This window comes from Heloderma suspectum, chromosome 2 (assembly GCF_057233095.1).
Source record: "Heloderma suspectum isolate Gila_16-S chromosome 2, 16-S_ref, whole genome shotgun sequence".
In the NCBI taxonomy this organism is placed as follows: domain Eukaryota; kingdom Metazoa; phylum Chordata; class Lepidosauria; order Squamata; family Helodermatidae; genus Heloderma; species Heloderma suspectum.
In genome coordinates this window covers 215,562,484-215,690,920 of record NC_139459.1, presented here as the reverse complement: position 1 = coordinate 215,690,920, position 128,437 = coordinate 215,562,484, and the positions used below count along the sequence as shown (strand labels likewise).

Here is a 128,437-nt window from a genome sequence, read left to right as displayed (position 1 = left end):
ATACAATACATCTCACCAAAGAGGGTAAAGTGTGGATGGGCAACTTCAAGGGCTCTGCGCATCCTCCCTTCTTACAGTTCTTTATTTTGAACCAGACTTGGACTGGACAGCCCTTGAAACAGAGGACTGTCCTCTGGCTACACTATTTAGGGCACAGGCCTATGCATGGCTGGCTGGAGAATGCTGGGAGTTGTAGGACTTCTTTCTGTCTAAACATGCATAGGATTGCGTGTTTAATCTCCTCAGAAGTGGTGCTGAGCCTTTCAAGCTCTAACAGTCTACCTATACAAGAGGAATTGGCCTGGCCCAGCCCAGCCAGCCTTCTCCTTCTCTGGGCTGTTGTTCTTTACCCATTGGGTGTTGACTGAGTTCTTTGCTGGTTCCTACCCCTCACTTTAACCTAACAAAGTGGCACTTATGCCCTGAAACTTCAGTCCTTTCGAGCATCTCATGCTTGTTTTTAATCGTGGGCTCGTTACCATTTTTGAATTAATTTCCCTGAAACTTGAGGCTCCTTTGGGCCCTGCTGCTTCTGCAAAGTGAGAGATTTGGAAAGGATCTGTCATTAAATGAGAAACAGCTCAGCCCAAAGTGGCAAATCAGCCGCAGGCTGTGCATTTCCATAGGAAGATGCCGCCGCTGGCTTCCAACTGCTGGAAATTGTTATTAAAAATGTCAGACTTATTTAATTTCTGCCTTCCCTGCCGCTTCGCAGCCTGGATCTGGAACTTCAGCTCTACTCAGTCAGTAGCAATGAGCAGTGCCTGGCGGAGCTGAAGTTGCTCACAATACCTTATTGCTGTTTCTGATCAGAACCCCTTTTGCATTTTACATTTTTTCTGCTCTTGAATCGCCTGTGGGTCCCTTCCTTTCAGGGTTGGAGTTTGCTGATGGGTTGCTTCCCCCCGGGGAATGAGAGATAAAGGGGTAAGAATTATGGGGGAAGGTTCATAAATTTCAAATGGTGGCTGTTTACTGTTGCCTGTCTCAATAAAAGATTTTGGACCTGGCAGACACTGCTCATTTTTAGGAGCAGCCTTGTTCATTAAACCAACAATCCACCTCCTGGTGGTCCAACATCCTGTCCCTGTGGCCAGCTTTTAGAACCTCAAATGGCACCACTTAATACAGCGTTCTCCATTGCCACATTTCTAGTGGTCTAAACTGCAGGGGTACCATGACACTGGATACCTTGTGGATCCACTTGATAAAATGACCCACAATCTAACGCAGCCTTCTCCAACACATCTAAGGGGCACCATATTGGGGAAGTCTGACCTAACACATTAATTAAGCGCACCTAATTCTGTGATGGATTGTGCCCATACTGTTTGTAACAGGGATCATGACTCCTCTTGTGGAGTCCTCTGTTTCTCCTCAGACTTGGAGCCTGGGCTGACATACATACATGCAAAGGTCAGGAAGGAATAAGGCAGGGTTGGAGACCATGAGGTCCTCCAGATGTTGGTGGACTGCAACTCTCATCAAGCCTAGCCAGCCTAGCCAATGGTGAAGCTGATGAGAGTTGCAGTCCAACAACTTCTGGAAGGCTACACATTCCCCATCCTTGGTATAAGGGGAACCAAGTCCCAATCAGTCCTCAAACCAGGGGCATTTTGCTCCCACCAGCCTACCCATAGCTTAATGCCTGGGGAGGTAGGTACCAGCTGACAAGAACATCAGGAATAATTTACCCTGGTTTGAGAAATCCATGCCTCACTTGTCCTGCAGTGCTGAAGTCTCCCAGCTCTCAGGCCACCCATCAATTATATGCCACCTGGTAGCCAAAAAGCAGCAGTAAAGTTGATGTCAGCATTGATTCTGAGTGTATGGAGATAGTTAGCAGTTCAGATTCAGAAGGGGAATAGCAAGAACTGGGGGAGGCATCTTCCCCAGCCAGTTCAGATATGGTTAGGCGTGCTTCTCAGAACGCTAGCACCCAGATGGCTGGGCCTGAAGACTCCATGAGAATCTGGGAGGAGGAGGAGGAGGAGGAGGAGGAGGAGGAGGAGAGAAGACTGAGGGGAGATAGGATAGCGCTCTTCAAGTACTTGAAAGGTTGTCACAGAGAGGAAGGCCAGGATCTCTTCTCGATCATCCCAGAATGCAGGACTCGGAATAATGGGCTCGAGTTACAGGAAGCCAGATTCCTGCTGGGCTCTCCCACACTGGTGGCATTGAAGATGAGGCTGGACAGCCATTGTCAGGAATGCTTTGCTTGGATTCCTGCATTGAGCAGGGGGTTGGACTCGACGGCCTTGTAGGCCCCTTCCAACCCTACTATTCTATGAGGAGGATAGCACGGAGCGTGACCTGAGGGATGCTAGACTGCAGTGCAGAGCAGAGTGGGAAAAGTTAGAGGTAGAGCTCAGACGGTCAACCTGGTTGGCGATGCATGAGGGTCGACATAGGGGAGCCTCAGTGGATGGGAGGGGTTTCCCTCCCTAAGTTATTCTAGCCAGCAAGTCCCTGTTCAAACTGCCAGGAACATCATAGTTCCCATTTGGATTCCTTGCTGTTATTCCTTTGTAGCCTGAGAGTCTTCGGGGATTTGCATCTGTAATGAACCTGTTGATAATGAATTAAAGATGTGAGACTGAAACCTCTCTTCTTGTGTGTGTGCGTGAGGAAGGTGGGGGCCAAGGGAACGTGACAGTTAAGCTCAGAATAGGTGTGGAGCATCTGCATCTTAGAATAATCAAGGATGCTTTTAGGTTCTTAAACAAATAATATTAAGAAAATAAAGCTACAGATAATTAGGCACAAAAACCTAAAGAGTGGAAGTTATGTCAGGTGCGAAGCTAAGGTGCAGAACTTGGCCACTGTTTTAAAAGACATTTTAATGAAGGTCACAGTCAGTCCAGAAATCACAGGTAATATTGCCATTAACCTAATTTCTTAAAGCATCTCTACACCAGCCTAAACTCCCTCATTTAAAACGGGGCTTTCTGCTTCCCTTTTAAATGAAGGATCAGGACGGACTCCCTCTACACACGCTTCCTCCCCACCCTCTTCCCCCTCCTTCCCCCCTTTATCTGAGTCTTCCATATGTTTCATTATACAGCTGCTAGATGGCACTGTGGTCTAGTTCCTCTTATTGTGTCTTTTCCTCTTTTCAGGAGGGAACTCAAGCGCTGTAATCGGTCATTATCTCCGATCTTTTAAAAAATGGAATAAAAGTCATTTAGTGTGGGAGACACCCTAGAGGTTGACAACGTCATCTAAAGGACCCACAAACTTCCATGAGTAACCAATCTCAATAGCAGGAGAAAAGCTCCATGTGAAGAAGCCCTTAGAATGGCAAGCATGGGGAAAAATGTAATGGGGGAAATAGATGTTATTAAAATCAATGCATTGTCTAGGCAATTGAACATTAAGATCTCCCTCTCAATGTTCCTTCCTCTAATTGTAGGAAAATAAATCAGCTATTTAAGAATTATTTGCGGGGCTGGAGACAAGAAGCCCGCTGTTGTATATAACAACTTAGAACAGTTGAGGAACAGGAGGTTCCAATTTTTCATACGGCCTATCTTACAACAGAAACTCTGTTACGATGGCCATCGTAACAAGGATGTCAACAAGGATTACAAGGATTACAAGGACAGTCCTCTGCATGAAGATCTGTCAGAGGACAGTCCTCTATTGGAAGGGCTGTCCAGCCCAAGACTGGTTTAAATTCAATCAACCCTGTCACCATCTTCCCCACTATGGTGAGATATATACATCATTATTTCTATTTGAATTACAGTAATTCTGTCTAAATTTGTGACCGTTCATATAAAATAGCAAATGCAAATTTAATCAGGTCTTCTGTGTCCTCTTTTGGGGTGATGCATTTTTTTCTTTCTTGGCAACCTGTAAGTAGCCGCTCTGACCTCTGCATTGCTCTTTTAATGCAGGTAAGAATATGCCTTAGGTGGGTGCAACATATTTGGAAGTGCTGTTGGGAGCAGAACAGGAAAATAAAACTGCTCCTTTAACCCACATAAGCACAGCCACAAGCAGGATTAAGTCTTAACTAAAAAGCTCTTCCACCATTTCTCAAAGGTACACAGCCCATATGTTCCTGTCCAAAATCTTAAATCTGCTTCAGAATTCCTCTTCCAGGTGCCCCTCCATACAGGGCACGGCCGAGTGGCCTCTGGGAAGTAGGTTAGAAGGTGACCTTGACAAAATGACAGCTCCTCCCTTCTGAAAGTGGAAATCAAATTAAGAGATTGAAAACTTGGGCAGGATTGTAAGGAACAGGGAGAAATATGAAGCCTAGGAGCCATGCCCAGGGATATCGGGGAAATCCACAATGGATTCAAATGGATTCAGGTTTCTATGAAAATCCACAACAGAATCAAATGGGTTTGGATTCTGCAGCAGGCCAATTTTTCCTGAGTTGCACAGATTCTGTGGATTTATGGACCTTTAAAAAAAAAACTTTCCAGAATTTTCTGCAAACTTCGTTGCAGAAAAATATGTAAAATGAAAAAACTCCAGCCAAAAATGTGCATTTCCCCCATAGAATAAAGCATGAAAATGTGCATTCTGGAGGGATTTGTGCATTTGCACAAGTGCACATTTGTGCAGATGTGAATTTGCACAAATTTGGGAAATAGGAAAAGAATCCGATTCCATCAACGAACAGACGGTAGAACAAAAGGCACCTGACAATCTGTGAAACACAGACAGAATGGATTTTACAAAATCTGTACATCCTTTGCCATGCCCTGTGTTGCCTACTCCTATGTGGTAACACGGATACAGAACCTCAAGTCTGGGCAACAAATCTGACCCCCCAGCATTCCCTTCCCTTGACTCTACCCCTCCATGGTTTAGGAAACAAACCATGGGTTAAAGCTCTGAGTTGTTTCTCCCACAATAACCCAGAATGCCAGGTTCAGCATGGGGGGGCGGTAATTCTTGGGTTGTTTGCAAAGTGGAAGCAGTGGGCAGATGGGAGGCAGTGCATTCACTCGTGTGTGGCCCCAAATAACCAAGGGTGGGCCATTATATGCAAGAAGGCCACTGAATGGACGTTTCCCTCACTTAAAAATGACTTACAATGCTGGGATCATTGAGCCAATTATTTTGCCAATATGGAGAACGTGGTCCGTATGCTTTGTTGTAGGTTCTACTAACACTCCAGAAAAGCCTTTAGAAAAAGCCCTCTTCAGCTGTGATTGAAAGTGGATAAACTCACCATGTGAGCAGGAATGGGGCCACCCTGACGAGCCGCCCCGCAGACGTGATGTCACACCGTAGCTCAGCATAGGTGTCCATGCTCACAGCATGAATGGCTATGGGCAGAGGTATGTGTGACATCTGGCGGGGGGCTATTCGGCACCGCCCCATACCTGCCAACATGGTACAGGGATGCAACACCAGCATTTTTTCATTAGCAGGGACACTGACGTCGTCTGCCAACCCACTCAGACTTCCCAGGTCCCCCTGAGCTTAGCTGCAATCTTCTCAGTAGCTTGGGTGGAGAGGGAACGCACTTTCTCAGCAACAATATCTTGTTCCCTGTTGTAATGCAAAGTGTTCTGGAGTGGCTTGGGGCTCCTTCACACAGAGCTTTTATCCTGCTTTTGACATCGCTCAGTCTCGGAAGTTTGTGGGCTCTTAGGCTTTCTTCACACTGAGCTTATATCCTGCGATTGAGATTGCTCCCTCACAGGCTCTTTCCATGACACCATGATCATTCAAGCTGTCTCCTGCACTAAATGCCCTTTGTTCCATTTTGAAATAGATGGCAGATAAGGAGCTATCAAATTACCGCCTTGTGTTCCGCTTCGGTTTCCTCCTTGAAAAGAGTAAAAGCAGCAAGAAGAGGAGCGAGATCAATGAAAGATAAAGGAAGGCTCAGATGCGGGGAGAAGGAAGGGAGGGGAAGGAAGCACATGTAAAGGGAGTTCTGATCCTGCATTTAAAATGGAAGCAGAACATCCCATTTTAAATGCAGGATTTTAGGCTGGTGTAGAGATGCTCTTGGTCTCGAATGGGCAATTAAGACACACTAGCTTTACAAAAGCCCTGCTCCTGGTGGAGATGAGAACAGCTAGAACTGGTTTATTGATATGTATGTATCCACGCGGCAGCCTGCATTTTGGGGCTCTCCCTGGAGGTGTGGTTATGTGAACTGTTAATATGAGCTTCTGCTCTTCAAAATTTCCTACTACACCACTGCTCTCCATCCCACCATAGGAATGCCCATTCCCCCCCCGTATATTTATCTCCTGCTTTTCAGCCTATTTATTGATTTGATTTCTTATCCTGCCTTTCTACCAAGAAAATGGCAGTAGGAAAAATGTTTTTTTTAATTACTTCCACTTTTCAAAAATAACAACTTTTCAGGGGCCCGAAGGGCGAATGTTGTTCAGTCGTGTCCGACTCTTCGTGACCCCATGGGCCACAGCACGCCAGGCCTTCCTGTCCTGCGCTCTCTCCCGGAGCGTGCTGAAGTCCATATTCATTGCATCGGTGATGCTATCTAGCCATCTCATCCTCTGCCGTTCCCTTCTCCTTTTGCCTTCAGTCTTTCCCAGCATCAGGGTCTTTTCCAGAGAGTTTTCTCTTCGCATTAGGTGGCCAAAATATTGGAGCTTCAGCTTCAGTATCTGTCCTTCCAATGAGCACTCAGGGTTGATTTCCTTTAGGATGGACTGATTTGACCTCCTTGCAGTCCAGGGGACTTGTAAGAGTCTTCTCCAGCACCACAGTTCGAAGGCATCAATTCTTCGGCACTCAGCCTTCCTTATAGTCCAGCTCTCACAGCCATACGTTACTACTGGGAAAACCATAGCTTTGATTAGACGGACCTTCGTCGGCAAGGTGATGTCTCTGCTTCTTACTGTGCTGTCTAGGTTTGCCATAGCTTTCCTCCCAAGGAGCAAGCGTCTTTTAATTTCATGGTTACAGTCACCATCTGCGGTGATCTTGGAGCCCAAGAAAGTAAAATCTGTCACTGCTTCCATTTCTTCCCCTTCTATATGCCAGGAAGTGATGGGGCCAGATGCCATGATCTTAGTTTTTTTAATGTTGAGTTTCAAACCAGCTTTTGCACTCTCCTCTTTCACCCTCAACAAGAGGCTCTTTAGATCCTCTTCACTTTCTGCCATTAGGGTGGTATCATCTGCATATCGGAGGTTGTTGATAATTCTCCCAGCAATCTTAATTCCGACCTGTGATTCATCCAACCCGGCGTTTCTCATGATGTACTCTGCATATAAGTCAAATAAGCAGGGTGACAATATGCAGCCTTGTCGTACCCCTTTCCCAATTTTGAACCACTCGGTTGTTCCATGTCTGGTTCTTACTGTTGCTTCTTGACCCTCGTACAGGTTTCCCAGGAGACAGGTAAGGTGGTCTGGTATTCCCATCACTTTAAGAATTTGCCAGAGTTTGTTGTGATCCACACAATCAAAGGCTTTAGCATAGTCAATGAAGCAGGAATAGACGTTTTTCTGGAATTCTCTTGCTTTCTCCATGATCCAGCAAATGTTGGCGATTTGATCTCTAGTTCCTCTGCCTCTTTGAAACCCCGCTTGTACTTCCGGTAGTTCTTGGTTCGCATACTGCTGAAGCCTAGCTTGTAGGATTTTGAGCATCACCTTGCTGGCATGTGAAATGAGCGCAATTGTGCGGTAGTTTGAACACTCTTTGGCATTGCCCTTCTTTGGAACTGGAATGTAAACTGACCTTTTCCAGTCTTGCGGCCATTGTTGAGTGTTCCAAATTTGTTGGCATATTGAATGCAGCACTTTAACAGCATCATCTTTTAGGATTTTAAATAGCTCAGCTGGAATACTGTCATCTCCGCTAGCTTTATTGTTAGTAATGCTTCCTAAGGCCCACTTGACTTCACTCTCTAGGATGTCTGGCTCAAGTTCAGTGAGCGCACTATCATGGCTATCAGGGACATTCAGATCTTTCCTGTATAGTTCTTCTGTGTATTCTTTCCACCTCTTCTTAATCTCATCTGCTTCTGTTAGGTCCCTGCCTTCTTTGTCCTTTATCATGCCCGTCTTTGAACAAAATGTTCCCTTGAGATCTCCAATTTTCTTGAAGAGATCTCTCGTCTTCCCCATTCTGTTGTTTTCCTCGATTTCTTTGCATTGTTCATTTAAGAAGGCCTTCTTGTCTCTCCTTGCTATTCTCTGGAACTCTGCATTCAGTTGGATATATCTTCCCCTTTCTCCCTTGCTTTTCGCTTCTCTTCTTTCCTCAGCTACTTGTAAAGCCTCATCAGACAGCCACTTTGCTTTCTTGCACTTCTTTTTCTTTGGGATGGATTGAGTTGCTGCCTCCTGAACAATGTTACGGACCTCCGTCCATAGTTCCTCAGGCACTCTGTCTATCAGGTCTAATCCCTGAAATCTATTCCTCACCTCCACTGTATATTCATAAGGGATATGATTGAGGTCATACCTGAATGGTTTAGTGGTTTTCCCTACGTTCTTCAATTTCAGCCGAAATTTTGCAACAAGAAGCTCATGATCTGAGCCACAGTCAGCTCCAGGTCTTGTTTTTACTGACTGTATAGAGCTTCTCCATCTTTGGCTGCAAAGGACATAATCAATCTGATTTCGATATTGACCATCTGGTGATGTCCATGTGTAGAGTTGTCTTTTGTGCTGTTGGAAAAGAGTGTTTGCTATGATCAGCGTGTTCTCTTGGCAAAACTCTCTTAGCCTTTGTCCTGCTTCATTTTGTACACCAAGGCCATGCTTGCCTGTTATCCCGGTGATTGCTTGACTTCCTACTTTAGCATTCCAATTCCCTATGATGAAAAGGACATCTTTTTTTGGTGTTAGTTCTAGAAGGTGTTGTAGGTCTTCATAGAACCGATCAACCTCAGCTTCTTTGGCATCAGTGGTTGGGGCATAGACTTGAATTACTGTGATGTTGAATGGTTTGCCTTGGATTTGTACTGTGATCATTCTATCGTTTTTAAGATTGTACCCCAGTACTGCTTTTCCCACCCTTTTCTTGACTATGAGTGCTACTCCATTTCTTCTAAGGGATTCTTGCCCACAGTAGTAGATATGATGGTCACTTGAATTAAATTCGCCCATGCTTGTCCATTTTAGTTCGCTGATTCCCAAGATGTCGATGTTCAGTCTTGCCATCTCATGTTTGACCACCTCCAGCTTACCTTGATTCATTGATCTGACATTCCACGTTCCTAAACAATATTGTTCTTTACAGCATCGGATTTTCTTTTCACCACCAGACACATCCACAGCTGAGTGTCCTTTCGGGTTTGGCCTAGCCGCTTCACTCTTTCTGGCGCTACTTGGAAATACCCTCTGCTCTTCCCCAGTAGTATATTGGACACCTTCCGACCTGAGGGGCTCATCTTCTGGCGTCATCTCTTTTAGCCTTGTGATACGTTCCATGGGGTTTTCTTGGCAAGAATACTGGAGTGGGTTGCCATTTCCTTCTCAAGTGGACCACATTTTGTCAGAACTCTCCACCATGACCTGTCCGTCTTGGGTGGCCCTGCACGGCATAGCCTATGGCTTCACCGAGTTACACAAGCCCCTTCGCCACAACAAGGCAGTGATCCATGAAGGGGGAAGGGGGAATGAGGGATCAGCAAAAACTGATCCCCACCCCACAGTCAGGCATTACCAGATCTCTGCCAACTGAAGGTCAGGATCCAATCCAATATCAGTTCTACTTGTGGACTTAAAGTTGGAGAAGATTTGCTGAATGTTTATATTCTCAAGTAACAGTTAATATGATTAAAAGAAAAGATCTGCGTCAGGAAGAGGGAAAGCTATATAAAATGGGGCAGGGGAGAGAACCATAAACTCTTTGGAGAAAAGTTTACTTGGGCGCTTCCCTTAGCTGTGGGGTTGCTGATGTCAGTGGAAGCTGGTGGCTCCAATGTCAGTGGGGTGGTGAATCCGCTCTGGGTTGGATAGTTCCTTTAGAGTTCCAGCTGGTTATGACAGCAACCTGGAGTGGATTCATCATGCTACTGATATTAGAACCACCAGCCCCCACTGGCTGATGTCTTCTAAATACACATGTAACAGCAGAGCTGAACAAACTACAGGCTTGTTGGATCTACTTTGGGGTTGTTGTTGTTGTTTTTTTACTAGAACCCCAAGATCCCCCAACTAGAACCAGGTGCCAAAGACAGACACTCAGAATAAAAGAAGTCTCTGAGCATGTTCTGAGCTGAGCAATTTGCTTCCAGTACTAGAACTGAACTGAGCCCACACAAAAGTCCATTCCTGCTTACTCCAAACATTTTTTATTTCAGCACACGAATTTAGGTGGGGGAAGTCATTTTCTTGTTAAATAATTGAGTATCAAAAACCCTTGCTGTTCTGCTGCAAACCGGAGTACTGGCTTAGCGTAGTTTCTAGTTCAGCCTTCGCCAACTTGGTGTCTTTCAGATGTTTTGGACTGCAATGCCCATCAGCCCCAGCCAGCATGGCCACTGGTCAGGGATGGTAGAGGTTGTGGTCCAAAACATCTGGAGAGCACCCTGTTGGGGAAGGCTGCTCTGAACAATAGGTTGGGACTAACAATATCTGGGACCTTCTGTCCTGCTCCTTTTACTATTTGTGTTTATTTAATGAAGCTGGGGCCGGCATGACCTAGGTGCAGCAGTGTTAGGTGCAGCTAGAGTCCCAGACCTGTGTCAGCACCTTCTGCGCCAGGTGGAGCAGAGAGAGGCCAGAGACAAAGGCTATTACTTGCCAAGCTGTCCTGTCGGGCGTCGCCTCCGCCACAAGCACACAAGGGAGGGTTGCTTGCTTGCCTCTTCCCTGACATACTGATTGCTTTTGATAGGATGGAAGCGGAAACGACCTTCCCTCTCCCAAATTACCCCATCCATTTTGGAAAAAAATGTGGTTAGGCATCCTTCTCCTGCTCTAAACGAGTGTAGCCTCCCCCAACTTGGGGCCCTCCAGATGTGCTGGGTACATTTCCCATCATTCCTAGCCAGCAGTGGCCATGCTGGCTGCTGGGAATGATGGGAGTTCCAGTCCAACACATCTGGAGGGCACCAGGTTGGGGAAGTCTGAAGCAGTGGCTGCTGCTTCTGTTTCTTTGAATGCCCCCACATCACCCAGTACTGGGAATGAACTCAATTTGAGCAGGGGGTGTTCCAGTCCATGCTCCAATCATGTGCCTCCCCTGCAGTACCCCGTGATGTGGGAAGAATTAACGTGAAGCATGTTGCTCCCTTCCTCAGGATCAAAGGGTCTGCAAGGTCATTTGGCCCGTGCTGCTTGTTGCTTTCTACTGACTTCTCATTTGGGTTATCAGATAAAAAAAGCAAGAGTCTGGACCAGTCACTTCCCTCGCCCAAGTGTTCACTGAGGAGCAATGGGGAAGGCAGTGCAGATCAGATGCAATTATAATTCTTAATGAACGGGATGATGATTGATTTGGAGAACTGGTACAAGAGCACCCAGGGGTGTGCCTGCTGCCCCACCAAGTGGCAGTTCAGAGCTGTTGGATGATTTCTGCAGCCAGGAACAAGGACCGGGGGGGGGGGGGCGTCTTCACAGTTATGAGGGACGTGTGTGAGGAATGCAGGGCTGCCTACTGCTGCTGGCGGTCACCTTCCTTTTACGAAGAGGGACTAGAGCAGAGGTGGGGAACAAGTGGCTCTCCAGATGTCATTGAACTACAACTCCCATCATCCCATGCTGGCTGGGGCTGATGGGGATTGCAGACCAACAACATCTCTAGAGAGCCACTGGTTCCCCCGGCCAAGGTTAAAGAAAAAGAGCCAACAAAAAGACGTTCCCTTTGTCACACTGGAGGGGGGGCACTCGATGTGTCATAGTGTGCTTTTCTGCCTTAAGCCTCCTTTCCTCCTCCCTGCCCCTGGACTCTGTGAGACATTCTGTATCACTCTTAGAAAGCTGCCTTGGACTGAGCCAGACCCTTGGTCTATCTGGCCCAATATTGCTGACCCTGACTGGCAGCGATGGCTCTCCAGGGATTCAGACAAGAGTCTTTCCCGGCCCTACCTGGACATGAACCTTGGAACGCTGATGGGCAACGCAGGTGCTCCTTACTGCTCCACAGCCTGAACGCCGATGGAATTCTCTAAGTACATCTTATCTTCATTGCTGCTCTATAGTATGGGTGGAAATGTCTGCTCCCTCCCATTGCCCCTCCCGCGCGCCTGGGGCTGCTACTGGGGTGTGCAGGTGGCTCGGGGTTGGGGGGCGATTAATATGGAAATGGGCGCATGCCTAGAGCTAGCGTGTTATTGCTACCGCAGGGTGTGTGCTGTGTCTGACAGCCCCCGCACAGCATGGGGATCCGAATGTCAATAAACGTCAGTGGTAACTGGTAATTGGTGGGGTGACAGTGTAGCCTAAAGAATGTGACTGGCGCCAACCTTGGAATCAGTTTGGCACCAGCTCAAAACTTCTACATTTGCCAGGTATTTTCAGTTGTTCAGTCTGCGGTACTGAACTTGCACTGCCTCTTAATGCTATTTTATGATTGTATTCATTGTCTTTATTGCATTTTGTGGTTGTACGGCCATTTTTTGATATATTTATCATTCTCCACCCTGAACGTTTTTGATCAAGGGCGGTTTATAAATAACCAAAGAAAGAAAGAAGGACAAAAAAGAAAGAGGATAAAAGGGGAGCCAACATAGGTATAGGAGGGCAACTGACTGTCCTGTCTAAGAAATGGCTGTGCTTAGAATTTTGCCAAGATTTGTCCTCAGGGGGCAAAGAGATTCTGGGCAGGGGGAGATTAACAGCAAAGTTCAAAAGGCCCATTCTTGGATCTATTCAAGATTAAATAGCAAAAAAAGAAGCTTTTTTTTTTTAAACAAAGCATGTTTTAAGAGCATTTCTTGTAGTTACCTTTGAATAGCTCATAATAATTTCAGAATGTTAATAATACTTGTTTTTTTAAATGAGGGGATTTGTGCCTTTGGCATGTATATCGAAAACATGATTATATATGTATACGTATAACTTATGCTCTGTATCAGGACTGGGGAGAAAATAGATCTCCAGATGTTTTGGACTTAACTTCCAGCATTCCTGATCATTGCCCATGCTGACAGGGGCTTCTAGGAGTGGAAGTCTCTGGAGATCTACCTCCTGCTCACTCCTGCTCTATATTGTTATGCCCCTGCACCCCAATTCCCTGAGTGCTGAGAACTCCAGGGATGCAAGTGTTAGCCAGGGTTTTGTTTTCTTGAAATGAGGTTACTGAAAGCTAATGGCATTTTGTGATACATGGTTTATTTACATTTATATACAGATATTGAGCATAAGCCCCTTCATGGATCACTGCCTTGTTGTGGCGAAGGGGCTTGTGTAACTCGGTGAAGCCATAAGCCATGCCATGCAGGGCCACCCAAGACGGACAGGTCATGGTGGAGAGTTCTGAAAAAATGTGGTCCACTGGAGAAGGAAATGGCAACCCACTCCAGTATTCTTGCCCAGAAAACCTCACAGAACTTATCACAAGGCTAAAAGATATGATGCTAGAAGATGAGCCCCTCAGGGCGGAAGGTGTCCAATATACTACTGGGGAAGAGCAGAGGGAATTTCCAACTAGCGCCAGAAAGAGTGAAGCGGCTAGGCCAAAGCCGAAAGGACACTCAGCTGTGGATGTGCCTGGTGGTGAAAAGAAAGTCCAATGCTGTAAAGAACAATATTGTTTAGGAACCTGGAGTGTAAGATCAATGAATCAAGGTAAGCTGGAGGTGGTCAAACATGAGATGGCAAGATTGAACATCGAAGTCTTGGGAATCAGCGAACTAAAATGGACAAGCATGGGCGAATTTAATTCAAGTGACCATTATATCTACTACTATGGGCAAGAATCCCTTAGAAGAAATAGAGTAGCGCTCATAGTCAATAAAAGGGTGGGAAAAGCAGTACTGGGGTACAATCTCAAAAATGATAGAATGATCTCAGTACGAATCCAAGGCAAACCATTCAACATCACACTAATTCAAGTCTATGCCCCAACCACTGCGGCCAAAGAAGCTGAGGTTGATCAGTTCTATGAAGACCTACAACACCTTCTAGAACTAACACCAAAAAAAGATGTCCTTTTCATCATAGGGAATTGGAATGCTAAAGTAGGAAGTCAAAACATAACTGGGATAACAGGCAAGCATAGCCTTGGTGTACAAAATGAAGCAGGACAAAGACTAATAGAGTTTTGCCAAGAGAACATGCTGATCATAGCAAACACTCTTTTCCAACAGCACAAGAGGCGACTCTACACATGGACATCACCAGATGGTCAATATCAAAATCAGATTGATTATGTCCTTTGCAGCCAAAGATGGAGAAGCTCTATACAGTCAGTAAAAACAAGACCTGGAGCTGACTGTGGCTCAGATCATGAGCTTCTTGTTGCAAAAGTTCAGCTGAAACTGAACAACGTAGGGAAAACCACTAAACCGTTCAGGTACGACCTAAATCGTATCCCTTATGAATATACAGTGGAGGTGAGGAATAGATTTAAGGGATTATACCTGATAGACAGAGTGCCTGAGGAACTATGGACGGAGGTCCGTAACATTGTTCAGGAAGCAGCAACTCAATCCATCTCAAAGAAAAAGAAATGCAAGAAAGCAAAGTGGCTGTCTGATGAGGCTTTAGAAGTAGCTGAGGAAAGAAGGTAAGTGAAAAGCAAAGGAGAAAGGGGAAGACATATCCAACTAAATGCAGAGTTCCAGAGAATAGCAAGGAGAGACAAGAAGGCCTTCTTAAATGAACAATGCAAAGAAAACGAGGAAAACAATAGAATGGGAAAGACGAGAGATCTCTTCAAGAAAATTGGAGATCTCAAGGGAACATTTTGTTCAAAGACGGGCATGATAAAGGACAAAGAAGGCAGGGACCTAACAGAAGCAGATGAGATTAAGAAGAGGTGGAAAGAATACACAGAAGAACTATACAGGAAAGATCTGAATGTCCCTGATAGCCATGATAGTGCGCTCACTGAACTTGAGCCAGACATCCTAGAGAGTGAAGTCAAGTGGGCCTTAGGAAGCATTACTAACAATAAAGCTAGCGGAGATGACAGTCTTCCAGCTGAGCTATTTAAAATCCTAAAAGATGCTGCTGATAAAGTGCTGCACTCAATATGCCAACACATCTGGAACACTCAACAGCGGCCACAAGACTGGAAAAGGTCAGTTTACATTCCAATTCCAAAGAAGAGCAATGCCAAAGAGTGTTCAAACTACCTTACAGTTGCATCCATTTCACATGCCAGCAAAGTTATGCTCAAAATCCTACAAACTAGGCTTCAGCAGTATGCGAACTGAGAACTACCGAAAGTACAAGCGGGGTTTTGAAGAGGCAGTGGAACTAGAGATCAAATCGCCAACATTTGCTGGATCATGGAGAAAGCAAGAGAATTCCAGAAAAACATCTATTCCTGCTTCATTGACTATGCTAAAGCCTTTGATTGTGTGGATCACAACAAACTGTGGCAAATTCTTAAAGAGATGAGAGTACCAGACCACCTTACCTGTCTCCTGAGAAACCTGTATGAGGGACAAGAAGCAACAGTAAGAACCGGACATGGAACAACCGATTGGTTCAAAATTGGGAAAGGAGTACGACAAGGCTGCATACTGTCGCCCTGCTTATTTAACTTATATGCAGAGTACATCGTGAGAAACGCCGGGTTGGATGAATCACAGGTTGGAATTAAGATTGCCGGGAGAATTATCAACAACCTCAGATACGCAGACAATACCACCATAATGGCAGAAAGTGAAGAGGATCTAAAGAGCCTCTTGTTGTGGGTGAAAGAGGAGAGTGCAAAAGCTGGTTTGAAACTCAACATTAAAAAAACTAAGATCACGGCATCTGGCCCCATCACTTCCTGGCATATAGAAGGGGAAGAAATGGAAGCAGTGACAGATTTTATTTTCTTAGGCTCCAAGATCACTGCAGACGTTGACTGTAGCCATGAAATTAAAAGGCACTTGCTCCTTGGGAGGAAAGCTATGGCAAGCCTAGACAGCATAGTAAGAAGCAGAGACATCACCTTGCTGACAAAGGTCCGTCTAATCAAAGCTATGGTTTTCCCAGCAGTAATGTATGGCTGTGAGAGCTGGACTATAAGGAAGGCTGAGTGCTGAAGAACCAATGCTTTCGAACTGTGGTGCTGGAGAAGACTCTTACGAGTGCCCTGGACTGCAAGGAGGTCAAATCAGTCAGTCCTAAAGGAAATCAACCCTGACCGCTCATTGGAAGGACAGATACTGAAGCTGAAGCTCAGATATTTTGGCCACCTAATGCAAAGAGAAAACTCCCTGGAAAGGACCCTGATGCTGGCAAAGATTGAAGGCAAAAGGAGAGGGAGACGGCAGAGGATGAGATGGCTAGATAGCATCACCGATGCAATGAATATGAACTTGAGCACACTCCGGGAGAGAGCGGAGGACAGGAAGGCCTGGCGTGCTATGGTCCATGGCATCACGAAGAGTTGGACACAACTTAACGACTGAACAACAACAAATTGAGCATAAGATGGGGGGATTCACAGCATTAACACTCCTACAGATATTGTTCCCTCAGTAGATTTTAGGGGAGCCTTCCAGATGTTCTGGACTATAACTGCCAGCATCCCTGACCGTTGGCCGTGCTGGCTGAGGCTGATGGACATTGGAGTCCAAAATATCTGGAGAGCAACAGGTTGGGAAAGGCAGCTTTAAGGAATCCCTTAATGGTCATTTAGGCCAGAGGTGGACAGACTTCAGACTTGTGGGATCAAGTCTTTTTTACTAGAACCCTGAGATCCACCAACTGGAACTTGATTCAAAAGTCCTACACTTAGAATTAAATAATTCTTCTGAGCCCAGAAATTTGTTTTGAATACCAGAAATGAACAATCATTTTAGATAAAAATTTACTCCTGGTCCCAATAAGCTTTATTCATTTCAGCCGTATAATTTGCATGGGGAGTAATTTTGTTGCTGCTGCTGTTAAACACTGAGAGACAGAAACTCTTGCTGATCTACTGCAAATCACCTAGGGAACTATCAATCAATCCAGACCGACCTTCTGTCCTCCCAGATTTGGACCAACTCCAGATCTCATAGCAGTGTAGCAGGCAAAGCACTACAGGTTGCAAAGCAACTCTGTATTAGGGTGTAAAAGTTGGTAAGTTGGCCAGAGATATGGATGCTCCTGAGAAACAATCAAACAGGGTGTATAACATTGTGAGGAGCTCAGCAATCCCTCCTATTATCCTGCTTCAGTGGAGGGTCCCTGCTCCTAACAAGAATGGCATATGGGACAGGTTGTCCAACAAGCCTGGGAGCAAGGAACCTGCCCCCACCCCATCCCCCCATTAAGCTATATCAAAGGAATCAACAAGACTGGTGACAGAAGAGTATGTTTATTTATTATTTATTTATTCACAGTGTTTTTACCCCACTCTTCAGCCCAAAAAGGCTCCCAGAGCTGCTTACAAAGGTTAATAATGAGACAGCTCAGCTTAAAATCTAAAAGACATGACATAAGAGGAAAAAGGTTTGGGAGGGAGAAAGAAAAAAGGAAAATTCGGGCACCAGTTCTTAGTTTCAAAGTTCTTACCTTTCTGGTAGAGAAGCAGCGGCCAGGGAGGTCACTGCTAGTCTGAGTTTCTGACATTATCTTATCTATTTTATGTTTAAACTCAATACTAGGCAATGAAAACAATGCTCAGTGTACATGGCTATTTAAAAAGAAAGTTTTTATGGCTTTTATTATATGAATGTATGTAAATGAGCAGTCCTCCCTCTGGAGTTGTAGCATTGGTCACCCTAAGAACAATAGTAATAATTTGTCCCTCTCTATTATGCCTCTTCCTTCCTTTGCTGATCAGTTAGCAAGTCAATTGTTCGCAGTGTGTAAGCACCAGCAGGAAAGGAATCTCTGGGGCTTTTGTCAGAGCAGAAACACTCTGAATCTGCCAGAGCACCAGGATAATTGACTTACGGCAAGGCTTTGGAGTGTTGCTGTTGTCTGAGACTTATTAGATGGAAGAATTCAGAGGATTAGGAAAATGATGGAGCAGAGACTGGAAACTTCTTTCCATTTCTTTGACAAGGTTCCTGCTTCATGCTAGCAATTTAAATGGTCACATTTCTTTGCAAGATTGTTTGCATTTCTATTTAAAAGCTGAAGGTGGAATTTCAGCTGGCTGAAGGTCTTCTCTTAATGCTCAAATGCATTGTACAAGTTGAGCCTATGCTGTCAGAAGTAAGCACCACTGTATTAAATGGTGCTCACTCCCAGGTAACTATGCACAGGATGGCAGTCAAACCCTAACTCGAGGTTTTATTAGTGGTTTTGTCAGTGGAGGCTGGTGGCTCCGATGTCAGTGGGGCGCTCTGGGTTTCAGCAGAACCAGCCAGAACTAAAGTGTCACACCTTGGATAACTCCTTTAGAGTTCTGGCTGGTTCTGACTGAAACCCAGAGTGGATTCCCTGCCCCAGTGACATCAGAGGCACCAGCCTCCCCTGGGTTTCTTTGTACGTTTGTTTTCGATGTCTGTCTTTTATAATGGAGTTTTTAACCAGAGTGTTAGCTTCTTTGAGTAGAAATAATAGAAAAGAGGAATATAAGTATCTTGGGGGTGTAACTATAGATTCTTCCTGGAGATATGGCTGGGGGGACTGTTATGATGAGTCCCATACTTCAAAATGTACTACTACACCACTGCTCAATTTTCACTGTGGCTCATCTTGGCTTATATTTCTGTCTACAGTCATCTCCTTTTCAGCTTGTACTTATAAAATTAGGTAGCAGCCAATTGTGATCTTTATCTTTTACAGCAAATGCTTGCCAGTCAGGAAAAAAAGGTAAGGTCTATGCAGGGGTAGGCAACCCAGTGCTTTCCAGATGGTTGGGACTACAAGTCCCATAATCCTTGGCCATTGGCCATGCAGGGTGGGGCTGATGAGAGTTATAATCCAAAACATCAGAAGGCACCAGGTTGCTTAACCCTGGGGTATAGGATATATTATAAAGGAAAGTGAGATTTAAATATACCATTAAAAAATATGAAGGGATCTACAACCACCCTTAAAAACACCTCTCCTCAACATTACAGCAAGATTACATCGGATCAATGTTAGGAGATGGCCAGAAGAGGATGAGGGAGCCTTCCAGCTTGATAAGAGTTTTTAAAGTATACCATTGGGAGAGGAGCAGTCAAAATATGGGATGGACACTTTGCCAATTTCTTATTGACTGAGCTAATCTGGAGAGCAGGCTGGTGCTGCGATAAAAAACATTGATTTATTAATACCCATGTGATGTTTATCAGCTGCGCAGCCAGTCCTGGCCCCCTCTTGGCAGGCTCCAGATAGTCGTGACATTTCTTTAATCCCCAAGGGTATTGGAGGAGAAGAAGGGAAGAACCAGCAGTCCTCCAGATGGAGTTGCCAGCCTGAGGAACACCACAGTTACACTGCACAGTGGCCTGTCATGTGCAGGTTCAATGTTGTCCACCCCTCCTCAGGCCAATGGAAGCACCAAATACAGGATGAATCTAAAGGCTCCTTCACACTGAGCTTTGATCGTGCGATTGAGATTGCTCCTTCATGGAAGTTTGCGGGCTCTTTACATGATGCTGTGATCAGTCAAGGCGTCTCCTGCACTAAATGCCGTTTGTTCCGTTTTTAAATAGATCGCAGATAATGAGCTATCAAATTACCCCGTTGTGTTCTGCTTGAGTTTCCTCTGTGAAAAGAGTAAAAGCGGCAAGAGGAGGAGTGAGATCAATGAAAGATAATGGAAGACTCAGATACGGGGAGAAGGAGGGGGAAGGGGGTGGGGGGAAAGGAAGCATGTGAAAAAGGGAGTCGTTGTGATCCTGCATTTAAAACAGAAGCAGAAAGCCCCATTTTAAATGCAGGATTTTAGGCCAGTGTAGAGATGCCGTAAGCCTCTATCTGCAGGGAGCAGCACTTTTAATGCAGCAGGAAGTGGGATGGGTTTCCCCTTCCAAGTTGTGCCTTAGGATGTGTCCTTTTGCTGCTCAGAAATAGGGAACAGACTAAGGGTGCCACAGAAAAAATGGAGAGCACAACATAATAGGAAGCAAGGGCAGGCCAGAGAACTGGGAAGGGATCCCAGGAGCAGTGGGAGGAAGCCATGTGAGGCCCGGATGGTGATCTGAGATTTGTAGAGTGATCACTGACACATTACCAAAAAGAGAGTATGCATCACCAAAAAAAGAGGACAGACATTTGCACATGCCAATTTATATGTATAATTGTCAGTTTAGGGATAATAATTGTACTTGCAATAGAAATGCAAAGCATCTCGCGATAGTGGGGGGAGACCGTGACCAGGCGACCTGTGTGCCTGCTGCTCAGGCTGCTGTCCAGGTGCAAGCTGTGTGTGGATGGGCACCTTCAAGGCCCCTGCGCTCCCTCCCGCCCTTCTGGCAGCTCTTTATCTTTAAAGCAGACTTGGACCAGACAAAGATTCAAAGAGAGGATGCCTTCAAATAGAGCACTGTCCTCTGCAAAGTAGAACACATGGCCATCCTAGCTTTGTGGGAGGGGAGAAGCTGGACCCAAATTTTAATGGGGCAAGGCAGTAGCCAAGAGGAAAAGCTGGCTAGTGTGAATATATGGAAGGAAGGAAGGAAGGAAGGAAGGAAGGAAGGAAGGAAGGGGAAGGGGAAGGGGAAGGGGAAGGGGAAGGGGAAGGGGAAGGGGAAGGGGAAGAGGAAGAGGAAGAGGAAGAGGAAGAGGAAGAGAAAGAGAAAGAGAAAGAGAAAGAGAAAGAGAAAGAGAAAGAGAAAGAGGAAGGAAGGAAGGAAGGAAGGAAGGAAGGAAGGGAGAGAAAGAGAGAGCAAAAGGGAAAGAGAGAGAGGAAGCAAGGGGGAAAGAGAGAGAGAGAGAGAGAGAGGAAAGAAGAAAGAAAGATGGTAACAGCCTAAGGGGCTTCAGGGAGCAGTGGGAAGTGGTGCCATTAACCGCTGGACTTCCCCAGCTAACCCTCAGACCTCTCTCCTTACCTGCTCTCCTAATTCCCAGATCTCTGCTTTCTCCAAGTGTGGGCATCTCTTCCCTCCCTGATGCATGGCTCTTCAGCCACCGCAGCCACTGAGTGCGATGGCTCAGGCAGGAGCAGCACACTACTTGGGGGCACCGATTTGTCACTTGCTTCCAGTCAGTCATTTTTCACAAGCCAAGCAGCAAAATGGCACTTGGCGGGAGCTTATAAACGCATGACTGTTGGAGGCCTGATGGGACCCAGGAGGCCATGGAGCCACTTCCTTGTCAGTAAGGACAGAAGGAAAGGTTCTGCTTGACAAATGGTGCACATTACTATCAGTGGAATGAAATTCAATCCTCTCTAGGATGGTCATGGGAAAAAAGAACCTTGCCTGGTTTGGAACTGGACTGGATCAGTTTATGACAGAGAGAGGGTGACCCTCCCCATCCCACTTGCTGCTGCATTAAAAGTGCTGCTCCCTGCAGATCGAGGCTTACAGCATCTCTACACCAGCGTAAAATTCTGCATTCAAAAGGGGGCTTTCTGCTTCCATTTTAAATGCAGGATCACAACGACTCCCTTTTTCACCTGCTTCCTTTCCCCCCCCCTTCCCCCTCCTTCTCCCCTATCTGAGCCTTCCCGTATCTTTCATTGATCCCTCTCCTCTTCTTGCCACTTTTCCTCTTTTCACCACGGGAACTCAAGCAGAATGCAATTTGATAGCTCATTATCTGCGATCTATTTAAAAACAGAGTGCAGGAGACGCCCTGGAGGGACACGGCATCATGTAAAGAGTGCAGGACACACCCTGGACGGTCACGGCAGGGTCACAGCATCATGTAAAGAGCCTGCAGACTCCCGTGAAGGAGTGATCTCAATCGCAGGATAAAAGCTCCGTATGAAGGAGCCCTCTATACGTTTCTATGGTGAAGAGTAGTCAGTGGAGCATGGTGGATCCTATTTCAGTGGGGCAATAAATCCGCTCCGGGTTTCAGTCAGAATTCTAAAGGACCTAGAAACAGTGCCGAACCCTATCCCCAAAATGGGTTCAGCACCTTGGATAGCTCCTTTAGAGTTCATAGAGCTTATGCTCACTCCTCCAAGGCTTGATTCAGCTTTCTCGAAGCACAATGGGTTGGATCCAAGATGTGTCTTCTGTGGGCAGAAGGGCTCTGCTCATGGAAGTTTCTTCCACCCGATTTTTGGGGATCCCCCTCTCCGCCTGCACTACAGCTCACCCCAATCAGCTGGGTCTACCAAACCTCTGTGTAGCATTTTCAGAAGGCTGGATGGAGTTGCTGTGGGGAGGTAGGGGTGGAGAAGTCCACTTCAGCCAGCCCAATTGCACACACCTAAATCTGGATCCCACCCTCCAAATTAATGTAATAAGGGCAAGTGGCCATCTAAATATCAGGATTTCTTTTGGTTAGAAAGACCCAGCACAATAGCAGCTGCCCTGGGAGGTGGCCTGCAAGTCAGAGTTTATAGTTTTTCTTGGTAGGCACAGTGATCCTTTCTTGATGAACTGAGGGCATCTTTGGCTTTTCTTTGCATGTTAAGTTACAGGTTTATAAACACAGGTTTGCAAGCAGGTTGACGCAGACAAAGAATGCTTCCAGAGGGAGGGCTCCTAGTGCTACCAGCGAGAGGCCATCGTGCAGCTATTCCGTCTTTCCTTTCTTAATGGATTATCTGTGATAAGAGAAAAGATGCAAGAAGTGATGGGAAAATGCAGGAGGGTTATGAGCTGAAGACGATGACATCTGGACCACACACACACCCTAGATTCCATGGATGAGGCAGGACAATTGCACAATAGAAGCCTTGTCTGAAAGCTCCCAAAGAAGCCGTTCTGTCTCATGCCCCCCTGGTATCCCTGGTCAGCCTTACTGTGTCACAAAACTGCTGTGAGTGTACTTCTCTGTTCTCCTTCCTTGACATCACTCAGGACTCTGCTCCAAGGAGAAAGCAAGAAAACAACCTCTTGGGCTCCTAGTTTACTTCTGGGGAGGAGCCCTTTATGATACAAAATATTACAAAAAGGACTGTGTCTCTAAAGATACAGGACTTGTCCCAAATCGGTCAGTTCAGTTCACTTTAGTGGCCTACCCAATAACCACCCAGCAGTCATTCATGCCCAGTTTTTTGCAAATGAAAATGATTTTATCCTGGATAGTGGGATAAAATAAGGAGGGAATGGAACTGCTGCAGGATGATATATAAACCAAGTTCTAACATAAGGTTGATTACTAGAGTCATGTCACCTTACTGCATATCAGCTTTGGGGTGGGGGTGTCTGAGGGTGACCATGTTCCAACTTTACACAGGACAGTCCTCTGTTCAAGGGGCTGTAAAGTCTGGTTTAAAGATTTAAAAAAACATCAGAAGGGAGAGCAGGGAGAGGCCTTCAAGTTCCCCATCCACAGTTACCACCTGGACCGCAGCCTGAGCAGACACGCAGGTCACCTGGTCACAGTCTTCCCCACTGTGGTGAGCTACAACACATTTCTTTTTAAATTATAGTAATTATTTCCAGATTTGCATCTTTACATATAAATTAGCATATGCAAAGTTTGTGCAAATCTCTGTCCTCTTCTGACCTCTCTCTTTTGGGCGATGTGTTAGTGGCCACTCTAGTGCCTGCCCCATATAAGGGACGTTGACTTTCTCAGCATTTCGCATAAGGCCAAACCTCCTCACATCAGCCCTTTCTCTCCCAAAGCAGGCCCTTTGACTCTTCCCTGGAAATGTCCACTCCCCAGCTCAGCTCAACCCAGCATTTTTCTTGCCTTGGTCAAATGCATATTTCAGCCCAATGCTACACCAGCCACCAACATTGCCTTAAAATATACTCCGTTTTTTCTTGGGGTTGGGGTGAGGGGTGGGGAGCTAGATTAAACCAACCAGTGGAAACTGGAGTAATTTAATTGGCAATTACCATATACAGGGGACCTGATAGGCAGTAAAGTGTGCCACAAGGTCAAATGGATATTACATTAAAGCAAAATTAAAAAATGAGAATTAAAACTTAAGTGTACAGTTCAGGGAAAGGTATGCCATTCCAAAAGAACTTTGCTGTCATTCAAAATTCAAGCCATGCAAAAGTTGCGTTGTTAGCTGATGTAAAAAGTGGCTGATAACAATGTGAAAAGTAAAGTGAGTAGCTCAGGCTCCTGTAGGACACTAAAACCTGATCAAGCATATTCATCATCCTCCCACTGCTAGAGACACTCCCCACAGACTCCACCGCTACTCTCTAGAGCTGCCTTCCCCAACCTGGTGCCCTTCAGATGCTTTGGACTTCAACTCCAGTCAGCCCCTGCCATTATGGCCAATGCTCCAGAATGCTGGGGTTGTAGTCCAAAACATCTGGAGGGCACCAGGTTAGGGAAGACTGTTCTAGAGAGTGTCCACCAATGTTTCCAAGATGAAGGGAATCATTCTAGGATGAGTCATGTGAAGTTGTCAATGATATGATAAGGGCAGTGATGCCATAAATTACCCAATCTGACATTCTTAAGACAGCTGTACTGTGTTTGGCGATTTGGCTCCCCCCCCCCTCTTGTTCCTGGGTATGTCTTTTTAACCCTCCCCCCAGAAAAATTCCAGTGGACACCCATGGTTATGCTCCAACTGAATAGTACATGTATCATGTCAGTGACATAAGCATAGTTTTCTTCAAGAGAGGAGAGAATCATCACAAATCTGATCCAATGGACTCTAGTCTACAAAAACTTCTGTTGACCCATAATAGATCTGTTAGTCTTTAAGATACCACAAGACTCTTTGCTGTTTTTCATCCTCTTCTTAGTTTTGCTTAGGGCAGAAGTTCTCAAACACTTGTCTTTTTTAAAAAGAAAACATGTCAAAGTTGCTGTGGTTCTTGGTGAACTGTAAGGATGTTTTCTTGGGCCTTGAAATTTACATTTGGGTACAATATGTAGTATGGGGAGTTTAGAGTTAAATGGATAAGAGGTGCTTATAGGGTGGTTAAAGCTAATGGGGTAACGGGGCAAGTAGAGGAGCAAGATTTACTGTATTAGAAGCTTGCTAGATGCCTTATATAAATTAATAAGATATGTCTTGTCACTTGGAAGGTTATCAACAGTCTCTTCCTTATAAGGAAACTGGGTAAAAAAGTGAGGGGTCATAGATAAGAACATGTTGTGATTTGGGATTCCCCTGTCTGAAGATACAGGGAAGAAAAAAAGAGCTGTTGACCACATAAAAGGAGAACTTAGGCCTGTTTTATAGTCAACACTTTACGTCAAGGACACCGGTGATTTGGGGGACAAAAGGATGGATTTTCTGGGAATACGTCCTATAATGTGATGTAGACCAATTAGATGTATTAGAAAGGAGGTTACCAATTTGGGAGGGTATTTAATTTGATACATGGAAGAGATCTGGGTCTGTTTTTCTTCTTTCACCCTGAACCTGAGATGTTACTCTGAGCCTATCACTTAGGCCTCAGTGACTCCCCAGTCATGCTTGGTGAAGGAGAAAGTCCCTTTACCCTTCCTGGTAAAGTAAAAGTGTGAGTAGTAGGCATACAGCTGCAGGATGTGTGAGTATGTCTTATCTTTGCTTTGTTGCTGAGTTGAAGTTTTGTGTGCTTGTTAAACTTTATCTTTCTTTATCTTTCTTTAATAAATACATTTTGTTTATGTCATTGTTCTATGTCCTTATTTATAGAATTTAAGTAAATCAGAGTGAATGTGAACACTCTATCTCAGTCCCTGAAGGAACCTCGCCTACAATACCAGGGCCAAGCTGAGGCTGTTCAAAGTAAGTGTGCCTAGGTATCCAATAGGGATCCTGAAATTTTAGCCTCCAGTTTTTCCCTTACAGAACCACTTAATAAACTTTAATTTTTGTTCCACAAAACAATGTACACATACATAACTCCTGTTTTAATAACTGTAGTCTTGCCTGTCTAATGCAGTGGATGCACCTGTTTTTGTGAGCAAAGTTTTGTGAAGTCAGGTTTAACATTTGCCACTAACCACAGTTTTGAAAACCTGTGGTTTGGAGTCTTTTAAAAGAGAGATGAGGGTAATGAAGAGGAAGGAGTAAGAAAAAAGCAGGGGAGGAGAAAGAGAATGAGGAAAACAAAGAAAGGAGAAATATATACGTTACAAAGTTTTTTTAAAATGAGTTCCATTTTGTAGATTGAGGCTAAAGGTGGGACCTAGTCTGAAAGACTTGCAGATTACTGGTTTACCTATTGTTGACATATCTATCTCTATCTCTATCCGTTCTGTCCTTCCCCTGGGGAGCTCTCTCATGCTCCAGACCTCTCAGTCGGGGGTGCCAGGAGACCACGGTATATTTCCTCTCTTTACTCACAAAGGTGCTGTAAACCCTTTTCATCTTGGATGGTGGGATGCTGTTCTCGGCAGCCCTTTGACTTCCCTTTCTTGCTGCAGGGATTCCACCCCTGCTACTGTTAGGGTGGAAACTGAGCCGATAGAATCCCAGAGCAGTTCTGATTCTGAGGAGGATCAGCAATCCGTGGGAGAGGAGCCAGCTCATCCCTCACAGGCACAGCAGCTGGCAGAGATTCCATCTGCCAGCATTCCTGAGATAGATAGTGACCCGGGCAGTGAGAGAGTGCGGGAGGGGGGCTTGCTAGATGCTCGACGCAGATGCAGGGAGCGACGACAGATGGAGGGTGCGGAAAGGAGGCGTAGAGCCCGTTTGGTGCGCAAGCAACGGCCGCGTCCTGTGGATCCAAGGAAAAGAGGGAGGATCTCTCCCTAGCCCATAAGTTCAGGGTCTTCAAGTGACTCTCCTTCAAACAGGGACCAACTGCCTACCCGGACCATAGGCTACTCCGCTGTTCATTGCTTAGTCGCTGGTGATTAGCATCTGAAAGAGTCATTAAGTTGTAAGAGGATTAAAGCCTTAAAAAGAATTCTTTCGTCTGTGTCTTAAGTTGGCTATTGGAGTCTACTGAAAGAGGCTGCTAGGGTGGCCCTTCTCTGTGCAGTGCTGTCACTTGTAATTAAGCTACTGTGGCTGCTGTCTCTGAGGAAAGGTGACTGGTTCTGCTTGACAGTATTAGTTAATGCTAGACCATGGAATTCACCCCTTCACTAATTAGTTCATTTATTTCCACAGATGAGATGATGAGATGAGGACATATGGCTTATGAGCCTGTAATTTGTGAGGCTCCATCGTGTGTGTATGCGTGTGTGGTATATGGAAAATGAGTTAGCCTTCCCACATGCAATGGAAGGGCCCAGAATTGAGATGATGACCCATTCCCTCTCCATTCCAAGGATTTAGGCTTCCCCCAGTTGCACTTTAGATAAGGTGAATAGCTCAAATGGCCAAAGGAAGATCTGGAATCTTGGTGCCTAAAGGCTGTTTCATACATTAAATGGGTAAGGACACATCTAAACATGGAAAAAGTAGGCAGCTCCACTTTGTGTGGCAAATGCAACCAATGTGTATTCCACAATGAATACGTAAAGTGTGGACAGTGTACATATATGAGCATCTCTACACCAGCCTAAAATCCCGCATTTAAAATGGGGCTTTCTGCTTCTGTTTTAAATGCAGAATCACAAGGGATTCTGTTTACACGCGCTTCCTTTTCCACATCCCCTTTCCCTCTCCTTCTCCCCCTTATCTGAGTCTTCCATCTGTTTCATTGGTCTAGCTCCTCTTCTTCCAACTTTTCCTTTTGCACAAAGGGAACTCAAGCAAAACACAAGCGAGGTAATTTGATAGCTCATTATCTGCAATCTGTTTAAAAACGGAACAAAGGGCATTTAGTACAGGAGACACCCTGGAGGTTCACAACATCATGCAAAGGGCCTGCAAACTTCTGTGGCTGAGCAATCTCAAAAGCAGGATAAAGCTCCATGTGAAGAAGCCCTAAGTATCTTTAAACTGTCTGCACATGTCTGGAAAGTCTTCCTTAGTTTACAAGGTACACAGGTGCTTAAAGACATGAGTATGTCGTCCACACTTTGTGTTTGCAGTGGAAACACTGGCGTACATGCAGCAGTTGTGTTTGCCACATAGATTGTGGAACTGCCCTGTGAATGTGAAAATCATGTTTCCAAATGTATAACCAACACAGATTAGGGAACCCTGACAGATTGAGCCCTCTGTTGAGTGTACACTCCATGGCAAACCTGGGTTGACCTCTACATCATGTGGGAATGGTCCACAATTCCTAACTTGACCCTGCTGCTTTTACAGAGCTTTGATGCTGGTATTCCTCGATAAGCAATTCTAAAATTATTCAAATAAGAGAGAACAAAGTCCTCCCATCACCATCAGGACCAAGATGAACCCATTGAAAATGCGTTCAGAGCAAACAACATATTCTTTTCACATCTTCTTGCATGTATCTTCATAATTCTCTCATAGGATTGAGGCACAGCTTACCTTCCGTGCCTTTGCTTTTGAATATGACCTTTTCCACTACTCAGAGCCATTGTATTACCCAGCGGCATTCTTGTATTCTAGTATGTTGTTTGGAGCACTGGAGCAGAAAGTATAGATTTGTGGTAGTCTTTCTTCTGTCTTGCTAGCAGCAGATGTACACCTTCCAGCGTATTAGTAGTGCGTTACTCTTCCTGAGCGTGCACACATTTGTGGTGACTGATATGCCAGGTGAGAACCAGCCTCCATTTCACACGGTTCACCACCAGAATGTATACAGAATGGGTGTTCTGTATACATATGTTTAGTATTCCTGTGCTTTTTGCTAGGCTTGAATTATTTTTTAGTAATTCATTTGCTCATTTTTAAAATAGCTGTTTCGATAACCAGTGATCTTTGTGAGGCTGAATTTTGAAAGGTCATCAGGGAGTTATTTATTTAGTGGGCTGTCATCATGGGCTGTCTGCATTTCACTTCTTTCCTTTTCCTTTGTACCTGGTTCACATTCTCTCAGTTTTGAAGTTTCTTTCTGAAACATACTTCTCCCATTTTGAACAAAACTCACTCATCTTAGTAGGTGTCTGGAAAACTCTACCAGCCATCTTTAATCAACACACTCAGGAGGTTTAAGGATGAAGTAATTTAGTTAAGTAGCATGAAAATCCAGCTTCCTGTTTCTCTGATGGACTGTAGTACCTGGAAAAAGACATCCTCCCTTCCCTGGGCACAGATGTCCATCACAATACTGGCAAAAAGCAGAGATAAGTCTTGTCAATGGCGAGGTTCCTGGGTAAGGAAAGAGCTGGGAAAGCTTCTAAGCCTGGGATTGCTCTGCCTTCAGTCTATAAAACCCACAGGACTGTGTCAACAGTACTCCTCTCTGAGCCAAAGGTCCATTTACGTCTCATGGCCCTCAGAAGTAGGAAACTTGACCACTAAGAAGTAGCTGAGAAGATGGACACAGTGGAATTCTGTGCATGCAAATTAGGTAAAGGTAAGGAAAAAGTTTTCTTTAATACAAGTAAATACAAATGTTATAACCATATACCAATGCCAAATATATCAATATAAAAAATTAAAACCTGAATTTATAGAATCTAAAAAAAATACCATTATACTAAACATGTTTTGACAACAGTCTTCATCAGTGGCCTAAAAGAACTGCAATACATGCTGTTGAAATGCATTTGGCTTCTTATGTTACAGTTTTTAGGTTCTATAAATTCAGGTTTTACTTTTTATATTTATATATTTGTTGTTGTTATAACCATATAATATTTGTATTTATTGTATTCAAGAATGCTGTATGGTGGTATACATTTTCCTTACCTTTGGCTTTTGTTGATGGGACATTTTGTTAAGGACGATTTTTGCTGTGTTGTTTATCACATCTTTGCAAATGAAGTAAACCACTGAGGACGAGTGGTGGCAAATGGATGAGTGAGGAGAGGGAGGGAGGGATGATCGAAGCTCAGCAACAAGCTCAGCGTGTGGAAGGCCCCCAGATCAACCCCTGGCATCTCCAGTTAAAAGGTTCAGAATGTGAAAGACCCTCAGCCTGAGTCCCTGGAGAGCCACTGCCCATCAGAGAGACAAATAGCCTGACCTGGTCTGAGGCAATTTCTTATGTACTTCTCCCATGCCTTCCTCTGCACAGCTGATATAGCTTGATTCTCAGGTTCAACTCTGCCTTGGAAGTTCAAATCAAAACAAACAAACAAACAAACAAACAGGGGATTAAGGAAGGCACACAGTGAAGGTGTGGTTCCAATGTCTACAGAACTGAAATAAAGCTGCCTGGAAACAAGAAGCTATTCTATGAAGGAAAATATGTCCCTTAAATGGAAGAATGTTTGTCAAGGACTGCAGAGAGTTGACCAACTGCGCTTAGCTTTTAAATGCTCTCCTGGAGGAATGTGTGGTGTTGGTTCAGCTCTGGCCAAATCTCACTAAGCACTGCCCAGCAACTCTACGTCCTCCAGAAAGCAAAGGAAATTGGCAGACATGTCAAAGGCTGGGGAGAAAGTGAAGGGAGGGAAAGAAGACCCACCGACTGTGCCTCCTTGTTTAAGCCTGGAGTTCACAGACCTCTTAAGATTTGCCAGTGAGGTGAATGGGGGAATGGCACACTTTAAAACACACAAATACAAAGGAGAATGTTCCTCAAATAGCAAGGAAACCAAAGACAAAGTCAATGGAACCTATAGCAAGGGAGTAAAGTGAGTATCATCACTATTAGAAAATAATAGTGCAATATATTACGACGACACATAAAGGACATAAAATTACATGTGCTGTACCCAAAAATCACTTACATAAACTGTACATATACAGTGAATTCCAATTGTGGACTGGGTCTGAGATGACAATATCCTGTTTCATTACTACATTGGAACCACCTAAAGAAATTTTATTTTTGGCTGCAACATGTGTATTTTTCCACTCTTTATGTAGCATTGTAATATATTGTACTGTTACACTTTAAGATATAGCAGACTCCTGTGGCAGCGTGCAGGTGTTATGGATGCATGTTTACTCAGAAGTGAGCCCCACTGAGTTGAACAGGGCTTACTCCCAAGGAAATGTGCGTATGGATTTTGCCTTCAAAGGCTGGGCATGGTCGGATAGGCTTTTGTGGGCCAGTGCCTACTCCCTCAAAGGTGCAGCTGGCTTTAAAATGCTCAGCCAGCTTTCTTAGAATTTTACATCAACCTCTCCCCCTCCCTCCTTGCACAAAAAAACAACAACATGCAGGACAGTTTTAAAATCAGTAGACATGGTCTAACCAAAGACGCCATCTATTCTTGGGGTGCTTCCAGATGAGGCATTAGGCTGCCTAAATCTCAGAATTATATCTGGGGTGGGGGGAGTTGTCATCCTCCTTTCCCATTTGTAACCCTCCTGTGTTTTCCCACCACTTTGTCTTTTTTCTGACCACAGAAAGTTCTGTGAGGGAAAAATGGAACAGCTGGACAAGGCCTTTTGACTGGGAGCAGTAGGAACCCTCTAGCACCCTTGATGTCTTCGTTCTTTGGAGCCAGCTATTCAAGTTCTGTCAAGATACAGACGGACACGAGAGCGGTTTAAAGCGCCTTTATTATCAGATGCAGGGGGGTGGGGCGAGAGAGACGTGGGTTCATCACCCTCCTGGTCTGGTTGCTTAGAGAGAGCAACCCCGTTGTCTGCCCGCCCGCCTGCCTGCCTCTGCTCGCCCAATCTGGATGCCCTGGTCTGAGTTACGGGGAAGGCCATCCTGGTCAGGGCTCAAGGGCTGATGCAGTCAGTGGGGTCCAGCGAGACGGTGACGTCGGCCTTGCACTGAATTATGCTGGGCACACTGGGCAGGAGCTGACAGCTCTGCAGCTCCGGGGCCACTTCTTTCACACACACTGCCTGGGGAGAAAGAGAGAGAGAGAGAGAGAGAAAGCTGGGATGAGGACATCAGCGGGGACCTGGAAGGAAGGGGGCACCCGAGCCACAATTTCTCCCGCCCAAGCCATGATTTCCCTACCCGCTTGCCACGCCCAGGTTGCAATCCTGGGCACAGGGGTGGCCCATCCATATAAGTGAACTAGGTGGTCATCTAGGGTGCCAAGTTAAGTGCTGGGCCAAACTCGAGGGAAAAGATACATTAAAAAAACAGCAACAAATAAAATAATGAAGATGTCATTATTTCAATTCCTCTGTGTGTGTAGAGGGAATATGACCGAGGCTGTGGGGGTGGTGAGAGACTGACTGGGGATGATGGGGCTAAGTCAGGCCTCCGTCTTACTGGACTGCCTGCCTTTGGGACCCAGTCCTCCCTCAGGCGAGGCAAGAGATCCTCCTGCTCTGCTGCTGCTCCCAGTTGGCGCGGCTTCCTGCGCCCACAGAGGGCTGAGCCTAGGGCTGGGGTCACCTCATTGGCCATATTACGGGGAGGATGCAGTCATGACCCTTCTTCCAGGGACCTCCCTTGGGCGTTCTGGATGGCTCTCCTGTTCCTTAGTGGATGTGCTCATCTCCTTTGTTGTTTTTATCAGACCCTCTGTGCTGATACAGTGCTTTGTTTTAAAAAAAAACACAACTTCGGGCGTGTTTTATTATAAATGATAATATTTCTGCTTCCGAAGATTGGGGGTGGTGGCTCTTCATTAAAAGGAAAATAGGAAAAAAATGGAAAAAAATGTTTCCCAGTTTACCAAAACTTCAGCCTAGACCTGCCCTTGGGGTTTGGGGCACTCAGAACCTTGCTCAGAACCTCGACATTGCTCAGCACCTTGATCTCTCAGCCGCTGTGCTACAGTTTGCATGAGCCAAAGTTCCAAAAGCCACTTTCTGAGCAGTAGCCGTGCACTGTGCAACACAGCAGAACTAGCACAGGTTTTGCTTATAATATTTTTCGTTTTGTAGGCGCTCCTTACTTTTGGTAAGCATTCTTTATTTTAGAATATCCATTATTTTATCTTTAAAAATAATAAAGAAAAGTTATAAATAAAAAAGGTATCCAGCTGAGCTCTTACTGCTTACGACTTTATTATTATTATTATTATTATTATTATTATTTATTTTTATAGAGTGCTTATGGCGTTTATAGCAGTAAAAGTGCTCAGCAACGTTGCCTCAAAGTCAAGCTGTGTTCCACTGATTTTCACGTAGGGCAACGGACATCAAAGTGGAAATGGAAAAAGAAACACTTCCATGCTAATTAAAGGAAGCTCATTTTTGTAGCTACTATCCAAACAACCTGTACAACTTTGGAAGAAAGGTTACGGACGCTTGTTTTAGGCTGCCCTCGCTCGCTGCAGACAGTGCGTTAAAAGAATACAGCCACCGAGCTCAGGTTGGCGCCCCCTCAGCACAGCCCCCCCATCTCGCCCACCCGTAAGGCCGGCCCTGAGTAAGCACCGTGGAAAAGCTCGACTTACTTCGTAGAAAACATGCATGGGACTGAACGGCATGCTTCGTTTTTAATCTGCTCTACGTTGTTCTGGGAGCCTGTTTGGTTGAAAAGCAGCAAATGCGCTGTCTGAGGCTGGGAAGGACACGCACCTGCGCGCACGTCCGGCTGAAGCCAGCGGGGCTCCCTCCTGAGTAGGATCACCGCGTGCGGCGGCGCTGAACGACCCGTGCGCGCTTCTGGGCGGGATGCCTAGGACTGGGCTGCGAAGGGAGACGGGCGCGCGTGGCTTTTTTAAAGGCGGGGTATCAATGCTGTTTTCTGTTTGAATCCTATTTCTGGATGCCGCTCTGGGCACTGTAAACGGAGTGGTCGAGTATACTGTACTAAACAGTCCAGTACACTATAACGGCTATCACAAATACAACGTGGTTATCATATCCTCGATGTGATACGATTACAGCAGCAGAATCGCCGTCCCGCGATCCGGGAATCCGACACGGCCCCCCCCCGCGCCCCCCCCCCCGCGCGCCGGCCCGCAGCGCCCCCTCCTCTCCCGGGCCGCCGCCGCCACCCGCTGCCCCGTGGCGCCGCGCCCGCGCCCGCGCGCCTCGCCGCGTCTCACCATGCTGCGCAGCCCGCCGGGGCTCTGGCGCGGCTCGGGCGACAGGAAGGCGGCGGCGCTCTCGGCGCTGCCGTCGGCCACGCCGTCGCCGTCGGAGCCGGAGCGGCGCATGTAGGGCGAGCGGCGGATGCCGGACAGCAGCCCCGACGCTCTCCCCACCGAGTAGTAGCTGGGGCCGGCCGCTTGCTTGTACCACGCCTCGGCGGGCGGGCTGAGCAGCGCGGCCAGGGCGAGGCAGAGCAGCGCCGGAGTCCGGGGCGCCCGCATGGTGCGGCCGGCGGTCCTTGGGCTCGGGTGGGCACCTGCCACCGGCGGCTCCTTATATCGGGAGGCGGGGGCGGGGCGGGATGGCTCAGCCTCCTCCCGGAGCCCCAGCGCCGCGGAGCGGGCGGGGGAGCGCAGCGGGCCGCTCGCCTGGCGGGCGCAGCGCGCTCCCGGGGGGGGGGAGGGCTGGCGGGAGCGCCCGAGACCCCGCGCACTCCTCCGCGCGCTCGCCGGGGAGGCTGGCGGCCCCGGGTCCGTGGGGCTGTGCATCCGCTCCGGGGTTTGGCCAGCCAGGCCGCTGAAGGAGCTATCCAAGGTGCTGAGCCCACTTTGGGGGCTGGGTTCAGCACCTTGGATAGCTCGCTTGGAGGTCTGGCTGGTTCTGACCGAATCCCAGAACGGATGCACAGCCCCGCTGACATCGGAGTCACCAGCCTCCGCGGATTTTCCCTCAAAAACCAGCGCCTCTCCGAGTTCCCTGGGACTGGGGCTTCCGCTCTTGTAGCCTGCTTTAGAGGACTGCTGGCAGCCTTCATCGCCAGGACGACTAGGGCTTTGTCCCCCTCTCCGTCCTTAGACGTGCCTCTTAAGGCTTATCTAGCAAGGATGGGGCTGCAATGCTCGGTCTGCCCACGTGCGCAGTTCTCGGCTGCTGGAGCAGCCCAGGTTCGGGCGACCCCGTCAAGCTAGGGCCATCCCAAGGGTGGGAGTTTCCTGTCGGACAGGGAGGAAGATCAGCGGAGACAGAACTGATCTGGGAGCATGGTGGAAGGAAAGCAGCACAGGGCTTTCTCCCCCGCAAAGGGGGTCTGCAGTTACCTAGTCCTTTCAGACGCCTACGTGCACTAGTTGCGGGGGAACATGGGCGGGAGGGTGCTGTTCCACTCGTTTCCTGCTTGTGTGTTCCCAGGTCGACAGCTAGTTGGCCACTGTGTGAAGAGAATGCTGGGCTAGATGGACCCTTAGTCTGATCCAGCAGGGCTCTTTTTATGTTCTTGCATTGACTGAACAACAAAAATTGATAAGCACAGCAGCTGATAACTGCACAGCAGCTGAGCCTGAGGCGGAATTGCCCTGGATTTGGACACCCAGGAGGACACACACAGACACCCCTCCCATAGGAGGGGGGAATCTGACTTTGGGGCCTACCATGTTAAGATAGCCCTTCTGCCCACGGCATTTTGTAAGCAGAGACACCGTCTACTGGTTACTTCACTCTGTTAAAAAATAACAATGTTTAAAAAATCCTTTGTATGATTATATGCAATTTTATATTTTTAAAAGTTAAAAACTTGGATTTTATGTGTCTTGTTAGAATCTAATGGCTTGTGGTAGTAGACACATAAATACTATGTAATTATTACATCATAAAATAACCCTTTCCCCCACCTTTGTTGAGGTGAATACTCATTCGCTTAACACAGTTACCTCTGAATGTATTTTGAACCCTTTTCTACTCATAAGCAGAGGTGTAAAAGAATTGCAGAGTATTTCCATCCTATTAATACAGGCTTACAGGTGCTTTGATGATTATGGGTTCAGTATCTATTCCAAATTAATTCATCAGGAGAGTTAATTGATCAGGGTAGGTGTGGAGTGCATTCCGAAACTGCATTCAGGATTGTGCGGTTCTCTTCCATGTCCCAGTCCCTTTCTTTCTCTCTCATACACACACACACACACACACACACCCTTCCCTCTATTCCACTCGTTCAGTTTTATCTGGTCTAGGGAGCTGTCCCTTGCTGAAGAAGGCTGCCAAGGACAGAGCAGAATTAGTTTCAATTTGAGCAAGAATTACCAAGTAGTTTGTTGACCTACAGCTCCACCACAGTAGAATGCCTGTCAAGTAAAGTGTAGTGTTTTCTGCTGCCCTCTTGTGGCATTTTCCATTTGTGCAAGCAGATCCATGAATGAGTACAAGTCATCTAAGAGGGAAGGCTTCTGACCCAGATTATTTTGTAGTGTAGGATAGTCTGTCCCTGGGGATTGTCAGGACATTTGTGTGATGCTACGGTCCAAGCAGACTTATACGGGTGGAAGCTTCATTTCTTTCAGTACAACATACATGGGCATATACAATTGGACTGGGGCCTACGGTTGCAATCTTAAATATACTTGACCATGATCAAGTAGCATTTAGGGCAGGGCTACACATTAGGTGTCGTGCTGTTACTCTTTCTAGATGTTTCTAAACTGCAGACTGAGACAGTAATTTGAAGGGGACAACTAACACAGTGGGAGAGGACTTTCTTAAACTTTTACCCTTCCATTTGCCTGCTGAAAATCACCCCTTGAGGAAGATAGCACGACTCTTGCTCTTCCAATCACAGCCTCAGCAGCAGACATTTCTCAAAGGAATCCAAGGACTATCTGATTCTCATGGTTGTGTTTAATTTCACGTAATTTGCCAAATTTTAAGGCTCGCAGCCCCCGCTGTACAGAACACCAGGGATGTGATTCAAGAATGATTCAGCACAGATTTCTGTAGGACCTTCAGAGCCTGAAAATACAAGAGGCACGATCTGTCCCATTTATCTAAATGTGGTGCTGACTGTGTGCGTGAATTTTTCACATAGACCGCATCTCAAAGCATCTCGGTTCTCAAAGGGGGTGCAGCATGGTAGAGAATTAATTATTTCCTTCAGGTCACATTCAAACCATGCAGAAATACAGCCATGTTCAAACAGCAAAATAAAACAGCCACAATGATTCATAGCATTTTGCATAAGAAATTGCAGCACCTCGTCTCTAGGGAAGAAGTGTTCAGACCTATGTTGTAAGATAGCAAACTCCAAAGAGAAACCACAATCCCTGATGAAGCAGGGCACCTTATTTGAAACAGAAGTCTTGAATGAGACACTAACACTTGCCAACACTTTCTACGCTGGTCTGCAGTTTAAAAGTGGCAAAAGTGTAATTCCATTGGCATAGCTCCATCTCCTCCAGCAGAATAACACATCTGCTGCTTCCTAAGGTCCCTCTCAGTGGATCTTGGGTAGAGGATTGTGCCTTAAGCTGTTTTTGTACCTCCAGTACCATTTGGGTATTGCAGAACCTTTGGAAGACAGAAAACAGACAAGGTAGAATATTTTGGATCCAAACATTCTGTAACTCTTGCTTCTGTAAACATTATCAAAACACACTAGGAGTGGCAGTAATTTCTAAACTGAGTGCAATGAGAAATACCTTAAATATTCTTATGAGCCTAAATCAAGTACCCCCCCCCCACACACACACACACACGGGTGCCTGCTGCATTTCTACTTTTGTATTGCCTCTTTCTTGCCTCTGCTGGGAATGGGGAATTCTACCACATCTCTCCATTGGGTGTAACTGGATCACTCATCAACACAATGGAGAGACACAGCTGTTACCCATAGTGTTACTGCATGTCATGGGCCTGGTCTGGCCAGCTTTCTTCCAGTCAGGTGGTATGCCCAAACCGTGACCTGGTTCACACGTGACAACCCACTGTGGCTTAATTTACCCGTGGGGGCTATCACATCATGCCAAGCACCCACTTTCTACAAACCCAGGTGGCAAGGTTAGACCACCATCAAATAACCCTAAAACAAGCCATGGGTGATATGAGGGTTGTCTAATCCTCAAACAACCCCTGTTGCTGGGTTCACATGACACGACAAGCCATGGTAAGCCAAGTGCTCATTGGCACCATCTAAAAATAAACTATAGAATTTGCTACTACAGGATGTTGTGATGGCCACCAATTTGGATGGCTTTAAAAGGGGGTTGGACAAATTCCTGGAGGAAAAGGCTATCAATGGCTACTAGCCTTGATGGCTATATGCTACCTCCAATACCAGAGGCAGTGAGCCTATGTACACCAGTTGCTGGGAACATGGGTGGGAGGGTGCTGCTGTGCTCATGCCCTGCTTGTGGGTTCCCGGTCAACAGCTGGTTGGCCACAGTGTGAACAGAATGCTGGATGAGTGGACCCTTGGTCTGATCCAGCAGGGCTCTTTTTATGTTCATATTATAAATATTAAATAAGCCCAGAAGGGCAGTGTAGTGAGTTGGTTAGCGAGCAAAAAAGTGGACTTCACAGCATTCCTATATGCTGGTGGTACATCTATGTAATTTGGCCTAACTAGCAGCTTAATAGTTAATTAAGAAGCCCTTTCACACAGGCTGGTAATTCACAGCCTGCCTTGAAGATGTTTACGCCAGCTAGATTATGTCATCTTAGAGGTAATGAGATAGGCTTCACTTCCCATGCTAGACTGTTGAGGTCCTAGTTTCAGAGAAGGGGTGATAGATTTCCCAGCCTGCAATGCTTTGAGCACCTTTGGGGAACAGAGAGCCCACCACCTCCTGAATGTGTATGCGTTGCCTGCCAGCTCATGAGCTGGAGGGAGGCATCTAGCAGTGAAGCTTATAAGATCCAATCTGTAGGCTTTGTGCTTTGGTCTTGCTCCGAAGAGCAATGTGTGCACTACCAGCTTGGAGAACTTTTGCTGGTCCTGGGAGAACTTCTCTCACTCTGTTGGGGGTCCCAGAGTACAGATAGAGTGGCAGAGAACTGCCTTGTCAACTGAAGAGAGGTGTGAGCTTTCTTCGCCTATATATATTCTGCATCTATTTTCTATTAATAAATTGTCATCCTTTTGCACGACTGGATTTGTTTCATCTTAGTAATCTAAAAGAATCTATTTTGACTGGGCCCTGATAGAATCAGGATCCCAAAGCAATACAGGTAGGCTACACCAAGGGTGGGTATTCTTTCACATTGTAAAAGTTAAGAGTGTTAAGAGTGAAGTTTAATTAAAGCCTGATTCAGCTATTAGAACTTTGGAAAGCACTGAGGTAGAGCATTTTTCAACTAAAGCCAAATTAAGTTGTTTATCCTAGCTGGCAGAGTCTGGTGTTGTGTTTTGCTGCAAAAGGATATCCCTCAAAGCTGGGAAGGGTTTTGGGGACACCCAAGGGTGGCCTTTTTGTTTCTGCTGGAAAATTCCCCTTTTGGTGGGTAAACATACCGTTGAGTTAGCAATGTCATACTCTTATATTAGAAAAGTCATAGATTAGACTCTTTTACTAACAGCACCTTCTCATTTGGGTGCCATAAAGGGTCTCCAATTACACATTGCAGGCGGGGGTGGCATATGCAGCAGAAAGGTCTGGGCACCCGACAGCCAAGATGAATAATCAAAAACAGCTGGTCTGTAGGCCGTGCGGCTACATAGCTAAGCTCATACAGGAACCTTCTCCCATTATACATAATTATAGGTTAAAAAATTACTAAGAACATCCCCCCTTTCCCCATGGACACACCCCATCATCTCATTGTGCAACTAGAGAGAACACTGGCTATAGATACAAAAACTGCACTCCTGGCTGCGATCAGCCTTGAAGAAACCCAGGTTGGATGGAATGAGGCAAGGAGCATTACAAGGAATTAATCACATAATTTATTGGAACCATCCCATGTACAAGTGGTCTCGTTTACACTGTGGGCAAGCACTTGGCAACAAGAGTAATCTGGTATTACAGCCTTTTGGGAATAAACATATTATTGTACTACCGGCCAAGCGTGAGGCAAGATGCAGGCACAAGCCTGAGCACTCCCTCCCCCACATTCTCTAGCACTGTATTTGCACTCAAAGGCTTAGATCCTAAATCAAAATTCCATGGACATTAGTGGGACTACACTGCTGGACCAAATAGGTTCACAACTGTGGTCTAAAGGTTCCGTGTTGGCTGAACTACATAGCGACAGGAAACCATATAGGCACTAATGTAACAGGAATACACATCACAATGGATACAGAGATGGGAAAGAGGTTTAGCTGTTTCATACCTCAGAATACAAGTTGAGAGAATGAATTTAACAGGAAGACTCCTTTTAAACACTTATCTAATTCTTTAATGCAGCTGAGAGAGACACCTCCCAGATATCAGGGCTATCATATTTCAGGCAATTCACCACAACACAGACCCAAACATTCCTAATGAGGTCTAGGTGATGTAATGTGATGGCATTTAGTTGCTCAATACTCTAGCCTTCTCACCAACACAGCCACCCACTCCATACATTGTACAGACCTTGCACAATGTACATTGTACAGCTGGTATTGCATGGCACAAAGACAGAGAGGGGAACCGTACATAGGTAAAGGTGCTGAAAAAACATAACATACGGTAGCATTGCTTCCACTTCCTTCCCTTGATTCAGCCTTGCTTTCAGTAGCTCGGGGAAGGCTGAAGGTATATACAATATTGCAAAAATAAGTTCTTCAAGCTTGGGGGAGGTTGAATCCCCAATAAGCTTTATGTGGAGTCCATGGAATCCGAAGATGGGGGAGAGAAATCTTGCCACTGTCACTCTTTGAACTTCCATTCCTGTCGGCACATTGGACAGTGCTGCTGGACTTGCTGGGAGTTAAGCCACTTGAGGATGCAGTGCATGTGGAAGCAGTGTGAACACTGACCCCACACCAGAGGACAGTCATCCCCAGGCACCTTACCTGCAAAAGAGATCTCATTAGGGCAAAGCTGAGAGAAGACAGCAAACACAGGCCAAAAAGAATGCCAGTGGGCAGATAGCCCTGATACTCACAGTCTGGGCAGCAGCCATTAAAGGCCATCCGGCAAATGCCACAGTTCTCATCATTGGCAACCCAGAGCCAGGAGGCAACTCCATGCCAGCTCTTGATTTTCACTTTCATTGTGTTCAGGCTACACACTAAGCTTAGGACGGTACCTGAGAGAAGAATAAAAGCTTGTATGGGGCTTTTTGTTTTGATATATTTTCCCAGAGAGAAAGTCTGTGCTCTACAGAATTGTACTCTCCACATTTCTCTAAAGTTCCTAAGGCATTCTGCACAACCACTTCTATTAACTCTGTTGGCTACCTCATACTCTGAAGCAGGCTACAGTCAGCCCACTGCATTTACAGATGAGGAAACCGTAATACAGGGAAAGTTTGGCTAAGATCTCACCTGCCAAGAGTGACTAGGACAATGCAGATGCCTTGCCTCTCAGCTCTGCACTGTGCTCTACCTTAAAACCCCAGGATCCTCTATACCCGTGATGGGGGAACCTTTGACCCATGGAGCTCCCCATCTGGCCTGCCAGCTTCTCCCCTAGGCTTTGCCCCCTCCCCCTGCCGGGGAAAGCTCTGATCTCTGAGCAGCTGCTGATTGGAGCTTTCCCGCATGGGAGAGGGGCAGGGCCTAGGGGAGAAGCCGCTAAGTGATTCATTACTTCAGCTGTTACAGATATAAGAGGAAAGGAACTTAAGGGCACAATACTAAGCATGTTTAGACACAAAAAAGTCCTACAACTCCCAGCAAGTCCAAGTCAGCCATGTTAGCTGAGGCATGCTGGGATTTGTAGGACTTTTTCCTGCCTAAACATCCATAGGATTGTGCCCTAATAGTTTCTAAAGCAGACACAAATGCCTATTATTATCTTATTAGGCAGAATTAAAAACAGAAGGTATACCTTGCAAGGTATATACCTAACCAGCATAGGATTAGGAATTTGTGTAATTTCAAAAAACATTTCTCCATTTTATTGGCACTGTAATGCAAATACCTCCATAAGTGCTAGTAGCAGTCACTCTATAGTGAAGTTTGAAATTAAGACAGGACAAGGGCAGAGGTCTCTAATATCTAACAAGTGGGTGCAACCTCTGTTTAGAACCCTATTAGTGTTGTTCATATGGTGTTATTGCTTAATAGCAGTCAAAAGTTGCAGGTAGTCATGTCATTCCAAAAAGAGCAGTAATATCTTTATTTACTAAAACATCACAAAAGTAGGGAGCCTGCTTGAGTTCATATTCTTCTTGAGGCTAGATAGTAAACTAACAAACAAAATAGGAGTAGGGAGAGAGAAAATGATGTTGTGTTGGGCATGATGGAAAACCCCAATCTATAATTCACAATACTCTTAAAATGATGTGGAAGAAGTTTCATGCTAACAGAGGGAACAGCCCTATGGCCACTAGACAGCGGCTAGACGGCCATAGGATATGCTGTTATCCGTGAACCAACCTTGGAGCCCGTGCTCCAAGGTCCGTTCCCAGCGAACTGCGTTCCCCCCACATCCGCACTGCCTTGGAGGCAGCGCGGAACAGCCCTCTTTGTCGCACTCGCAAGGAGTGCGGAGCGGCCAGAAAGGGGCATGTCAGGGGGCGTTCAGGGTGGGGAGAGTGTAGCTGCCTGTACGAGACAGCCTCCTTCCCCACTCTGTGCTCCTGTGGCTAGACAGCCACAATTGGCCATCTAGCAGAAAAAGCAGGGCAGGAGGAGCATGAATAATCCCCTCCGTGCTTCTCCTGCCTTGCTTTGGATAGGTGGTCGCCTCTGAGTTCGGAGGCAGCCACCTATCCAGAGAGGATCACACCCTTAATTAGGCAAGACTAGGCTAAGGGGAAAAAAACCACCTCAGGGCAGCTAATGGAATGATGCAGCAATAGCTGCTCTCCCTTTGAAAATAGTATTATGCTCCAGTCCTATGCCCAGATACCTGGAACTACATCCCACTGAATTCAATGGACTTACTTCTGCGTGGCTATATAGGACTGCACTCTTAATCCCCAATTCGAGTAATATTGATGGAGCACATACTGTGGCAGCAACTAGTACAAAAGCACCATGCTAGAATTGATCACAGGCCACCACGCATGATGTAAACAGTATGGGGGAGCCATGGGAGTTTGCGGGTGGGGGAGAGCAAGGGGCACTGACCAGAATGCTTTATTAGCATGGTAACTGACTGGAACACCAGGGTCCCTCCTAAAGGAGAGAGCAAAGTGAAAAGGAGTCAGTCTACAGCTTTGTTAATATGAGGGCAGCCACATTTTTTTTTATTTCTTCCGTTTCATCTTAACTATTACAAATTAGACCAAGGCTTTTAACATTATGTCTTAATACATGTTTTTTTGTGTCCCCCCCCCCCAAAAAAAAATTTCCTTTCTCTTAACATTCACACTGAAGCTTAGTCACTGACTGCTGTGAAGATCGTCACCGGCCCTAATAAAAATATTACAGAATCACTTTGCGTGGCACCTTACAGAGCAACATACATAGGGAGGGAAAGGCAAGCAAACAAACGATCAAGCCCCCACCCCAAGGGGCTTACGGTCTAACTCTCAGCAGTAGGGGAGGCGGGGTGGCGGGTAGGGAGGACGCAGGGGATGAACGCGACCAAATGCAGCTGCGGGAGGAGCGCCGACAAGAGGCTTGAGGAAAAACCCGAAGGAAAAGCAGGGAGGAGACGCTGCTCAGAAGTTCCGGGAGGGGATGCCAGACATAACGGGCGGCTGGGGACCGAGAGCGGCCAACTGAGAATCCGCGTGAGAAGGGCCCCCTCCGGGAGCAGCCGCGGGAGCGCAGCCGCAGCGCTCTCTCCCCTGAGGGACGGATGGCGGGCGCCCCCCGCGGAGGGGAACGCGCCCCACCCACCGGCCGGGCTACTCAGCCGCTTACGCTTGCCGCCGCTCCGACCTTCGCGCTCAAACTGAACTCCCCCCGCCGTGCCGGAAGTCCTGCCCCCTGGCGGTCTCCCACACTTCCTTGCGGGCCCCATTCCCATAAAGCCTCGCGCGAGAACGACGCCAGCTCCTTTCTTTCACAGAAAGAAAAACCAAGCTTCCATGTGCGCGCTCTGTTTTCCCCTCTCGTTTTTCCTATCCCCGCCTTATCCGCTTCCGCTCCCCGGTGTAGCGCGGCCGGAAGTGTAGGCCCCGGGAGCCGGAGGGAGCCGCCATCATGGGCGACAAAATGGATATGTCTTTGGACGATATTATCAAACTCAACCGGAGTCAGCGAGGTGGAGGGGGCCGGGCTGGTGGTGGCCGAGGCCGGGGAAGAGGAGCTGCTGGCCGAGGTGGAGGAGCTGGCCGAGGTGGACCTGGGCGGGCAGGCGGTGGTGGCCCCGTCCGGAACAGAGCCGCTCTGTCCCGGGGAGGCGGCAGGAACAGGCCCGCGCCCTACAGCCGGGTACGTCCCTGGGCGGGCGGGGATGGGACGCTTTCATGGTGGTCTGCGGCGAAGGGGATCGAGTTGGCCTATTGCTTTCTCCTTAAACTTCCTTGTGGAAACAACGCGGCCTGGAACTTGTTAGGTCCTTCAGGTTCCCTGAGCTGGTATCGAATGGGATCTCCGCCACGCGGAGGAACTATCTCGGCCGGGGTTCGGTGGGCGGGAGGAGATTCCGGCTCGCGGTGTGCGTAGACTTAGTTGGAAGTGCGTGTTCGGGAGAACCAAGGAAAAATCTGGAGGGGCGCCCCAGGTTGAACAGAGATGCCGAAAGTTTGTGTGGGGTGTGGGAGCTCCTTTGGGACGCTGGGTTGTAATGACCCGAGTTTCATTTTCTTTACAGCCAAAACAGCTCCCAGAAAAATGGCAGCATGATCTATTCGATAGTGGTTTTGGCCCTGGCGCTGGTGTGGAGACAGGTGGAAAACTCCTCGTCTCTAATCTGGATTTTGGCGTGTCGGATGCCGATATACAGGTAAGTTTTTCCCTTGTCCATAATAAGCAGTTGTCTAGGTTAGTGTGTAGTTGTAGTTTGCTGAGGCTTTGTTCGTTTTGATCATGTGATAAACTGTTACTGTTGTGCACTTCCTTTGTGTAACTTCTTCCTTGTGACTAAACTCCCATTTATTAATTTTTTAAGAGAAAGTGTCCAGAAATGAACAGTTGTGGAATGATCAGCAACACCAGTTCGTTTCTTTTTTCTAATAGTTTTGAATTGTTCTCAAGTTAGTTAGCATTCTCAGGTGTTCCTATTGGAGTAGATGAGCATTTATGAAATTGAGGTCATGCAGGGCTCTGTTGCTGAGCCTGATAATATGTACAGTACAAATGTCTGCTCCACACTATTCATTTTGGTACTGGCTAGGGAAGATGAGGGTGCCTATTTGAATTTTTTCTCAGCAGAGAATCTGAACCTGAGGCTATCCCGTTTTTTAAGATAAAATACTTTATCACATAGCATTTGCTGTAGGCATATTCTCCAGCACTGTTTATTCTTTGAATTTTCATTCTCTTATGTGAGGTAAAAGTGCAGAACAAATGTTTACTTTATAGGATTATTGAGAAAAAAGCTACATGAAAAACTTTAATGTGCCTCATTTCATATTTGATTTAATGGAAAATTTTATAGGAAAGAAAACACTGATATATCAGATGAGATGTTGCTCGGACTGTATTGCAGCTTAGTTTCTAGATTAGAGTGGATGCCTATTCTTTCAAGTGGTCCTTCATCTTTGGTGCCCCATACACTGGGCTCATAGCGTTCAGCGTTTTTGCTGGTCTGCTCTTGAAATAGCACAGAATGAAAGACACTTGTGTGGCATGAGACTCAAAGATGCAGCATTTCTTTTAAGAGAAACTGCAAATGCATGCTGGTCGCTTCCTTTCTCTCGAGCAAATCCTAGTGCAAAAAAGATGCTTAAATAATTTTGCATGAATGCTGTGGACAGTTTGCTTCAGGTTGGGTACTGTTTCTGTTGGTGGAACTGGGAGGGGGCAATTCACTTTCCCCCATAAACAATCCCCCACACACCCTCAAAACCTGCTGTGGAGGATTGGGGGGCTGTCTGGAGCAGATCTTCAGGGGGCTATTGGGGAGAAGAGAGGAAGAAAGTTTTATGAACAGACTTCTGCCCTTCTACTTCATTGCCAGCCTTACTTTGGTTAAAATAGTCTTATGCGGGGTCACTGACTTGTTTAGGAGGGCTTTTTTTGGCTTGGATGTGATACATTTGTTGCATTTCTCCTTAAGCTCTGGCGGTAAATGTAAGCAGAAAAGGAGGCAAAAGTTGAGGTGAGACTTCTTGCTGCGATAAAAAGCAAAATATTATGGACAACAGAAGAATCTAATGCCTTCTGTCCTTTGGCCTGCTTTATAGTTATAGATTATAGGCTGCTTTGAATAATTTTGCAAGAGCCTCTTACTCTGTCATAGGATATGTGATGTATTGATCTTACGTTTTTGCTTTTCAGGAGCTTTTTGCAGAGTTTGGGACATTGAAGAAGGCAGCAGTGCACTATGACCGATCTGGGCGTAGTCTAGGTACTGCGGATGTTCATTTTGAGAGAAAGGCAGATGCTCTGAAGGCTATGAAACAGTACAATGGAGTTCCCCTGGATGGTAAGTAGTTGCTGTTCACCTGGGTGGGAGATGGTCTGATGCTGTTGTAATCATAAGCCCTCCTTGTATTTAAGCACTCGTTTGGGAGCTATATGTGGTAAGGAATTGCATGCAGGGTGAGTGCATGGAATTCCATGCAGGTTAGTGAGTGGGATGGTGGAGGACCCTGTATAGAAATCAAGCAAGCTGCCAGAGGGGGGTGTCCTTTCTCTGCCCTCAGCATAGAAATGCTGAGCTTTCTGTCCCTCCTCTGCTGTTCTAGCAGGTTAGTAACATGTGGGTTTACTTGCAAGGCTGTCATAAGTAGTCATTTTTTTTGTTCTTCCTAGGACGTCCCATGAATATCCAGCTGGTTACATCACAGATAGATACACAGAGAAGACCAATACAGAGGTAGGAGATTTATCTTGATGTTTGCGGTTGGTTAGCTATGTGGTAGCCTTCAATTTTAGGAGAAAGACCTGGTGAAGACCTTGTACGCTTGTACTTTTGATTCACAGAGTTCAAATAGTAGGTGGAACTCTCAGTGCCCCATCCACAGGGATCTTGGAGCATGATTTTTTTTTTAATCTCAAACATACCTCAACCCATACTTCACCTCTTTGTAGAGGGTGTAACTTGGGCTTTCTGTTTAAGCTACTTACTATGCCTGTAATTCAATCTTTCTTTGGATTTTAGTGTAAATAGAGGAGGCATGACAAGAAACCGTGGTGGTTCAGGTGGCTTTGGCGGTGGCAACAGACGAGGCAGCCGTGGCAACAGAGGCAGAGGTAGAGGTGCTGGGAGGAGTTCTAAACAGCAGCTCTCTGCAGAAGAATTGGATGCACAGTTGGATGCTTACAATGCCAGGGTAAGTAATGGTGGGTGTGGGGAGGGGGAAGTGTGCCTGATGGCGGAGCTGGTATACACTTGCAGAATTCGGACATCTGAGAGAAAAAGTATAACTTCACAGAAAAGACACTTGAGGGAGGTGGTAGTGAGCAGTCAGCCTTGATGCTAAGCACTATGTTGGCATTTCCAAATGGTTTTCCACATATTCCCCTATTCCTGTGAATGCAAGAACTAAACATATTGATGTGGAAGGAGTCCTGACAGCATAGCACAATATGATTGTACTTGCATGGTACTCAGTCTGGTAGATTTTGTGATTCATTGAATTGGGCATCTGTGGCAGAACATGTCTATGGCTGTCGAATATATACAGTTCTACAATGTTGTAGTAGGTGCCAGACTGATGAGAAAGTGTACAGTGTCCTTTGCTAGAACTCCTGCCCTGCAAAGGGGTCAAACTGGGTAGATTTTGCTGCTTTCCATTCTTTTACCTGCACAGTTCATGATTTGGAATGAGAATCTTGCTTACTGTGATGGGTGTGTGTGGGGGAACACCTTCAAACCCTAAATTCTTATTTGCAAGGCTCCGAAGTGCTTGCTATTTATTAATAATGGCCCGACAATTCTGATTTTGTAATCTGTTTGCTGAGTACCAAATACGGTGGGTGTAGATTTTAGGCTTTCTCCACCTAATTTATGTAATTGCATGCAGTTTTGAGTGGAGATCTGTATACGTGCCATGTTTATAAACCCTTTTCAACCTCTGCTGTTTATTAGAGAACCGTTATAGGAAACCATCAGCTGTGAGAACAAGATACTGCTGTGAGCGCTGTAGTTATTGACAAAAGAATATTAGATTTTGGGATTGATACTATTTCAGTAGCACCATTTGAAATGAAAACAGCTCCAGTAAATAATCACTATCACTGCAAAATAGTGAACCCTAAAAATAGTGTGGGGTATTAACTCATATTAAATGCTTATCAAACCAATATTTAAAAGGGAAGGCAGAGGAGGAACAAAGCTAGTGGCACACTCAGGTGGAGTTTTGCTCCATCTTTTCCCTCTCTGCACAGGGCAGGCAAAGAAGAAGAAATGCCGCTGTGTGCAAAGCTGGTACTTTCAGCCATTAGTTGAGTCCCAAAGTGGGGATGTGTCCACTTCGCTTTTTCCTCATGGGAGGAACATGGTGTTGGAGTGAAGCTGATGTCTCCATAGAGTTTACTCTGCTCGGGCTTTCCCTAGCCAGGCAGAGCCTAACAAAGCAAAGCCAGCTCCCTTGCTAAGCACTTACTGGACGAGCGTTCCTCCAGCCAGCACCTCTGTCTGGGAGCTGGCTGAGAAAATCTGCATGGAGCAAAGTTCAGCCAGGAATATGATGATGTTAAGGTGCAGGGCGCCACCCTGACATCACCAGTCAGGGCCCTGTCCCCTGATGTCATCCATTCCACAGGGGGAGGGGGATCTAGGGAGCAATCCTGCCCCATTCCCAAATGGTTCCCCCTAGTTTTATAGCAACACCTTCAATACTGCTAATATATTTTCATACATGCACAGAGGAGGGTTCAGTTTATGCTTCCTCCTTCAGAACCCTTTTCTCATGGAAACACAGAAGATTAACAGAGGTTCTCCCAAACCCACTTTTGGCGGTGAAATTGAGAAATATTATGAAAGGTGCAAGTCCTTTCCTGGGCTAAAGAACTAAGTCTACATGTAGTAACAATTAAATGGGGAAGCAATTTTTAAAGGTTTGGTAATGGTAGTTAACAGTACCAAATGGGTTCAGGCTGGACTATGCTGCTGGGTAGTGAGCCTGGATAACCATGTGGCTTTCTAGCCATTTTGCACAGCTAGTGACAGCCAAGTAAGTGTCTCTTTCTTTCCTCTTAGATGGACACCAGTTAAAGCTGTTGGCGCATCGTGTTCATGGGAAGGACTGCAGACATCTCATTCCATGCTCCCCAGCGGGAGGGGAAGGGTGTGTGGCGGCGGCTACTACTAATATCAAGAATGGAATTTGTTTTACTTTTATGTTTTGGAATAGGTTTTAAACTCATGTAAAGGTTTCTTTCTTTTTTTTTAAATTCTGAAACAGATCTGTTTTGTACCAAGTTATTTTTGGGAAAAATTTTACTGGTTGCCTGTTGGGCCAAGGTGTTTTTTTCACTTTGGCAATAATAAAATAGAAATGTGTCTAGAGCTGTAAATGTCTGCTTCCTGTTGCAGCTGGAGACTAGCCTTTGGGCTGCAGAAGCCAAGATGGGTAGGGGAGCAGATGTCTGCCTGCAGGCCCCTAGAAAAAGAGTTGGTGCTGATTGCCCTTCCCATGGGGAGGGATTCTGTTCTCTCAGGTCTCTCTCCTCCACTCTGCTCCAGTAGGGGCTTATAAACTGTTTATGTCCCATCTCCTATGTGCTGATTTTCCTCCCTTTTGTCTGTGCTAAAGCCAACCTGTGTGACTGCTTTTCAGGGGAGGTGGTGGTCTCCAGTGAAATAGCTCCACCCTTGGTCATGGAGAGGGAGTAAATTTCTTGTTAAAGTCGTTTTTGTATTTAACACTTGATTCCAAAGTTCAGTGCTGGTCCCACCTCAGTATTTTTACTGTAAAAAAAATAGTTGCTGTGAAAATTCAGTGACTCCTACATGCCAAGTAAAGATTTAGTCTTTCAACTTGCAATTCCCTATTGAATTCTTATTTCAAGTAAATCTGGTGGCATTTGTTATGGTTTGTTCTCTAACTGCTTATATACAGGGTTAAAGTTCTTTCCAGGTTGTGTGAGAAGGCAAAGGGGGCAGATTAGATATCAGACTAATGTGGCTGGGGTGAAGACTTTGTTTCTTGTGTTGGGAGGACAGAACCCCAAAGTCATTCATGCAGACACCATGCCAGGGTACAAGTCTCATCTCTCCCTAGTCCTAACAGTATGGGTTCTAACGCAGGAACACTCCCAATTGTGAAGACTCAAAAAGATTAATATGTGCAGGGTTACTGGCACATTGCCACTTTAGGCACCTAAAGGCACCTTCCTAATGCTGAAATGAGAGTAAGAATGAATCAAGAATTTGAAAAAAGTAGGTACAGAAAAATAACAAAGTTACACAAGAATAATGGCCAGTTTTTAAGATTCTTCATATCTATTTAAGGGAATACATTACACAAAAAATAGCTTTACATAGGAATTGAACAAGTTACATGTAGATACATGTAGGATGTTAGCAGCTGTCACTAATTTGGCCTTGACAAATTTTTTATGTAATTCATTTCCATAAATAATCATATGACAGTAAATACTGGGTAAAAAACTCAGTTGTGAGAACCTCACGTTAGCTCCATTTATGGTGTATAATGATAGAAGATGTGTTAACTTCATAGGCTTGGAAAATATGACAGCGTATGTAAGCTGATGTTGGAATGTCTTTGGGTGGGGAGAAAGTGTTGCTATTGAAGGATGTGTTCATTATATTTAAAACCTAGTTTAGTTTGTTGTGACTTCTAAAGCTTCAGAAGAAAGCCTGTCCACAGTAGGAAAATGCATAACCTTTATGTTTCAACTAATTCTCAGATGTAGTTCTGTGGGTGGAGTACATTCTATTCTGTGTTCCTAGCCAATTAAAATTATACCTTGCCTAGAACTCTAATGCTGAGTTTTATAAATTGAGGCGATATTAAAAATAAATGCTGCTCTTAACAATTGACAGTAATTCATCATACAATCACAGGATTTGGTAATAAATGCTCACTGACTTAAGTGGGGGCTCCTCTTTACATAATTACGCATATGGTGGAATCTTTGCAACTGGTAGTTACTTCATTTAACAACATTTATGAATCACATTAAAGGAATGACTACAGAGGATAAGATAATCTTCCTGGGAATGCCTGTTGGAAAAGGTTTCATTGTATATGTAGAAATCCGTAAATCGTGTGCTGAGCTATTTTGGTGGGGCAATGGAAAAGGTATCATACTTCAGGCATTGATAACAGGGAATATAAAATAACCATTATTTTGAAGTGTCCTGTCTGTATATTTAGCTAAGCAAAGACTAGATTAAAAAGCTGCTACTGAACAGCTATAGAATATCACGTTGGAAATTGATAGAACCTGCAACATAAAGAAACAGTGCCAAATGGCCACAAGTATAAATATTTCAATAGTCATGAAAATGATGTGTACTGTTTACATTATCCTAAACAAATATAAGGAATAAGTTCATGCATCTTGGAATACAAATTTGATGGGATGCTAGGCTATTGCCAGTTTTGGCCACTGTCGTCTTCAGGAGTTAAACATACATTTCCTTGTACTACAGTTCATAAAGTTACATCTGTTGGCATACTCCAGAGTTAAATAATCAGCTTGCACTATACATTTGGAATTTTCTGGTAATGCAATCTGTGCTCAGTGGTCATGGGAGGGAATCATATGATGCCCTCATAAATGCACACATCTGTGCTAAGACTGCATGGAACTGCCCTGGCCTAAGAGTTTCTTGTTTGATGGTTTCATCAGCAATTCTGTCTGTTAAATCGCCTTATTGCATCACAATAGTACATGGTACCAAATGCTTTAAAATAAACCTGAGGACAGACTGGGCATGACCCCAATCAATCCCTTTTCAATGAACTAAAAGCAAAGTAGGCTGCCTAACGGCACAGTCCCCATTCTATGCATGTTGATTCAAGGTCGGTGTCCCTTGTTGAATGATACTGCCGAATTAAGTGCACAGGAATGTGGCCTGGATGGATCTTCTGTTCTCACAAGTAAATTTTCGTGTGGAACCAATTTGAAGCGGCTACTTGCTGGGGCAAAAAAGCAATTATCTGCTTGAATGTGGTCTTTGCTTAAATTGCCTGAACAAACGTGGGGTGGAGTGGACTGCAACTCTTGGCCTAATACATAATTTTAATCCCCCCCCGCCCCACCAGGCTCGCCCATTGGTGAATAATATTGCTCTAAGTGTGTTCAAGCAAGAATAGCTGAATTGTGTCGTTATCACTTGACAGCACGAGTCCTGTGATCCTAACAGGAGGTTTTGAGCGAGGTTTCCGCGCTTGATTCTGCGAAAAGCTACGGGCAGGAGGGTGCAATTTTCAGCTCACAAACGCCTTCAGCGAAGCGGCTGGAAGCGGAGCGCTTCCCCTCAAGGCCAGAGACGCCGATTCCTTCCCTCTTCCCACACAATGGGACAGCGTGACCCGCCCGTCGTAGCAGGAACCAAAAGTCCGCCATTCCCACCCCAAGATGGCTGCCGGTCTCTAAGGGCGCGCATAGAGACGCTCTAGCCGTAAGACGCGGTCTCTGTGGCCTTTCCTCGTCTGTTGGGTTCTTTCTCCAGGCCTCGGCAGCCAACGCCTGGGCCGCTTGCCGGAAGTGATGTCTAAGCCGGGAGGCGCGTACTTAGGGTGGGAAGTGACGTCGGCGGGGGTCGCGGAAGTGTGGGGGCGCGCGCTCGGGCGGGGTGCTTCTGGGCGGCGGCGGGCGGCGTTTGGCACCGGAGGTAGCAGTAGCGGCAGCAGCCAGCGGGAACAGCCACGCGAGGTAGGGAGAGGCCGGGGCCGGGTAGGAGGCATCGGAGTCGCGGGGAGGGGAAAGGTTTGGGTCGGCTTCCTGCGCCTGGGTTCTCCTGTTCTTTTTCTGCCTCCTCCGCCCGCCTTCGGTTTGAGGCAGCCGCCGCCCGCCCCTTGCGGCTGCTTGATCTTTGCTCTAAATGGAGTCGCCCCTTGCTGCGGGCTCGCTGATACGCGCTCGGCCTCTACATGCGCCGTTATCCGAAGTCAGTCAGTACCGTGCTAGGAGTCCCTTTCTTTGAATCTGCTGAGCTTTAAAAGATGCTCTCGTTCAGCTCTGAGGGCTACTTACTAGTCCTTACCCCGACAAAGTGACTTTCTCTTTTCGTCACATAACACCCTCACTGCTGGGGGCGAGGGGCGGGCGCTAATACAGTCTCTCTCCCGCCCTCCAGTGTGCTTGTTACTGTGTCTATTATGCTAGTAATAGGGCGGAGAATAGAATAATCTTTTCCCGCTTCTTCCTAGTAATCCCATATCTTTTATTCGAGTTTTCTCCAATTTGGCTCCTTCCAGATGTGGTGGAGTACAGTGGCCATGCTGGCTGGGAATGATGGGAGTTGTTCTCCACCACATCTGGAAAGAGCCAAGTTGGGGAAGACTGTCTTATTCTGTTCACATCCAGGTTTCTTTTGCTGGGTAACTTTTGTTTCTGTTTTTTAATTGTCTAGCTTCCATGGTGTACCGGTTTATTGCTATGCCTGTTGGTACATTGAGCATTAGTGCCTTGGCTGTGAAGTGGAACTATGTAGCTCTTTGGATAGGTATTGCTAGACTTCACAACTTCATGGCCCCACCCTCCATACTGAATGGATCCTGAACAACTATGAGAGATTCAGTAATTGTTTTATTTTATTTTGTGAGTGCCTACCTTGAAGGGCTTGGTGGATATTGAACTGAGTTGTCGCAGAAGACCGTTTGAGAAAGTTATTGTCAGAGTTTGTAGGTGGGCTTGGGGTATGGATCAGGGCTTAATCTGAGCCAGCTCTTCGTATGTTAATGTTAGGTGGAGTAAGGGGATCACAGGGGATGTACGGTGCATTTCCTTCATGATAGGGCCAATACATTTCTGTGTTTGTAGGTTTAGTGAATGGTTTCCAGGGCAGAGTGAATAACTCTCAGTCAAGGAGCATTAGAATACTAGAACTCCTCTGTTGCTTTTTGAATTAAACACTGGTGTGGTTGGTAATTCATATTGTATCAAAGCCGTTAAAAAAAGGCATAGGTCATTATTTTCACTGGTGTTTTTTTTTTTTGTAAAAGGAAATAGGCTTATGTTTTCACTTACCGACACAAAAACTTCATTCAAATACTGTAACAAGTCATGTGGGATAACTTTAAGAGGAACTAGGTAAAAACAGTTAGATTATCTTTCTTGCCAGGGATAGTTATGAATACCCTCCCTTTTAGGAGTAATGTAGATAGATGTCTCTCTTAAATTAAGCCTTAAATCTTACCTGGGTTTGGGGAAGTTATTAGTGATAATATAATTAGTATTATATTGCTACTTGTTCCATATTTTTATATGGTTTTGTGTTGAGCCTTTTGTAGACTTGGCTGGTTCTTAGTATTGGCGGTTAAGCAAATTCAGAGAAACTTTCATTTGTTTTTGAGCCCTTTCTTAGTTTGACATATGCTGGCTCCATGTTGGCTCTGCCTATAGGTTAAGGTGGAAACTTGTAAAGGGACTGCGTTGTAATACTAGAGCTGACTGCTACAGGTTAGGTGGCAAATAACATGCATAACCAATTGGCTAGCAGTATGTCATGCAGCTGTTGCTCATTCAACAGCAGCTTGTCATGGTAATAGTAGGTCAACTTTCTCTACCTGATGCCCTCCAGAGGTTTTAGACTACAACTCCCAACATTCCTGCCTGCTAAGTATGCTGGTTCGAGATGATGGGAGTTTCAGTCCAAAACATCTGGAGGGCACCAGTATGGGGGAGGATGTAGTATGTTATTCTGGGGTGTTGGCAGTATGATCATAATTATGGCTAAAAGTCATTGAGCTTAGGGGAGGTTGAGTGTACATACTTTCTGCCCATTAATGTGCATGTGTATTTTCTTGCTATAGGTCTGTGTCATTTTTTGGCGTCAGATTTAGTAGCACTGATAAGTTAAGATAAGATTACCATGGGGAGTAGGCAGGCTGTTCTTCTAGCAGTTTTCTGGATAGACCTAGAGATACCAGGTAGGTGCTCTCAAATCATAACTAAAAGGGTTGTGATGCTGAGTGTTCTCTAGTCCTAACATCCAGTAGCAGATGTTGAGTGTGGGGGAGAGAATGTCATCTGCGCAAGTTGCTCATGCAGTATGCAAGGAACATGTCCGTCCAGTGCCAACTTCTCAGGTCTGCAAAAAGTGGTATATAAATGCTTACAGGTACAGGAAGGTTCCTCCTGGACACCATAAAGAACAAAGGCTCTAAAATAGTGTTCCTCCTAATTGTCAATCTGTGTATCAAGGACAAAGATGCAATAACTACTTTGTCTGCATCCTTTCTCTAAATTTCTCAAAATTTGGTGGCAGGAGGAAAAAGGCTCTTTTAGAAGGAAAATTGACAGCTCGCTGCCAGTTTTAGTAGGGTATTGCTGGCAGCAAAAGGGGCTATTTTAAAGCAAAAGTGGCAGTAAAAAGGGGCTATCTTTAACTGAGTATCAAAGCTGACCACATTCCAGTTCCCCTAAACTGTAGAGAATGCTCAGTGAAGTATGGCAGAGAGGAATATGATGGGGCAGAAACCTGACCCTTGATGAAGCTAGCCACTTTTTATTGAAAAGCCCCCTCAAAGGAAGGAAAATTGTTCTCTTCTGCTTAAGGGAAGGTACTATTTTTGTCTTACCTATGGGCTTTGGAGAAAATACAGGAACTGTAGTTAAGGTATGAATTATAGTGACTACAATTTAGCATAGGCTAGCAGCTCCTGGATATAGTGGCCTAGGTGCAATGGTGCCACAAGGCTGTTAAATTCCTGGCCATAGATTGATGTAGTTGCTTTCTCAGTTTTGTGATGCTCTTCTCTAAGGGTGCGTGTTAATTCTGTCCTACCTCCTTCATTCCATCCCTCAGAGCTCTCTGCCAACACACAATGCTGACCTTCAGCCCCAGCAATCTGCTGGCTTTGGTTTTCCTAATAGTCTAGATTGGCACTGTAGTATTTCCCGTAAAAGCCAAGCCTCCTGGAATGCATAACTTTTACCTTTGTCAATATTTGCTGCTGTGTTTCCATGGTGAGAACTTGTATATGCTGCAGCTTAGTAAACTTACTATAGGCTAGCACACAGTGGCAGTGAATGTTATCCAGTGGGTGACTGCAGACCAGGGGCCAGAATCTGTCGTTTGCCATACCTGATTCTCCACCACTTTAGCATGTGCTAGCAAAGACAACTGGTGCTTAGAGGCTTTAGAATGTTTGAATATTGGTGAAAAGAGTTCCGTATGGGACGAACGCTTGCAACAATGTCTTGCCATTCTGTTGAAAATGCTAGCAGATGTCGTAGAAGCCAGTGTGAATTGCAGGATTGGACAATCAGTGGTTTCTTGCACCACCACCACCCCGGTTCAATTGTGCCTATAAGAGGGATGTCCAGACTCCCCACCGAACCCTTTCTCCCTCACTGCAGCATAGTGCATTATCTCCGAAGCTAATAGGGTCTTCAGTTCATTCAAATGGAACCTTCTGCCAACGTGAATTAGTGGCTCAGCCTTGGGGACCATTCGTGTGAGAGACTTCTGTTCTCGCTTCTTCTTGGCAGCAGATTTCCCTGGTGGCAAAGCCCTGTGTCTTTCCTGCAGTGCTGAACATTCCTCATGTCTGGGTTGCCATCTGATTAATCTGGATTGTACTTTCTTGGAAGACCTTGAGACTTTGCTTCCAGTGGGCCCCTCCTTTCCTGTAGAAGCCGCCAAAGGATGTATATATGTTGTAAAGGCTCGATAAGTAGGACAGGTCTGCCCGTAGAGACTTGAGTAGCTTTCCCCAACCTGGTGCCCTCCAGATGTGTTTTGTGATGCTGGGAATTGTAGCCCAACACATCTGGAGGGTGCCAGATTGGGAAAGGAAGAAGCTGGGAGTAATGCTAGTGAGCAGTTGCCTGTGCAGCTGCAAATATGCTGCCTCGGTGCTCCAGATGCATATTGGCTATGTAATAGATCCAAGGCATTGGCTTTGTTCCTGCTGTTTCGCACCGCCGTTTCCCTATACAGAGATAATATCTGTGTAGGAAAATGAATTTCTCCTACTGTGAAGTGCAGTAAGAGTGTGTTTCATACCATGGGTGTGCAGCTGCCTGATAGGTGTAGAACAAAAGACATGTGTCAGATTTCACACATCTCATTGTGTATTATATTCATACCTGGAGTCAGATTCATTCCATGAATAAAAATGCGTATAGCTCAGAGCCATTGATGTGCCTTAATAATATTAATCCAGTATCTGATCAGTAGTATGTGACAGGCTGGTATGGCCTGTCCCATATCAGTCAGCTGTGCTCTGAGCCAATGAATGAAATGATCATTTTATTGCTTCATGGAATAGAATGAGCCATTCACTATGAGAGCAATTTGGGATTGAGTTGCAAACCTTTATGGATGTAGTTAGGTACCCTACTCACTTGAGGTCAGGCAAGGTTTTTGATTTGTTACTAATTTGCAGTTTTTAATTTAAAGTGCTCAAGGAGCGGCCTAGGATCATCAGATTCAACATTGACTCAGATTATTTAACCCCTATTCTACGTGGGTTAGTCATGCTAATGGTTAAAGCAGCTCTCAGGTTCAGGTGTATAAGGGCTTGCTGAGCTGCTTTTCTAGAGCTGTAATTATTTCTAGATAGAGGTGCTCCTGTTCTTAGAGAATTTATGTCAGCTCTATATTAGTACTGAAAGCTGGAAATTACAGTAGAAGGTAATCCTTTTTTTTCTTGACCCTTCTCTCCCACCCACCCCCCTTATGTAGGTGGCTTGGCAAACTTGCCAGTACAATCAGGATAAAAATATAATCTTGCACAACTTGTTTTGAGCTTTCTATATTTTTAGTTTTATTCCTTCTAGATAATATGGGGTAAGTTTCCAGTGCAGTTTAGGTGGAAAATGTGGACTAAAGCTGGAAGGATGTGTCCACCAGCACTAGAGAAATGCAGTTAACACCACACAGTCTAGAATTGGACTTGATATAAATCTGCACTAATTCTTGCAATGGCTTCATATATGGTGATGGTCTCTTTGTGATCCTTGACATTCTTAAATATGCTGATATAAATAACCTTGGTAGAGCAATGCAAAACCCAGCAGGGTAAGTGTGACAGAAGGAGTATCTATGTGTTTTTCAGCTTCTAGTGGTAAAGCCACAGTGGTAGCGAATGATTGTCACATACAGGAAACCCTGATTCTCCCAAGTACCAGTATTTGGAGATAAGGAAGTTGTGGGTCATGGGCCATTGCAGTGTGTTAGAAACAAAGTTCAAGGTTACTCCATAGTCAGGTTTGCATGTATTAGGTTTCTTTAAAAAAAAAAAACTTCTGTGCCAAGGAAATGTGCCCAGAATAAATTCCACAACTCATTGTATAATTTTCTTTCAAGCTGAAAGGCTTGGATTGTTTGAATAGTAAACAGGGTAGAAGAAGTTATAGAGGCTGTAGCTAGTTGGACAGTGTGTATGAGGACTGGGAATTCCCATCTTCTGGGTTTCTTGGTTTCCAACATATACTGTCTGTGTGTATCTAAGATGTTCCTTACAACTAGGATGACTAGAAACTTGTTTTTAAATGAAACCTGTAATTTTCAGGATGCCAAATTCCTTGACTTACATGTGTCTGCATGCTTATTGGTACCACCCTGACCATGCTCTCTGTGGAAGATTAAGTTTGTAAGACTTAATTTATGGTTTGATCCTAGAAGGATCTAGTTTTATAGGGAGGGTCTAATAAAGGGTAGACCTTCATCAAGGAAGTTATGTAAATGTTTGATCCTATGTGCAGTAGCAGTTAAGCACTTTTTCTTGGGTTTTAGTTGTGTGCACTTGGCATATGGCTCATGTGTATTCCATCTTTCCATATACTGAAATAAAAAGGAATATTATGACAGCTTTCCCCAAACTGGGTCCCTCCAGATGTTTGCAACTACAGTTTCCATTAGCCCTGGCTAACAGGGCCAATGGTCAGGAATTCTGGGAGTTGTCATCTAAAACATCTGGAGGACACAAGTTGGGGAAGGCTGCCTTAGAGGCTAACTAATTCATTGTGGTATAGGTTTTCATGTGCTAGAACCATCAGATGCAAGAAACCTATCTATATACCTTTTGGGCTTCACTGTTTAGTTTCCGTTTCCTCGTATGTATGTGTATTTTTTAACTGAGGGTGCATTTCCTATGTCTGCAGCAGATTCTAGTCCATGTAAGTATATGCTATAACAAATCTTCTAGCTTTTAGGGTACCACAAAACTCAAATCTTCCTGTTCCAGACTAATACTGCTACCCCACTGGAATATACTGCAGTGTTGGTATTCCTACCAGAGCCTCTTTCTCTGCATAAGCACATTAGTTAGCTTTGCTGCAGGGCTTCCCGGAAACCTTAAACAATGCCACATGATTCCTGTGGGAATCTTTATTTCTTTCCCCAAACTTGTACTCTTTGCTGCTTAAGGTATTGCCTCTATCATGCAAGAATTTTCAACCTCATTTACTGTTGCCCTCTTCTTGAGGAAGTGGAGAGTTTAATTTGAGCTGCAGGGTCTCCTTTTAAGCAGTTTCTGGTATTGCACACACCACCTCTACTGCTGTAGGTTTTGTGAGCTCTGTGCTGGAGACTGTGATTAAAATGAATTGGCTGGTGTTTTGCCTGCCACCTAGAAATGGCGGATAAAGGGCCTTTGTTTCCTTTAGGCAGTCTTTATCCTACTGACCCTTAGTAAACTGCTCTCTTCCTCCAAGGAATAGGCTCAAGAGGCTCTGGCAAGCTTTTTGCTAGAACTTGATCTTCCCCTCTGATTTGAAGTCACTCCTGCTAATGTGAGAAGGGTTCTGTGACCTGATTTGAAGGCAGGCTGCACCCTGCCTTGGGTCACAAGAGCTTGTGCCACCTCCCAAAGGCTTCTCTGTTCTACTACAGCTGCACAGCGTGACTGGCTCTTTCTCCTCTGCTATTGCTTCCGCATGTCTGCTGCACTGCTGGAAGAAAAGTGGCTGCAGAGCTGCTTTCTAGGACTGTGTATCCCTTGTAAGCTGTGGGCCCAAGGCTGTGGTGTCTGCCTTCCCTAGGAGTCTTGGCAGTCAAAACAGCTTTCCAAGCTACTATCCCCTGCAGTCTTTAGATCAGCCTTCCCCAGCCTGGAGCCTTCCAGATGTAGGACTACAACTCCCAGGATCTAGGGGTGATGGGAGCTTCCCCAATCCAGGTTGGGGAAGGCTGCTTTACAGGATTAGCCTCTTGGACTGAGGGGTGTGAGAGGCACAAATCCTTGTATTTTGTGATACCGCTGCTGGGGTTACACTATATTTTGTGAATGGCTAATCATACAGTCCAGTTCTGACAACTACTGTCTAAACCAGGAGTGGGCAACCTAGTAGCCTTCAAATGTTTTGGACTGCAACTCGCATAAACCCCAGCCAGCAGTCTTTATCTAAAATGTGTACAGTCACTGCCCCTGTATTTCGCAATTCTTATGTACATTACTTCATTTTCTCAAAGGCAGTGAGGTTTATGCACTGGGGTAATCTGTAATGCACACGTAGCTTCCAGGGTGGGAGCTGGAGACTGTACATGACAAGTTTTCATGAGAAAGTGCTGTAGCTCACCAGTAGAGCAGATGCTTTGCATGTAGAATGTCCTGGGTTCAATGCCCAGCATCTCTAGGTAGGGCAGGAAAAGCTCCTGCTGAAATCCCTGGAGAGCCACTGCCAGTCGCTGTGGACAGTGCTGGGCTGGTTTGACCAGTGGTCTGGCACAGTATAAGGCAGCTCCCTATCCTATCTTAGTTGTGGCCCAGGAACACGTATGGGCCCTCCCAGTTGCCTTTGAAGGGGATGGGAAGAAGTGTGACCCCAAGTCCAGCAGTACAGTTTGGGGCCACAAGATGGTAGTGCAGGTGGTGTAACAGCTACTTCCCCTGGGGCCAGTGTGGAATGCTTCTTGGCTGCTCTTGGGGAGAGGGAAATGGGATATGGGCAGAAGCCTGGTAAGCAGCTGGTCGGCCTAATGCACGTAGGAAAGCAGCTGAGCTGTGCCAGTGGTAGCAACACTTCCGTAATGTCCAAGGCATGTGGACGCACCCTTGGGGACCGAGCCAGCTTCCTGATTCGAAGGGGAGGGGTGCATTGCTTTCTGTGGCGTAGGGCTGGGCTGCATCATTTTATACTTCCAGTTGTGTCAGCCAGCTGCTCTGTCTTAAAGGAGCACTCCAGCTGGGGGTGAGGAGAGTGCTACTACTTGCTGGGACCTCCCCCTTGCAGGCCCTGCAGACTGGGAAAGAGGGCCACCTTGCCCACCAGAGAACACTTGAAGACGGGCCACACAACTGCTTATTCTGCAGAGTCCCCAAGGTCACGCAGGAGCCCTCCCCCTTGATATCTTTTCCTGCACCTTTTATGCCTCTGAAATCCTTAATTCCTGGAATTCTTTGTGAAGTGTTGAGGGGACCAGGGGCCGTTGGCTGTACGATCGTGGGTTGGTGCTGCACATGGTGTGCTCCCAGCAGGCAACAGTGCTTCAAGCTACCAGAATCCTCCTGTGCCTCACCCCTGAGTACCAAAACTCTTCTGAAGTGGGACATAACTGGTTGCTTGCTCTCCCCCCCCCCCCCCCGCTTGTTTTGGCTTGCGCCTTAAGGCCCTTAGGGACATGTTGGCTGAGATCTTGCTACTAAATATTTATCACCAGTATCAGTGCCCTTAAAGCAGCTGACATCTGGTAAAGGAAGCTGTTTCTTTGGGTTTACAGTTCTGTTTTCTCAGAAATCTGGCTCCTTTCCTCTCCTCCCCCAGCTTCCAAAACAAAATCTGTGAAAAAGTGAGAGGTCTGAGCAGATCTCATGAGGTGTTTATTTAACCAGTACTAAATTGTAGTAAGAATGCTGCTACAGTAAAAACATTAAAACCATATCCCTTCTCAACAAGAGTGCATTACCTTTGCCTGAGCTATTAAAGAGAAGAGACCGGAGCATGGGGATGGGGGATGTATCACAGTAGCTAGCCTCACTAAATCAATAAGCGAACCTTCTCAAGAATAAGTAAGGCCAAAGAAACATCACTCTGCGATCAGATATCTGGCTTTCTAGTGCTCCTAGAAGTGGGAGGCACACAAACCACCAGAGCTTTAGACCCTAGAGCATGGGTGGGGGATGTGTTGCTGAACTGCAACTCCCATCATCCCTTACCCTTGGCTGGGCTGGGTAGGGCTGACAGGAATTGTAGTCCAGCATCATCTGGAAGGCCACATGTTCCCTGCCCCTAAGACTCAAAAAGATTGGGGAAGGGCTACAGCTCAATGGTGGAGCACATGTTTTGCATGCAGAAAGTCCTGGGTTCAAACCCTGGCATCTCCATGTAGAGCTGGGCATCCCTGTCTCAAACCCGGGAGAGCTGTTGCCGGTCAGCGGAGACAGTATTGAGCCAAATGGACTGATTGTCTGACTCAGTATAAGGTAGCTGCCTACGTTCCTGTGAGCAGAGAAGGTCTCTGCTGAAAGCTCATTGGGTTAAGCAGACAGCTTCTGCCTTGTCGCCCAGCAAGGCTTTCACGAAGTGTGGAAATGTTCAAGGGGCTTAACAGAGCATCCCAGCGCTTGTTTCCGGTTTGTAATGTTTTGAGGCAAAGTATCTGGATTCATCTCAACTTACAGTGAGACATGGGCTCCTCCTTGCCTGATCTTGCTCCCTCTCTACACTGTGCAAATGAGTGTGTACTTTGGCACCAATGTGTCACCCAGGACTGGGCAGCTTGGGGGGTGTGGTGTGTTTCAGGTTTCAAGTATACTTCATTCTCCACTGACTGAGTTCCTTTAGTGTTGGCTAGTATCTCCTGGCAAGATTCTAGTCCTTCTCTTGACCTCTACATATTTATGCAAAGTGAATCCAAGGAGGAGAGGCACCAGAGGACGCATTGGGGGTGTAGGGGGACAGGCAGGGGTTGGAGGCAAATGGCAAAGGAGACAACTACATCCTTGAAACAGCACTGCTGTTGGAAGTCAGAGCCCTGGGCTCACTGGTTGCCAGCAGCACAGGGCTGGCAAAATTATAAAGCCTTTTAAATGTTACCTCAGCTTGTTTCTGACTCTTCAAGAGAACCCCTTGGGATGAGTTGCTGCCTTGTAGGGCTTTTTGCAGCATGCGGAGGAGTTGGGAGTGTCTGAAATGGGGTTTATAATGGGAGCAAGCTTCCTTAACTATGGTTACTTTTGCCGCCTGACACAGTAGCTTCCTATTCATTGTCCTGAGAGTGCCTGGAAGCTTACCTCACCCCCACTCCTCTTCTCTGCTTTCTCACTCCCCCCCCCCGCCCCCAAATAGCAGCTGCCTTCACTGGCCCCCTTTAGCCTTCAGAGTCTGTAGCCACTGAGTGCCCCATCTCTCCCCCGCCCCCAGTTCGGTGTTAACAGCAGCTGCCTGCATTGTGAGTTGTGGGTCTATTGGCTTACATGGGGCAGAGTTTATTGCACAGGCTAGCATGCAAATAATAGACTAGAACAGATCAGTCAGCTTATTGCGTAGTTGATTTGCTTCCAGCTCTTGATGGGGAAGGGGCAGAAGCAATCCATGCAGCAAACAAACACTTGTTCCAGCAGTAGGGGGCAAAGTGCAGATGCTCACAGCTTGTGCCGCTTTGCATGAGGACAGGAATGCTTCAGCGAGGACCCTCCCATCTTCTGATCCCTCAGAGGGATCCTCTGTCAAGCTGACCACTCAAAACGCCAAAGGAGAACAGCACCGGAGCAGGGCTCTGAGCAAGAGTTTTCCCTGTGCAGAGAGCAAGCATGACTATTCCTCACTGAGTTGTCTGCAAAGGTGGTAGTTGATGCCTTTGTTTATGGGCCCCGCAGACACAGATCACAGTTGCGGAGATGGCTGAACAAGAACCCACCCCTGAACAACTGGCCCAGATTGCTGCTGAGAATGAGGAGGATGAACACTCGGTCAATTACAAGCCCCCTGCCCAAAAGAGCATCCAGGAGATCCAGGAGCTGGACAAGGATGACGAGAGCCTGCGCAAGTACAAAGAGGCCCTGCTGGGAAATGTCGCCATTGCTGCTGGTGAGTGAACTCCTGAAGGGCATATGCAGGGTGTGTGTGTGTGTGTGTGTGTGTGTGTGAGAGAGAGAGAGAGAGAGAGAGAGAGAAGCAGCCTTCCTTGACCTGGTGCCCTCCATATATCTTGGATTGCAACTCACACCAGTCCCAGTCAAGATGGCTAATGGTCAGGAATGCTGGGAGCTGTAGTCCAAAACATCTTTAGGGCACCAGGTTGGGGAAGGCTGCTGTGGATGGCCAAGATGTCTGGGATTGATGGGCATATTGCTGCTGTCATTCATACGTGTGACTTTGCCAGATGGGCCTAACTCCACATAAGCATCATGCGCTCCATCACTTTGCCCTGAACTGTGCTTCCCCCTCTTTTTCTATTGTCATGAAACAAATTTTAGCTTTTGCAGGCAAGTGCTCTGCTTCCCCCAAACTTTTGTTTTGCCAACTTCCATATTATTCTCCTGTATACTCTCCAAATTGCTTTTTTTAATCTAATAGTCCACTTTGACTGTTGCAGTAATATGTAGATCAGTCTTCCTCAACCTGGAGCCCTCCATGCTAGCTGGGAATGATGAGAGCTGCAATCCTAACACATCTGGAGGGGGGTGTCAAGTAAGTGGAGGTGCTGAAACCTTCCCCATCCTCAAATAGCCCAGTGCTCCCTGAAGGCGGATTTTCCTCTCTTCCATCTGGATATGACTGCAGAATATGGCTGGTCCTGGTCACATTTTGGGGGCCCTGAGAGGAATCATATCAGTTAGTTCCTCCTGAAATGGATTGTCTTGGAGTGAGGATGTCTGCCGCTAAGAGGCAACGCTTTTGTACTGCTTACTAACAAACTGAAGCAGTCGACCCAGAACAAACTCTGCAAGTAAAACATCTGTAACAAGACCTCAGGCAAGCATCACCTTGGATGAGACTTGTTTTTTGTAGATGTGTCATCTTGAAAGAGCCTGAAATGGTGGCAGAAACAGGAACTGGGGGAGAAGAAAGTGTAGGGACCAGAGGGTCATGAAAGGGAAGGCACAAAGCAGAGGTTGCCAATTTGTAGGCCTCCAGATGTAGTTGAACTGCAACTCCCATCAGCCCTAGCCAGCTTACCCAGTGTTGAGGGACTATGGGTGTTTTAGTCCAACAACATCGAGGGACACAAGTTGCCCACCCCTGGCATAAAAGTTAGCCTTGGGGCCCCTCCATGCTTGCAGTCACCTCTGCCACTTCAGCTCAGAGTGCTATAAGCTTCTCTTAAAAGGAAGGTAAAATCTCCCCAAGTTCCAGGTGTATCGTTACACGGCATCTGCATGGAACAATACTAATCTTGCTGTAGTTGTGGGCCAAGTTTGCAGCTTTGCTCTGAGGCCCATGTTGTCAAGGGCTCCTTGGAGGCCTCAGTCTAATCCAGTAGCCAAGTCCAGACACAGACAAAGGGATTCCTTTCAAAGCTTTATTCTTTTACAACTTAACAACTCTACTGTTTGCAACTAGATCTGAGCAGCACAGTACCTATGCCCTAAGTTGGAACAGTTGGTCCCCGTTTGAAAGGGAATTACTGGCAGACCCCTGAACTTAAGGACTAGGGAGAGTCCCTCCCCTTTTCCCTTGGATCCTCTGGGCGCAGCCGTTGTTTGCGCGCCAACCGGGCACTACATCTCCTTTCTGCGCCCTCCATTTGGCGCCGCTCTCTGCACCGGCGTTGCGCGTCCACCAAGTCTGCTTCCCGCGCTCTGTCACTCCCTGGACTGCTATCTAATCTAGGAATGCTGGTAGGAGGAATCTCCGTCAGCTGTTGGCCCTGGGAAAGAGGAGTGCGCTCCTCTCCCAGGAGCGACTGCTCTTCCTCAGAATCAGAACTACTCTGGGATTCTGTGGGCTCAGTGTCCACCCTGACACATGTCCGGGGCTGCCAAATGAGAGATTGAGGGATCGGTCTGCTTACTATCTCTTCATCTTTATGCCTTTCAGATCCCACCACTCCAAATGTGGTGGTAACAAAACTGACTCTGGTTTGCGCCACTGCTCCTGGCCCCTTGGAGTTGGATCTGACAGGTAAGCAGGGTAGATCAGAACATATGACTTGCCCTACGACAGCCTCAATATGTTGCACCCACACTGCACCGGGGATGGCCAGCTACTCTTTTCCCCACCAAATTGTGTGGGGGACTCATCCTCAGCATTGGCTTTGCATCCACTTTTGACACGAGAGGTCACTTTCAGACTTCGGGTGCCCTTGGAAGAGATGCTTTGCTGCACATTTGCTCCTGTGGCTTGGCTTTAAGGCTCATGTGGAGCAGGCTTGTGTTAAGGCCTATGTAGGGTTCAGGGCTGATCCATAGGACCAACCAGTGTGTCATTTCAGAGCACTGAGTTAGAATAGCCACATTTCTTAGCTGCCTGCCTGTTGGCGGGGGAGCAGTCACCCAGAAAGAGGCGTGCATGTGAGTAACGATATCAGAAGTTATCTGCAGGTTTGCATGCTGTGAAGAGTTTGCCGAATTTGGTTGAGCAGGTGTGGGATTTGCTGAGCTGTGGAGACATGCTAGTTGGAGGGGGTGGGCTGCCAGAGACATTCTTGTCCTGATATGCTTTTTTGACAGATGGTAAATATTTCAGAGCACGGTAAGGCTCAAAACAAACCCATCCATTTTATTTAGCGTTGGAGCTGTAGTAGACAGTACACACATCGTTCTGTGGTGTCTGGCCGGGGGGGCACACGTTGGTGTTGGGAGAAACCCAGAACAGCACTAGCCTCTCTGGTGCCATTTTGGCTCTTGCTGGCTAGAGAGATGTGTGCATGGACTGTCAGTCAAGATGGTGGTGCTAATCTGATCAAGGTAGCGCTCAGGCCTCCACTTCCATGGAGATTGTGGCCAGCCGTTAAGGTTAATAATACATACAGAAGTGAATTTCCTGCCTTTTGCTTAATATTTTTTGAGCTATAAGGCTATTTATTAATGGCCACTAGTCCTGACGCCTCTGTGCTACTTCCAGTATTAGAGGCAGTATGCCCGTATACTCCTCCTGCAGGGGAACATGGGTGGGAGGGTGCTGTTGCACTCATGTCCTACTTCTGAGTTTCCCACAAGCAGCTGGTTGGCTGCTGTGGGAACAAAATGCCAGACTAGATAGAGCTTTGGTCTGATCTGTGAGCTTTCTGGGGGCTGTTTTCCTGTCTCTGATTCCTGCCTCCTCCTCACCATCCAGGTGACCTGGAGAGTTTTAAGAAGCAGTCATTTGTGCTCAGGGAAGGCGTGGAGTACCGGATAAAAATCTCCTTTCGGGTAAGATCTCCTGAGAGTGCTGTGAGTGGCTGTCAAAGGGAAACTTAGAGTATTGCTCTAGGTTCAGGGAGGGTGTGTGTTGGGGGAGTGCGTGTTGGCTGATGCATTCTCTGTCTATTTAGGTGAATAAGGAGATTGTTTCAGGGTTGAAGTACATTCAGTACACCTCCAGGAAAGGAGTAAAAAGTAAGTGCAAAGCTTTGCATTGTGGATCCCATCCCTTTACTCTCCTCTGTCTTTGTGGAGCAGGAAAAAAAGCCTTAGCAGTTAGCTGAGTGGCTTTTCGGAGGAGCTGAGTCCACCGTTGGTGGAAACAAGATCTCATTAAAAACGGGACTTTGCGCAAGCCCTAATGCAGAGAAGGCGTCACTCCTGCTTGAGTGCCAGCCACAGAGGAGGCAGAGCAGTAAACAAGGCTGCTCAGGAGCCCTGCTGTTGTTCTTCACTCTGGGGATCCGTTGGCGCATCTCAGCAACTCTCTGTTTCTGGTGGTTTGTGGCTCACGTCTGTTTCTCCCCCACCCTCTCTCCTTCCAGTTGATAAGACTGACTACATGGTCGGGAGCTATGGGCCACGAGCTGAGGAGTATGAGTTCCTGACCCCCATGGAGGAAGCCCCCAAGGGCATGCTGGCCCGAGGCAGTTACAACATCCGGTCCAAATTTACAGATGATGATAAGACAGACCATCTTTCCTGGGAGTGGAACCTGAACATCAAGAAGGAATGGAAGGACTAGCCCTTTCCATAGCCACATCCCAACAGTTGCTCAGACAGTGGCTACAGTAGAAACCCCACCCTGTACCAAAGTGCTGGCATTGGACACCCTTTCCCTTCTCCCTTCCCATTTGTAGCTCACCAGGAAGACCTTCTGGCTTGATCCCCCCCCCCTGTGTTTCCTCCCAAGAATCAGTGCAAGAATTGACCAAACCTGCACTGTTTGTCCCAGGCACAGAGGCAGAAGTGCTCCCTGTCCTTCCTCTGAATAAGAGGTCTGCTGCTTTTGGCGGATTTGAATACACTTCCAGCAGGTGGTCAAGGGGGAGTGATCTGCCTGCCTGCCTCCAGGGAAGAGGATTTGGAGGCACTCCTGTCTCTGGGCAAGGTGCTGAGGAATCATGATCCCATGCAGAGCTTGCAGCTGCCTGCTTCCCCACTTGTTTCCAGGCCCAAATCGTGTTCATGGCCTGCCCTTTCTCCTCTGGGGACTTGGGGTGGCTTTCCATTTGTGATGGTTTCCTGTAACCATGATGCCTTAATGTGTGTAACATATGTCCTCCAGGGTGGGGGCCCTTGACCTTGTTACACTTTTTTATATGCGCTCTTATCCTGTCCACACACATCCCTCCCTCCTGATCCACATCTTCTGGCCAGACGACCATCCTGCTGAGGCTGATGTCTCCAAGGGCTTAAGCAGGGCTCAGGCTGCTATCCTTGCAGGCTCCCCGGGGCCAAAGAAACACTTCCAGCTAGGGAGAGGGGGGCCCGTTGGTGGGCATAGAAATTACTAGTGCCACTGTCCTCCCCATGTTAATTCTATCGCACCCAAACTGGCTGCAAAGCACTGAAGTCCCAGGGCAGCCTCTGGTTTTCAGGGCTAGAAGATGGATTGGCCTAGCTCAGCTGCTCCTCCTCACCTGATCTGAACAAAAAGCTTGCTATGGACAAATATTCAAGAGCAGAGAATGCCTTATGTATCTTTTTGGCCTTTTGAAATCATGTGCCTGGCCCGTCAGTATTTATTATTGCCTTGATTAGATTCTTTTCCTTCATGATGCATGAACAGCCCAGCTGCCCCAGCAAAACCCTGCAGACCTGGCATTTGGAAGCAGGAGTGGCCCGATTCCTTCTGCTTGCCAGGCGGGCATGTTCCAGCTCAGCAGACCTAGTCTGCAGGCAATTGTGAGTCCCACAGTTGTGCTAGAACTGGGACCAAGCGCGCGTGTCTGGTTCCCTTTCGTAGCTAAGTCTCTGCCCCCACTCCTCTTCCCCCCTCCTTCCCTTAGAGGAGATTTTTTGTTAAATTGATTTGATGAATTTTTGTCTGTACATCTTTAGATCTGGATTAACAGATTTGGAATCATCAGCTCCCCCTTTTCTGACAGTCAAATAAAATCATGAAACTGACCCATGGTTTTTGCCTCCTTGCTCAATATCTTGCAGGCCTGCTGTGGAACAGTGGGTGCGACAGGGGAAATGGGGCTCTCACAATGTACAGGGAGCAGGGGACCTCAAGGGGTGGCTTGCAGAACTCATCTTTCGTAGCAGTGCAGCTCAGACTGTGTTTCTGAAGTCTTAAGGGGGAACTGCTTTGGAGTATTGCTGCTTCTCTTCCAAACATGTAACCTTGCCATATGTGCTTAATTTCACATAAGCAATATGCACTCCATCATTTCGCCCTCAACTACACTTCCCCCTCTTTTCTGCTGTTCTCTAGCAAATGGTAACTTGTGCAGGCAAGTGCTATGCTTCTTTCAGTCTTTTGTTAGTTTCCAACTTCCATGTTACTCTCCTGTATAGGGGAGTAATGACATCTGCCAGGCCAACTTGCCTTTTTTAACATAAAAGTACTTCAGCTCTGTTGCAGCAATTCATAGATTAGTCTTCCCCAACCTGGTGCCCTCTGTGCTGCCTGGGAATGATGGGAGTTGCAGTCCTACACATCTGGAGGGCAGCAGATTGGAGAGGTCTGCCATAGATGAATCTCTTGTTTATCCAGGTAACTCTTCCCTAACCCACCTTTGCCGCTCTTTCAGATCCTGTCTCGTCAGTGTCCTGCTGAGGGTCACTCTGTGTTGAGCAGTCTCCTTCTGGTAGTTACGAGACAACTACTTCATACTGGCTTGTTCTTGAAGTGTCTGTCATGCGTGGAGCAGCTCACTGCATGGAGAGCTTTCGTGTCCTCACACCCTACTGCCAGGGAGTGCCTGGCGGTAGTGGAGGAATTTTCCATGGAGTAGAAGCGATAACTGGTCTGTTGCTGTGCACTTGTTGGCTGCTCCATGGAGGAGCAGTGATGCCAGCTTCTGGATTGGGTGGTTGGGCCTCGGCAAAGCATTCTGAACAGGGCCTCTTCGTGTGTGGGAGGTGGGGATGTGCACACATGCCATCTTATGCTACCTCTGAGCTTCTTGAGTGATCTGTGCAAAGGGAGAATGGTGGTGCTGGTGGGGCATTTGCCATCATGCAACCCTGGCCAGTGAATGCGAGATCAGCCACGGGGCACAGGGAAAGCCTACAAGTGGGACGTGATGAAGGTAGTGGGTCTGACCTGCTGTTTGCTGCCCTCCCCACTACCTCTGTACCTGGAGATCCCCTTTATTTATCCCTCCCACTTCCTGCATTTAAATTACCACATTTCTTTCACAGCTGGGATTGCTGTGAAATAGGTTTCTGTTGGTGCTGAAAACTGTATTCAAAGGAGTTTAGTATGTTGTGGCTCAGACCCCACCTCTGCCTTGTATTGTCTTTTGGGCTGGTTAATTGTCCTTTGCAACACCTCCCATGGCAGCCATTTTGTGGTGGTGTCCAGGACAGTTTCTCCAATTGCCAAATGTGCCCACAGCTCAAAAAGGTTGCCCACCCATGATCTAGAACGTCCAATGCCCATTGATGCTTCTCTTCCATGAACGTTGGAAGCTGGGGGTGTACAACAGGGGAGGGCAGCTTCCTTCATGTCCTACTTGTAGGTTACCCAGAAGCATATGCCTCATCACTTTTGGAAACAGGATGCTGAGTTGGATGGTCCCCTGTTCTTGCCCAGCAAGGCTCATGCTTGGTGGGGCCTCAATAAATGCTTGACTTCATTATCCCGTAGAGGCAGCCATGTAGAAGCACTGTACAGATTGCAAGCCTACCAGGCGAGATGTCTTCCTGTTCTGTGCTGAACATCGCATGTTTGGCTCTTAACTATTTTGCTGGTGGCAAATAGGTCTGTGGCATTCCCACAGAATCATCCAGCTGGCAGGTGCAAGTACAAGAAGTGATGAAGTAGAAATTGTAGAATAAGCTACAGTTGCCTTGGAGAAGGGAACACAAGAACCATAGTCCTTGGCTATCTTCCGGCCTATTTAGGAGGTGATGTTAAGACACTTAAGATCTGAAGCAGTGAGAGAGCTGGGCAAAGGATTTGCGGGAGGAGGAAGAGTGGAAGTATAGAAAAACAGCAGAGGGAGGGTTATATTTCTGTTCTAAAGGAAGGAAAAGAACAACCTCCAATGCAGGAGATGAAGTGATTTGGGGGGAGGTTTCAATAGATTCTTCCACTTTACTGAGTTATGCCTTTGCAAAGATGTCAGGGCCTTGTATTTGATGAAACAAATTGTATGCAAAAACTATATGCTCAACGTATTATGTTAATCCTAGTTACATATTTGTGCTGCAACTTACTTGTTTTGTGCTAGAGGGGAATGCAGGGAACCAGGTGCACGGAAAAAGTGTGCATGCGCACATATGTGTGTGCAGTAAATGGAAGCCTTGCTTGTTGCCTATGGACTCTGGACCTTCAGTAGTCGGCTAGTTCCAGAAACTGTATTGGACTGCAAAAAGTATTGATGGTGTAGAAATGCAGAACATGAACTAGATCTGTATAAGGCCATGGGTTCTAGCAGCTGTAATCGCAGAGTGGAATGCAGGGCGGTTGGGGCGAAAAATGCCACATTTAAAGCTGGATGGCTACATATGCAATTAATAATATTGGATGTGGCAGAGTCCCTATGCAAATTGTTTTGCTATTTTGCTTACTCTGCCAGTAACGTTGTTGTTGTTCAGTCATCCCCGACTCTCTGTGACCCCATGGACCATAGCACGCCAGGCCTTCCTGTCCTGAGCTCTCTCCCGGAGCATTCTCAAGTCCATATTCATTGCATCGGTGATGCTATCTAGCCATCTCATCCTCTGCTGTCCCCTTCTCCTTTTGCCTTCAATCTTTCCCAGCATCAGGGTCTTTTCCAGGGAGTTTTCTCTTTGCATTAGGTGGCCAAAATATTTGAGCTTCAGCTTCAGTATCTGTCCTTCCAATGAACACTCAGGGTTGATTTCCTTTAGGATTGACTGATTTGACCTCCTTGCTGTCCAGGGCACTCGTAAGAGTCTTCTCCAGCACCACAGTTCAAAAGCATCGATTCTTCAGCGCTCAGCCTTCCTTATAGTCCAGCTCTCACAGCCATACATTGCTACTGGGAAAACCATAGCTTTGATTATACGAACCTTAGTCGGCAAGGTGATGTCTCTGCTTCTTACTATGCTGTCTAGGTTTGCGAGAGCTTTCCTCCCAAGGAGCAAGCGTCTTTTAATTTCATGGCTACAGTCACTGTCTGCGGTGATCTTGGAGCCCAAGAAAGTAAAATCTGTCACTGCTTCCATTTCTTCCCCTTCTATATGCCAGGAAGTGATGGGGCCAGATGCTGTGATCTTAGTTTTTTTAATGTTGAATTTCAAACCAGCTTTTGCACTCTCCTCTTTCACCCTCCACAAGAGGCTCTTGAGATCCTCTTCGCTTTCTGCCATTAGGGTGGTATTGTCTGCGTATCTGAGGTTGTTGATAATTCTCCCAGCAGTCTTAATTCCAACCTGTTATTCATCCGACCCGGTGTTTCTCATGATGTACTCTGCATATAAATTAAATAAGCAGGGCAAGTATATGCAGCCTTGTCGTACTCCTTTCCCAATTGTGAACCAATCGGTTGTTCCATGTCTGGTTCTTACTGTTGCTTCTTGACCCTCGTACAGGTTTCTCAGGAGACAGGTAAGGTGGTCTGGTACTCCCATCTCTTTAAGAATTTGCCAGAGTTCATTGTGATCCACACAATCAAAGGCTTTAGCATAGTCAATGAAGCAGAAATAGACGTTTTTCTGGAATTCTCTTGCTTTCTCCATGATCCAGCAAATGTTGGCGATTTGATCTCTAGTTCCTCTGCCTCTTCGGAACCCAGCTTGTACTTCTGGTAGTTCTCGGTTCACATATTGCTGAAGCCTAGCTTGTAGGATTTTGAGCATAACCTTGCTGGCATGTGAAATGAGCGCAATTGTACGGTAGTTTGAACACTCTTTGGCATTGCCCTTCTTTGGAACTGGAATGTAAACTGACCTTTTCCAGTCTTGTGGCCAGTGTTGAGTGTTCCACATTTGTTGACATATTGAGTGCAGCACTTTAACAGCATCATCTTTGAGGATTTTAAATAGCTCGGCTGGAATACTGTCATCTCCACTAGCTTTGTTGTTAGTAATGCTTCCTAAGGCCCACTTGACTTCACTCTCTAGGATGTCTGGCTCAAGTTCAGTGACCGCACTATCATGGCTATCAGGGACATTCAGATCTTTCCTGTATAGTTCTTCTGTGTATTCTTTCCACTTCTTCTTAATCTCATCTGCTTCTGTTAGGTCCCTGCCTTCTTTGTCCTTTATCATGCCCGTCTTTGCACAAAATGTTCCCCTGAGATCTCCGATTTTCTTGAAGAGATCTCTAGTCTTTCCCATTCTGTTGTTTTCCTTGATTTCTTTGCATTGTTCATTTAAGAAGGCCTTCTTGTCTCTCCTTGCTATTCTCTGGAACTCTGCATTCAGTTGGGTATATCTTCCCCTTTCGCCCTTGCTTTTTGCTTCCCTTCTTTCCTCAGCTACTTGTAAAGCCTCATCAGACAGCCACTTTGCTTTCTTGCAGTTGTTTTTCTTTGGGATGGATTTAGTTGCTGCCTCCTGAACAGTGTTACGGACCTCTGTCCATAGTTCCTCAGGCACTCTGTCTATCAGGTCTAATCCCTGAAATCTATTCCTCACCTCCACTGTATAATCATAAGGGATATGATTGAGGTCATGCCTGAATGGTTTAGTGGTTTTCCCTACGTTCTTCAATTTCAGCCGAAATTTTGCAACAAGAAGCTCATGATCTGAGCCACAGTCAGCTCCAGGTCTTGTTTTTACTGACTGTATAGAGCTTCTCCATCTTTGGCTGCAAAGGACATAATCAATCTGATTTCGATACTGACCTTCTGGTGATGTCCATGTGTAGAGTCGCCTCTTGTGCTGTTGGAAAAGAGTGTTTGCCATGATCAGAGTGTTCTCTTGACAGAACTCTTTGTCCTGCTTCATTTGGTACACCAAGGCCATGCTTGCCTGTTAATTCAGTTATTTCTTGACTTCCTACTTTGGCATTCCAATCCCCTATGATGAAAAGGACATCTTTTTTTGGTGTTAGTTCTAGAAGGTGTTGTAGGTCTTCATAGAACCGATCAACCTCAGCTTCTTCTGCCTCAGTGGTTGGGGCATAGACTTGAATTACTGTGATGTTGAATGGTTTGCCTTGGATTTGTACTGTGATCATTCTATCGTTTTTAAGATTGTACCCCAGTACTGCTTTTCCCACCCTTTTCTTGACTATGAGTGCTACTCCATTTCTTCTAAGGGATTCTTGCCCACAGTAGTAGATATGATGGTCACCTGAATTAAATTCGCCCATGCTTGTCCATTTTAGTTCGCTGATTCCCAAGATGTCGATGTTCAATCTTGCCATCTCATGTTTGACCACCTCCAGCTTACCTTGATTCATTGATCTTACATTCCAGGTTCCTAAACAATATTGTTCTTTACAGCATCGGACTTTCTTTTCACCACCAGACACATCCACAGCTGAGTGTCCTTTCGGCTTTGGCCCAGCCGCTTCACTCTTTCTGGCGCTACTTGGAAATTCCCTCTGCTCTTCCCCAGTAGTATATTGGACACCTTATGCCCTGAGGGGCTCATCTTCCAGCATCATATCGTTTAGCCTTGTGATACGTTCCATGGGGTTTTCTTGGCAAGAATACTGGAGTGGGTTGCCATTTCCTTCTCCCATCTGGGATAGGGAGTATCTTTCTTGGTATCCTGAGCTCTGGTATACTTTGCTAGTAAAGGGGGGGGGATGAAACAGCAAGTAAAAACAGGCACAATGGGTATCTCAAAAGTTTATGCATTAGCTCCTAAATACAGTCTGCACTTTTTAATCAATTTTTTATTGTGAGTTTTAACAAGACAACAAAACCAAAAAAATTAAAAATATTCTAAAATCCTCAGTTTCAAATATTACAATATTCTAGAGAGGGAAGGAAGGAAAGAGGTTACACATAAACTTCAGTAAAAGCAGACCAGATATCCAAATATAAGTCCATTTGCAAGTTACGGCTACATACTACGCTTTCAAATGTTGCTAGTGTTGTTAAGTCTTCAATCCACTGCATTATAGGCGGTGGGCTTTTATGCTTCCAGTATCGTAGTATCAGTCTTTTAGCAACCAAAAGGGCGCGAAGGATCCCTTTACGTTAACCATGTGTTACATTCCAAACAGCAGATAAATAATTTAAGAGAGCATTTACATCAGTAAATATTAAAGAGCTTTCCAATACAAAATTTATCCATATAATTTCCTCCCAAAAGGAGGCAACTATTTGGCATTTCCAAAACATATGAATAAGAGAAGCATTACACCTCCAACAATTAGCTGAGTTTGATAAACATTTATTAAAGAGATGTGGCGTCCAATAGACCTGAAACAAAAGTTTTTGCTGATTAAGGCGTAACCAAAGATCCATAGAGATATCTGATACAGATGCCAAAATGGTGGTCCATTGATTAGACAAAATAGAGTATTCCAATTGCCTGGTCCATTCCTGCTGTAGACCACATGTACCATATTTATTCATTGATAATGTATTTGAAAATATCAATTGTGGGTTGATATATCTGGTCAGCTTCAATAAGTGTTTCCAATAGCAAAGGAGACTCTGAAGCAGTAAAAGCAGCAGGACCGAATCTAGAGACTAACAAATGTTTCAATTTCAAATACTGCCATTGTGCTGTAGCAGGCAAATCAAATTTATCTCACAAAGTTGAAAATAGCAAAAACTCATCAATACCCAATAATTGATCCAGGGTAAAGATCGTTTTAGCTGTCCAGGTCTGCCACAAAAACATTTTCTTTCCCATTCTTAAATCTGGATTTCCCCATAAAATCAATTTGGAATGGGAAAATAGGTCAAACTGTTAGTTGGTGTGACATACGCCAAGCATTTCTAACTGCCAAGATTGTGAGAGGAGCTCTGGCTGCCTTAATATGCTGAGAACCTAATACACATTTAGAGAGAGAGTGCATTCTGAAAGTTCCTGGTTATCACTGGAAATCTCTCAACAACCCTTGGAAGGGGGAAGTCCTTACATCCCTGAAAAATACTGGCTTGCTACTATAAGTAATTCATACGCCATGTTTCAGATAAGAAGCATACATATCTCCTTTTCCAGACTTTGCTAGCAATCAGGAGTGTCTTGGATTACGTCTAAACAACTCTGCTTTCTAGATGCTACAGAACTACCCAAACCATTCTGATACTGTTGTGAGTTAGTCATTCCCAGTTCATACTAGTAAACTCAGCTTACATTCTGCAAGCATAGATGCACATTCGTGACTGCTACAGGAAATCAGCTGTGTGTGCTGTGCTAAAGTACAATTACTTTATTCCTGCCTCTAGAGCAGGAATGAGCAGCCTGCACCTAATTTCAAAAGCCCTTTGCAAGTGATCAGTACAGACCTCTGACAAGAGCAATCTGTCCCTTTCCTGGCAGCCTGCTGGGTGGTGGTGGTGGATAGGGTGGCAGGAAGACAGAATCATAAAATAGTGAGGTTAGAAGGGGCCCATAATACCATCGAGTCCATCCCCCTTCTCAGCGCAGGAATCTAAATCAGAGCATCCCTGACAGATGGCTGTCCAGCCTCGTCTTGAACGCCTTCAGTGTTGGAGAGCCCACCACCTCCCTAGGTAATTGGTTCCATTGTCGTATTGCTCTAACAGCCAGGAGGTTTTTCCTGATGTTTAGCCAGAATCTGGCTTCCTGTAACTTGAGCCCATTATTCCGTGTCCTGCCCAGTGGGATGATCGAGAAGAGATGCTGGCCTTCCTCTCTGGGACAACCTTTCAAGTACTTGAAGAGCACTACCATATCTCCCCTCCGTCTTCTCTTCTCAAGGCTAAACGTGCCCAGTTCTTTCAGGCTGTCCTCGTAGGGCTTTGTTTCCAGTCCCCAGAAGGCAGTGGTCTAACCTGAGTTTGGCTCTGCCTCTACCTATTGCTGCTTTCAACCCTGCCTGCCTGTGGCATGCAGCCTCTGACAGATGACCCCCTGAGGAAATGCACCCCTCCACAGGAAAAAGGCTTGTCACCCCTGCTCTGGAGATAAGCTGATGTATAAGGCGAATGAGTGAGCTGCTGACTAAACCATTCTGTGGAATAAAGTTATGTCCCTTATTCTGAGGGAGAGATGTACAAATGTCCTGTTCCTTTGGGATTCTTAAGAAGCCAGGGTATCTTTGGCTACATGTGTATCCTTGCAATGTATGGATGGCTCTACCATTAGGGAAAGTGAGGCAGCCACCTCAGGAATCTAGTTTTGTTTGTCATGAAAGGAGAACAGATTGTACAACTATTTGGAGGTTTTATCTTCACTTTCAAGGAGCGTGGGCTGTCCTGCCTCAGGCGCCAAAATAACTTGGCCAGGCTTTGGCACTATGACCATGACTTGAGGGTGGGGTGCCATTTGCTGTTCCATCTCAGGCAACAAACTGTTTTGGGCCAACTCTGGCTTTGACTTCTTTGACCCCAGTTTCCTATCTGTCTATGATATAGTAGGGGTGAGTTCTGTGATAGACACACACCATGGATTATCATCATAGTTTGTTTAGGGATAAAATCTGCCCTTGACATATGGGGATACTAGAACTGGGCAGAGGGGAAATATTCCTCCCACATGCAGCCTATTTGCATTCTGTCACAGATTTCAGCAAGAAACATAGTATTTACTAGGAAAGAAGTAAATGGCCTGAAAAGGCTGCCAATGATTTGAGCCCTAAATGAAACCTGTTTGCTCCCCCTCCCCTTCATATTTATGTGGGGGAAAGTAAAGCACTGCAGAAGACCATGGCATTCTGAGGGTGGCAAGCTCGCCACTGGGCAGCCTGCCCTCCTTGACCTATTGTAATGGGCAGTTGAGGTAGGGGTGTGTGTGTGTGTGAGTGTGAGAGAGAGAGAACAATAGAAAACAAACATTTACTCATGACCATTTGAAAACCTGAAGGTTGAGCTGCTTGGCTGTATCAGCAACAATAGTAAAGACTTAATTAAGATAGCTCTCAACCATATCTTCATATTTGAAAGGAAAACAAAGATTGCATCAAGAATATATAAACTGAATTATAGAACGAATCTACGCTGAAGAAATGTATCCCCTGATACTAATAGAGTAAGCTTGTATCAATGTTTCATTCTGTCTATGGATTGAAAGGTGAAAGGCCAGAAATATTTGCTAAAGCCAGGCCAACTGCTACTCTTGGATTACTGGGACAAATGCACACATCCAGGCAAGATCCAGAAGGATCTCCTCACCATCTGTAAACTATCTAGGACCAAAATGGCAATGTAAAAACTTCGCTGTTTCCTAGAAGACCAGCAGAGGGTGCAGGAGAGCGCGTTCAAGCCCGTGCAATTGCTTCTCGTCAAGGAAAGGCGATAACAGGAAGCAGCTGCTTCTCTAGTGATTTTCAAGCAGAGACTGGCTTAGGGGCTCTTTCGTGAGTTCGGCTTTCTAAACCTTTGGCCTGCTTTGCGGTAGTGAGGTATTTGCATCACAATGAAACGGCTGTTGAGCTGGGTAGAAGGAGAACACTGCTGCCCTTAAGAAAGGGGAAAGGAACATTGGAAGTGCACCCTTGTACCCAACAGTTGGCATCTATAATGGCATTTCATGCAAATTTGTCATCCCATTCTCTTTTTTTTTCATTTCCCAATTTCCAGAGGAAATACCTCAGTTGCAGTATATATTCTACACACCTGGTTTTTTTTTTCGGGGGGGGGGTCAGGGATTGTAAACAGTGAGGTCACAGGAAACTGAAATGTAGAAAGTACAGTGATAATTACCTTCCTAACAGTGGCACTTCACAAAACAGGTAATAACAGACATCTTTGCATTGGTGTGCTAATTATCACTTTCTGTACTTTCTGCATTTTGTTTCCCTCTACCCTCACTCCTTACCATTCCCCGTGCTCACCCATGTGTGTGCAATATATATCTGCAACTGAGGATAACACTTCACACATCTGATGAAGTGGGCTGTAGCCTATGGAAGCTTATACCATAATACATTTGTTCATCTTTTAAGATGCCACAAGCCCATTTGTTTTTATTTCTCAGTATCTGTCTTGCCATTGCAAGTGTAGTGTACTGGGTAGCATCAGACTCGGACCTGGGTTCAAATCTTTACTTTGCCATTAAGTTGTGTGACCATGGACTAGTCACATCTCTCAGCCTAACCTATGTCAAGGGTGGTTGTGAGGATAAACTGGGAGGGGGAGAAGATCCGAGATGCTACCTTGATCTCCTGAGAAGAATGGTGGGATATAACTCTAATAAAGCAATGCATAACTGTGTGAGGAATTTCAGGTTCCTTGCAATTAACACCCCCTTGCATTTCTTAATGAGGAGTTTCTGCTAACAGTGCATCCTCAGTATAGCAAGCACCTGCTGGAACGCATCATTGCTTTCCACCATTAATCAAACTCAGTGACAATAGACTTGCCAATAGAATCAGTTCTGCATGTAGAATGGGTAGGCAACAACTTTGATTTTCCCAGTCCAAGCAGTTTTGTTTCAGAGTGAGAGTGAGCTCGGTCCCATCATATAGACCTCTAGGGAGGAGACATTGCCACCTCCAAAGAATCCAGAGACTCGGCGGGGGCAGGGGAGTCTAAAGGTCACAAGCGTTAGTTCTACCAGCCCAAATTTGGGCTAAAGCAGTGTCATGGGAGCTATGAACTCATAAGCTCCTTGCACTTATTCCTGGGTCACTTGTCTCTGGTTTTTATTACAGATTACACTGATAGCTGCTTTTTTATGAGGTTCATGCAGATTTTCCTTGGATTTCCAGCAGACAAGGGGAGGGGGGCAGAGAAAATAAATAAATTGCTCTCCACTTCTCTTGGTCAACTTTACTCAGAAGGAGCCAACGAGCTGTAGGCTTTGTGTTGTATCCAAGCCCTCTCACTAACCCTACTACAGCTCTTGAGGGAAGATTCCCAAGGGTCCAATTGCAGTTTAAAAACTAATTTTATCCCACTATGAACTCTCATAAGCAAGAGCTTACCTCATCAGATACCTGGGGAAACTCATGTTACAACTAGTCTTTGAGGTTTCTTTCTGTCGTCTTTGCTGCAACAGACCGATACAACTACCCTTATTGAAACTTCTTGGTAGCATATGAAGTCTGCTAGCAAATTAGGGCTCGGGTTGCCAGCTTGTCTTTATTATTTAATGTATTTCTGAATCACCGCTCCACTCAATGAGCACTTGAGGTGATTTACAATAGACCTGTAAAACTAACAGTGTACCACAGTCTCCCCAACCTGGCGCCCTCCAAATGTGTTGGACTATAACTCCCAGCATCCCCAGCCAGCCATCCTAGGCCATTTACACCTTCAGTCTATTCAGGCAAACTGAATGCAACTAGCCACAAACAAATGATTGGTGCTATTGCTATTGGTGCTATTTTTCTGACTGGGGTCTTACATTCATGCAGCCAGATTGGAGAAGAACAGCTGAGCAGCACCCACGTGCACATGTGATTTTTCAGCCAGCCAGGGAGAGCCACATGGAGGTCTGCTTTGGTATACATGTGCCCTTAAGCTGGACTGAGGTGACTGTATCTAAGCAGGTAATATAGGGAAAGGAGCACTCAAGCTGAACTGCCTTAAAACCTAGGTGGTCTAGGATCTATACAACATCCAGATCTGTGCTACACAGGATGGAATCTGGTGGTCTGCCTTTTCCTGAAACCCCCAGTTTAGGCAATGAGAACAAAGGATATTCTTGTGAAAAGCTGAAGAAAAAGAAAGCCTCAGTAGACTCAATAGACAGCTCAGTGGTAAGTTGCCTCAAGTGAACCAGAGCCCAAATCTGTTCCTAAACCCCAATACTTTTAAGTCTATTGGTTATTGCTACCTCTGCTGCCAGCCTCAAGAATGTGTACTGGAGAGCAGACCTGACATATGGACTGAAAATGAAGGTAGGTGGGGTCATGGAATTAAATTTTTTATATATATATATATATATATATATATATATATTAAATGAAATAACACCAAAATTACCAACAACCTAATCAATACTTCAATTTCCCAACAATACAATATTCTGATGAGGACACCACAATAGCAAAGAGAGAAGAAAAAAGAGGGGAAAAAGGAAAAAGGGAGGAGGAAAGGAAGTGAAGAAGAAAAAAAATCCCTCCCCCTCCCCCTTCCCCTTAAAGAATTGAGTTTAAACTTCAACACCCCCTGGTCTCCGATGCCATTCTATTTTAAAAACTATATAACCCTAACAATCTTACAGTTTAATAAACAACCTTACATTTCTATATCATATATCATCAATCTTATATCAAGGAAACAAGTCTACAATTCATTCCCAAAAGCCTATATTATTAGTAATAATAAATATATGTATATAGTATTACATAATAATAAAACTTAACATAAACCTTCAACCATCAGTAATATATTTTATACTAGATATATTATCTATTTTAAAATTAAAAAATATTTAAAAAGCAAGAAAAAAAAAGATGAAAGAGTAAACCAATATAAATATAATAAATTTATAATATAAATATATTATATATATAAATATATTAAATATAAATATAATTTATATTGGTTTATAATATAAACCAATATAAATATAATATAAAAATATAAATATAAATATATAAGAAGATAAATTCAGAATTTATCTTCTGAATTAGCCTGAATCATGTAGACTAAACACAAACAGTTAACAAAGCTTGTTTAAAGATTCCAGTTCATGGGGTTGTAACAGAATTCTCACGCATTTTTACTTTAAGCCATGCCTCCGCCATTTCATGTTTTAGAAACTTCATCTGACCTTCAAACACAATACAAAGTGTAGCAGAATATTTTAAGTAATATTGTAAGTTCATTTGTTTTGCCATATTCTTTGCTTTGATAAATTGCCTTCTTTTATTCGCCACCTCTTTGATGTAATCTGGAAATAACATAACTTTATCCTGTTTCCAGGAAAGGCTTCCAGCTTCCCTTGCCAAATGCAGGATATAATTCTTTGTGGAGACTTTTGCAAATTGAGCTGTGATCATGTAATCAGTCCCTTTAGCATTTGGCACATGAAATGCCTGCTCAATATCAAGTAAATAATCAGATGGAATAGGGAGTATCTCATGCAAAAGTTTATCCACAAAAATAGGCACTTTTACATAATTAGGCAGATTTTTAATCTCAATAATACATACATTGGATCTTGTCGTGAAGGCCTCTAGTTGAGAGATTCTATCAGAGATATTTTTAAAACAAATTTGTGTTGTAGTTTCATTCCCTGCCACTTGGTCTTCAAGCTCATTAATTTTCATCTCCACTTTTTGCTGTGATGCATTAATTAAATTTACAGCTCCTTGCAGGCCAGTGATAGAATTTTGGATTAAATCCGGCCTTTTGACTTGTTCCGTAAATTGCAAAGATAAAGTCTTTATCAGCTTAAATAATTTCCCTATATCTTCGCTTTTCGACACTTTTGACACAGAGGATGTGGGGGGAGTAGATGCCAGCTCCCTTCTTCTCCTCAGCACAGACATGTTTCTCTCAAACAGATCTTACAGGTCCTCAGATGTTCTCAAATATTGTTAACTTTTCTTAAATCGTCCCTCAGAGGTTGTTATTTCTTAAAGCATATATTATTATGGGACACATCAGCCCTGTTTTCTCCTATAAAATAGGAGTCTCAGTACAGCTTTTTGCATTGGTAAAGCTCTGAGAAGATATCCTGGTATCCAGCCCCCTCCACACTACCTCATGGGGGTTTCTTTTCTCCAAGATGTTGTCCCCCCTTTCAATTCCAGGGGGGAGATGAAAAGGTTTTTCAACCTTTTAAAAAGCTGTTTGAGAAAGCTCCCATGGAGATCCGTGGGAAGCTGCCAGAGCAACATCGGTCCCAGCCGAAGTCCGGAATTAAAGTTTTCATATCCCCACAGATAGCCGGACATCCTAGAAAGTGAAGTCAAGTGGGCCTTAGGAAGCATTACTAACAACAAAGCTAGCGGAGATGACAGTATTCCAGCTGAGCTATTTAAGATCCTAGAAGATGATGCTGTTAAAGTGCCGCACTCAATTTGGAACACTCAACAGTGGCCACAAGACTGGAAAAGGTCTTAATCAACCCTGAGTGCTCATTGGAAGGACAGATACTGAAGCTGATGCTCAAATATTTTGGCCACTTAATGCAAAGAGAAAAGTCACTGGAAAAGACCCTGATGCTGGGAAAGATTGAAGGCAAAAGGAGAAGGGGGCGGCAGAGGATGAGATGGCTAGATAGCATAACCGATGCAATGAATATGGACTTGAGCACATTCCGGGAGATAGCGTAGGACAGGAAGGCCTGGAGTGCTATGGTCCATGGGGTCACGAAGAGTCGGACACGACTGAACAACAAGAACAACAAATCCCCACAGAAGCATGAGTACAGATCCGAATATTCCCCTTGGAGATGTTATAGCAGGATGAGGTGCTGTACGAATTCAATATACGTGTCTAAAGTCCAAAGGTGCTTACAGTACTATTTTTTAAAAAAACATTTCCTAAGAATTTTATCTGTGTTACATGCAATTTTGCAATAGCGGGAAACTTAACTTGAACCTTTGCTCATTTCCTGTGGCCTTTACCATTTTCTGCTTAGTTTCCTTTGGTGGTGCTCCAAAAGAGTCAGTTATTGATCAAGCTAAGAAGTTAACGGCTACATTCTTGCCTAGAAGAGGAACAAGGCCTTGGCTTTGTTACATCATAGCTCAACCTAGTGCTAACAGCAAGAAAAGATCATGTTCCTTCTGATCCAGCCTGAATTTTTTCAGGGGTGGTGGTGGTAGGGACAGCCCTTGCATGCAGGAAACATGTTTTCATGGGTAATGTGGCTGTTCCAAAAGAAGCCACGCTAAACATGCCCACAGCCTCTGTTACCTGTCTTTTATTCTGGGCCCAATATCTGCTGTTAGGTCTACATGATTATAGCTCTTTTAGCTATGTGTATGACAGTTGGCAGGGTGCTTTGTCCATTACGACAAGGACACCATCCCTTTCCAAATATATTCTATGACATTTCATGTCCTGCTGAGCAGATAAAAGATCCTGCACTGGAGACACATCTGTGTCCAGTTTCTACTGAACAAAGACTCATAGTTGCTCCCTTAGACACACAAAGGCAGCTACTGCTGTATATAACTATGCCTTGTCTCCGCTTAAGGTGCTGTAACATCATCATCATCATCATCATTAATAACTTCAGTTAGTTATTTCTCAGGTCTTCTGTCTGCAAAAGACAATACCTGTTAAATTAGATAGCACAGAGAATTTACTGAGCATAGGGGGTGTACCAGTTCTTGAACCACACTGGGTATGAAATCAAATGTATGTTTTATTAAAAATGCAAACTTCAGAGGCTTACAATATTTTAATGTAACAAACCAACAAACATAACAGGGTAATATGTTTGTTGTTGTTTATTTGGTCAGTTGCTTCCGACTCTTCATGACTTCGTGGACCAGCCCATGCCAGAGCTTCCTGTCGGCCATCGCCACCCCCAGCTCCCCCAAGGTCGAGTCCGTCACCTCCAGAATATCATCCATCCACCTTGCCCTTGGTCGGCCCCTCTTCCTTTTGCCTTCCACTTTCCCCAGCATCAGCATCTTCTCCCGGGTATCCTGTCTTCTCATTATGTGGCCATGCATCACCTTGACAGCATAATCTTGCAAGATTTTAAACAGTTCAGCTGGGATACCGTTGTCTCCTGCTGTCTTGTTATTAGCAATGCTTCTTAAGGCCCATTCAACCTCACTCTTCAGGAAGTCTGGCTCTAACTCACTGACCACACCATCAAATCTATCCCTGATATTATCCTTCCTATACAGATCTTCCATATATTCTTGCCACCTTTTCTTGATCTCTTCTGCTTCTGTTAGGTCCTTGCCATCTTTGTTTTTGATCATACCCATTTTTGCCTGGAATTTACCTCCGATGTTTCTAATTTTCTGGAAGAGGTCTCTTGTCCTTCCTATTCTATTATCTTCTTCCGCTTCTGCGCATTGCTTGTTTAAAAATAATTCCTTATCTCTTCTGGCTAACCTCTGGAATTTTGCATTTAATTGGACATATCTCCCCCTATCACTGTTGCCTTTTGCTTTCCTTCTTTCTTGGGCTGCTTCCAGCGTCTCAGCAGATAGCCATCTTGCCTTCTTGGTTTTCTTTTTCTTTGGGACGTTTTTTGTTGCTGCCTCCTGAACAATGTTGCGAACTTCTGTCTATAGTTCTTCCGGGACCCTATCTACTAAATCTAGCCCCTTAAATCTATTCTTCACCTCCACTGCATATTCATTAGGAATATTAGCAAGCTCATATCTAACTGATCTGTGGGTCTTCCCTATTCTCTTTAGTCTGACTCTAAAGTGTGCAATAAGAAGTTATGATCTGAACATTTTTTGTTGCCGCCTCCTGAACAATGTTGCGAACTTCTGTCCATAGTTCTGTCATAGTTGTCCATCAGCTCCAGGTCTTGTTTTTACCAACTGCATAGATGTCTGCCACCTTTGGCTACAAAGGATGTAGTCAATCTGATTTCGGTGTCGACCGTCTGGTGAAGTCCATGTATAAAGTCATCTCTTAGGTTGTTGGAAGAGAGTGTTTGTTATGCACAGCGAGTTGTCTTGGCAAAATTCTATCAGCCTATGTGTCCTGCTTCATTTTGTTCTCCCAGACCATGCTTGCCTGTAATTCCAGGTGTCGTTTGACTACCCACCTTAGCATTCCAGTCTCCTGTAATGAAAATAACATCTTTTTTTGGCATACTATCCAGTAGGTGCTGCAGATCCTCATAGAACTGATCTACTTCTGCTTCTTCAGCATCTGTGGTTGGGGCGTATATTTGGATCACTTTGATGTTAAATGGCTTACCCTGAGAATGGCTTACCCTGAGAATGGCTGAGATCATTCTGTCGTTTTTTGGATTGTATCCAAGCACTGCTTTAGCCACTTCATTATTAATTATCAAGGCTACTCCATTTCTTCTGTGGTCCTCTTGTCCACAGTAGTAGATGTGGTGGTCATTTGATGTGAAGTGGCCCATTCCAGTCCATTTCAGTTCACTGACACCCAAAATATCTATATTTAATCTTGACATCTCCCCAATAACCACATCCAATTTGCCCTGGCTCATAGGTCTTACATTCCAGGTTCCTATGGTGTGTTGATCTTTAGAACATCGGATTCGTCGTTCACCACCAGCACCATCGGCTGCTAGCCGTCCTTTCAGCTTTGAGCTAGCTGCGTCATCACATCTGAGGCTAGTTGAACTTATCCTCTGTTCCTCCCCAGTAGCATTTTGACCATCTTCCGACCTGGAGTCCCATCTTCCGATGGTATACTGACGTACCTCTGGTTGTACTGATCCATTTAGTTTTCATGGCAAGAATACTGGGGTGGGTTGCCGTTTCCTTCCCCAGGGACCGTATTTAGTCTGACCTCTCTGCCATGACCCTCCTGTCTTGGGTGTCCCTTCATGATTTAGCTCATGACGTCATTGAGGTGCTCAAGCTCCAGCACCACGACAAGGTAACGATCTCCTTTGCTGAAGAACAGGGTAATACAATGCAGACAAATACACAATCTTCTAGCTGTATTATAATAATACTTTATCAAAGCTTTCTCTGTTAAGCCTAGGATGAGTCATTTCAAACTGTTGCATTTGATTTGGTACTCAGATTTTATGGGCAGAGTGGTCCTAGCCCCCTTGGGCTGCCGTTGGATGGGTTAGGAGGGGCAGATAACCCCCTTTGTTGGTGAGGGGGTTCTCTACCCCAAAAGGCCCCAGTCATGCTTGCAGAAAGCTCTGTGGAAGTATATCTACTACCAGCAATAGGCAGAAGGCCCCCAAACGGACCACTCTGGAGGTGGAGCAGGGGCAGGAGGGAGGTGGCCTTGGATCTGCTGCATTGAAAGCCTTTTGTTGTCTGGGGGTGCCTCAGGATTGTGGCCCTCCCCCTCTATGCAAAGCCTGGAGCTTGCACAATTACTTCACCCTACTGGAACTGGGGTGGGGGGAAAGGAAGGAAAAATGAAACCGCACAGGAAGGGGAAATAGTGAGTCTGCCCACCATACAACTCCCACAATGGCTGGTGTGAGCTACTTGGGATTTGGAAGTGGCAGAAGATCTGCCACTTACACACACACACACACACATGTACTTACATACACGTGCAACCCCACTTAGGATTGCACTGTCAGTTCTGCTCTGTCTCCTCAAGACCAGCCATCAACTCCTTTCTGCTTTCCCCTAGGGCGTTTCTCACAAACATCCTTCAGGTAGCTTTTTTCCTTCCAGTTACTCCATGTGTCTTTCCTTTCTTCTCACTAACCCTTTTCCTCCACTGATTTTTGATTGCCTTACTAACCAGTATTTAACTGTACAGTCAAGCTTTATACTTGCAATCCCCTCAAATGACAAAGAACCACCAACCATGCCCGTTTCCCTAGCCCAGGCTTCCCCAACCTGTTGCCCTCCAGATGTTTTAGATGATAACTCCCAGCATTTCTGACCACTGGCTATGCTGGCTGGGGCTGATGGAGTTGCAGTCCAACACATCTGGAGAACACCAGGTTGGGGAAGGCTGGGCTAACCAAGTGGTAATTTTTAATTCTTTATCACCCTCCTTCAACTGTATCAAACTACGTTTAGTGCCAAATCACATTTCTCTTTGCTTAACAATCAACATTTATTTAGTAATATAAATGAGCCTACCCAACCCTGTGCCCCTTATTATCACTCTCCTCCGGGTGATTGTGGTGTCACTTCCATGAGGCCAAATAGCTGACCTGGTGACGTGATACTCAGCAGACAACCTATATTTTACCTATTTGTGTTCAGTACCTTTGGGTAATTAAGTTATCAAGGTGACAGAGTGCTGGTTTTCAACTGCTAGGTCACACAATCTTATCTGAGGTGGACTGCAGCAGCACCGGCACTATCTTTTAAAGGGAGAGATGGCAAACAGTGATTGAAGGCAAGGGAGGGAGAGATGGAGCAATTAAAGGTAACAAATGAGTATGTAAGATACAACATTAAAATATGTATGATAGGGTTTTTAAAATCTCTTTTTATTAACGTTTTCAAGCATTATCATAAACAGTGAACAAGAAAACAACAGCCTTTCTCTACATAAACCTCATAGCCATTTGGAAAGTGGTTAAAACAGTTAGATGGAAGACAGGCCTTGGATCAGAAAAAAATGTCAAAGGCCACTAGGTTTGAGCACCTTCTCTATGAGCAACAGCTAGAGTGTTTGCAGCTTTTTAGCTGAAACCAAAACAAACCCTAAGAAGTAAACAATTATGAATGGTGGGGGAGAGAGAAGGTAGACCTCTCTCTCTGGTAACACTGGAACTCAGGCTCATTAATTATGTGTGTGCATGTGTGTGTAAATGTCTGGCTCTGGTCCCAAAGAACTTAAGAGCAGTTGCTCTCATTCCTTGGCTCAGAGGCATAGCCTTGACAGGGCTGAGCTGAGAAAGGCTGCAAAAAATGCCACCTGCCCAAAGTTCCCTTATCTCTCTAAGCTGCAGAGAAACTGTGTGTACAAGATGCCCTGCCTGACTTGGTATTACCCTCATGCCCTACCCCAATCAGTGCAAACACTTGCAGTGCAAGGAACATTCACCAGGGTTGTAGGCCTATAGAATTTGGAGTTGTCCCTTGTGACAATACAAGGGATACATTTCTCTGCTTTTAACTTAGAGCAATGAAAATGCTGTGAACACAAATCCTGCAAATTGTACATTGTAACATGTTATACTGGCAGAGCCAATTATTTCCTTCCACTATTGCTTACCTGGCTTCCTTTTTCTGCTCCCTTTTGCCTTGCTTTTTCACAGTCGTATTGTTCCAGATTTGCACACCTATCCAATAGCGCACCTATTGTGAGAGATGGGATAATCACAGCTACTCCAGGCATCAGAAATGACCCTTGCCTAGCCATTCCAAAGTACAGCCCTGTTACTGTGACTAGCCCAATGCTTGCACACCCAGAGGGGAGAAATATTTGTATTAGATAACTGATGCAGGGATGGAGAAAATGATGCAAGATAAATTCATTGTGGGCAATGTGAAACAAGCACTGAAATTCAAAGCACATTTCCTAGGGCAACCTTCTCCAGCCTGGTGCCCCCCTGACTTGGGGATGCTGGGAGTTGCAATCCATGCTGGCTGGGGGATGCTTGAAGTTGTAATCCAACACATCTGGAGTAAATGTGGTTAGGATCAGGAGGCTGTAAGTTACAGAAAATATAAAGGACCTGCCCTACAGCAGAGGAGTGGGTTTTGCTTCAGCTGTTGTGACCCTGGTTTCTTTGTGCTTCTGTGTACTATTACCACTCTGATCTGAACTCTCACAATTTCCTGGGCTAACCAAGAGATGGTGGAAGAGGCAGGGAGTGGCATGTTGCTTGTGCCCATAGTGCCTTGCTCTGGGCTGAAACACACAGGCAGCAATCCTATACACACTTAGCTGGAAATAAGTCCTGTTGAATGCAAGAGGGTTTACTTCTGAATAGACACGGACAGGATTCCACTGATAGTTGCTGGAAATATACAATGAGTCTAGTTTACACCATCAGTTGTCCAGAGATAAATTCAGGCTAATTCAATTCAACCTCTGATATATTTCCACTTTCAACAAGTGAGTTGGAAATGCGTCTGCCTCTGTACCTTTAAAAGTAGCCTGGCACACAGAAATTATGTACATAAAATGTTTTCCTAGTATGGCAATGAAGTGATGGGGAAAGTGTCACCTGCTTAATTTTGGCATGTCAGACTGAAATAAAACAAATATAGTAAATTCTAGGTCACACTGTGTTCCTAACACAGGAATTGGAGGAGCAGTGGTCAGAGATTACTACTTTGGAAAGAACCTAGAAAGATTTACACACAGAGTCCCATTTAGCAGTAGAGGCTGGTGGCTCCAAGCCTCCACTGCCATTTAGATTGTCTTTCTAACTCCAAACTGCAGCTTCTCAATATGTTAAGCCTCACTTATGTTTACCATGCATGCAACTCTTTATTCACCACACTGCTGGCCTTGTCCCTGTTTAGCAAACTCTTGCGTATGTGTGCTTTCATGTATTACAGGCTTGTAGGATTCTCATCTTTTTTTTTATGGAAGGGCTGCTATGTCTTTAACAGCTGTATGAAACAGCCATTCAACGGGTTCAACCCTTCCCCAGCACAGAAATGGGGAAAGCAATCTGTTGGATTGTTTTACATTTTGCCCTGCTCTTCCACTCCAAAGGGTTCCAGAGCAGCTAACAATAATGATGAAACCTAGATAAAAACAGAACCACTAACATTAAAAAAACACACACAAAGAAAAACACCAGTGGAGCAGAACAGATGTCAAAACAAGATAAAACCAGAGCCAAGCAAGGAGAAAGCAAGTATTAAAAACAGATTTTTCCAGTTACACAGCTATTATAAAAACATTTAAGTCATGTCAAAACCACAGCAGCAGTGCATACACAAACTGCAATGGAAGGTTGTAAAACGACCCAGACTGGTTGTGATTGAGGTTGAAGGGTGGAACACAAGGTTGCTTGCAGATATAAGGAAACCCAGGATCAACCCAATAAAAGGCTCTTGCTTGGACTGTTTGTGGAACATCTGTGTGTTCCTCCTCCCACTCTCCACCAGCTTGATAAGCAAACCTTATTTATCCTGGGCTTGCTTTTATGGAATCTACTTTACTCCTAGGAAGAGCAAGATAACAACAAAACCAGGCAGAAATAAAACTGCTTTCTCCTTCTGCTCCCTTGGGCCAAGCCCAGCCCAGGGTAAAGGGCTGGAAAGTTCAACCAATTGCAGCTAGCCAGCTCAGGCTTTCTGACAAGTGGCTTCTTTCCCTGGCTCTGGGGCTGTAACCTAACAGGATGGGACACGTCTGCCCAGAAAGGAGGAAGCCACAGCATGGGGAACTCGTTTAGATTTTCACAATCAGGAAACAAATGCTGAGGAAGGGAAAAGGAGGAGATGGTGCTCTCCTGGACGGGGAATATTGCCCCAGAAATATTTGCTCAACTTATAGGTTTGCCCGAATAAAGGAAAAGGAAAATGATTAGCTTAATGCAGCTGAATAACTTGTCTTATGCTTGGATGGGCTTTTATCATTAGGGAAACAATGGTAAAGTACAAGGTACCCAATCTGCACTATTTATCTCTGAAGACTGGAACTCTTAAGCATACTAGCTTCGAAGTTACACTGAAGTTATGGATGCTTACTCTTGAGTAACATGGCAAAGACTGATAGGCAAGCCAAAAAATGAACCAAGCTCTAAATCAGGCCTGTTCTGCATGTGACCACTAAGCTGAACACAGCCATGAATTGTATCCTGGTAGGTGCTTAACACTGTGTTTCTGCAGTCCCAGGCAGGTAGCAAAAAGGTTATTGAGTCCCTGGTATGGCGAGTCAGGGCACCAGACAGAACTAGTGGGCTGCCTGCCTTTACATCACTCCTGCTTGTTCTAAATGCTCAACTCCTACCTCTCTCTTGCATTTAATCAGATGATAGTCCCTTTTGCTGCACTGGCTTCTTCAGGTTGAAATAAGAACTTTTCTCACCTCTTTATTACCTCTGAGTCAGGGCTTGCCCACATTTTAGCCCTACCGGTTTTCCCACTAAGTGGAGTAAGCAGCATGGTTGTTAAGATACTGTGCTTGCTCAGGAGGTTGGCCCATTGTCCCCTAAACACAGCCAGACAGACAAGTAGGACTTTGAGCTGGATCGTCTTTGGCTGGTGTTTCCAGAAAGGGCACTAGTAAGCTGAGAGCCAGTGATGACGTGTCCCAGTTGTACCAAGTCTAACAGGCTTTCTCTCTCCTCCCTATGCCAGGTCTACACACCCTGATTAAGAAAGAGAATTGTGTGCACACAACTATAAAAACTTGGCTGACGGAAACACACCCACATCTAAGAGTGGGTTAACAGCAGCATAATGGAAATGCAGGTGAGCACTGGAGGAGTTTGACATGCTGTTCAAAGCAAGCCTCACTCATACTCTCTAGAGTGAATTGGTTTTACTATCTGCCCTACAGAACCATCTCATTCCAGATTAAGAACATTTAAATGTAGTCTAGACCACTATGCAACTATCCAAAGGGTCTTTTTCCAAAACCAACTTTTAACTGGAATTAATTTGAGCGCCCCGCCCCGCCCCGCCCCGCCCCACCCCAAGAAGCTGGCTCTTTGTAATGAATGCACTTTGGTCTCTCCCATTCTGTTTGCGGCTAAATCATCAGTTTGATTTTATGCAGTAGTGTTCTATTTAAATTTGATACTCCGATTAGGAATATTTTGATGAGAAACCTGTTAAAGCTAGAATCCTTCCAAATTTTTGTATATTTGATTTGTTGCATCTGATGGAATAAAGTTGCTTAATCTATATGTCAAAGGTACCATGAAGCGCCTGCCAAAATACTCTCTCTGGGTGTGTGCTTATAAAGCACTGTTGAGTTACACTGCACTAATTTTTTTAACCTGGATTGCTGCTGTACTTGCAGAAATTTAATGCTGTTGTCCCTCTCATTCCACCCATTCTGCACTGAATACCCACGCCTCACAGCAAATCAGGGGTCACAAACTGAAGCTCTAGCAGGCTACACTAATTGATTCTTACAGTCCCTCTTACCATAATCTGCAAGATTAAATAGAAATTATATTTTAATAGACCAGTTCTAGTATTTTTAAACTGTATCTAAAGCAGTTGACCAGTACAAAATTAAATGATTTTTAGGCTAGCTAAGTCCCCTGGTTGAACTAACAGCATAGTAAGTCAGTTTTTTAAAAATAACTGAAGTTTATGCTCTATTATTTCTTAAACACTTATTGTACAGCAGAGGTGAGCAACCTACAGCCCACATGTGACCTTCTACTGCTCCCTGTGAGGCCCGTCAAGCCCCACCTACTTTTCCCTACAAGCCAACTCGTCACCTGAGCTGCAGAGAAGAGACCACTGTTCCAACATTGCTATTAGCAGTACTATGACAATGATCCCAATGGGGCTGCTAGGGCAGGGGAAGAGTCTTTAGCCCCCCCCCCCCATAGCAGTCCTGATGCTGCTGGGATCAGTTTCCCAGCTGCTAATAGCCCCTAATTGGGATCACTCAAGAGTAAGAGAGAGTTTAGCACTCCTGCTGAGATCACCATTTCAGTACAGTGAATGTGGGTTTTTCAGAAGATTTTGAATGGGAAAACTTTCAGAAGTCCTAAACAGAGAACAGACTTATATCAAGTAAACATAAATTAACCTTATGTTCCAGGAGCCATAAATCTTGGGGTGGGGGGAATAAAGTTTGCCAACAGACCAATCTTAAAACAGGCCAAAAGCTAGCTGAGGGGCCCTTAGATACAACAGAAGTATGCTCTGCTAGCAGGACTGCCCTTCTGCCCCAGTTAACCCCCACTACCCAGTATGTCTACAGAAAGCTCCACGGTTGTAGATGTACTACCAGTGGCAGGGCTTGAAACAGGGTGTTCCAAGGATGGGTTGGGGCAGCTTTGAATCCACAGGATCCAAATCTCCCTTGTTCCCTCAACATGCCCCCCCGCACTGCAACAGAGCTCCCTGCCCCTCCTTGTCTGTATCAAGCTGGCAGAGCATAAGAAATGGGGCTACTTCCACCACAGATGCTCTCCCTTTTGCCCTGTCCACAGAATTGCTCTGCTAATGTGGTTTAAATATTATATTCAACCCAATTCAAAGCTTTATGTGGACATTTTTTATTAGAAAATCTTTGCAAATTTAAAGACAATAGCATGTACTTCTTTTACATTGTTTAAATTGAAGACACCAACGAAGGCACTGGAAACAGTTGATGTTCATTTTAGCACTCCCAGGAAGTGTGCATGATCGATGGGCCATTTTCTGCTCAACTACTTCAATAGTTTAACTTTCTTCCACCAACGTCTCTGGAGCATGTCCAGTTTCACTTTCATTAGCTGCAGAATCATTTGCACTGCTACTTGAATTAGGTCCATTTCAGACTGAGTTAAATCTGATTCAGAATTACTTTAGCCACATTCTCTTTCACCGAACAATGGCTTTACCAATACATTTATGGGCAAGGACAGTGTAGGCCACTTCATTTTCTTCAATGGTAGAGATCCACAGCAGAGCACCACTGTATCCAGAGTCCAGCCAGCTCACAGAAGCCAAAAGTTCCCTTTTGTCTCCACCCCCTCCCATTATGGCCAATGGCCGGGAATGAACTATACCAGCTCCAGGGCTGGCATAGCTTTAGGATCTTTTTATGGCATGTTGAGAAAACAAGGGAACACAAGAACCTAGAGACGCATGGCCTCCCTGCCATACCCAGTGTCTGGCCTAATGGCCATCAGGACAGCGCTACTAGTGCTTTCTGCAGCTGCACCAAGGAGACCTCTGGCAGGGGACCTCCCTCCTGGGCAGCACATCGCCACCCCCACATCTGTCAGGTGGCAGAAGGAGATCGGCAGCATCCCATGGCCCCTCAGCTGCCCTCCCAGGGAACAATGAATATTATAATGGAACAATTCATAAGGACCTTTCCCACAAAGCTACATGTTATAGAAGATCCTGTGCAGGGGAAGACAGCAGCCCTGCTGGAGCAGGCCCTGATGTCTTCTTTGCCTGCCCCCTTCTTTCCTGAAAACCTTTCCGCAAGGAAATAGTCGGAGGTAGGTAGATGGGCTTGTGGGAGAGCGTAAAAGTCCAGCTGGAGCAGGTTCTGTCCACCAGGTCCCATCATTAGAGGCCTTAAAGCGGGCTGCAGAGGCTCACCTGTTTACCTTGGCCTATAACTGAGTTAGACATCTGTCTATATAGTAACTGTCTGGTTTTAACTGTTAATTCTGATTTTATCATTGTTTTTATTGTTCTTACTTTAATATGCTTTGTGGTTTTCAGTTTTGTTGCACCCTGTCTTGGAAGGATTTACTGTAAAAGGCAGCTTATAAATATTTTAAACAAGCAACTAACACTAACAGTTACAAGGGTTCATAAGCTGGAGGGACATGCACTTTTAATATCTTCAGTCAGTAAATTGGCTCTATATTCATCTGTATGATGAGAAGATTTGATAGCAAATTTATTTCTATCAGGAATATAATCAGGATTTCTTTCAGGAATATTGGTTCACTTGTTGCACACATAATGCTTAATAAAGGATCTCCTTGTATACAGTATACTTGTATACCTCTACCATCAGAGTCAGTGATTTTACTTGACCAATCTTTTGAATAAACATTGCTTGTACTCTGTCATACACTCTACATAAAAGCTAATGCGATAAGCAGTAATGTGCCAATAACTTGTATGATGGGTGAATTAAGTTTGCAGTAGTCCAGAATTAATTGCCAGTTTATGGAAAGAGCGATACCACTTTCAAATATACCTTGAGCTATATATTTATCTTTTGATATTTTGTCCACAAAGTTTGATACCAATGTTTTCCTTTCTTCCCTCTTATTACAGAAGAGACACTTTTTCCTTCATATCATGATTATTCCACAATGACCTATCTGATCTTGATGTTGATATTTCTGATCTAACAGGACAGCCAGCTTGCTGTTTAATACCCAGCATTTTAAGCATAATTACATGGACCACCTTCCAATCCTGTCAGAAAAACTGATTTTTAGTAATGAAGGGATGGTACTTCCAATATAACATTTACATTCTACAAGGCCTAGGTAAGCTTTGTGCATCTCAGCTCTGCTCTGATTAGCCAGGATCAAAAACAGGGATTCTCTAGATTTTGTGGTCATTATTCAAGCTTCAGAGTAGTTATATTGTTTACCAGAGTTCTTAGAGGTTCTTTCTTCATCTGGATTTTAATCAGCTTTATTTATAGCAGAGGGTGGGAGTTTAGCTAGGCATGAGCAGCTTTGGCAACTAAGACTAAAAGGCAGCAGTCGCTTTGAAAAGTGGGACATCCTTCTGAGTAAACATGCATGGGATCAGGCTGAAAGTTATATACATAAAAAATCACTTCTGAAGTGTCACTTTCAAAACCCCTTTCTTATCCTTCTTATTATCAGTAGGAAATGGTCTAGGAGCCAAGGCTGAGCCTGGCAAGTAGTGCTAAAATATGTTCTAGGGCCAACACCGATCCCAGGAATGGAGTTGTGAACTTTGTACAATAGCACGGAAAAAATGAAACTCAGCTGTGCTTTATGGACCAGGAAAGAGGAATGTGCCCTAAGTCAGATGTAAAATCACTTTTCTCTCCTCTGTTATTCTATTGTTTTTCCTCCAAATTAAGATGTATACTTAAAGGAAGGGGAGGAAGGAGATAGTTAAGCTACACACACTACAAATATCGCAGGTAACTCCTTTTAAGGCTATAGTTCCATTGAACCCATCACTACAAAAAATAGCATTGCACAAGTTACCAACAACCAGTTTAACTAGAAAGGGAAGAATTTGGAAACAAATTAGCAACGTGGATTAATCTCATTGCTGCAGGAGGCATTTGGATGTAAAATCCCCCAAACTGCCTTTTCCTTTGTTACATGTATTACTTCTGTTGGTTTAGTTTGGCAGCTTAAAGGCACAGGCAAACTGTAAAGTGGAGATGTACTGTAAACCGTTTGCACCTTGCTAAAATAGAGGTAGGGTGCAATCCTATGAAAAAAGTCCTACAACTCCCAGCATTCCCCAAGCAACATGGACAGCTAGGGAATGCTGGGGGTTGGGATTTTTTTTCCTGTCTAACCATGCATAGAATTGTAACCTTAGACTCTTATGCTTGAATTAATAAAATCCTTTCTGATCATTATATGAGGCTACTAGTTGAAAAAAAAGCTAGGTTTCATTGGTATCCACCATTTTCTTATATTAGGTTGATAAAAGCCGCAATCCTATACACACTCACCTGGGAATAAGCCACACTGAAATCAGTGGGCCTTATTTCCAAATAAAAAACATGTTCACACTGTATTTTTCCCCACATAAGTGATCTCTGTATAGCAGTCTTGGATTTTTACTAGGTTGCTCTGCAAAATCATCCACTGAAGGAGTCCCATATGGTTCCCTGTGTGTGTTATCTGTTTATAGACAGGTCATAACTCTTCTTTTTTGACTACTGATCTATTGCACCCTTCCCTAACTTGGTACCCTCAAGATGTATTGGCCTAGAACTCCCATCATTACCAGCCAGCATGACCATACTGACTGGGGATGATGGGGTTATAGTTCAACACATATAGAGGATACCAGGTTAGGGAAGGCTGATCTATAGATTCCACTGCAGTTGTTTATATAAATTATATAATTCCTGGTTTTAATTTTCTGTTTGTCTCATACATTTTTTTAACTGTTACAGTGCATATCTCTTTTGTTTTCAAAAAGTAGCACATTTAAATTATTAAATAAAAACAATAAGACCAAACTATGTGTAAAGAGATGGTTAGGAGAAATACATCCCATTTTCAAAGCCCCAGGAGCACAGATATTTATGCACATCTGTAATTGGATCCACAAATCGCTGATTTCTTAGTATAAGAGGAAAAATTCCTGGGGGGGGGGGAGACATGACTTGTAAGAATAGAGCTCCTACAAAGCAAGGTCTGTTATTATCAAAATCCTACTCAAGAGGCACGGAGGGAATGAATAACAGGCAAGTCCTGTATTCTGAGGGCAAAGACCACTTGGATTGTATTCCTATACCCACTTATCTGGGAGTAAGCTCCACTGAACTGAACAGGGCTTACTTTTGAGTAAGCATGCGAAGAACTGTGCTTCTAGTGTTAATGCTGGAAGAAAGGTTTGTTGGTCAAAAATAAATCTTACTCAACAAGCCGACTTTACATATCCAAGCACCCTCCATCTGTCCTTTACACACACACACACACATCTCTCTCTGACATGTATGTTACACACAATTCATAACTCCGGACCCCCAACAACTTGTCCACATTCTTACACGTATATTTTATTTCTTCTTTTCAGCAATTTCTCACGCCGGAACCACCTCTTCTTGCTCCACAACCCCGGAAACGCTTCCTCGCTTTTCCGGGTCACTCATTAAACGCGGCCCAGTCAGAATCAAACACGAACAAGATCCGTCACGCTCAAATACGCATGCGCCGCGCCAGACCGGGCGTGCCCTGCAAATGCCACGTTCCAAAGGAGAGAGGTGAAATGGAGGAGGGTTTCGTAGAGCTCAACCAATCGGAAGCAGCTGAACAGAGGTCTGAGAACGGCTATTTTATCCAATCGCAGGTAGCAAAGGAGTTGGTACGGCCAATCAAAGCCGATGGAACAAAGGAAGCTCTTGGGGTTGTTCGGAAGTGGCAGGAAAGGTGACGTGACCTTTTATGCTAACCAATCAAAGCGTTAGGGCGGCCCTAGGCTCGGCGCCAGCTCCGTGAGCGCAGGAACGTAGAACGCCGGAAGTAGCCAATAGGCGGTAGCTGCAGCGGGGAAAGGGCGGGTTTATAAGCGGGAGGCGGGGGGAGAGGGCTCTTTTTCGCGCTGCCTTCCCGTTGTCCGCTCTTTCCTTGGGGCTCGCCGTCATTGTCAGCGCCGCCATGAAGACCGTCCGGCTCTTGTCTCCGCTCCTCTGCTTGCTCTTGCTGCGCCGGGCCTGCGCAGCCGCCGATGCTGATATCGAGGAGGAGGAGGGCGTGCTGGTGCTCAAGACGGGCAACTTCGAGCGGGCGCTGGAGCAACACCCGAATATCCTGGTGGAGTTCTGTGAGTGGATGGGCGCCGCGGGCGGGCGCCTTGAAGCCGGAGGGCATGGGGAGCCAAGGTTGGAGAGAGGCGTTGCATCTTGGGCCGTTTTCTGAAGCGATATGCTGCAGCTCCCTATTTCAGACGTGATGCTGTTCACGCGAGTAGGGACCACGCGTGAGCTGGCGTTCGTCGGCTGCAGTGACGTCTGCACCGGCTCAAAGGGGGGCCTGCAGAGGTCTCTTCGCCTCCTGCCGTCAAAGAGGGCCGGGACGCTTGGCGTGGGAGTGTCCAAAGGCCTCTGCATGCATCATCTCGCTAATAGCTCCTTAGGAGTTGGCTGCGAGCGAGGAATAGGCTAGGTGCAGGGGTCCGTGGGCGCCTGGTGAAAGTTTCCGAGTGGGAGCGGGTTTGGTCTACAGGGCTATGGAGAAAGTAATTCGGGATCGAATCCCATCTCTGCTATTGGCTGCAGTGTAAGAGGGCAAACAACACTATCCGGAGGGCTGTGCCAGTTAAGTGGGGGAATTGCTGTATAAAACTACCTTGGCTCTGGTTGGAGTGTTAGAAGGCCCCAGATACGGAGTTGAATGTGTTGTACTAGTTGTGTGCTGTTGAGTGTAATGCTGAAAGATATCTTTCCAGGGACAAGGTATAAATAAAGTTCTGTGTAAGCAAAAGTGTTGTACAAAAGGGAATGTGTCCAGAGGGTGTAGCGAAGCTTGTAGGTGGCTGCATCTTGAAGGTGTAGGAATGTAGTGGTTGTCTTCCTACTCACAATGTCTATCTAAGCTCCCATAACTTCTAACAAGATTATCTCCTCCTCTGGGCACATGACTCAATTCTAAGATGTGGGTGTCCAGTATGTAGCCTGAGTCCACTTGGATGGTGGTGGGCAGAGTTTGCAGTCATGCTAATTTCCTAATAGTCAAGACTGTTGCAAGTTGCTACATTTGCTGATCTTCTCCTTGGAAGGGAGTAGGCCAGGGCTTTTTCCCCACACCTGTTTTTGCTGTGTTGTATAAGGCTTACTTCTGAGCTCCTAGTTCCCCCACAATATTGAAAACTCAGTTTATCAAGCTCTCTTGCTACAGTCTGGTAGGGAGCAAGGTGGTTTAGGTAAGCTTGTCCCTTGCTGTTCCAGATCTTCTGGAATAACTTGCTTCTTGCTTGTTTTTTATATTCATTTTCTTATAGGCAGCCTCTGCTGCAGGTGTTGGACAAAGTGTGGAATACTTCATACATTCACTTAATGATAGGCAAACTGTTGGGTGGGTGTTGTACTACAATGCACTTAAAGGTGGAGCTTTCTTGGCCAGAAATGCCCCACATATCACTTGGGATGCTAGAGAGCAGTCTGCATGGAATGTTTCCCAGCATAGCTGCATTCCTATGGGCTGACGAAATCAGTGGTAAATGTTGGAGACTGCACAGTAATTGTTTTGATGCTAAGTACTTCTGTGTGTTTCTTTTCTAGATGCACCCTGGTGTGGTCACTGTAAAGCTCTTGCACCTGAGTATGTGAAGGCAGCGGCAAAGCTAAAATCGGAGAACTCAGAAATCAGGCTGGCTAAGGTGGATGCCACAGAAGAGTCGGAACTTGCCCAACAGTTTGGTGTTCGAGGTTATCCTACTATCAAATTTTTCAGGAACGGAGATAAATCTTCCCCCAAAGAGTACACAGGTGAGATAATGGTAATGGCAAAAGAGTTCTGGTAATAAGCTTCCTTGAGGGACTGAAGCTAGTGCATAGTGCAAAAGACCAAAGGATTTCAATACCACTCAATACTGGCTCATGCTCGTAATGTGCAAGATAACTGGTCTTTGTGTGGATGGTTTCCAACACTGCAAAAATGTTGGCACTTGATTCTTCTTGTTCAGACCGTGTATGCTGCCTCCATCCTATCAGGATAGGTGGCTGCCTCTAAATTCGGAGGCGACCACCTATCAACAGAGGGCAGGTGGTGCACGGAGGGGATGTTCTCCGTGCTCTGGCTGCCCTGCATTTGCGGCTAGGCGGCTGATTTTGGCTGTCTAGCTGCAGGACTTCGGAGCGGCGGGTTGAGGCCGGATGACTCATAGGAAGCATCGTACTAGCACTTCTGCACTCCCTGCCACCAGGAACACCTGCTTTTGTCCTGCCCCGTGTTGCTCTTCCAAGCGTGGAACCCGGGGGTAATTTGTGCTGCCTAGGAGGTAGAGGGGGCGGTTTTCCGGGAACCAACCTTGGAGTGCAGGCTCCATCTTGGTACTCAAAAGCTGAACAGTCCTATGGCTGTCTAGCTGCTGTCTAGCGGTGATAGGGTTGTGCCCTTATTCCTGCTGTATGTGTCCTTTTGTCAGTTCACACAGTCTCTGTTAGAATCTCTCCCCCCCCCCCCATATTATAAACATGAGGGGACAAGTTAGTGCCATTGCTTTCCATAGTAAACTTCAAGCTCCTTATCCTTGTATGTCGGTCTGTCCAGTATTTTGACTGCAACTCTGACTTTGTCTGTTTCCTCTTCTCAGTTCTGTTCTGATTCCCCTTAGTTTCCTTCTCCACCTTTGTACAATATCTTGTACAACCTGTCCCTCTAGCTACCAAGCCAATCAGTGCTTTCTTTCCAATACATGATGTCCACATCTACAGTGGTCAGGTTTGGACGATTGCAGGGGTGAAAAACTATTGTGAGTTTTTCTCCTTCCCCTGCGATTTGCATAATTACCCACCATGCTGCCCAGATTGCCGTGTCGTCCAAACCTGGCACCCGGTGGGGGTAGCTTCTTAACCATGCCAAAATCCATGGCTTGCTTGCAGTAAGGATTGTGGGGTGGGTGAGAAGCTGCTGCACGCTGGGTTCAGATGACACGGCAACCTGTGCTGCATTGCAGGTAATTAACCTACAATGGGTTCTTTCACCCCTACAATCATCTGAATGTGGCTGGTGTCCTGTCTCTTCTGGATTGCCATAGCATAGCCTATACAACTTTAGTAGTTTGCCCAAGGATTCCTTGATGCTTGTGCTCTGTGGCAACTTTGCTTGCGATCAGCATCAAAGCAAAATTATAGGGTTTGTAAAATGCTTTATCCTGTCTGTCTTGCATAACTGAGACTTGCAAGCTGGTTCTGTGTTTTTTTTAAAAAAAAGTTAATTGCAGGTGAAGGTGCAGTTCTGTTTTACTGAACAGTAAAAATGGTAACTAGTCAGGATGTCGGAGAAATCTGAAATGGATTCAAATGACTTTGGATTTCAAGTAATCCAGTCTGCAGGTTCCACAGTGGACTGACACCATCCAAGTTGCACAGACTTGCAGACCATTTTTTTACTTTCAGGAACTGTACACAAATTTAGTCATACAGAGGGTTGTGGAAAATATGCTAATATACATGCCTTTTTAAAAAAACAACTTCTTATACATCTCTGATCTCTCCTCAGCCTCTGCTGTGCACTTTTTTTGTACACTCTGCTCAGTGATTTTACACTGAGCAAAGAAAAATATGCAAAAAGTTACATGCCAGCAAAAGTTATGTTAATTGGGTGGTCCTTTTTGCGGACTTTTCCAAAGGGGGAAAAGAATCTGACTCAATTAATGACCAGGTAAATGGATAGTACAATCCTCAGACATTTTTTGTGCCTCTCCCTAAAATCCAGTACATGAAGCAGTTGTTTCATGATACTGCCAGCCCTTGTGTGTAGGTGCATGAAAGTATCTGTTGTATCTGAAAAAATTGTGACTTATAAATAGGTGAGTGAAAGATTCTTGTATAGAGATTCTATAATCTGAGCTAATACACATGGTCCCAGAGTGATATTTAAACTTAGACGTGTAAACATCCTTTTTCTGTCTGCCTCTCCCCAATATCCAGTTTCAGAAATCCTGTTGCTCCTCCCTCTACAACATTATTCAAGAATGTCCCTCCCTCTCTGTCTCTTAGCAAAAACTCTAGAATCTCTTTCTCCTTGACTACAACCATCTCCTCTTTGCTCTTCTGCTCCTTAAGATAATTGGCCCTTGTACCGGAAACTGCCTTCCAAAATGCCTCCGTGGGACCATCTTTTGTTTCCTTTGCATCCCTCCCCAAAATTCATTGTTTTGGTGAATGCGTTGACGCACATCCCTAGGCCCAAGTAATTGTAGCTGAAATAATCATTCTTCCACTATTTACTGCTACCTCCATTTCTGTCATCTTCCTTGGTCTCTGAGCTCATGCCTGCCTGAGAAAGATAGGGGAAAGATGAATGGGGTCTGTGCTTTAGTGCACATGGATGGATGGGGAGGGTGAGGTGTGTGTGACAGAATGGATAATGACATGGATGACAGAGAAGGGATGGCCCTACCCTCTTATGGCTTTGGCCCTGCCTACTCATTGGAAGGACAGATACTGAAGCTGAAGCTCAAATATTTTGGCCACCTAATGCAAAGAGAAAACTCTCTGGAAAAGACCCTGATGCTGGGAAAGACTGAAGGCAAAAGGAGAAGGGGACGGCAGAGGATGAGATGGCTAGATAGCATCACCGATGCAATGAATATGAACTTGAGCACGCTCCGGGAGAGTGCGCAGGACAGGAAGGCCTGGCGTGCTATGGTCCATTGGGTCACGAAGAGTCGGACACGACTGAACAACAACAACTCCTAGCTCAACCCATGACCAATTCCCTTGAGGGAACGTGGCCCTCAGCTTAATTATTTATTGTGCCTTTAAACCACCCAGTAATCAGAGTCTTCTGGCCAGTATAAAGGTCAGTTAAAAACATAAAATACAAAACGATACAACAGTGATAAAAGCAACGCATAATGAAATGGCAGCAAAGATAAAAGCAATGCAGCACATCAAACCAAAGTGATAAGGCTTTTGCATGGTGACAGAATATAGGTGCCAGGTGAGCCTCTCTGGGGAGGGCATTCCACAGAAGGGGTGCTGCTGCTGAAAAGGCCCCTTCCCTTGTAGCCACCTCCCTTGGCTCATTTGGCGGGGGCATCTGTAGGAGACCCTCAGATGATGACCTTGGGACCTGGCTAGGTAGATATGAGAGGGGGTACTCCCCACCCGTGCCTTAGATGTTGCTGTTCCTCAAAGATTCCATGGTGACCATGGGGAGAATAGCCCCACCCCCTAGAAGTGTGCTACTTAGCAACCAGGACTGGCTGTTTATCCATAGTGGATGGGGCATCTCCTTATCTGGGTTGCTGGAGGCTCCAGGTTCATTGTGGTGGTGGTGGTAACTGATGAAGGCTCTGAGAGGGACCGTTATATAAAATGGCCGCTCCCCGATCATTAGGTTTGGCTGGCCCAACTGCTGGGGAAGAGCAGCTTGCCACATGTGGGTGAAGATGCCTCTCAGTCGGACTTCTCCGACTTCTCTGCTTCTCACTTCGCCTTTTTTAAAAGGCAGCCTTTGAGTGTCCTAATTGTATTAGTGATCTTTGAGTGCAAAAGAGTTCTCATCTTGCTACATCAGTTAGTGTCGGAAGTGCTGAAAGTTAATGAGATACACTTTACCAAGTGTAATAGTTGCAGGAACCAATACCTGTTTTGGAGCTCTAATAACTTGATCCAGCAGAAGTTGAGAATGGATGGAGATAGAAGCCGTGCGTGGACTTGCTGCTTCTGAGACTGCTTGCACATGTGCTGGGGGTGGAGGGAAGCAGGACTCTCTTCTGGAGGATCCACAAACCTTGGCTGGCTGACCTTGCTAGCAAAAATGAGTGGGTGCCAGGTCTCTACAACTCTCCTTCAGCCCAGTCACATACATGCTTAGTTGGAAGTAAGTCCCATTTTGTTCAGGGACAATGCTTACTCCCAAGTATGTGTGATAGGATTGTAGCCTTAGTCCCCAAGATTGTGCTGCACTTCTGCAGGAGGTCAAAGACAATCCCTGGATCCCTTCTGCAGTTTCAAACATTTGGGGTTCATTTTGGCTTTATTGCTTGGAGCAGGAGAGAGGGCCAAGGATCTTCTCATTGCACTGAACATCCAAAGCTCAGTAAAATTCTGGGGATAATCCCTGCAGAACGACTCCTCCAGGTCCAGGCTTTAAAGAGAACAGCTGCTGTGAGAGGAATTATGGACCCCTGCCTGCAGGGATCTCTCTGCTGGAAGGTGCTGCACTTGCATGGAAAAGGATCATCCCCATTTTGGCCCGATGGAAGTTTTGTGTATCTACAGGTTGATTTTTTCCAAACAAAGATTGCTGTAGTTACTGATTCTCTATGATGTACAATTGGTTGAAAACATTCTTAAACTGACCCAGGGCATCTTTTTTTCTCTCTCTTCAGAGGTACTGGGTGAGATGCATGGGGCGTCCAATTGAGTTAGAGACACAGGCTTAATTTTAACAAGGTTAAGCATATTTGCTGCTTTTAAGCCAAAGTGTGAAGGTAAAAAAGCTTGCTTGCTTTTTCCTTCACCTAAGTGCTCAGTGAAATTCTTCAGCATGAAAAACGCTGGCAGAACATGTGTCATTGATAATATGATCAAAGTATAAACATAAGCCAGTTTGGTGATGGAACCAGCATGCTGTGAAGGGTATGGGTTCTATGGAATATTTTAGGTCTGAGTAGAGCACTGTTGGGCTCAACAGCACTTTCCACTGATTACTTGGTCTTGAGAGATAAAGAGGTAAGAAAAGGTGGTGGTGCACGGTTGCTGGGGGAGCTGTTCAAACAAGGCAGCAGTGGGTGTTTCTTCTTGCAGTGATCAGATGAAGTGCTCAAAGCTGAAAGTGGAAGAGACTGTAATATGTCATTTTTTCCTAACGTAGCTGGCAGGGAAGCAGATGACATTGTGAACTGGTTGAAGAAACGCACAGGCCCAGCAGCTACAACCCTGACAGATGTAGCTGCTGCCGAGGATCTAGTGGAGTCGAATGAAGTTGTTGTGATCGGGTTCTTTAAGGTAGTTTTTCACTCTCTAGTCCAGGGGTGGTGAACCCCTTTTATGTCGAGGACCTCATTCCCTCAGGGTAATCTCTTGGGGTCTGAAGCCAGCAGTAGGCAGGGCCTCCCCCTTTTCTCTTTCTGCCACCTCCTTTTAGCTGCCTAGCAGCAGCCAGGGGAGGGATAAATCACTCTTGCCAGAGGTCTGAACTGATTGTCTGCAGAGGGTTTTTTCAGTTAGGCTGAGGGACAGAGACCATGGTTGCTGCTGCTGTGGCTGATCTTGCCAGTAGGCCTCTTGGCCTGTCCTAGTTAGGAAGAGCTTAAACTTTAGCTGACATCTGGGGCCCATTTCCTGATCCTGTCTTGGCTCTTTGTAATTTTGGGGTCATTGGGTTTACAAGATGCATCAAATCAAGGAGTGAAGTGGAGTTTAAAAAACACACCACATTTTCCCTCCATTAGGATGCAGAATCTGATGCTGCCAAGCAGTTCTTGTTGGCAGCCGAGGCCACTGATGACATTCCCTTTGGGATCTCCTCCAGCAACGATATCTTTGCCAAATACCAGCTCAGCAAAGATGGAGTTGCCCTTTTTAAGAAGGTAAGTGAAAAAAAACTCCCAGTGTGTGTGTTAAGACTATCTGGCAGCACTCTGTGGAGTTAGTGGCACTGGTTCCCCCAATATGTCTGCCTGTCTGTTTGGTTTTTCCCCCTTCTGGTATTCTATGTGTAGAAACTTGGATTTAAGTATTGCTATAAAAAAAAACACTGAATCTGGAGGAAGAAATTGGCAGCCACTTAAACTTCTTTTTGCTTAAGCAGACATAGCTCTAAGTATCTGGATGCATTTTTGGAGGGTGTCGGGGAGAAGCTTCTGTCATACATAAGAGCATGTGAAAAATACTCACTGCAAAACACACTCACTTCCTCTGAGTGCTGCTTCTAGTATGATTGAACTATTGGAGGGTGGGAGGCACTGCTGTTACCTTGAAGTTCCCCTTTTACTAAATTAGGCAATATAGCGAACTGAGTAACTTACGATCTGCAGCAACTTTACTTTAGTATTGTTCTAGAGATGTACAACGTGTCCGTGCTCTCTCTGTTGAACTCATTGGTGGAAACTGAATGCACTGGAAGGCTTATGAAATTATAACATGAGGAAGCAGCTGAATAGCATAGTCAGCAAATTAATATAGTTGACTGGCCTGTTCAGATGTTGGAGCCTGAATGGAGATGGTGGCATAGGAAGACACGTGTTGGAGCATTCAGATATGAGCACTGCTGTGACACTTACTGTGTACACAACAAGACAGAAAGCTGCTTTAGGTTTTGAAGCAGAAGTGGAAGAATTTGGACTGTGTCAAAGTTGATATTTAAGTTAGAGAAGTGCTTTGTCAAAAGGTGTAGGGACCTTCTCAAAAGAGCACCCTCTAGGGGAGGAGATTCCCTCAGATGTTCCAGAACCTCACATGAGTGTGTCTAGAACAATCCTCAAATAACTGGTTTCCAGGTGACTTCTAGGTTTGGCATAGTGCTGTGGGTATTGGTTCTTAATAATGGGAATGGGAGCAATTAAAGTGGATGGAGGTCCCCAGATAACCTTATCCCCTGCTCTTTATCTGAGAAGGGCAGAGGAACACTTGGCCTGTGTTAGAGCAGAGATCTTTTAGAGGCAGTGCACATAGCAATGTCTTTGGGTTTGTGCCATTAAATAGGGGAAATTGTGATTTCAGCTCCTTACAACTAAGCCCGTAAGTACTGGAAAAAAATCTGTAACATCTGCCATCACATTTTGTTTGAAGCAGGCAAAAAGCCTAGGAGAGGGAACCCTTTTGGTTTCCAAAAGCTTTTGTACTTGATTATCTGGGAGTGATTCTTGTACTCCCACATGTAAACCAGGTATGGGGCTGTTCCAACTGTTAAAGGGGCAAAGGAGAATGCCTTCTGTTTGCTGGTTGCTGACTTGAGCACGTGCTTCTTTTCCTTTTACGGCTGTGTCTTCAGCTCCTCCAGGGTGTATGCACACAGGAGCAGGTGTCGTTTTGGCAGCTGAGTAAGCTCTGCTTTTCTCCACCTGCCTTTGCTGCTGTAAAGACAGGTACAACCTGTCGATGGAATCCTTACTGCCTCTTACTGTTCACCTCTCCCTGTGCTTCAGGCAGGCTTTTTCCCTTCAGGTGCCTGGCATATTTATCCAATGAAGTGTTTGGCACTTCAAAAATCATTTTAGGTTTTAATGCTGTTTTTAAACAGTTCCTGCGTAGTGGTATAGCTAGAGAGGGATTGGGAGACCTGGTTCAAGTCCCCACTTGGTCATGCAGTTCACTAGGTGACTTTGGGCCAGTCACTGACTCTCAGCCTAACCTACTTCACAGTTGTAAGGATAAAAATGGAGAGGAGGAGGATCATACATGCTGCCTTGGGCTCTTTGGAGGAAAGGTGGGATATAAATAAATAAACACTTTCAAATCTGTTCGGAGGTGGGAGGAAAGTTGCATTTGTGATTGGACAGCCCTTGTGTCAAGCAGTGCTGTGCAGATCTGAATTCTGCCAAAGACCAGTAGAACAAGTTTCCCTGTAGTCTAGGAAGGCATGAGGCCCATGTGCCTCTCCCAATGTTGTTGGACTGCAGCTCCCATCATTCTTCATCATTGGCTGTGCTGGCTAGGGCTGATGGGAGTTGTAGTCCAGCAACATCTGGAGGGACAGACAAGAAAGCTGTATGCGTCTAAACATCAGTGACTGCAGCTCTGTAGCAGGCTCGGTGCTGAAGCTCTACATCTGTACTCGGCTTAGAAGTTGAGGTCTAATCTGGCTGGGCCTACAAGTAGCCAGACTTGGAACTAGGCTAGTCTTGATTCTGAGTAGCCTCCTTTCGCTTTCTGGCACAGCTGCAGAGCTTTCTTTTTTGACTTCCTGATGACATGCTCAGTTCTTACAAGAAGCTTCCAAAATAGGTTAGTGCTGGTCATGAGAAAGAAGCCTGTTGGATGCCCTGGAAGTGCTTTAATTTCTCCTTTTTGATCTCATGTCACAGCTGTGTAGCTCTATAAATAACACCTGGTTTGTCCCAAAAGGAGGCGGAAGTGAGCAAGAATGTGTGAAAATCAAAGACTGAATATAAATTTATCCTAAAAATCTGACATGTACACTTTGAGCTGTTTGGTTCAGAGCAATTGTCATCTTGGCAGGTAAAAGCAATATATCTGGATGGGAATTCTCCTCAGTCAGGCAATCCATTCTTATCTCCTCCTGCTTGTCAGTCCTTGACTTTTTAACAAATTACCAGCTGGAGTTAATGACATATATCTTAATAGCTACTAAAAAAGATAAGTCCCCCAGCTTTTAAAAAGACTGAGTTGTCTACAACTCATACATGTCAGACTCTTAAAATAAAGTTTTCTATGTCAGCTATCCCTTTTGTGTACTGCTCCTGGGTGTTGCCATTTTTGTTCTAAACCAATGTGAAAGTAGTAAGGACCCACCAATTAATAAACTTAAATCTATTCCACCCTTGTTTGCCTTCATAGAACTTAGCTTTGATATGAAGTTAACTGTACTGAAATGAGAGAATATTGTGGAGAGGGTTGAGAATATAATCCTGGTGTCTTTTAAGAATCCCTTATCTCTGGCCCAACAAACTAAAATCTCCTGTTGTCTGTCAAGCATTGCAGGATGGAATTTCCTCCCCACAGATGAGTCCTGGCTACTAGGAACCAAAATACCTCTCCATTCACACCTCCCTAAGTTTCTCTACCTGTGTCATTGAAGTGTCAATAACTTACTTCCAGGAGTTCCTCTACCTAAGCGCTGAGATGCCACGACTCTTGAGGTCATGCCTGATCAGTGGATTCTCTTCCCTCGTTCAACCCCCCCCATCCTACAGGGGATAAAAAGTGGGGTTTATACTTTTTAAAGTTGCTATCTATTTTCAGCTTTTTGTCATATCACAATGTCTTGTGTAATCTGTGCATCTTGCACATACGTTTAGAATCTCTGTAAATTTTGAATGGTTGGTTGTTGTTGTTCAGTCGTGTCCGACTCTTCGTGACCCCATGGACCATAACACACCAGGCCTTCCTGTCCTGCGCTCTCTCCCGGAGCGTGCTCAAGTTCATATTCATTGCATCGGTGATGCTATCTAGCCATCTCATCCTCTGCCATCCCCTTCTCCTTTTGCCTTCAGTCTTTCCCAGCATCAGGGTCTTTTCCAGAGAGTTTTCTCTTCGCATTAGGTGGCCAAAATATTTGAGCTTCAGCTTCAGTATCTGTCCTTCCAATGAGCACTCAGGGTTAATTTCCTTTAGGATTGACTGATTTGACCTCCTTGCAGTCCAGAAGACTCGTAAGAGTCTTCTCCAGCACCACAGTTCGAAAGCATCAATTCTTCGGCGCTCAGCCTTCCCTATAGTCCAGCTCTCACAGCCATACATTACTACTGGGAAAAACATAGCTTTGATGTACAGATTATAATATAACATCTTATAAAACCATTGTATTTTTAGAAGAAATTTGAAAAAAACACACACTGCTGGCTTTTAAACTGGCAGAGAATGAGCAAGGGCAGAGTCAATAAATAGATTTTAACTTGTTTTATTTTTCTTTTCAAGTGCTACCTGTTTTCTCCCTCACCCCTTAAATTTAATCTTAATAAAGCTTATTAATTGGAACTTGGAGTTTGACTTCTTGGATAGCCCAAGGATCTGTCCCCTGTGTACCAGATTGCTCATTCAGGCTACATGTTTTACTCAAGGGGGAACATGGGGAAAATGGGCGAGTTCACTCTGTGATGACAAAGGAGTTTCCCAGTTATTCTAGTAAATCCTTCTTTAAGAACAGGTTGAATTAATAATATACTTGCCGTTTTATATAGCAATTGCCTGTATTAAAGCATTTTGCATACATTATCTTGGTGATCCTAACAACTCTGAGGCAGGTAGATCTTCCTGCAGATGTGTAGCTGAGAATAGTGGCTTGCCTAAACCTACCTGCTGAGTTCATGACCAAACTGAGATTTAAACCAGGAGCCTCCCGGCTCACAGCGCTCATGACTGCAACACTACAACTTGCCTAACTTGTCCTTTTGTTTCTTTCTCTACTACATCAAATAGATTTCCCCAACCTGGAGCCCTCCAGATGTGTTGGAGTATGGCTGGGGATGATGGGAGCTGCAGTACAACACATCCAGAATGCACCAGGTTGGGGGAGGCTGATAAAAATAGTCTTGGCTGTTCCAGAGGTAGATTCTGTGTTTAGCGTTCCTGGAAAGTTAACTCTGTAAGACTGGCCTATGTGTGCTTCAGAGTGCTGTTGCCAGGGGGCCCAGCCAATGGGATCGAAGCTGCCCCTTGCGTGTCCCTTATGGTGGATAACCTTGTTGCTCCTCTGTTACTCCCCTCCCTGCTTTCTGGGGTGCCAGGAAAGGTTCTGAAAACCTGGACAGTAATAGGTGTTGCTCTGCAGTAAATGTATTCCTGGCACTGGAATTATAACGTGCTCTTGAACGTCTGTTCCTGTGTAGCTAACAATAGCCCTGCAGGGATGTGTTGCCCTCTGAGTAAACTGCTATTTATTTAGTGGCTTCATAGTATGTACTGCTGCCTAGGACACCAACTCCTTTTTAATAGCTCTGTTGATCAGATAAATTTGTCCACTTCCAGCAAGACCTGTAACTCACTGCTCATGGGATACTGCTGATGCCCAGTATCCCTGACTCTGAAATTTGCAGCAGCTTCCCAGCTGTTTGCTCAAGACATTTTAAAATGTTGATCAGGGCCCTTTTGGGAAAGCTGGTGTTGCACCAAGTCTCTGGCCTTCCAGTTTGTGCCAAGCTTCCTTCTGCTCACTGCTCTGTTTCCTCCTATGGAGCCTTGGATCCACCTTGTTAGTAAGATGAGAACTTTGGTCAAGATTTTACCCTGGACTTTACCATGAGAATTTCCTGCCTTGCTTACAATGTGAAATGGGTTCCCATGGATGTGTCAGGGAGTCATGGGTTGGAGCTCTGCAGAAATACCTCTCCAGGTTGTTTGTATTCTTCCCAGTTCTGTGCCAAGAAAAACAATTACGGGTTGTATCTAATGCTGTTCTGCAGGCAGGAGGAAACTGCTGGTGAAACAGATTTCCCGCTCCCTCCTGCAACCCCCCATGTGCCCCACAAATCTGCTCCGGGGGGTTGGGAGGACCCTTCAGACTAGATTTGAGGCACCTGCAGGAGGACTACAAGGAAGAGGAGAGGATGGGGATATCCTGTTGTGTGAAAGGATCTCTGTTCGCATGAGCGTTGGATCCAACCCATTGTGACTGTATAAATTTTGCAGATTGTACAGCTTCACATTTATCTTTGCATAATTCTGAATAATCTCATTGTGGCAAAGGAAAAGTAACTATGCAGAGTACTAAAGCCCCTGCCCTTTCCCTAAACCATTGGTGATCTTATACTGCCATCCGTCTGGCTTTTGAGACTTCAGGAGATGTTGCCAACATAGTGGCAAGCGTTCCGTCACAGCATAAAGGCTAGAAACCAAAATACACATTGAGGTTCTCAGGAAACTGAATCTTTTACCCAGTACCACTTCCTGCACACCTGTACAATTGTGGCGTACACTCAGCCTGTTCTTCCTCTTCCTGAGGAAGAGCGGTCTACTAAGTAGGCTAATGGCTGAAGCGTAAGTCTGTGGGCTTCATTGATTTTGTTGTCATGAATTGAGTCCCTTTGTGTTTTTCCCCCCAGTTTGATGAAGGCCGTAACAACTTTGATGGGGAGATAACAAAAGAGAATCTGTTGAACTTCATCAAATCAAACCAGCTGCCCTTAGTGATTGAATTTACCGAACAGGTATGGAAGTGTATCTGTAGTCAGCTGGTGTGTGATTGGGGTGGCACTGGGTTGGTGACCTGGCCCGTGTCTTGGGGCGCTGTGCTCTCCATTAGGAGGAGAGAATGTTAACAGATCTAATTATGCTGTATCCAGCAAACTGGGAAGGGGAGGAAGAGTGTGCAGAAAGGGAGAGCCTGGGATTCCATGTAATGCTCTTAACCCCAGCAATGCATCTGTTTTCACTCCAGACTGCACCCAAAATCTTTGGAGGGGAGATCAAGACCCACATCCTATTATTCCTGCCCAAGAGTGTTACGGACTACCAGGGAAAACTGGATAACTTCAAAAAAGCAGCTGAGAGTTTCAAAGGAAGGGTGAGCAGCAAGCCGTGATTACTACATTCCTCTTTCCCCTCCTAGAGAGTGAACACTGGCACCTCTACAGTTTTGATATCACTGTTCCCTATCCGGTTGCATGTCACCATGAAGGGCGTGGATTAGGATTGTAGATTTGTTCCTTCAGATTTTTTTTTAGTATAGACGAGTGGGACCTGCCACAAAATGTTGTAACATGGAGTTCACTGGCACTTCCCACTTGTCCATACTAATCAGTCAGCCATGGCTTCTTCCAGGATACTGTATTCTATTCTTTACCCCTGGTTTTCTGTTCTCCCCCTAACCCCGAACATTCAGTTAGTATTTGTGGCCATGGAGCATATTTAGTCCTCATTGGGCTGTTTTTGGGGGGGCTCCCCCTGAAGATTTTTCATATATATTTATTTGGTAGTACTGCAAAGCTTGGGGTCCCTCTTTTGTGTGTGGATGGTGCTGTTTTGGCTACATAAGGCAGGGGTGCAGAACCTCGCCCGGGGGCCAAATCCAGCCTTCTTAGGTTCCCAGTCCAGCCATCCAGGCTTCCCCAGATGGCTACACCTCCTTCCCCTGTTCCCACCTCTTTCTCCCAACCATCAGTTGTTTGGTAGTTGCCCAGATTTTACACAGTTTTTTCCCATTCTAAAAGGTTGAAATACGTCTCTTAAGGCTTAATTGCTCACAGCAAGAGCTTAAACGAAAACATGCTGGTATTCTTGGCCAGCCCCTTTTGTCTACGGCCCCACCCACAGTTGGAATGCGGACCCAAAGAGTTTCACTGAAATCATATTTGGCCCTTGGGCCGAAAGATTCTGCACCCCTGTCTGGTATTCATAGAACTGAGATCGCTGTTAGTACATATGATAAGACTTTTCAAAAGTAGCACAACCTGCTTCCTCAAGCAGTGTTCCAGAGCAACACTAATAACCTGTTGAGAACTCAGCCCTCAGAATTAGGTACATCAGGTGCTCCAACAAATGAAATAACTTGCTATTGGCTTACAGTCAAGCAGGAATTGCAAGAAAGATGGAGAGAGAAGGATTAGTACTTGAGGGGGAATCGTAACAGCCCAATTATTCTGCTGTCCCAAGTGCATTTATCTAATGCCTTCATTTTATTGTTCTCCCCCCCCCCCCGCCCGCCCCAGATCTTGTTCATTTTCATAGACAGTGACCACAGTGACAACCAGAGGATCTTGGAGTTCTTTGGCCTTAAGAAAGAGGAATGCCCTGCTATACGCCTCATTACTCTAGAGGAAGAAATGACCAAGTACAAGCCAGAGTCAGATGAGCTGACTTCAGAAAACATCAAGGACTTCTGCAACAAGTTCCTGGATGGTAAAGTTAAGGTAATGGCATTTTGGATGTGCTTTTTGGGGCAGGCACCTGGGCGGGGCAATCGCAGCAGCACAAATGGCATGGAACTTGACACCGGTCATATGGTGTGGAGCCTTTTGAGCCCCCTTTGCTGCACGTCCAGCAGCACGGTGTTTAGAGCTTCCTGCTGAGAAGCCCAAAGGGCAAAGTCAGTGGGGCACAGTGCCAGTATGTAAATAGCTTTAATGTGCTGTTAGAGTAAGCACGATAAATTTGGGGGCTGCTGGTGGTACAGGTCCAAGAATGACTTCGGTCTTAATGGACACGGCAGAAGAGGTAGTGTGGCTAATCCCTCACGTTGCACGAGCACTTGGGAGCCTTCCTTCTTAATCTGGAGATGAAAGCAGCTATGCAGGGCCAGCTATTGCTCTCATTCAGCACTGCTCCTAAATCACTTTCCGCCTCATTGTCCTAACCTCTCTTCTCTTCTTACTTCCATTCTTCCTTTCCCTCTTCAGTGAACTCGCAGCCTTCATCTTAATTACTCGGAGGACTGGACAGTACACTAAAAAAAAAATAATCTGCAGGCAGTTTGAAAAACTGGAAGGGATTGTTAACAAGGCTAAAAGTTCAAGTCGACCTTTCTAATCAAAAAAGCTGGGTTGATGATAGGGAAGGAAAACTGAAGTATTGAGTGTAAACTGGCTTGACAGAAATGTTGAATAGGATACAGCACTACAGTAGATACATTAATGGAACATGTAAACAATAAGGTGTGGCACAACAGGTAAATACAATTGTAGGCTGTGTTAATGTACCCATATTCAAGTAATAGTACTCTCTGGTCAGCATCATTTATTGCCTGTTTACGTATTAGAAAAGGCATATGGTGCAGCCCCACACCTCTACCACTTCACTGTGAAGGTGGGGTGTTGCATATTAGTGCTTCCCTCACATCATCAAAAGCTAGCACATTTCGGGAGAAGGACAGGCTACTACTTGTCTGACAAGCAAGCTTTCCTCTGGCTTGGCATCCAGTCATAGAATTCCCATCTTCTTGCTCAAGGTGATACAAGTCCCAGACATCATGTGCCATATGCCTTTTTAAAATGTGTACAAGAGCCTTGTAGGCCTTAAGAATGCTGTCTTAACATCTGACCTAGAACACAAACTGACAATTTGTAAAAGATTATTAGAGCTACAAGGATGGTGAGCAAGGCAAGTTGTGGGTGCAAACTTGAAAAAACAAATGACCTCTAATCTACAGAAAGATAGATCTAGGATTGAGCAGTAATAATTAGGGAGTTATAAGAGCAGTTGATAGAGTAGTCTAGGGAAATAGTGGGATCTTTCCAAGTAGGTTTAAAGATGAATTGAGCATGTTGCCTTGGAGCACAGTTTTCCCAGGATGATCTGAAGGAGCCTTCCGCAACATGGTCCCTCCAGCTGTTATCTCCTACAGTGCCCATCAGCCCCAGTGAGCATGACCAATGACCAGGGATGATGGCAGTTGTCATCCAAAACATCTGGAGGGACTCCTATAGAGGAAGACTGGTCTAAGGGCCCCCTTGAATTTTAAAAATGCTGTGGAAAAACCTTCCACACCCTCTTGTAAACAACTTGGAACTGATCTCACACTCAGTCTGCTACTTTCCCCCCTGTATATGCCATGCCTTTCTTCTGTACTCTTTCAGCTGTTACAGACTGGACTGTGGGAATTTAGTATATATAAGTCTTCCCTGTGTAGAGTTCAAGCGGCATCCTTCATGCAGCAGCTCAGACATGTCTTGGTCATTTGGGGTGGGGTTTGACCTTGAAGGAGGAAGTCTATATTAATCTGACTTTTTTATAGCCCATAGCTTGTCAGTTGCTCTGGGATGTCTTGGAACAGGGGGAAGTAGGGGGTTTCCCGTTGGCACATACCATGCTGTTACTTTAATGCTGGCGCTCTGGTTTGTCTGTTTCAGCCCCATCTGATGAGCCAAGAGGTTTCTGATGACTGGGACAAACAACCTGTCAAAGTTCTGGTTGGGAAGAACTTTGAAGATGTGGCTTTTGATGAGAATAAGAATGTCTTTGTGGAATTCTGTAAGTACTTTGGTGATAGCAATGCACACACACTCTCCATTCCTCCTGTCTTGAATTGCACATGTTTTAACTAGGGAGGGGTGTTTCACAGCTGCCAGGAAATGGAACTTGGTGTGGCTCTTGCTGGACAGATGCTAAACTGGGCATGTCCTGTTTTGACTTGCAGATGCTCCCTGGTGTGGCCACTGCAAACAGCTGGCTCCCATCTGGGATAAACTAGGAGAGACATATAAGGACCATGAAAACGTCGTAATTGCCAAGATGGACTCAACAGCCAATGAAGTTGAGGCAGTGAAGGTCCACAGCTTCCCTACCCTCAAGTTTTTCCCTGCAGGCCCTGGCAGAACAGTGAGTGGACTGCGGGTTGAGCTGTATGCTTCTGTTGGAAGGGAGGTTCTTAAAGGTTGATGGAGGGAAGAGTGATGCTTCTAAATCAGTCTTCGCCAGCCTGGTTCCCTCCAGATGTGTTGGATTGCAGCTCCCAACACATCTGGAGGGTGCCAGGTTGGGGAAGGCTGCTCTAAATTTTTTTTTCCAGGGTGGGAATTGGGCTGAGTTCTTGGGGGTAGGTTCACAGGTGTTTCACTAGTGAAGCTAGCATGGGGATGATTGCTTAGTAGAGGATGGTGCTCTTGTGAGGGCTATTCTTTCTTCTCACGGGAATTGAGTGGCTAGCTGCTCTTTGACTTGTATGAGTGAAGGTGAATTTTCCAGTTTTGCTTTTGCCCTTCAGAAAGCAAATTCTTCAACCACCACAGCCCAGCTTGCCTTTCATTGATAACTCTCCTGCTTCTTTGCTTTTATAGGTTGTAGATTACAACGGTGAGAGGACGCTGGACGGCTTTAAGAAGTTCCTGGAAAGTGGTGGAAAAGATGGTGGCGTAGATGAAGATGTGAGTATCTTAAATTTAGAGCTCTGTAGTTTGGGGGGCCAGTCTGGAATGTATGCAGTTCTAGGGCAGGGTTCAGAAGTGATCCCTGAGGAAGGGGAAGTTCTGTCCTGTGAGGCTGTTTCTGGCTTACTGTGACAGCAGAGAATGCTGGCCCCATAGCAACTTGTAAACAAAGCACAGCTGGTAATATCCAGATTGAGCTGGGGCGGTGGTGAGCGTGTCCCTGAATACCGGCAATTCCGTGTTGACTAACTGGACTACATAAACTGCAGTAGCCTGTAAGAGCCCTGCCATGCCCAGATAATCACGAATGCTCAAGATACATTGTTTACATTCCTCTCAGCCTTGACTCAACTCTCTGTGGTTCTCGTGAGATGAACCTTCACTGGGCTGGCGCGCTCTCAGCGCCCATCACAGGTGCGCGTGTCCTGTTGCTTAAGTCAAGCAGTTGCTGCTTTCAGCATGTGTAACTACTTGCTTCTGTCGCTGTTGACCATTGTTACAGTGATGCTACCGGCTCTTTGCAATTCTGTTGAGCTTCAGTTGGGTGCTATTTCACAGCAGGAATGGCAGGTGAACATGGTGGGGTGGAAGTGCAAGTCAGGACTGCCGTGTGTTCAGGGCTATCGCTTTTCCATTTACATTGAGCGCAGCGAATAATGGGTGGCCCGGCCTTGGCACAGCTGCACGTTCCTGGAGCATTTACAGTGGTTTAGATGCATGGTGAGTTGAAGCTGGTTGTGTAGGATGTAGATCTGTAGACTACACTTCTAGACCTACAGTTACTGTTGGTGCCAGCTGATTGGCACAGCAAGTAGTCTGATCTGCCTCTGTATATGTAGAAATGTGGCTCTGATCTGATTCCTTGGTCCATATTTTGAGTCTGAGCGGGTCTCCACATCAGTCCTTGTGATTCAACAGAGAACTGGCTGTGATATTCAATGTCTTGTTGACAGCTAGTCATACATTGTATGATCTTGAGGCACCAGACCTGGCACTAACATGTAGCTGAGACCTAGGAGAGTAGTAGAGCTGGCTGGCCCTGAATGGCTTCAGATTGTTTGATTAATCATCCTTGTCAACCTTGGAAAATTGGGAGAGATTCATTCTAACTTCTATATAGTTTGGTCTGTCAGATGCTAACACCCAGAGGACAGGTGACTTTTAACCTGGATATAAAAGGCATAACTCCCAACAGGAATACTGAGCAAATAGAACTGGAAAAAAAAAAAGATGGCAGTTGAAGTCCTGTTGGATTGTACTAGGTGGATCTTGTATCTGGATTTTATGGTAACAATTACAAATAGGGGAACATGATTCAACTGGAGGAGGTGGCAAACAAGTTAAGCCCTGGTATCCATTTCCCTAGTTGCTGACTTCTGGAGATGCTGGGTTGACTGTTGGTTGGCATTATGTATTTACTAGAAAGGAGTATACTGGGTTTCTTTTGCAAGTGATGGTATGTTCTCTTCTGAGAAGACTCTGATGGGAGTGTGGTAGCCTATTTTCGGAGTCTCTGGCTGAACAGTACTTGGTGCACTCACATCAAAATGCATTGTTGCTCAATGCGGAGAATAAAGTAACACTAAATATTCTCTGTCCTATATTTCCTGTTATGTCCCTTCAAAATAGGCACCTGTAGAAAGCAATACTTAGGGCATATTTCCCTTGTAGACCAGGTTACTAACACACTGACATCTGCTTTGCCTTCTGTCAGTTCTTGGTTTTCTCAGGGCTGTTATAGTGATATTGTACAACAGGTGGGAGTTCATTGGCTGAGACCATGCTAATTAGTTAATGAGGATCTTGCAAACTACTGAGGATGCCATGTGTGAAGATTAATGCTCTGAAGAAAGCACAGAACCTTGATGACTTTTGAACGCATATGCTAAGCAGCAGCCCACTGGATCTGCAGTATGCAGTACGCCCTCAGTGTCATTTTTAAACTAATCTCCACTTGCTTTGGTTGCATTTATTGCTGTGTGAATGGATATGAATGTAGCCTGTTGAGCTTCTTCTGCTGTGGATGGATTATGCCTATTCACCAGGAGCTACACTAACTACTCATTATCGAGTTAAAAGGCATAGTTACACAGAGCTGTGAATGGTATGGAGCCTAGGGTTTGGAACAGCTGCCTTAATCTAGCGTTTACTTTGCCTTCTATAATTGGTGGGTCAGATGTTTCCCTTGATCTTGGATTTGGTTTGGTGCACCTGGTTATATTCATGCCTGTGGAATTTTGTAGTTTAGTGTGTTCCACAGGCCCCCTGCACACTTGTTTGTTCAGCGAAACTTTAAATCATTTGTGGGAAATCAGCTTGGTTTAAAATGGGATGTTATGGATCTGAAGTGTGGTGTAGGATGCTGTACAAATTGAGAAATTAAGGTGTGTGTACTAAAGTTACTCCTACAGTCTTTGGGTTGTGTCCAGTGGTGTCATTTCGACAGCAGTTCTGCTGGTGGAATGGGTTTCCACCTGCACACCCTACAGGTGCAGATTGGGGGATCCTCAGGAGCAGATTTGTGGCATGTGCAGAGGGCTGCAGAAGGGAGGACAGGACAGGGAAATCCTGTTGCATGAGCGGAGGATCCAGCCCATTTCATTCAAGTGATTTGAGTTTTGTAAGGCAAATGGAAAGCCAACCAGCCCAATGCTACTCCTCTGGCTTAATGTCCCTTCTGCCTGGTGTATGGAAGTGTTTGTAAGCTGTGTGCTATTGGTGTTTCCATATCCATTTTCTGTCTTGAGTGGCTTCTTGGAGAGCATGGGATCTTCCTGTCCTGCTTGTGTTGGGAACAAGGCTCAGTCTGCCTGAGTAACTTAAATTTTGGACACGGAGGCAGATACATGGATTATCATACTGGTAAGGGAGATGGCAGCTGCTCTGGCAGGACCCTAGCTCTGCATTGCCCTGAGAAAACTGCCTGTTTGGCACTAGATGTCAGACAGAAGAAGCTACAGCTGACTGACTTTTTTCCCTTCATTTAAACAGGATCTGGAAGATCTAGAGGATATGGAGGAGCCAGAGGTTGATGGGGAGGAGGAGGAAGATGCTAAAATTGAAAAGGATGAACTGTAAAGACGAGTCCAATCTGCATATCCCCAGACACTACACACTGGCTGCCTGTCCATGCAGTCAAGGAAGTCCAGAAAACAAACTTTAACCAGAGGATGGATGCTGGCTGAGAGTACAGGGAATGGTCTAAAGTAACCCTTCATCCTAACCTGTCTGTCAACTGATTCTTCTAGTTTATTTTCTGTTTGGAAGAGGGATCTGACTAGGTAGCCAGCCCTGTTGGGTCTTCTTTCTCCTCCATATACACACTGTGATGTACATTTTCGTTTCCTAGAGTGTTCTGTGATCTGGGTAGAAGCAGATTCAAACAGCAACATGTCCCATTGCCTAACTCACTTTGGAGTCTCACCAGTAATGCCTCCTTAAAGCTTAGTCACACTTGTCTAAATGTCATGAGCTGCTGTTGGCCCAGCAGGGTCTTGGTTACTGTCTCAGCTGTCCTCATTTTTTTGGGCCACTCCAGTGTGGAGGAAACCACTAGGCTGACCACAGTGGAGCCAGTGGAAAGGGGGAATAAGTGGGGTGGAATAGATCCTCTTAACTCATTGTATAGTCTTGCTTCCCCTTTACGCTGAATGATATGTATCTCTCTCTCTTCCAAAGATCAGGAGGGGTGGGAGACTTTAGCTGAGGAAAGAGGATCCGATTGCTCCCTCCCCTGAGGCAAAACCTAACTCGGGTTGCCACCCTGCCCCTGAACAAACATAAGACGTGCTCTCTGCGCATTGCTTTGTGAATGGGTTTCCCAGGTATTGACAGAGCTGTTTGGAAAGGGGGCTGCCAGAATGCAACAAAAAGGACAGTCAATAACTAGGAGGGTTTTTTGTGGGGGTACTTGAGAGCCAAGGAGTGCTATGGGGGAGGGGGATGTGTGTTTCAGCTGAATTGGAATTTAGTTTTGAGCATCCATGATGCTAAAAGAAATGGAACTCATTGGCCAAATAAAAGTTAATTTTAATACTATCCTGTATCTGGCTGTTTTGTTTCAAATCTGGTTTCTTTTAAGAAGGATGCTACCTGACCCAGAACTGCAAGACTACAAATGGATTAAGGATTTTCTTTTGGTAGAGCTTGCTTGCACCATAGTTATCATCTCCGCCCCCCTGCCTCAAAACTTATGCCCAGACTTTGCGTTTTGTAAGCCCAGAATATGAGAATCTGTTTGTACAAATACGTGCATTTGAACAAAACAGCTCATTTTGGACAAAGTTCATAAAAGTTTTGCTTTATATAAGCCCAGTTCTTCAAGAGCATGAGTTAAGCTGTGGTAGCAGAAGCATATATGAAGAAAGGGGCAGTAGTAGTAGGAAAAGGCCTAGGGAAGACAAAATGGGGCAATCAGTCATGCAAGGTGCAAGCCATCCATGGAACATCCAGCTGAGGTGCTGTAGCCCTGATCTGTGCATTTAAACATCTCTGCTAAGGATCTTTTCTAGCATTCTTGGATGCAATCCATACTCTGCTCTACATGACATATTCTGTGCAAAACTCTGCTTGTAGAGATGAAAATAAAACCACAAGCACCCTCCCAATAAACATAAAAGTGTCAAGGGAGGGGGAAATTAAACAGGGCTCTCTCCCTACCTCATGTGGATACCATAACCTGGGAGTTAAGCTTGGTCTATATGCGGTTAAATAAGGTGGTAAGAACGGGCTGCACCACTTCAGACTGGAAATAGCACTTTTGAGTTATCCCTGTGTAAAGTTTGAGTTGGTACCTGAATTTGTTTGCCTCCTCCCTCCCAGTTATTTTCCTTTTGTGATCATGTCACTTAGATTGTAAGATGCTGTCATAAAATGCAAATCACCTTGACTGCTTTGGCAGAAAGGTAGTATATATACTAAATTGCCACATAAGAAGAGATTTTAGCCAAGCTTGGTCTGCTGTGCTAGTTTTTTGCTTACATGTTCATAAAAGGGAGCATTCAAAATAAGTCTTTCACATGTGTTCTGAAGGTAGTACAGTCCACTCTGTGTTGAGCTGTTGGGAGCATGATTCTGCATGGAAACAGCACAAATTCCTGTTCTGAGAGCATGCACTGATTGCAGAGAAATGGCGCACGGGGATGGCTTCCTTCACGTGCCCTTGTTCCTCTGCAGAATGGGTCTCCCACCAGCTGGCCAGGAGCCCCATTTTGCTCTGTAACAAGGTGCACGCTCCCTACATGTCTAGATTCCCGGAAGTACTGATGAGATTTTACCGGTGGTTGTGGGTGAGGGTTGCAGACCCCACAAGGTTCCAGAGGGCCAATGCGCCACACACACCCAACTCCTGGAGGTTGCTCACCCAGTGTGGAAAAATTTTAAAGATGAGGAATGCTGGGAGTTGTAGGACTGTTTTCTATTTAAATGCATAGGATTGTGCCCAAAACTACTTTTCAAAATCCCCTCCAGCAAAGCTTCAGGGATAAGGAATTCCATAAGTGGTAGAGCTATTTGCTGAAGTGGATGGGATGATAGAAGAGGAAATACTTGATTTGTTTTTTAGGGAGAGGGTGATCTGTAAGGTATGCAGGGCCCAAGTTATTTAAGGCTTTATTCGTCATGACCAACTCTTTGAACTGTGTGCAGGATAGGAAGGCTCTAGAGCACTGGTGTAATAGTGTTCCAGAATCATAAGCACCCCGTAAGTTGAGCTATGTTGGTCATCAGATAAACTTTGCAACCTGCATAAATTAGGAAAGCTAAACATCTCAGTATGCCTTTTCATAATTCTGCTTATAGTCATCTTGAGGAGGAGCTGAGGAGCAAAGGACCCCCAGCTGTTGGAAATCTTACTCGGCAGCAGCCGTTCTGTCTTAGAGTTCACCAGGCATTGCCCACACAGTTTAAAGCAGCCTTCCCCAACTTGGTGCCTCCAGATGTCTTGGACTACAACTCCCAGGATTTCTGACTTGGCCCTAGTGGCTGGGACTGGTGGGAACTGAGGCCCTAAACTTTTGAAGGGCACCAGGTTGGCGAAATCTGCTTTAAAGCGTGTCTGTATGGATGTATGTGCTACAAATTTGCTCAGATCTTTAAAAAAGAGGGGGTGCTGAGACTTTCTGGAAGCCGGATTCTGCCAAATAACATTCTGCATCCAATGAAATTGTGGCATGCAGCCAGCAATGGTGTACTGTTGGACTAGGAATGGAGACACAGGTTCAAATCTCTGGGTGACCTTGGGCCAGTCACTCTCACCCTGACCTACTTCACAGGGATGTTGGGATAAAACAGGATGAGAACCATGTTCACCACTATAAGCAGCTTAGAGATAAAAGCTCACCAGATAAAAATGTAATATAAATAAAATATCGGCAGTCTTCCCAATGCAATATAATGGTAAAACTGTGAGGTGACTATTGTAGTTGCCAAGTCTGAATTGGCTAGTGAATCATGCTGAGGAGAAGCCTTAAAACACTTAAAGTGTAGATCTTCTAGATGCTCCTGTAGCCTGTTAATCTAAGTGTCATATCTAGGATCCCCCAAAGCGAAGAAAACTGTTGGCTCTTAAAAATTCCAACTTCTGCAGTTGAGCAATACCTTTATTAGAGCCATTCAAAACGGTGAGCAAGTTTTCTTAATCGGGCTAGATGTTAAGCAAAGGGGGGGGGGGGTGGAAGCTGGCTTGATGTAGCCAAAGTCTGCATTTAGTCAGTGTTAAGGAGGAATGTAGGAGGAAACTGCAGACTTAATTAGGTTAGATTTGATAAGGTGCTATGCAAATTTCAGGTTGCACGTAGGATTGCTAGGACAAACCAAGATGCGTTGCCTGACTCCATTGAAATAATAACATCCAGCACTTATCCAGATCTGTCTCCTGCCCTAAGCGAAACACACAAGTTCCTTGTTAGGAAAAGAACATAAGTAGAGCAACATGGTAGTTTTAATATTGGCAAAGAGGGAGATTAATTTTAGGTGGTGTACAAATCAAGTAAATAGAAACCAAGCTGAGTGGCATTACCTAGTGGTTGGAGAGACTAACCCTCAATATGCCATAATTAAGTGCCTGTTTTAATAAGTGGGTCTACTATTAGGCATTGGTACTTCTCAATTTTAGGTGCTTATGTGCTCAAGCAACCCTGGGAGCAGGTTGCTATTCCTATATTACAGACATGGTGCTAAGGTGGTGGTTTGTCTGACTCCACAACGATCATGGTAGAAGTGGGCCAAAGTCTAAGTACAGCTCTACCTCTGTTGGCCTATGCACAATTTTCCCTGGTGGCACTATAAGCAGCATATTATAAAGCACTTTAAATGATAGTCCAATTTTATTTTGGTCTACTAAAAATGATTCTTCTGACAAGATGGCGGTTTCATAACATCTCCTCTGTGAGCCTTTCCCAACATGGTCTCCTCCAGATGTCTTGGACCATAATACCTATCATCCCTAGACAGCATGATGGATGTTGTAGTCCCAACACATTTGGAAGGCAGGTTGGGGAAGCCTGGCCTATGGAATAGAGTCCCTTGATGAGGCAATATTTAGCTTCAATGTGGTATTGCTGGATATCCATCTGGACAGAATTTCTAGCCGTAGTATTAATGGCTTTTTGGATTGGCTATAGGGGTCTTTGTGACATAGAATCATAGAATAGTAGGGTTGGAAGGGCCTATAAGACCATTGAGTCCAACCCCTTGCTCAGTGCAGGAATCCAAGTTAGAGCATCCCTGACAGATGGCTCTCCAGCCTCGTCAAATGCCTCCAGTGTGGGAGAGCCCACTACTTCCCTAGGTAATTGGCTCCATTGTCGCATTGCTTTAACAGGACGTTTTTCCTGATGTTCTGCCAGAATCTGGCTTCCTGTAACTTGAGCCCATTATTCCACGTCCTGCATTTTGGGATGATCGAAAAGAGATCCTGGCCTTCCTCTCTGTGACAACCTTTTAAGTACTTGAAGAGCTATCCTTTCTCCCCTCAGTATTCTCAAGGCTAAACATGCCCAGTTCTTTCAGTCACTCTTCATAGGGCTTTGATTCCAGTCCCCTGATCATCCTTGTTGCCCTCCTCTGAGCCCTCTCCAGCATGTCTGCATCGTTCTTAAAGTGCAGTGCCCAGAACTGGACACAGTACTCCAGATGAGGCCTAACCAGTGCTGAGTAGAGGGGAACTAGTACTTCCCGGGATTTGGAAGCTATGCTTCTATGAATGCAGCCCAAAGTAGCATTGGCCTTGTTTGCAGCCACATCACCTTGTTGGCTCATGTTCGGGTTGTGATCTACAACAATTCCAAGTTCCTTCTCGCTTATAATGTTGTTGAGCCACGTATCCCCCATCTTGTAACTGTGCATTTGGTTTCTTTTTCCTAGGTGCAGAACTTGGCATACATCCTTATTAAATTTCATTCCGTTGTTTTCTGCCCAGTCTATCCAGATCACTTTGAATTTTGTTTCTGTCTTCCAAAGTATTAGCTATCCCGCCCAATGTTGTGTCATCTGCAAATTTGATCAGCATTCCCTGCACCTCCTCCTCCAAGCCATTAATAAAAATGTTGAAGAGCAGTGGGCCCAGGACTGAGCCCTGCGGTACCCCACTCGTTACCTCTCCTCAGTTTGAGAAGATCCCATTGATAAGCACTCTTTGAGTCCGATTCTGTAGCCAACTGTGGATCCACCTGATCGTTGTTTCATCTAGCCCACTTTGAGCTAGTTTGCTCATCAGTACATCATGGGGCACTTTGTTGAAAGCTTTGCTGAAGTCAAGGTATATTATGTGCACAGCATTCCCACAGTCCGCAAGGTAGGTTGCTTGATCGAAAAATGAGATCAGATTCATCTGGCAGGATTTGTTCTTGACAAATCCATGTTGGCTTCGAGTAATCACTGCATTGTTTTCAAGGTGCTTACAGACTGACTGCTTTATAACCTGCTCCAGAATTTTCCCAGGGATTGATATGTAGTTCCCAGGTTCCTATCTTTGCCCTTTTTGAAGATAGGGACAACATTAGCCCTCCTCTAGTCATCTGGCACTTCCCCCGTCCTCCATGATTTCTCAAAGATTAGACAGTGGTTCTGAGAGCTCTTCTGCCAGTTCCTTTATTACTCTAGGATGCAGTTCATCTGGCCCTGGAGATATTAACTCATTTAAAGTAATTAGGTGTCCCTTGACCATATGCCTATCAATCTCAAGCTGCAATCTTGCCCCCTCAGCTGGTACTTCACCTTTGCCAGGGGGGTCATAGACCCTCTTTTGGGAGAAGACTGAGCCAAAGTAGAAATTGAGAACTTCTGCCTTTTCTTTGTCATCTGTTATTATTTTGCCATCCGTATTTAATAGCTGAACCACCATTTCTTTCCTCTGTCTTTTACTATGCATTTATCTAAAGAAAGCCTTTTTGTTGCTTTTAGCATCCCTCGCTAACCTCAGCTCGTTCTCAGCTTTAGCCTTCCTGACACCATCCCTGCAATTCTGTGCTACCTGCCTGTACTCTTCCTTTGTAGCTTGGCCTTCCTTCCACTTCCTATATGTGTGCTTTTTTGTTTTCAGGTCATCTCTAAGCTTTTTGTGAAGCCACATTGGCTTCTTCTGTTGTTTTCCACCCTTTTTTCTTGTTGGAATTGTTCGTAATTGTGCCTTGAGAATTTCCTTTTTTAAAAGCTCCCACCCATCTTGGACTCCTATTCTCGTTAGAGTCGCTTGCCATGGGACCTTATTGATCATTGTTCAGAGTTTATTAAAATCAGCTTTCCTAAAATCCAGGGTACGTGTTTGGTGACACTTGGCTTTTGTTTCCTTTAGAACCAGGAACTCAAGTGTAACATGGTCGCTTTCCTCCAGAGTTCTTGTAACTGCTACTTTATCCACTAAGTCATCTCTCTTGGTTAGGATCAAGTCAAGGAGAGCCGATCCTCTAGTTCTTTCCTCTACTTTCTGTAGGACGAAGTTATCCGCAACGCAAGTCAGGAATTTCTTGGAGGGGCCATGTTTTGCAGAATTTGTCTCCCAACAAATATCGTGGAAATTGAAGTCCCCCATTACTACTACATCATGCTTCCTTGAAACACTGGCTGTTTGCTTTTCAAAAGTTTCATCCTTGTCTTCTCCTTGATTGGGTGGCTGGTAGTAGACTCTGACCACCATATTCCTTTTATTCTTTGCTCCATTTATTTTAACCCAGATGCTCTCGATGGGGCTACCAAGCTCATCCTCCTGTATTTCTGTGCAGAGATATGTCTTTTAAACATATTGAAGTGGGTTGTTTGCTCCTATAAGCTGCACTGGCATCTGAGTCTCAAGAGTTGAGGTTTCCTTTTACCCCATAGGAATGAAAGAAACCACTAAGGGAAAACACCTTAATTCTTGTCATTTAGCCATTCTAGGTAGAATTGCTAGATGGTTATTTTAAGACTTACCCAGAGCATTACTCACAGTGTGTGCGTGAGAGAGAGAGATTCTTGACCCGTCTGCCAGAAAGGACAGCGCCATTAGAAAACTTGAGGACCCTCAAAGTAATACAGATTCTAAAGGTCATCAAGCTTTCAGTTTCTTCTAATTCAAAGAAATGGTGTTCAGAGAAGCATGCATTCTACAGCTATTACTTGTCAAATGCATGAGATCCTGACAGGTGTCAAGCTTGTTGGCCACTTCAACAGAAAATGTTTTTGTAAGCAAATATGCCATTCTGTCATATGATGGGAGTGAGGGAACCTCCTCCCTCAGCGAATGGCAACACTAGCAGAGGAAAACAAGTTGCTGTGTGTTGAGGGAGGTGGGAGGGGGAGTGAGTGAGCTGTGAAGGGCTTGTTTTCTTGCTCTGCTCAGTTGGGGGGATCAGGCACGTTGGGACTTGGACTCAGATACCTCTCAAAATAGTTTCTGCTTTGATCGATTATTCCAAATTGCTTTCTGCTACCAACATTGCGCAAATGTGCACACATCTACTTGATGGTACTCCAAGGACACTACTGAAATGTACACTTGCTCTAGCAGGGTGGACAGAAGCAGGCCATGTAAGAGCTGTGGGTTGGGAGGTACTGGGGAGCAGGAGCTCTGCAGGGCATTGATCTCCTGCCCAA

The 128,437-nt window shown here is 45.3% G+C and overlaps 5 protein-coding genes across 9 annotated transcripts; 3 read left to right on the top strand and 2 right to left on the bottom strand.

Moving 5' to 3' along the window:
- Positions 1-31,638: 31,638 nt before the first annotated feature.
- On the bottom strand, positions 31,639-34,145 carry NPB (neuropeptide B). The gene is made up of 2 exons (XM_084832355.1): positions 33,879-34,145; positions 31,639-31,767 (listed from the first exon to the last, which is right to left on the bottom strand). The coding sequence occupies exons 1-2, from the start codon at positions 34,143-34,145 to the stop codon at positions 31,639-31,641; spliced, it is 396 nt and encodes a 131-aa protein (XP_084688481.1).
- A 4,727-nt stretch (positions 34,146-38,872) lies between these two features.
- ANAPC11 (anaphase promoting complex subunit 11) lies at positions 38,873-89,152 on the bottom strand. Of its 5 annotated transcripts, XM_084837823.1 has the most exons (4): positions 43,598-43,646; positions 42,857-42,904; positions 40,723-40,866; positions 38,873-40,630 (listed from the first exon to the last, which is right to left on the bottom strand). In XM_084837823.1, exons 2-4 carry the CDS (start codon positions 42,873-42,875, stop codon positions 40,485-40,487), a joined length of 309 nt encoding a protein of 102 aa, XP_084693949.1. In that variant the 5' UTR covers positions 42,876-42,904; positions 43,598-43,646; the 3' UTR covers positions 38,873-40,484. The 5 variants fall into 5 exon arrangements, with proteins under 5 accessions (XP_084693949.1, XP_084693950.1, XP_084693953.1 ...); XM_084837824.1 differs by lacking the exon at positions 42,857-42,904 and having other exon boundaries at positions 39,548-40,630; XM_084837827.1 differs by lacking the exons at positions 42,857-42,904; positions 43,598-43,646 and adding an exon at positions 89,142-89,152 and having other exon boundaries at positions 39,553-40,630.
- ALYREF (Aly/REF export factor) lies at positions 43,836-50,978 on the top strand. The gene is made up of 6 exons (XM_084837822.1): positions 43,836-44,110; positions 44,493-44,624; positions 46,121-46,268; positions 46,598-46,661; positions 46,947-47,118; positions 48,990-50,978. The coding sequence occupies exons 1-6, from the start codon at positions 43,880-43,882 to the stop codon at positions 49,002-49,004; spliced, it is 762 nt and encodes a 253-aa protein (XP_084693948.1). The 5' UTR covers positions 43,836-43,879; the 3' UTR covers positions 49,005-50,978.
- Positions 52,525-69,307, top strand: ARHGDIA (Rho GDP dissociation inhibitor alpha). Its single transcript, XM_084837821.1, has 6 exons — positions 52,525-52,639; positions 63,697-63,907; positions 65,861-65,944; positions 67,100-67,176; positions 67,299-67,362; positions 67,713-69,307. The coding sequence occupies exons 2-6, from the start codon at positions 63,718-63,720 to the stop codon at positions 67,910-67,912; spliced, it is 615 nt and encodes a 204-aa protein (XP_084693947.1). The 5' UTR covers positions 52,525-52,639; positions 63,697-63,717; the 3' UTR covers positions 67,913-69,307.
- A 9,677-nt stretch (positions 89,153-98,829) lies between the features above and the next one.
- On the top strand, positions 98,830-122,314 carry P4HB (prolyl 4-hydroxylase subunit beta). The gene is made up of 11 exons (XM_084837820.1): positions 98,830-99,034; positions 100,491-100,697; positions 105,760-105,893; positions 106,340-106,477; positions 112,610-112,714; positions 112,945-113,070; positions 114,215-114,415; positions 116,351-116,471; positions 116,638-116,819; positions 117,278-117,364; positions 120,359-122,314. Exons 1-11 carry the CDS (start codon positions 98,869-98,871, stop codon positions 120,443-120,445), a joined length of 1,554 nt encoding a protein of 517 aa, XP_084693946.1. The 5' UTR covers positions 98,830-98,868; the 3' UTR covers positions 120,446-122,314.
- Positions 122,315-128,437: the final 6,123 nt, after the last annotated feature.

What these genes read in the sequence shown, in the direction of transcription:
- ALYREF (XM_084837822.1), top strand. Translation starts at nt 43,880, where the DNA reads ATGGGCGACAAAATGGATATGTCTTTGGACGATATTATCAAACTCAAC. An exon ending in TGTCGGATGCCGATATACAG is followed by an intron (nt 44,625 to 46,120) that starts GTAAGTTTTTCC and finishes TTTGCTTTTCAG; the next exon opens with GAGCTTTTTGCAGAGTTTGG. An exon ending in CAGAGAAGACCAATACAGAG is followed by an intron (nt 46,662 to 46,946) that starts GTAGGAGATTTA and finishes TTTGGATTTTAG; the next exon opens with TGTAAATAGAGGAGGCATGA.
- P4HB (XM_084837820.1), top strand. Translation starts at nt 98,869, where the DNA reads ATGAAGACCGTCCGGCTCTTGTCTCCGCTCCTCTGCTTGCTCTTGCTG. An exon ending in TGATTGAATTTACCGAACAG is followed by an intron (nt 112,715 to 112,944) that starts GTATGGAAGTGT and finishes TTTTCACTCCAG; the next exon opens with ACTGCACCCAAAATCTTTGG. An exon ending in CTGAGAGTTTCAAAGGAAGG is followed by an intron (nt 113,071 to 114,214) that starts GTGAGCAGCAAG and finishes CGCCCGCCCCAG; the next exon opens with ATCTTGTTCATTTTCATAGA.
- ARHGDIA (XM_084837821.1), top strand. Translation starts at nt 63,718, where the DNA reads ATGGCTGAACAAGAACCCACCCCTGAACAACTGGCCCAGATTGCTGCT. An exon ending in CTTGGAGTTGGATCTGACAG is followed by an intron (nt 65,945 to 67,099) that starts GTAAGCAGGGTA and finishes CTCACCATCCAG; the next exon opens with GTGACCTGGAGAGTTTTAAG. An exon ending in CTCCAGGAAAGGAGTAAAAA is followed by an intron (nt 67,363 to 67,712) that starts GTAAGTGCAAAG and finishes CTCTCCTTCCAG; the next exon opens with TTGATAAGACTGACTACATG.
- ANAPC11 (XM_084837825.1), bottom strand. Translation starts at nt 40,960, where the DNA reads ATGTGGAGAGTACAATTCTGTAGAGCACAGACTTTCTCTCTGGGAAAA. An exon ending in TAATGGCTGCTGCCCAGACT is followed by an intron (nt 40,631 to 40,722) that starts GTGAGTATCAGG and finishes TCTCTTTTGCAG; the next exon opens with GTAAGGTGCCTGGGGATGAC.
- NPB (XM_084832355.1), bottom strand. Translation starts at nt 34,145, where the DNA reads ATGCGGGCGCCCCGGACTCCGGCGCTGCTCTGCCTCGCCCTGGCCGCG. An exon ending in CCGGCGGGCTGCGCAGCATG is followed by an intron (nt 31,768 to 33,878) that starts GTGAGACGCGGC and finishes CTTTCTCCCCAG; the next exon opens with GCAGTGTGTGTGAAAGAAGT.